The sequence below is a fragment of the Lactuca sativa genome, chromosome 2 (genome assembly GCF_002870075.4).
Source record: "Lactuca sativa cultivar Salinas chromosome 2, Lsat_Salinas_v11, whole genome shotgun sequence".
In the NCBI taxonomy this organism is placed as follows: domain Eukaryota; kingdom Viridiplantae; phylum Streptophyta; class Magnoliopsida; order Asterales; family Asteraceae; genus Lactuca; species Lactuca sativa.
In genome coordinates this window covers 84,202,164-84,346,342 of record NC_056624.2, presented here as the reverse complement: position 1 = coordinate 84,346,342, position 144,179 = coordinate 84,202,164, and positions in this window count along the sequence as shown.

Here is a 144,179-nt window from a genome sequence, read left to right as displayed (position 1 = left end):
CTAAAAGGATAAGAACCGTCACATGACCTTTTGTTTCAAGACAGGGCTCATTCTCTTTTAGGATGAGAAATGAAATCATAGCCAGAATTTCGAAATCTAGATTTGAGGTGTTATCACTCAAGACCTCAAGGATTTCTTGTGCAATTGTGTATCAAAGAATGAGATGAGAACAAAATATTTTTTTTGGTCATTGTGATGTCAATTATAGAATTGACATAAATGCAGTAAGACCCCGAGAAAAGATCACTTTGTTTTACATCAAGAGATTTGTTGAACAGCTTGTGTGGTTTCCCGTGAATTACAATCAAATATTCGTAAAGGAATGTCGAAGGGAATCTTTTAGATCGACTTTGAAAGGTATGCACAATTTTGTTCATGATCACGACTTAACATAAGGGTGAATAAAGTGATCAAATGTCTTGTATGACCAGTGTAGCCAGTGACAAGAAAAGGTGAAATAAACTTGTAAAGTAACAAGAGGTTGAACTGCTATTCATACGGAGATCATATTCCAAAAAAAATGGATCCTGTAGGGCAAAAATGTCTTGGGTATAGAAAATTTTATCAAGACCACGCATAACAAAGAAATATGATTTTGAATATCGAAGTGTGGTACTGAAAGAAATGTTTCGTTAGAATCTTGAACATAAAGTTCATCGTCAACTCCTTCAAAAGTTGGAAATTATGGGTTTCACTATCATCACAGACTCATGAATCAAGATCATTAACATAGACTTGTGGAATATCTACATTCTGATTGGTTTGTACCAGAGATGTCGAGGATACGCAAGTGAAGTGTGTGAACCATGTAGAATTAAGTTGATGAAAAAGATTGGTTAATAAATGAAGTGTACCTCTACAAATAACAGGACAATGCAGAATTCTCTTAACTCATCATGAGAAGAGAAAAGGTAGGTCTTCGACTAATGTGAAAATAGCCTAATTGGGAAGGATTACTCATAGTGAGGTATCCATTAAGTCTTCAAAACACATTGAGTCTATGAGGCTTTGGTCAAAATACAACAACATGCTTTTATGGACACCTAACTAGTGCATATATTCGAAATGATACCCCCCTTTTATTGCGAAGCAAAATCCACCAAAGTATGTCGATTGAACGCTACACAAACGATTAGTAAACATACAAAATAACAAAAAATATTTTTGAATTTTTGTTTTTGAAATGTAAAAACACAAAATTGAGAAAATCTTTTTGGAATTTTTGTTTTTCAAATGTAAAAACACAAAAATGAGAAAATCTTTTTGGAATTTTTGTTTTTGAAAAGTAAAAACACAAAAAATGAGAAAATCTTTTTGAAAATTTTGTTTTAGAAATGTAAAAACAAAAAAATGAGAAAATCTTTTTGGATTTTTAGTTTTTGAAAAGTCAAAACATACAATTAAAAACAAGAAAAATGTTACCAAACAAACGAAATGAAGATGATCGACGTTGAGACATGTCTTCGAAACATCAAGTCCGCTCGGTCAACGAAGTATGTACTGAATCATTCATAGGAGTTTCGAAAACGAAGTATGTCGAACGCTGAATAGTGAACAGTAACTTCTGGATCATTTAGCAAAGTTTCAAATCTTCTTTATTTCATGACGAAGACAAATTGGGAACTACATTTGCATCAAGCATTCCTAATCCAAACAAAATTTAGAGAAAATATTTTTCATCCAAAGGTTTGGTAAATATGTCAGCAAGTTGATCTGTTGTTTTCACAAAATGAACCTCGATATTTCCATCCTCGACATGATCCTTGATGAAATGATATCGAAGTGCGATATGCTTGGTCTTCGAATGTTGCACCAGATTATGGTAGTTATGTATTGCACTTTGTGGATCACGATACAAAGGTATCTTTTACGTGTTGATTGCATAATCACAAAGTTGGCTTTGTATCCAAATGACTTGAGAAGTGCAAGCTGCAGTCGCAACATATTCTACTTTTGCTGTGGAAATCGAAACACAAGTTTTTTTTCTTCGATTGCCAGCTAACTAACTTCCCATTCTTGGCATCCACCACTAGTGCTTTTTTGGTCAAGTTGGCATCCACCAAAATTTGAATCGGAAAATGGTTGAATAAAGAACCCTGTTTTCGAAGGGTACCGTAAGCCCAACAAAACCGTCCCTGTTAAATAGCGAAAAATATTCTTTACAATTGTTATATGGGGTTCTATAGGATTCGATTGATACTTGGCACAATTACAAACAACAAACGTATTGTCAGGCCGACTAGCAGTTAAATATAGTAACGAACCAATCATGCTCCTATATAAAGTGATATCGACAGCAGGCTTGTCCAACAAAGGCCCTAAGCATGTGCCAACTGCCAATTGCACTCTCTACTTTGAACTATTCGTCATGCCAAACTTCTCTAGTAGATTTCGAGAATATTTCTCTTGGTATATGAAAATTCCATCTCTACTTTAACGAATATTTAATCCCAGAAAATGATTAATTTTTCCCATCCTGCTCATCTCGAATTGACTTTTGATCATATTCTCAAATTCACAAGACAATAAAGGGTCAGTTGTACCAAAAAAAAATATCATATACGTAAATTTGAACTAGCAAGAAATGATCCCCCACTTTCTTTCAAAATAGAGTGCGATCAACAAATCCTTGTTTAAATTTTGAGAGTTTTTAGAAATTGGTAAGAGTTGCATACCAGGCTCGTGGTGCTTGTTTTAAACCATAAACAAGTATAGCAATGATCAGGAAATTTATCATTTATGAAACCTCGTGGTTGCTCAACATAAAACGTCTCTTCTAACACTCCATTGAGAAAAGCCCACTTGAAATCCATCTGATAAACATCAAAGTCTTTGTGTGCTGCGTAAGCAAGAAATTTTCGAACAACTTCGAGTCTCACGACAGGGGCGAAGGTTTCATCATAGTCAATACCTTCTTGTTGCAAATATCCCTTAACAACCAACCTTGCTTTGTTAAGAATCACATTACCTTCTTTATCAGTTTTATTTTTAAAAATCTGTTTTAATCCTATAACTGAGACATCACCCATTTTGGAACAAGTTTTCAAACCTTGTTTCTTTCGAATTCAGCAAGTTCAGATTGCATGGAAACAATCCAATCAGGATATTCGAAAACAATCTTTACTGACTTTGGTTCAATTTTTGAGATAAAAATATTAAGCATAAAAAATTCTTGATGCACATTTAGTACCTCATTCTTAGCACGAAGTTGGGCTCTTTACATCACTCCAGCTATAGAATGACCAAGAACTTGTTATTTTTGATGACTTTGTATCCATCTATTCATTGGAGGATATGTAGGATCGAAATCCAAAGGCGCATCTTCGAAAATTTCATGCGTTTCTGAGCCTTCACCTGCATTAGACACATTATCAGGTATATCATGAAAAACATCAGTTTGATCATTCGAAGTTGATGGAATAAATCCAGTTTGCTCCCACTCGACAATTAGATTGACATTTGAATGCTTTCCCTCGTCATTTGTAGCCGAACTTCTATACTCCCCCTCGACATCAACATTCGATTTGAATGCTCCCCCTCAACATCACTATTCGAATCCAAGTGCTCCCCTCCACTAGATCACCTTGTAACATCGATGGACTGTTAACGTGTATTGGAGAGTTTGTTGTTGAATGTAAATCAACATTGTTCTAAGTTATTGTCGAATCATCAGAATGTTTTGATACTTCAGGAATCTGATTCTCATCAGCATGAATTTCTGCATCGATTGCCCTGTCGGATATGCCGAATATTAAGTCATAGTCAAATTCGAAAGAATTAGCAATTTTTGATTCATCATTTGTTTCGTTAAGAATAGGCTTCTGTTTAAAAGTATGTTCGACATGTTTGGCAAAATAATCTTCTAAAGTTAGATTAAAAGTTTCTTCAATCTTCCTTGTTCACTTATTCAACACCCGATATGCAACTGAATTATGTGAATATCCCATGAATATACCCTCATCAACTTTTGATTGAAATTTGGAAAGATTATCTTTGACATTCATAATAAAGCACCAGCAACCAAAAACATGGAAGAATTTGACATTTGGTTTTTGATTATTGATAATTTCATAAGGGGTGATGTTAATACAACGATGAATAAAAGATCGGTTTTGAGTAAAACATGTTGTCAAAACTGTCTCTGCCCAGAGATACTATGGAAGATTCGCATAGGTGAGAATTGTCCTAGCTGCTTCACACAAAGACCTATTTCTCCTTTCGACAACACCATTTTGTTGTGGTGTGTAAGGAGATGAAAAATTATGGGTAATCCCACGATCAACCAAAAAAGAATCAAGAACATGATTATTGAATTCTGAGCCATTATCACTTTTGATTGTTCTAACTGTCTTCCTCAAACTGAGTTCAATGTGCTTAATGAAATCGATCATTACTTGTGTAGTTTCAGACTTCTGATGAAGAAAGAAAACCCAAGTAAACCTTGAAAAGTCATCGACAATGACCAAGATATGCCTCTTCTTGTTGAGAGTTTCAACAGTCAAAGGTCCATAAAGATCAATGTGAAGAAGTTCCAAAGGTTCAATGATCTTCGAATCGATGACTATTGGATGACCTTGACGATATTGCTTTCCCTGTTCGCATGTTGCACATAACGAATTGTTATCAAACTTTAAAATAGGTAAGCCTCATACAAGATTATTTAGCACCAATTTTTTGAGATTTTTGAAATTCAAATGAGAGAGACGTTGATGCCACAACTAGCTCAAATCAGATGACACCTTCGAAAGTAGACAAACAGAAGGAACACCAACAATTGGCTTGATGTCAAGAGTAAACATATCTCCTTTCCTCTTAGAAATTAGCAAAATTTCCATTGTTTATTTGTTTTGAAATGACACTACCTTCTTCATCGAAGACTACTTGATTACCAGTGCCCACAACAAGTTTTGAAACACTAACCAAGTTATGTGAAAGACCTTCGACATATGCTACCCGATTAACTGTGAACTTCCTATTTGTAACTTTTCCATATCCTTTAACCTTGCAGTTTTTACGGTTTCCGAATTTTATCACACCAACATTTTCCAAGCTTCGATAATCTCGCAAGTTTTCCTTCCTACCAGTCATGTGATGTGAGCAACCACCATCGATGTATCAATGTTCATCATATTGTTCGTCACATAAAACCTGTAATCAATGGAAAAACTTAGGTCCCCAAGGCTTTTTGGGTCCTTTGTGATTAGATTGAAATGCATTATGAAATGAAGATCCTATTACCCAATTACAAACTTTATATTTTAAACTATCGATTAAGTCAACTTCCATAGACTTAGGTATCGAAATGAAATCATTCAATGGTTTAGAGTCGATAATGACTTTCACTTTTACATAGAGAGTTTGTTTTTCCCCAACCTTGGTTTTGGGATCAGCTTTCCACTTTCGAACAGTAGGATTCAATTCTTTCGATGAAGAACTGTCAGTGGATGACTCATTCAAATAGCTTTCATAAGCATGCTTGATTTCTTCTTGAGAAAAATTTCCAGACTTATAAGACTTTCCCTTGCCTTCTAGCCAGTGATTAATATTCTTTACATCAGATTTCCCTTTGACAAACAAATCTTTAATTTGCTGCTTCGAAATAGGATTGGGAAATTGAGGTTGTTTGCGTTTGAATGGTTCATTTCTCTTGCTATTGACTTCCATCTTTTTGAAATTTCATTTTGGAAACATAGGTTTTGCATGTGTTTGGTAACAGTTTTGAAAAAGTTTATTATAACCAACACTTGTTCGATTAATAACTTCTTGTTTATCTGAAAATCGTCTTTGACTTTGAAATTGATGAATATTCCTTTAAACATTTGATTGAAAACCATTTCTATGAAAATGATTTTGATAAGACCTTTTTTTATGATTAGGAGCAAAATTCCTTGATTGTTGGTTTTTAACAAAATTCTCATCTCTTGGTTTTTGAACAATTGGTTTTTGACTTGGATTTTACAGTTTAGAATGACTTTTAGAAGAATCATTTTGAATCGATTTCTTCTGAACAAAAGAATTATTTTGGGAAGAAGTCTTAGTTTGTTCAATCTTTGTTTACGAGACTCAATCATTTGTCCATAAACCTTTTTCCTTGCTTTCGACATTAAAATTCCTTCTTCTTTTGAAATATTTTGAATTTGTTCATATAAAATTTTTGCTTTTGTATTTTGATTTTGTGAAACTGGTTCTTTTGATGGTTCAACCACATCTACTTTTTCTTTCTTAACTTTTCAATTCCGTTTTGGTTTTTGCCATTGAAAAGTGGACGAGTTTTTATTAAGAGTATTTTTTATTGTGCTTTGATTTCAGAAAAACCATTCTTTCGAAGCTCCTTTGTTATTTTCATCAACAATTTTGTTGATCTCAGGATTCACTTTGTCTCAATTTCATGTGGTAACAAACACTTGATTAGGAAACAACACATCATCAGTGCATTCGAAATTTGGATAAACAATAGAGTTCAATTCGAGATAACGAGGGCCTTTTTCTTTCATCACTTTCTCAAAATTTCAGTTTCTTCATTGATTTGATCAACAACAACTCTAGGAATAGTTGTTTCGATTGGAATGTCTTCATCATCATTATCACTGTCAGTCTAACTGTAGATGGTTAAGGTCATGAACTTTTGAAGTTGAAGGTTGGTCAGGGTCAACTTTAACCGAAGAATCATCGCAAAGTTCTTTACCATTGTTTATCGAAGTCACATTAATGCTAGATAACTAAGAACAATCAACAACTTCCTCAGTCACAATTTCACTGATATTGTCATAATCATCTTCGATATCAACAAAATTGTTTTGAGAGTCAGAAGTCGAATTCTCAGTCTTTTTCAAAATTTTCATTTGTTCGTTTTTGGGCAAGGACTCATTCACAATATTGACTAGATCATTTGCATCCAAACATTCATCAATCTTAACAATACAATATGCATATGAATCATTTGGGACATTGTCAAACTCAAAAATCTTTTTCTCACAGTTATAGGAAGTCGAATCAATCTTTTCCCTTTCAAATGTCAAGAAGGGCAATAGTTTCCTATGTTGTTCTTTACTTATGTCATAGGAATAATGTAAATCAGTGAGTTTAGCATATAATCTCTTAGTTGAATTACAATATATGTTATTTTGTTTCATCAATAGTATATTGTATGATCTAATAAGATCCCTATCACTAGTAAGATTTTTCAGTTTTAATTCAGGACTATCTATTCTATTCCTCTTCGACACCAACCTTCTCGAAGTTTCTAGTAGTAAAGATTTAGATTTCTCAGCATCACTACTAACAGAAATGAGCAAGTCATTAACATACGTAATAGTCTCATCAAAATCAGATATAACATAATTATATGAACTAGAAGGGATATTAAAGGATTCAAGAAGAGAACGTACCTTCGAAGTCATTGGAGACTTGTGTGTGCTTGTAGAAACGAAGCATCTATTCCTTACTTTCCTCCTCATACTTAGCATACATGTCTCCATGCATGGTGTTTCACATTTCTTCATTATCTGATCCAGATGACCAAATTTTGTAAGTTCAATCCCCTTTTTCACTTCCTCTTGCAACAAAAGACAACCCTTTCATCCTAGCTCTCACTTCTTCTAGACTTTCAACATGGTAGGCTTCTTCCTTAACTCTTTCCTTCCTTTCCTCTTTCTTCCTTAACAAAAAATCGATTTCGATATGGTTTGCACCATTGGAGTAATGACAATCGAAACCAGAATTACCTGTCAATTTCTTTTTTGGCTTCTCAAACTCAGACTTGTTTTCTTTCTTTTCCGCCTTCGTTTCCTCTCTCACATTCTTTCCAAATGAGTTTCCCTTAAAATCACATCCTTTAAAATTCGGATTAAATGGCTTTTTGTAAAACTTATTGGCTTTATTTTTCGAATATTATGCCACAGCTTCATCATCAGGGTTCGTGATAAAACCGTCACTATTAGAACCATCATTCTCAGAAGACTCAACCTCGGTTTCTTTCGCTGATACCTTTGAAACTAGTTCCAGAGGACCACCCAAACTTAGTTTCGCTTCTTCAACTATTTCATTTATATCACTTTCATGAGCTTTCAGAACATTGTACAGATCACTAAGAGAGTAGTTGTCAAAGCTTTGTTGATTCTTGATCATAAGACTGATATTTTGCCACTCTTTTTGAAGTCCCATCAAGAAAGTAAGATTGTAATCCATTGTCGAACAATTGACTCCAAAACGAATGCATTTGAAGATTAATTCATTCAGAGGATCATAGTATAGCTCAATATTTTCACCTTCCTTTTTTTCTGAGCTCTCGTAACTTAAGCAGACACTGCTTAACTGAGCTTTTCTTTGTCTTCCCACTCCATTAGTATGTTTCCTTCAAAGTATCCCAGATCTCCTTAGCTGGTTTGCAACCACAGACATAGTTTTAAACCACCAGTGGAGGAGCACTCCGAAGTTCACACAAGCATCTTTTGTTATTTGCTTTCAGTCTTTCTGCTTGCGATGCAAATTTGGATTATTAGCAACAGTTCCAATTTGTTGAACTCTACCAATAGGATGTTCTCCTTCAGTAATACAATTCCAGAGTTCCTCATCAATCCTTTTGAGATAATCCTCCATCTTATCTGCCCATTGTTCATAGAATTCAGGAATCAATATTGGAATTTTGGTTGATGAATCGAGAAGATGAGAATAAGAAGTAATCGTGCTCATGTTGAAGTTTGACATTGTTGTACGGACACAAGTGATGAAAAGCTTCAAAAAGAGGAATATAACGAATAAATCTTTCAGAAATCAATCACTAAACACTCGATATATCAAACGAACAACATAATCGAATCAAAACAATTGAATAAAAATGATTTTCTCGATCAAAAGTGCGGAATATTTTTGAATCTAGAACAACGACTCAAAAACTTTGGAAACAAGGAGAAAATCATAAATCAATTGTTAGAATCCTGCTCAAATACCACATGTAGTTTGTATGAATCGAGTAAAGAAAATGAAATCAGAGTCTGAAATGAATTCAGAACACAAGATGTAAATATAATCTGTTTGGCTCAATTAAACTTCTGAAAGATACAAGAGGGTTTTAGAGTAAGAACACTAAAGGCTTAAAAGTTACTCTATCTCCAGTACCTACCCTATTTATAGGAATGACAGAAGTAAGCAAAAGTACATAAGGGTGTAAACTAGTGTTTTGAAAACCGGACCGGACTGGCCGGTTCAACTGGGAACCGGTCGTGGTTCCGGTTCTTTCTACCCAAAAAACCGGTCATCCCTTAAACTGGAAAAAACCACTGGTTTTTCTCGACCCGCGATCCAACCGTTCTGGTTCAACCGCATTGAGAACCGGTTTTATTAAATATATATTTTTTTGTTTTCTACTTTTCTCAAAAATCATCGAAGAAAAGGGCAAAACAGAAAAACACGCTATCGGCTATCTCAATGTCTCAGTTGATTGAAGAGTACCCATTTGCTAGCCAAAATCTTAACCTAATGACAATGTTGACTAACACAATCGACGAGTGAAGACCTCTGATTTTTAGTTCTCCTTGGTCGAAATCTTCATAGTGACACAGGGGAGTAAGAATTTTTTTTCCGATTTGTGCTCCACCAGCGATTCATCACAGTAACGCCTTCCGATTTCCACCACAGTCAGACTTCTATAAAACAAAGGTAAATTAAGCAACACTCAACACTTCCTATTAGGCTAGGCTATCACTAAAAGTAAATGGCAATATATGGCTCCTGTTTTCTTTTAGGGTCGGGACAATTTTTAGAAAACATTTGGTCTTCTTAGGAGCTTTTGTACAGTTAATGTTAGCTTAGCTAACTCACTTTGAGGGTTAGTTCATAGTTGAAGCAAACAAGATAATGAGATTCTAAATCAATATTTGTAGTAACAACATGTTGTATCTATTTGAAGATAATGAGATAATGTTGTATCTGTTTGTAGTAACAACATGTTGTATCCGTTTGAAGTTTTTGGATTATCAATAATTTATGATTGTCTCAAGAAAGCTTTTGTATTGTTTACATTTATGATTTTTAAGATTGTTTAACATGTTTATTTGTTTAGGATTATCAATAATTTGATATAAATGTAACATTGGTTGTTTGTGTTTCTGTTATAGACTTATAGTATAGATTATGAGCACTCCTGGTTCGAGTTCCAATCCATCTGAAGAAGCACAGTAGAATACCGCCCCATTACAAACTTCTACTCAACCAAATGTTCGAGCAAAAAAGGATCCCGCTTGGAGGTTTATTACTCAACTTGATGGTGGAGGCAGAAAAAGGCATATTTTTGTACTTTTTGTAAAAAAATGTATAACGGTGGAGGTATCAATAGAATGAAACAACACCTTGCTGGAGTGACATGTGCTATTTCAGCATGTCTGAGTTGTCCAGGAGATATAAAGTTTGTCATTAAAAGTTCATTGGATGATAATGCCAAAAAAAAGAGAAACGTGCCGGTGTGCTTGGTGATACTTCGGAGGTGAATGTAGATAACATGTATGATGTTGATGATGATGTTCAAGTACTCACCCAACAATCAACTCAACAAAAGATGGAAAGAGAAAAGCTCCTCCTACCTCTCAAACACAAACCGTGCCACCTTTTTTCAAAGGAGGTATGCATGATCCATCTCAACCATCGATTAAGGCAACATTGCAAAGTAAGGAAAGGTGGCATGATACAGATTTAGCTCTTGCTATATGTCGTGAATTCTCCCCTTTTCCAAATAGGAATGAGCAAAGTCGCTAGTATGGGTCATGGATACATGGGGCCTTCATATCATGCTATGCATGTCACTTTGTTGAAAGATGCAAAAGAGTCTGTACAACTTATAGTTGATTCTTATAGACGTTACTGGGCAGAAGATGGTTGTATAATTATGGGTGATGGGTGGCGGGATACAATATAAAGGCCCATTATCAATTTCATGGTGTATTGTGTAAAATGAATCTCCTTCATTAAATCAGTTGATGCATCAAATATTAAGAGTAATGCTCAAACATTATGCAACTTATTTAGTGAGATTGTTCAGATTGTTGGTTGTCAGAATGTCGTTCATTTGGTCACTGATAATGCTACAAACTATAAGGCTGCAGGAAGATTGTTATATGAGAAGTAACTGTCCATTGTTTGGTTTCCTTGTGCAGCACACTGCATGAACTTGATTATGAAGGACATGTCGGAGATGCATGAAGTCGCTGATTTGGTTACACTTGCATCGAGGGTTAAAGTTTTTGTTTACATCCACAAATGGCCATTAAATTGGTTAAGAAAAAGACCAGGTTGGACATAGATTATTCGTCCGGGTGCCACTCGTTTTGATACTGCATTTATTGCATTGAAGAGTTTGTGTGATCACAAACATGATTTACAAACTATGGTCACATCCCCGGATTATAAGAAAGTGATTAGATAAGAAAAAGAAAAAGAAGTTAAGCTTATCATATTGAATGACAGCTTTTGGAATAATTGTACTATCATAGTAAAAGTGATGACCCCAATGTTGAGACTCTTACATATCTGTGATTCGGATGAGAAGTCGACTTTAGGTATAATTTTTTATTATATTTTTTAATGATGTTTACAAATATATTATCATTTTTATTATTTTAATTGATGTTTTTTTTTCTTTTTTAAGGTTATGTATACGAAGGGATGTATAGGAAAAAAAAAGGAATTAAGAAACTTTTTCGCAACAACAGAGAGTTGTACACCCCGTATACTAACATCATTAAAAATCGGTGGGATAGGATGTTGCGTAAGAGTCTTCATGCTGCTGCTTATTGGTTGAATCCAATATTTCAATAAGATCAAGAAAAATTTTCTAAGAAATCAGAGGTGGTTGGGGGGCTATGGATATGATTGAGCGTTATAGTAGTGCTGGTACTGTGGATGGTCTAACTCTCATGGACCAACTAAAGTTGTCTCGTGAGCATGAGGGTACTTTTGGTAGAAAACTTGCTCTCGCTTCTCGCAATACTACTCATCCATGTAACTTTTTTTTTTCAAAATATTATTAATAGTGAATTATAGTAAAAATATTATTAGTGAGTTATAGTAAAAATATTATAATATTATTTTGTTATTTTCCAATAGATGAATGGTGGAAATTACATGATGGAGATGCTCCGGAATTGCAAAAATTTGCAATTCGAATTTTAAGCCAAACTGCTGCTTCTTCCGGATGTGAGATGAATTGGAGTGTCTTTGAGAGAATCCACACTAAAAGAAGGAATCGGTTGGAGCATTAAAGGCTTAATGATCTTGTTTATGTTCATTATAATTTGCGTCTACAAAATAGGTAACTTATACTTTCAAACTCTTTTTTCACTTTCTTTATTTATGTGTAAAACATAATAATAATTTTTTCTAGGCTCAAGGATTACAAAAAGTCTTATGATCCGATCGATTATGAAAGTATTGATAAAATCGAGTTTTGGGTGGTTGATGAAATACCGGAAGGTGAACTAAATTATAATGAATTGGAAAATATGATTGAAGAAGAACCACCAAATTACAATGAATCAACAATGTTTGAATCCCAAGCTTCTCAAGGTTAGTATTTTATGTTATTCTATCAATATTTTGTTATTCTTGTATTTGAGTCTTAGTTTTCCTAAAACTGAATTTGTATTTGATATTGAAGATGATGAAGAAGATGACGATGGAGTTGCGTTATAAGAAATTGAGATGGATTCCTTTAGATGAAAATTAAATTGTGATTGAAGTTTGAATTTTGATACGTTTCACGGTATTTTGATGTTTTTGTGTTGAACTTTGTTTTTTTTAAAGACTAGAATCATGATGTGGAAAATTATTTTCATGGTACTTTGTATGTTTGGTACTTTTATTTAATTTTCAAAACTTATGTTTGTTGGTATGTTTGGCTTAAAGTTTATTTTTGTATTTTTTGGAATATTTTAAAATTTTAAATACAATAATAATGTAATAATGATGTCATTTGGTTCATCCGTTTTTTGACCGGTCCGACCGGTTGAACCAGTTGACCCATCGACCCGGTATGGCGGCCGGTTCGATGTTCGGTCCAGTTTTGAAAACCTTGGTGTAAACGTGAAAGCTTCGAATCTAAACCATCCTTACGAAATACATACATTCGAACTAACATACATACTTCAAATCTTAACAAGCTACTATAGACTTCGACACCTCACAACTAATTTCGAACTCAACAGATTTTAAATGAAAACAATTCCACACATTATATACATTGTTTTTCCCACAAACTTCAGTTAGTTGTTGTGGAAGTTGCAAAGGAACATGATGATACTGAAGCATTCTTTGAACAACTAGTTTTGGTGGTTACTGTCGTTTGTGGGTCTTGTAAGAGAAAAGATATGATACGAGAGATGCAAAAAGAAAGAGTGACAGTTGAAATTGGTATTGGTGAAACTGAAACAGGAAGATGGTTGAATCAAAAGATTTCTCTTGTTCGAGCTGGAGATACTAGATGGGGTTCAGATTTTAGAAAACTTGTAAGTTTGTTGAATTTGTTTGCAGAAGTTGTTGCGATCCTTAAATATGTCAAACAGGAGGGGTCTACGTTATTTAACCGTAATCAAGAAAACGGTATTTTGTCATATTTCAAGACACTTGGTTTCATGTTTCTTTTACACTTGATGTTGGAAATTCTATGCCTCACAAATACCTTTTCAAAGTATCTTAAAAAAGATCAAGTTATTTGGAAGCAACTTTGTTAGTAAAAGGGACAAAGAAAGCATTGCTGGTTTTCAGAAAATATGGGTTTCCACAAATTTGGAAGAAGGTATGTGCTTTTTGTGAAAACCATAGTATTAGAATTTTGGACATGTTGGAATATTATGTTACCCCTCCAAATCATAAGACCAATAAGACTAATCAACATCATTTTGAAGTTGTGATTTTTAAAGCAATTTTGGATATGAAAAATCAAGATTTTGGGGATAGATTTAGTGAAGTTGGCATGGAGTTGATGGAGAACATGGCGGCGTCGAGTCATTGTGACTCATTTTCTAGTTTTAATAAAGCAAAATTGTTAAAGCTAAGCGAGATATAAAAAAACGATTTTGACGATTCAGAAAGGGCGCAACTTAATGGGCAACTTGATATCTATTATCACTCTTTGCTCCATGACGAAAGATTTTTCAATTTGAAGGGAACTACAGACCTCTCTTGTTTGTTGGTGGAAATTTAGAAGCACCTATCTTTTCAATTGGTTTATAGATTATTAAAATTAACTTTGGTTTTACCCATCGCAACCGCAATCGTTAAACGATGTTTTTTTGCAATGAAGTTCTTGAAGACCGATTTATGTAATAAAATACGTGACAATTTTATGAATGATGCTTTGATTTTCGTGTAGAAAAGGAAGCACTATAAATGTGAAGACTGAAAATGTAATTACCTGTTTTCGGAAAATGTAGAGCAAAGAGGTGAACTTTAAAACATAACTTTGTTATGGAATTTGAACTTTATATCTAGTGAAATTATGGTTTTTTTTCTCTTATTGTATATTACACACAAAAAAAATTATGGGATACCCATTTATTTTGACCTTGGCTCCGCCACTGATTGTAAATGATTGTCTCTACACGAACAAATTGCCCGTTTATGTTAATAATGAATTTGCTTTGGCAAATTATGGATCTTTTAAATTAAATTGGTAATTGAGGAGAAAAATGATGTTTTTAGATCTCAATTAGAGATTTGAATCATGATAGATTAAGGTTGAGAAGCGGAAACAATGTACTTTTGAAACACATAAATAGATTTTTTAAAGGGTGATTATGTAATTTAACCACTTTTTGATGTGTATTTGGAAAAAGTAATCAATTTTTTTTGTAGACATTCCGGACCAAGATTTTTTTTTTGGACTAACTCCGGAATGACATTCCAGATTCCGGATTAAAATTCAGGAATATGCACAATACATTGAAATGATAAAGAATGCCTAATTTCGGAGTACTATTTATATTCTTGACTAAAATTTCAGATTTCGAAAAATAAAAACTTTAGAATTTCAATATTCTTATATAGACGACATGGCAGGCTTTCACCTCCCTGGAGACCCTTACTTCCCCAATCAGGGGAATGGGGTTGGATCGAGGAAGACTAAGAAGAAGACCCTGAGGAACCCATGGAACATCCCGAAGAGCCGAAAGAGTTTGAAGAAGAGGACTTCGATGAAGAAATTGAGGAAGATGACGATGAATCAGATGCAGAGTCTGAAGTTATCAACCCTCCCTACATGACAAGGGTACCGCCACATAGAATGGGCTACAATGGCTCTACACTTTCTTGGGTTGACGATATTGACAGATGGGGCCGACGCTAGGGTTAACAACCACCATTTGGGATGAACCGAGGTTTCTACAACCTCCATCATGGAGGACTAGCGGATCGCGCACTCCCTGTCGTTGTCAGGCGTATTAGGGACATTGGTGACCTGGCTCAAGTGACCGGCAGCCTGCTAATGCAAATGCTGGCGGCTATGCAGGTTATAAATGCTCGCACGTGAGACCTGGAGGGAGACTTCTATCCAATGGAACGACTCATGGAAGACCTTGCCACTGCACGAACGGAGGTCATGGAATACCAGGAAAGGCATGCCACTTTGGAGGAGCGTATGCGGATCACCAAACACAGATTAGCCAAGCTTTAGGGCGCGTCTACCACGTCTTCAGCACCACCAGACCCTAATCATCACGGATAGTACCCGTTTACTCGCTATCGTATTGATTTTCCTTCGTGCACTACTCTATGTACTACCGACTGCATGATTAAGTGATTACACTACTCATGGAGTCATTACACTGTCAGATTTTATTTTCATGTATTGTGTGCCTTATGAAGGCAAATTTTCATGTACTCAAAAGATTATTATCAATGAAAAAGGGATATATATTTTCTCATGATGTATTGCCCGTTATGTGCTCTATTACTATTATTACATGCTGATTTTATGCACACACTTGCTTATATACAACCAAATCACTGACACTATTCTATAATCAAGATATGATGAAACAAAAATACATTGGATACTCATTATCCTTCTGTTCCATGATAGAAAGATGCCGAGGAGACCGATTCGTAAAAATAACAACGCAACACCCCCCCAGTCGGAGATGAACTCTACGGACTTCCAAGAGGCAGTTTCAGCCACAATGAAAGCGGCTCTAGCCCACATTCAAAATGGAAATAATGGTAGTGGGAATGGCCAAGGGACAAGAAGCTCCCACCAAGAGATGAATCAAGGACCTGTAATGGTCTGTACCTACAAGGACTTTTCCAATGCAAGACCCTGCACTTTAAACGACACTCGAGGAGTCATCGCCTTGAAGTAATGGATCGAAAAGGTTGAATCAGTATTTGAAATATGTGAATGTTCAGAAGGGAGTAAGGTGAAATTTGCGGCCTGCACATTTATCGACCATGCATTGTCATGGTGGAACGGTCACATCGAGGCCATGAAACTCCCCGTTGCAAACGCCATGTCCTGGGAAGAACTCATGGAGATACTAATCGCTGAGTACTATCCCCGAGGGGGGGTACAAAAATTTGAGCAAGAACTGTGAAACCTTACGGTGCAGAACTCGGACATTGATGCGTACATCTCGAGGTTTGGCGAACTAGCTCTTTTTTGTCCTGGTATGATTACGTCCGAGGGAAAGAAGGTCGAACGATTCATTTGGGGGTTGACGCCTCCCATTCAAGTTAATGTGATTGCCTCAAAGCCCAAGACCTATGACAGTGCAAAGCGCCTAGCCAAGAAGCTTTATGACTACACCGATAAGAAAAGTACTAAGACGACCGAGGGAGAAAGAAAACAAGAAGGAGGGAACAAGTAGAACTAGGAGAACAAGTGTAAAGGGTGATAGAATTCAGGGCCATCCAAGAAACCACAGACTGTAGTGGTCCATTCTCCTACTGCTCCAGCCGTACCGGTCCTAACCGCCCCAGCCTCAACCACAACAGCACCAACAAAGTCATACGTGGGTTCCAATCCCAAATGTGACAAGTGTAATTACCACCACTTAGGGGCATGCAAGGACTTCCCATGCACCAACTGCAATCGAAAAGGGTACACTGTCTGATATTGCAGGATGCCTCCAAAACAAAATAGGCAGCCCAATGACAATAACGTCGGAGCCAGGCGTGCATGTTATGGATGCGGAGAAACCAGCCATTTTAAACTCAACTACCCCAAGAACAACAATCAGAACGCAGGAAGGGTCCTAACCATGGGGCAAGCGGAGGCGGTGCAAGATCTAACCATGGTGACTGGTACGTTTCCCCTCAACAACTCTTATGTGTGCATTTTATTTGATAGTAGTGCTAAGCGGAGCTTAGTAAGTCACAGATTCAAACACATACTCAATCAAAATCCCCACAAATTGAACAAAACTTTTACGGTCGAAATGGCCAACGGTAAACAGAATCAACCAATGATATCTACGTAGGGTGCATACTAACATTAAATAATCACACATTTCCAATCGATTTGATGCCTGCTAATATTAGGAGCTTTGATGTAATTGTTGGCATGGATTGGTTAAGTCTCCACCATGCTGAAATTATGTGTCACGAGAAGGCCGTTCGCCTTCATCTTTCCAACAACAAAACCCTAACAATTTATGGCGATAAACCTGGCACAAACCTCCGACTCATTTCTTGCATCCAAGCACAAAATTGCTTGCACAAAAAGAATCACGCCTTCCTTGCTCATGTCGTGGATAAGACAAAGGAAGAGAAAAACATTAACGATATTCCAGAAGTACGTGACTTTCCCGACATATTTCCCGAGGATTTTCCAGGAGTCCCTCCTGAGTGCCAGGTTGAATTTCAAATCGATCTAGTACCTGGAGCCACTCCGATCGCCAAGTCACCCTACAGATTGGCTCCTGCCGACATGCAAGAGTTATCTAGCCAGCTAAGCGAACTTCTCAACAAAGGATTCATCATGCCGAGCTTTTCACCTTGGGGCGCTTCGGTCCTGTTTGTCAAAAAGAAAGACGGATCTTTCAGAATGTGTATCGATTATTGAGAGTTAAACAAGCTTACAGTCAAGAATCGATACCCACTCCCTCGAATCGATGATCTATTCGACCAGCTCCAAGGAGCCATCTACTTCTCAAGATAGATCTGAGGTCCGAATACCACCAACTAAGATTCCGAGAGGAGGATATCCCAAAGACTGCTTTCCGAACCCGTTATGGGCATTTCGAATTTGTAGTCATGCCTTTTGGTCTCATAAATGCACCCACAACCTTATGGACCTGATGAACCGAGTCTGTCGGCCGTTTTTCGACAACTTTGTGATTGTTTTCATCGATGTATACTCGTTTACTCTCAAAGTAAGGAAGAGCACAACCAACGTTTATGACAAATTTTGGGAACCTTGAAAGTGGAGAAACTTTACGCAAAGTTCTCCAAATGCTAGTTTTCGATTCGTAGAATGGAATTCTTGGGACATGTAGTAAGTGAAGAGGGAATACTTGTGGACCTTACCAAGATTAAGGCTATCGAGGGCTAGGTAACCCCAAGAACCCTAATCGAAATCCGACTATTTTTAGGCCTTGCTGGTTATTACCGAAGGTTCATCCAATTTTTTTCCAAAATCTCCATGCCTCTCACAACTCTCACCCAGAAGGGTGTATCTTTCCATTGGAATGAAAAACAAGAAGATGCCTTCCAAACCCTAAAACAAGCCCTCTGCAGTGCTCTAGTGTTGTCCTTACCAGAGGAAATGGAAGACTTCATAGTATATTGCAATGCTTCTAATCAAGGGTTAGGTTGTGTGCCTATGCAACATAGAAAGGTGATAGCTTACGCATCTAGGCAAGTAAAGACCCATGAAGTAAACTACACAACTCACAATCTCGAGCTTGGAGCTGTGGTCTATGCCTTAAAGATTTGGAGGTACTACCTATATGGTACAAGGTGCACCATTTTCACAGACCACAAGAGCCTCTAGCAGATTCTGAATCAGAAGGAATTAAACGTGAGACAACGGAGATGGATTGAACTACTAAACGACTACGAGTACTCAGGTCGCCGAGTGCGAAATCAAGAACCACCTAGGTAAGGCGAATGTGGTAGCCGATGCCTTAAGCTGAAGGGAGTACTCAGGTCGCCGAGTAAAGACGCTAACAGTGACCGTCCACTCCCTTCTATCCTCACAAATCAAAGAGGCACAACAGGAAGCCTTGAAGCCAGAAAACGTCGCCAATGAGGCATTATCCGGAATGGAAAAGAATCCGACAGTCAAGGAAAATGGAGCATATTACCTCACAGACCGAATCTGGACACCGAGGTTTGGTGGATATCGAGATGTGATAATGAATAAGGCTCAAAAAACAAGGCACTCTATCCATCTGGGTTCCGATAAGATGTACCTGGATATCAAACAACATTATTGGTGACTGAATATGAAAGCGGAGATTACCATTTATGTAGGCAAGTGTCTCACTTGTGCCAAAGTTAAAGTGGAATATCAGAAGCCCTCGGGTCTACTTCAACAACTCAAAATACCCGAGTGGAAATGGGAGAGGATAACAATGAACTTTATAACCAAATTACCCAAGACAGCAGACGGTCTGGATGCTATCTGGGTGATCGTTGACCGATTAACAAAATCCGTCCATTTCCTGCCAATAAAAGAGACGTACAAGATGGAAAGACTAACGCGAATATACCTGAAAGAGGTGGTGAGACTTCATGGAGCTCCCATATCTATTATTTCAGATCGAGATAGTAGATTCACCTTTTGTTTTTGGCAGTCGATCCAGAAAGCATTGGGAACCCAACTGGATATGAGCACTGCCTACGACCCTTAGACTGATGGCCAAAGCAAACGAACTATTCAGACTCTAGAACTATTCAGACTTTTGGCAAAACCTGGGATACCCACCTACCGCTAGTTGAATTTGCATATATATCAACAACTACCATACGAGTGTAAGAGTCGCTCCCTTTGAGGCCTTGTATGGCCGGAAGTGCAGATCGCCCCTTTGTTGGGCTAAAGTGGGTGACACCCAACTGGAAAAAGGGCAATCACCGAGCAGGACCCTTACAGGACTAGAAATTATTCGAGAAACAACAGAGAAGATAATCCAAATCAAATCCCGATTCTAAGCATCGCGTGACCGACAAAAGAGTTACGCTGAAAAACTAAGAAAACCTCTTGGATTCCAAGTTGGAGATCGAGTGATATTAAAGGTCTCTCCTCGGAAAGGGGTTATCCGTTTTGGGAAACGAGAAAAATTAAACCTGCGATACATCGAACCGTTCCAGATTCTTTCCCGATTTGGTCCGGTGGCCTATAAGCTGCAACTACCTTCGGTGCTCAGCAACATACACCCCGTATTCCACATATCAAATTTAAAAAAGTGCTTAATTGATGAGAACCTTGCCATTCCTCTAGAAGAGATTGAGATAAATGAGAATCTCCTCTTCGTCAAAGAACAGGTCGAGATAATGGATTCGGAAGTGAATCGCACGAAACAGAGTTGCATTCCGTTTGTCAAGGTTCGATGGAATGCTAAGTGTGGACCGGAATTCTCTTGGGAACGCGAGGACCAGATGAAGCAGAAGTAATCTCACTTATTCTCACGTTCATGATCCTACCTTTCAAAATAATTTCGGGACGAAATTCCCTCTTACGGGGTATGATGTCGCAACTAGCATTTTTAGCTAGGAAATTATGTCCTCATGTAAACATCGACTATTGTAAGACTTTTACTAACACGTTAAAATATACATTATGGTTCCTAGTGAAACATGTATTGTTATAATGCAAAGCATATATGTCTCTCAATCTCTCCCAAATCTCTCTATGTATCTCAAATCTCTCCCAAATTCCCCTATGTAGTATCCTTAGTCGAAACCAACTCAAAACAAAAGGAGAAAACTTGAAAGAGCAAGCTCATTTAGGAACCCCTAAAGTGACTCCAGACCCTCCCACCTGGGCAATCTTGCTTCGAAACCATCTTGATCCGAAACCTCCTGTTTTGCTCCGGAATGCCTCGCATACTCCGAAAGATTTCACAGCTTCAGATCTTCTAGGAGAACTGGACAGCTTCGCACTTCAAATCGGAAGCTTTCGTTGCCTCGGAACCCTCACAGCCTCGGAAGGAAATGGTTGCGGATAAGAGCTGACTTCAGAACTAATGGCTTGACTCCGAAACGTGAGGATTTACTCTAGAACCTCTTGAATCCACTCCGGAACCTGAGAAGGACTTCGAAACTCATGGTTTGACTCTGGAACTCACCATTTGACTCTGAATTTTAGACCATTTCGAGCTATTTCGTCATTTTAAGATATTTTGACATCGGGAATTCCACTAAACTCGTGTTTTTCATAACTTAGACCCCTTAAACCCCTATTTTATGCCAAATTTGAATATTTAAAACATAATTACACAAAATAAATATTGATAATTATAAAGGGATTAATTTAAACCATAAAGGGATCAGAGGGTTTGACTTAATGAATTGATTTAATGTCCTATTTCCCATGCAATTCACAGTAACCCATGCAATACCCACCAAATAACAAGGTTTGAACCATCTGATTTCCATGAACCTATTCCCCCCTTTTCTTTTATCCCCTTAAAGCAACGATAGTGGGAGAGTTTTAAACTTCAGCATTTCTCTCACTTCTCTCATATTCTCTCCAATACTTCTCTCAAAAGTAAGAACAAGGATCTTGCTAAAGGCTTGACTTCTCAAGTTCTCCTTAGAGTTTTTAAGTAAGTTTTTCCACTCATCTAGTGTTTTATATATATAAACTTCAAGATAAATTCACATTATTTCACCCATAATAATGTGTGATAAAAACTCTTAGGACAATATTCCTTCCAAGGAAGTTCCTCAGCTAATCCAAGAGTCTAGGCTTGAGATCTCCACCCCAACACTCCAACCAACTCATCAACCAACTCAAGGTGACCTTTATACCCCTATTTTTTGAGTTTTTATTGTTTTTGTGGGAGAATACAAGTCAAAGTCTTGTTTAAATATTAATATATTTTCTTGTTATGCATGTATGCTAAGTTATATGTGCTACAGTTATGAAAACTCCAAGAACTCGAAATCTTGAGCAAGTCTCAAGAGTTTGAACCATATTTCACAAACTATGTATAGAATCAAGAACTAGTATGTTACAAAGTATAAGTCACAAATCTTTATGATAAAAACCGTAAGTATTTACTTCTAGAATCACATAAACAATTTTATTGGAAGAAATGGACCACTTTCAATGAAGGACCATTATTGCCAAGATCAATAATATTGGGTCATTTTTGACAAGCCTGATTTAAAAAGGAGTATTTTCTATAAACGAAAACGAAATATCCAGTCAACAAGTCCATTAATGTTATTTAATAAGTCCATTAATCTTATTTATGTAATAAATAATGGATTACAATGATTTTGCACAAACACTTGTTAGTATTATAGTCAGACTCATCTTCATAGTACATATATATATATATATATATATATATATATATATATATATATAAGAGTTATAACTAGAGTCTCCTAGAGGGGGAGCGAGAATTAGTGTATAGATCTATACAGGATTAACACCCCGCACCTTCGTTGTTCACTACAGCTAGACCGCCCAGTCTAGGGTGACAAATGTGTTAAACGAAACCGACGCCTGAAGAACGTCAGCACATGTCACACGCCAAAACCGAGAACGGCGGAAACGTTCTAGGGTGGAGGACGTCATGTAATGTATCACAACAATGCAAAGTAGTAAACAAGCAACAACATCATCCATTGCATTCATAGTATAAACTTTAATTACATTTGAGTTGATTCATAGTATAATTCTACAAAATGATTATTCAATAATAAAAGACGAGTCTTGATCGCTCCGTCTTCACAGAAATTGGTAGTCGTACCTGTCTATCTGTGTCCTGGGAATACAAGTTATTTTGAAAGCGAGTATCAGCAATAATGCTGGTGAGTTCATAGGTATTTATGTGACTTTGATTTGTAAAGCTGTAAAGAAAGACCTGTAAATGTATGAAGGAAAGTTTGTAGCAACGAACATGTTTGCAAGTGATTGTAAACGTTTGAAAACCCTAGAAAATCCCATATTTTCTACTAGTATGAATTGTAGTCCTCTACCAAGACTCGACTGTTTTGAATGTTTGTTTCAGAAATCCAATATTTGTTTATAAGTGGGTGGTAGTTTAAAAGACCCAAAATAAACTACCATGATGTTTTCATGTCATAAAATAGTAGATTTGTGTATAGTTATAATCACTAAGATATATGAAAACTCCGTAAATCAACGTGTTTTTAATACTCCATGTGAGTTTTATAACCATGCTATTGACACCGATGGCCTGTAACAACATTCTTCAGGCGTTGGAATGTTATGACATTTGTCACCCCAGACCTGCCGGTCTAACTGTAGCTAACAGTTTAGGTGCGGGATTGTCAATCCCGTATAGATCTATACACAAGTATCATGCTCCCCCTACAAGGGATTATGGTATATAATACAGGACTTAATAATGTATACTCGAAAGTACGTGAAGCGTCTCACAACCTAGTATAAAACAGATTTACGTATGAAAATGCCCATTTGTTTTTTATATGAAAATACCTTCTTGTTATGGTACTTGTAGTATATGAATATTTAGTATACTATCTCATGTAATTGTATTCCTTGAAATGGTACGTCTTGAAGTTGTATGCTTTTGAAATTGTATGTCTTAAGATTGTATGCCTTTTAATTGTATATAATTGTATCTCTTCGCATAGTATGTAATGTATTTGTATGGACTCATGAATAGACTAAATCTTGTATGATTCTTGGTACTTGGAATGGTAAATAGTATATCTTAACTATACGTATTATAGTTACTAGTAGTGTGTGTGTATAATCGAAATATGCCTTTGCTACCCAAAGGTACTGAACCAACTGAATAGAATACTTTTATGTCTATATCTGTATACATGATATATATATATATATATATATATATATATATATATATATATAACCATACATGTTTAGGCGTGCATTTGACAAATAAAATATAAAAGAAGTTTTGTATAACCTTTGAGAAGTTTAATAAATAATAAGAAGTGATGACTTAATGTCAGTTTATAAAACGGTTGGAAAGTAGTTTGTTTGATAAAAACAATTTTAAGTATAAGAAGACCTTTGTTTGAAAAACGATTCTAACGGTGTTCGAAAGGAAACATAAGGTATGTAAGACAGTTTGATAAAGAGTTTTTAACATGTAAAAATGTTTGTCGTAAACTATTATAGTTTTTCCAAAAGTTCGTTTCGTTTGTATAGTAAATCCTAGTGTGATGCTCACTTGTTATGTAATGTGTAACTTTTTGTGGTGACATAATTGAACACATGTATTCAAGGTATACATAAACTGTTTGATTTGTATACGTATAACAACAAATTTAATTTCAACAGATAAGATGATATCGTGTTATGTTTTCCGTACGAAGGATTCCATATAATGGATATGGATCACATATGATTTCCTTGATAAAAATGAGTATTTAGTGAAACTTTGAGTTACACACGATAATAATCGTGTGTTTACTTGTATCCCCCCCTTAAAAGTGTATATAAAAAGTATTGATAACACATTTAAAAATGTAGATTATAGGGGTATGAACTCACCGAAGAAGGCGCGTGATTTGAAGAAAACGAGATTTTCCTGGACGGCACCTCGACCAGAAAGTGACGAGATTTTCGGGAATCTCGGGGCTTTGGACTTTCGTCGGGGCTTGGATATGAAACCGGGAAGTCGGGATGTTGTCGGCACGAAAAACGAGGCGAAAATGTGAGAGAAATGAGGGAATTTAGTGAAAACAGCCGGCACCCTCGCAATCTATTTATAGGGGCTGAAGGTCCTCGGTACGCAGGGCGTACTTCGGACTTACGCGGGGCGTTCCTCGTACGCGAGGCGTACTCTGAAGGTACGCGGGGCGTTCGTTTGCGTCACTGCTTACCGCATCCTCAGGCGAAGTGTCTGGTCGACGTGGCTGATCCGGAGCCTTGTATCCGAGTACGCGGGGCGTACGAGGGTACGCAGGGCGTACTCCTTCGGATAAGACTTTGAAGTGCGTGCCAAGAACTTCTAAAATGCGTAACTTTCGCATACGAGCTCCGTTTTTGACGTTGTTTATATCCACGCGAAGGTGAGAAAATAATCTATAACTTTCATTTAGGCTCCGTCGGCTAATTTTGACTTTATTTTTAATTATATTTTAATTAATAGGTCGGGACACGATAACTTCGTTAAAAAACCATAACTTCTTTATCCGGCGTCCGTTTTCATCAGACTTTTTATTGTTATACTCCTATTGTCGGGCTGTTCAACTTTCGTTTAGGTTGTGTCGGCTAAAGATCGCTCGATCTCTATTTCGAGTTTTTAGCTGTCTACTGCTAGGTTAGAAACTTCGAAAAATCATAACTTCCTCATACGAAGTCAGATTTGGGCGTTCTTTTTATGCATGATCACGGTTTAACGAAATCTACGACTATCGTTTAGATACCTAAGGCTAAATGTTATTGTATTGAAACTTCGCGTTTTTCGCTTAATCGGTGTTGCCTGGTTTTGCCGAGAATCTTCGGTTGGTCATAACTTCTCCGTTATAACTCGGATTTTAGTGTTCTTTTTATGTACGAAAACCTTGATACGATTCCTACCACTTTATTTAACCCAAATACGATTTTAGGAAAGTTAAATTTTGGCTTAAGTTTGACTGGTGTTTCGTTATATTCACTCAAAATGTCGGGTTGTCACAGCACAGGCACTCTGTCATATTAGTATGGTTATAACGACTCACTCAAAATATAACAGTTATTATTTAGAACTTTACACAAGTTACCCCTTTCAATTATAAACAACTATTATTTGGATACGTTAAATGAAGCTTTTACCAAACCAGTCTTAGGGTTTTAAGACTACTATTTTATACATCAGAAAATATACTTGAGTGGAAACAAGACTTACAACTATTTTGACAAGAAAATATTGGCTTTTCTGGTTTTTTAACTATCATAGATTTTTATATAGATGCTTCTGAACTCACCAACATATTTTATGTTGACGCTTTACAAACGATTTGTATTCTAAGGAAATTAGTAAGCAGGTTAATGGAATGTGGATTCAATACTCTTTTGATGTAGTTTAGCATTTACTCAATTTTGCCTCTTTTGTGTGTTTCAAGTACATAAACAAGATGTAAAACAATGTAAGTTTTATATATTGATGTATGATGTTTGGATTTGCTATGATTCATTTATATTCAATTGTTATGATACTGCACAACGACGTAACCCGCCTCTGGACGTTTCTGTCGTTCTGGTCCGTGGGTGTGGAATTTTCCTTAGGCTTTGAAGTGGAGTGTTGGGATCCACTTGATTCTTCTTCTTCATAAAAAAATCTTCAGTAACTCATCTGAATGCGTAGGCTGTTCAACTTCATTAACATCTAGATCAACAAGTCCAAACATCGGACTTGAGTTGACCTTAATTTCCTTGCCGTCATCGTTAGAGTCATGATATTCAGTAGTTGGAGGAGGCTGATATGGACCAATAGTATCTTGAAGAATCTGAGCTTGTTGCACCATGGCCTCCATTTTTTTACGTCCATTCTTGAATCTGCAAGATATCATAACAGTTTTCGCGTTGTTCAATGTATCGGCCTAGTACTTAGCTAGGGTTTGAATATCTTTTTCCCGTTGCTGAAGTTGTTGAGTTTGCTGAGCTTTGTGTGCCTGAAAAGCCCTACGAAAAGCTTCATATTTCATGATTCCGGATTCAGTACTTGGTTGGTATTGAGTCCAAGAATCCTCAGAAAGATATCCGTCAAATACTTTAGTTCACACCGGGGTGTCCCCTGGGTTCGTGGATCCTGGCACACTAGTGCTCACCATGCATAAACCACTTGTATGTAATGGTGGTGGAGTAGGTTTTCCCAAGCTTCCTTGGTCTCCTTGACCTGTAGTCAAGTTTGGCCTCGGCTCGGTTCTGGCAAGAGCTAAAGAAGTGCCCTGCATTGGGTCATGTGTTTGCAGTGTTTGGGTTACAGAAAGAAGGATGTAGTACAATTGCTCAGGTCCAAAGACGTGTAAGTGTGCTGCCCTGGAGACCTTAAGGAGACTTGTACCAATGATATCCTATTGTGATCCAAAAGTGGGTGTGTTTCCATGTTGTGATGAAATAGATACACTTTATGTATCTGAGTTGTGAGATAGGGTAGAAACGAATAAGCCTGTGGGGGCTCTAAGGACTACCGAAGTCTGTAGAGAGACCGTGGTATGAGTCCGGTCATGCATTTGGCTATGACTAGGGGTATGTTTGAGCTTTTTGCGTCTGAAAAGATCAGCGAAGTCGTGATAAGAGTCTTCAACAACATTGACAGGTATGTCTTGAGTTTTTGAGGGGGGGGGGGGGGGAGGAGCTTCATCTGAAGATTCAATGGTTCTGGACTTGCGTTTCTTTGAGGATGTCTCTCCCTTTTTGACAATATTACGGGGAGCTTTCTTGGAGGATACAACATTCTTGATGTGTTTGAGTTTTGGTTGACTAGATTGCTCTTCGGTATGAGGGACTGAAGTTGATATAGGAACAACGGTACTAGAAGGACATTGGATTTTGGTAGGGACGTGGATAGAATGACTAGGATGAGGCGGGGAGGAATGGTATGGGTCAATACCATCCATAGCCTTAATATGATTTGTAACTCCATGAGAATTGAGTCCAATAGACTCCAAAATGTGTCCAGGTAATCTCCTAAGGGGTCCAAAAATAGATTGATCTTTAGAGGCAGCGTACCTTTTAAGACTGCGAGTGACAAACAGGCTTGAATCATCTCCCATGTCAAGATTGGCTTGCTTGTGAAGATCAATGATTCAGAGTGACCAGAAAGGAGCAGATGTGAGCTCGATTGCACCTTCTTTAGGAGACTATTTGGGGATATATTGAATAAATTCATCCTAAAGTATTTGACCATATTTGACCGGATTCCCTGTAAATATACTCCCAAAAAATTCCATAAGCTTGATACCCATGTTATCAGTGTTGGATAAGGTGTCTAAGTCCATAACTGATTTGGTATATACTTGACCCAACGCGGCATGGTCCATTTGGGTTGCACTTCACCCGAACTATTTATGGATAATTTTATGAGAGTTATACACATATGTTTATTAATATATTATAAGTTATAATATATTAATATGAAGTCATGTTATTTAATTAGTCTTAGTCTTAAATTAATTATGAATTAATTTAGAGATTAAAAGGAAGACTAATTAGATTATGGGCTATTGGTTTTATATGGTGTGGGCTAACACTCATGTGTTAATGGGCTGGGCTTATATGGAAGTCCATGGATGATCCATGGAGCTTTTAACCCATGGATCCTTGGAAAAGGAAAGGTCATGGGTTATTAGGGTTTCACCCTAACCATGTACACTATATAAGCATGCTTATGTTGCATGAAATAGCCACTAGTGTGTGTGTTTGTGTGTGGCCGAAAATTAAAAGTGTGTGTACACTCTCTAAAGGTTTCCAAGTGTTTGTGGTGATTTTTGATTTCCATTTGAGGCATTCACACTATTGGTTCTTGGCTCTCAAACTCCAAGGAATCAATCTCATCAAAAGGTATGCAATCTCATATAACTCTTTTATGTTTAAAAATTCCCCATGCCATGTTAGATAAGTTATGAACCTTGGAAAAATTATTATTTTGCATGTATTAGACAAACATAGATCCAAGGTTTATTAGGGTTTCATGCACACTTAGGAAGTGTTAGATTGCTCAAAACCCAACAGTGGTATCAGAGCCTAGGCTTGCTTGTTTGATACTTGATGCAAAATAGTGAAAAAAGTTGAAATTGTTGCTGTCTGGCTGATGGACTCGCCGAGTCCATGGGGGGACTCGCCGAGTTCAAGGCAAAATTCATCCTACTCGCCGAGTAGGTTCGTGCACTCGGCGAGTAGAATGATCAGAATGCAGAATTTCGACTTTTGTTGCTGGAAATGGACTAGAAACATTACCCTAACCTGTTTTGGTGTTTTAAAAATTGTTTTAGTTGGTGTAATGGTTGTTCTAATCCATTTACAATAGCATATATCAAAATTCCATGAATTTTATATGTTCATATATTTCTTGAAATTTTGATGATCATGTTCATGTTCTTATGAATTTAGAAGATGATAGGAATTATTTGCTGAATTGTTTAGAATTAATTCTTGATCATTTATGTGTTTTAATGGAGTCCATAAATTGTCGTCAAGTTATGGATATCCAAAGGTCACTTTTCTTTAACACAAATTTAAACACATAAGTTACATGAAAATGAAGAGTCTTCATTTTTATGAACCTTTAATTCATAAGTTATGAAATGAAACAAGTTTTGGAATTTGTAAAGTTTCACACACTTTAATAAACTTTAATTCCAACCCTTAGAGTTTTAATAGTTAAAATTCAACCCTTATACTATTTATAACATTAATGGTTAATTATTATATATATGTATAAGAATAAGTTGTTCTACCGTTAGTAGGCCTCATAAACGAAGTCGGTCTATAAGGGGGGTATAAGGTTGTTGCCTATAAAATGGCAGCTTAATGGGTGTCCACTCTCACCCACCGCTTTCTTGATCGGTGGAGGGTCGTTAGCCGAACGGGTAGGACAATGACTTTAAATCCTCATTAAAAGTATAATGATTCTTATAAAGTAACTAAACATTTTTTTATTCCCAATCTTAGTTACTTTAGGAAAATGTGAACATGGTGCTAGTCCATGGAATTCACACTTTGTACCTTACCAAGTGGTTGGTGGAGCGTGTGTGGTTAACCGACACACTAACTTGGACTAGTAAGGATCACGAAGGGTGACTTAATGTTTGTCATAGATCAATGGAGTGTGTGTGGTTAACCGGCACATTGATTAGGTGATAATATTAAGGGCACCAAGTGAATTAGCATGGTTATTCACACCTTGTTTTGTGATCCTCGGCATCCCAGTCACAAAACTTGAAGGGCACAATCGTGATTGAAACATGCCATTGAAAAGTTCAATGAATCTTAAAAAAATCTAGGAATTTCAAATCCAATTAAAACCTAATAATTCATTTTGTTTTCATGGTGGAAATTGGTGAATCGTTATTCACCTACCTTTCAAATATATTATTACTTAGATTACGGCATCCCTCTTCTAAGTATAATATATTTTGATTGGATCCTAGCCTTAATATTACATTTGGGTGTCTTATTATGGATTCTATATATCTAATCTAAACTTGCTTTCTTCTTTCAGATGTCTTCCGACACTAATGCTTCGGGCTCTAACCCAGCTGGTTCTTTCTCTCTCATGAATCTTTATAGGAGAGTCATCTTTGATGGTTCCAACTTCATGGATTGGATTAGGAACATCAGGATGGTTACTCGTTATGAGGACAAGGAATATGTCCTCAATAAGGAGTTAAAAGAGCTTGATGAGTCTACTGCTACTCCTGAGGAGATCACTGAATTCAGGACACATGAGAGAGATGCTACTAAGGTGGCATGCATCATGATGGCCACGATTACAGCCGAGCTCCAAAAGTCCGATGAGGACTTCTACCCTTTTGATATGCACCAAGACCTGATGGAAAGGTACCATCAGAGTGCTCGTGAGGAGCGGTACGAAATAATCTCCTCCATAATAACTACCCGCATGAAGGACGGTGAATCCGTCACGGCCCACATGCAAAAGATGCAAAGGTATGTGGACCGTTTGCTGAAGTTGAATGTGAACTTTCCTGAGGAGTTGGCAATTGACATCATTTTGCACTCCTTACCTTCTTGTTATGACCATTTTCGTATGACATATCATATGAAGAAGGAGGAAGTTACCCTCAGCAAGCTTCAAGGACTCTTGAAGACCGCTGAAACCGGTCTTAAGGGCAAGGCGGTTGTTACCTCTACTACTCCTACTCCAACATCTACCCCTGTTTTGGCTATCGGGCAAGGCAAAGGGAAAAAGAGGAAGCACCCTTCGAAGGGTACCAAGGGAAAGTCTCTTGAAGGCTCCTCATCGAAGACCAAGAGCGGTTCTGTCACTCCTTCTGCCATTCCCAAGGATGCTGATTGCTACTATTGCCTAGACAAGGGGCACTGGAAGCGAAACTGCCCTAAGTACTTGCAGGATCTAAAGGATGGGAAAATGAAACCCACCCATGCAGGTATTTACACAATATTGTCTAATTACTCTTCATATTCTAACTCTTAGGTGCTTGATATAGGATGTGGTATTCACATATGTTCTGATTTGCAGGGCCTAAGAAGAAGTGAGGATGTGGAGCACGGGAAGATTAACTTGATCATGGGGAATAGGAAGGCTTCACCTGTTTCCAAGATTAGAGTTTATACTTTGTTGCTTAATAATGGGTTAAAATTAGATTTGAATAAATGTGTGTACTCGTCTGAAATGGCGAGGAATATTATTTCTTTTCATGCTTTGTACAAACAAGGTTTTACCTTTTCGTTTGATAATGAATGTGGTGGTATTAATGCTTTCTTTAAAAATGTGTTTTATTTTAAAGCATTACCTTGTGATGGTGTGTATGAAACTGTGTCGATTGTAGACAACTTAGGAAATAATGTGTTGTATATTGATTCTTCTACTAGCCTAGATAAAGCATCATTGTGGCATTTTCGTCTTGGACATGTAAACAAGAAACGCATAGGCCAACTCCAAAAGAGTGGAGTCTTGGAGTCATTCGACCTTAAATCGGATGATAGTTGTGAATCTTGTCTACTTGGAAAGATGACAAAATCACCCTTCACTGGAACTTGTGAAAGGGGTGAGGGTTTGTTGGACCTAATACATACTGATGTATGTAGGCCATTCAAAACCGCCACAAGGGATGCTAATCGGTATTATGTGACTTTTATTGATGATTTTAGTAGATATGGGTATGTCTACTTAATCAAACATAAGTCAGAAACCTTTGAAAGGTTTAAGGAATTTAAACAGGAAGTAGAAAATCAGTTGGGCAGGAACATTAAGATGCTTCGATCCGATCGAGGTGGTGAGTATCTTAGTACCGAGTTCCTTGACTATCTTAAGGAGTGTGGGATTGTCTCACAATTGACTCGTCCCAGGACACCACAGCTAAATGGTGTAGCTGAGAGGCGTAATCGAACCTTGTTAGACATGGTTCGCTCTATGATGAGTCGAGCTTCGCTACCAATCTCTTTTTGGGGGTATGCCTTAGTGACTGCCGCCCATATCCTTAATCTAGTCCCTACAAAGAAGGTTACCAAAACACCTCATGAGATGTGGACTGGGAAGGTTCCCAATTTAGACCACATCAAGATTTGGGGTTGCGAGGCTTTCGTGAGGCGTGAGCCTCATGATAAGCTCAAACCCCGAAGTGAAAGGTGTATTTTCATCGGCTACCCACAGAAATCTTTCGGTTACCTCTTCTACAAACCCAGTGAGAATGTGGTCTTTGTAGAAAAAAGAGGGGTCTTCCGTGAGAGGGAATTTATAAGCCAAGGAGAAAGTGGGAGGCAAATTGATCTTGAAGAAATTCAAGAAGCAATTGGTGAAGGAACCTCAGACACTAGCAATCAACCTGAGGAGGAAACTCCTGTTGAGCAAGCTGACAAGTCTGTACCTCTAAGGCGTTCCACACGGGTTAGGAACACACCTTTGTTTTATTATGGCTTTCATATTACTACGGAAGGTGATATGTTTATCAGCGATAGTACACTGGTAAATTTGGATGAACCTAGTAGTCTTAAGGAAGCCATGGCAGGCCCGGAGTCTGCTAAATGGAAGGAGGCTATGGACAGCGAGATACAGTCCATGTATGACAATCAAGTTTGGAACTTGGTTGACAATGTACCAGGCCGTAAAAAAGTCGGGTGCAAATGGATCGTCAAGAAGAAGACCGACATGGAAGGAAAAGTGCATACTTATAAGGCTGGACTGGTTGCGAAGGGTTTTACTCAAACTCAAGGTATTGATTATGATGAAACTTTCTCGCCGGTAGCAAAGATTAAGTCTATTAGGGTTATGCTAGCCATTGCAGCATTTCATGATTTTGAAAAATGAGAAATGGATGTCAAAACCGCTTTCCTTAATGGAAAGTTGGCTGAGGATGTGTACATGAATCAGCCAGAGGGTTTTGTCAGTACAGAGTACCCTAATAGAGTATGCAAGCTTGAGAAATCCATTAAGGATTAAAACAAGCATCTCGTAGTTGGAATCTTTTTTTTGATGAGAAGGTCAAAGAGTTTGGCTTCTGAATAAGTGAAGACGAGTCTTGCGTGTATGTCAGAGCTAGTGGGAGTATAGTTAGCTTCTTGGTACTGTATGTGGATGACATACTACTTATAGGAAATGACATCCCAACCTTGCAGGAGGTTAAGTCCTGGCATGGGAAGTGCTTTGTTATGAAGGACCTAGGGGAGGCTGCCTATATCCTAGGGATAAGGATATTAAGAGAAAGGAGTAAAAGACTACTTGGACTTAGTCAGAGTACCTACTTGGATAAGGTGTTGAAAAGGTTCAACATGCAAAATTCCAAGAAAGGAGATTTACCGATCCAAAGCAATGCTAAACTGAGTAAGACTCAGAGTCCGAGTACAGAGGCAGAGATAGCTGAGATGAGCCAATTACCGTATGCTTCCGCTGTTGGCTCGATCATGTATGCTATGACTTGTACCCGCCCTGATGTGGCCTTTGCTTTGAGCATGGTCAGCAGGTATCAAGGGAACCCTGGCAAGGCTCATTAGACCGCGGTAAAGAACATTCTCAAGTACATGCGGAGGACTAAGGATTGGATCCTTACCCTTGGTGGGAGTGATGAGTTGAGAGTATTAGGGTATAGTGATGCTAGTTTTCAGACTGATAGCGATAACTTCCGCTCTCAGTCGGGCTGGGTCTTTACCTTAAATGGAGGGGCAATTTCTTGGAAGAGTTCCAAGCAGGAGACGGTGGTTGATTCGACTTGTGAATCAGAGTATATAGCAGCGAGTGAAGCAGCGAAGGAGGCGATATGGCTGAAGAACTGATGGGTTTTGAGCATTCTAACACTTCCTAAGTGTACATGCAACCCTAATAACCTTGGATCTATGTTTGTCTAATTATCATGCAAAGTTGAATTCCAAGGTTATATTCCTATCTAGCATACATGGGGAACAATTTTAACTTGAATCATAGATAGAATAACTTACCTTGTTGTTGCTTGAGTTCCTTGAAACCTTGTGAGCCTAGCACCCCAAGTGTGATGCCTCAAATGCTTCACACAACACCAAATGCTCTTGGAAAGACTCTTGAGATAACACACACTTCTCAAGATCGGCCAAGCCCTCTAGTTTCTTATGTCTAGCCGATTTTGGTGGAGAATATGATTCTTATATAGTGTTGACACATCTAGGGTTACACCATGTAAACCCCAATGTGTCATGACTCTTCATTTCCATGACCCATGGGTTTGTAACTCCCATGGAGTATCCATGGAGCATCCTATGGGTAGAACCCAACTTGATAATCCATGGAGCCTTTTAGCCCACTATACAAGATATGGATGATTTACATAATCAACCCATATATTTAATTAGTTATCCTTTGATCACTTAATTAATTCCAAATTAATTCTTTGATCAACTAATTAAATAATATTATTAATATATTAGAACTTATAATATATTAATAATCTCCAAGTGTTATTTCTCTCATTTAGTCTATCCAATTGCATGGTGCCATGCAACCCAAATGGACCATGCCGGGTCGGGTCAAGTACAAGCCCGAAATAGTTATGGACTTAGACACCTTATCCAACAGTCTCCCACTTGGATAAGTCTAATAACTATATCTCTAGTACTTCAGGAACCGACCGGCAATCGTAGCTCTTTCAAGGTCTCTCGGAACTGAGAAGATGATGAAACGCCATTTAAGATAAGTGATCATATAATCCTCTGTTCTAGATATCAGCCGGACAAATACATGGAACATGTCTTGCTTATTGTCCAGCATTTGTTTCCCGATTTCCGATTTGTTTGACATAGAACTTAATTGAACACATCAACTTAGTTCTGACCGGGCCCGGTACATGGGTCAAAACAAAATCATCGAGGGGCCCAGATATCAGCTTCTAATCCAAGAAGGAACAGATAAACTTCGACTCATATGTTTGTTCTACCACTCATTGAATTACACACAAAAGTACGTTTTATAACATCGAGTTACCAATGCGGTTTCGTACAGTCAATGCATAACCAACTTGTAAGTAACAAATCATATCTCTAGGTTTGAAGAATTATATGATATTACCGTCTCACGATCACTCGAGATAAAATTCCATGAAGTGATTCCAGTGAGCGTGGGTTGTGTCCAATGCTCAGAACTTATGAGCACTCATGATTGTTGTAGCCTTGTCCAAGACCTCTACAACCAAACATGACAGTCTTGATTCATATCTACTTCCAACATATGACCGACTGTGGAGGTTTGAATAATATGTTATACCAAACAAAATTATTCTGGAAGTCAAAACATGCAAAAGAAATATAGTAAACGATTGACAAGAGATAGCAACACTTTACTCATAAATAAAACACCTTTTATTCATCATCAAATGTCAATTACACTTTACAAATTTCCGGGTTATCTAACTACTAAAACTTATATCATCCTTCAGCCCTATGCTCCGAGCATGCTGAAGATGCTTAACCCTACTCAGTCCCTTCGTGAGGGGATCTGCTGGGTTCTCATCCGATGATACCCTCTTTGCCACGAGGTGTCCTTCTTCGATCCGATGTATAATGAAATGGTATTTTCTGTCGATGTGTCTGGATCTCCCATGATCTCTTGGTTCCTTGGCTAAGGCAACAGCACTTTCACTATCACAGAAAATCTCCATTGGCTCTTTAATAGCTGGTACAACTCCAAGGTCTCCAATGAAGTTCTTCAGCCATATCGCCTCCTTTGCTGCTTCACTAGCTGCAATATACTCTGATTCACAAGTAGAATCTGCCACTGTCTCTTGCTTGGAACTCTTCCAAGAAATTGCTCCTCCGTTTAGGGTAAAGACCCAGCCCGACTGAGAGCGGAAATTATCCCTATCAGTCTGGAAGCTAGCATCACTATACCCAACAACTCTCAAGTCATCACTCCCACCGAGGGTAAGGACCCAGTCCTTAGTCCTTCGTAGGTACTTGAGGATATTCTTTACCGCAGTCCAGTGTGCCTTGCCAGGGTTCGCTTGATACCTGCTAACCATGCTCAAGGCAAAAGCTACATCGGGTCGAGTACACGTCATAGCATACATGATCGATCCTACAGCCGAAGCGTAAGGTGTTCGACTCATTTCTGCTATCTCAGCCTCAGTGCTAGGGCTTTGTGTCTTACTCAATCTGGTGTTACTCTGGATGGGTAACTCTCCTTTCTTGGAATCCTGCATGCTGAATCTCTTCAGCACCTTATCCAAGTAGGTACTCTGACTAAGTCCAATTAGTCTTTTACTCCGATTTCTCAAGATTCTTATCCCTAGAATATAGGCAGCTTCACCAAGGTCCTTCATAGCGAAACACTTCCCAAGCCAGGACTTTACTTCCTGCAGGGTTGGAATGTCGTTTCCTATGAGTAGTATGTCATCCACATACAATACCAAAAAGCTAACTATACTCCCACTAGCCTTGACATACACACAAGATTCATCTTCACTCCTAGAAAAGCCAAATTCCTTGACCTTTTCATCAAAGCAAAGATTCCATCTGTGAGGTGCTTGCTTCAATCCATAAATGGATTTCTCAAGCTTACACACTCTATTAGGGTACTCGTTGCTGACAAAACCCTCTGGCTGACTCATGTAAACATCTTCAGCCAACTTTCCATTAAGGAAAGCGGTTTTGACATCCATCTGCCATATTTCATAGTCATGAAATGCAGCTATGGCTAACAGAACCCGAATAGACTTAATCTTGGCTACCGGAGAAAAGGTCTCATCATAATCCACTCCAGGAATTTGAGAGAAGCCCTTTGCAACCAGTCTAGCCTTATAAGTGTGTACTTTACCATCCATGTCGGTCTTCTTCTTGAAGATCCATTTGCACCCTACTGTCTTACGACCTGGTACATTTTCAACCAAGTTCCAAACTTGATTGTCATACATGGATTGTATCTCGCTATCCATAGCCTCCTTCCATTTAGCAGACTCGGGGCCTACCATGGCTTCCTCGTAGCTGTTAGGGTCATCTTGACTTACTAGTGTCTCATCACTAATAAGTGTTTCACCTTCTGCAGTAATATGGAATCCATAGTAATGCTCAGGTGCACTCCTAACTCTCGTGGAACGTCTCAGAGGTACAGATTCGTCAATTGGCTCAACAGGAGTTTCCTCCTCAAGTTGAGGGCTAGAGTTTGAAGTTCCTTCACTGCTTGATTCTTGAATTTCTTCAAGATCAATTTGCCTCCCACTGTCTCTTTGGCTTATAAACTCTCTTTCTCGAAAGACACCTCTTCTTGCTACAAAGACCACATTGTCACTAGGTCTGTAGAAGAGGTAACCAAAGGATCGTTGTGGGTAACCGATGAAAATACACCTCTCGCTTCGAGGTTCGAGCTTATCATGAGTCTCGCGTCTCACGAAAGCCTCGCAACCCCAAATCTTGATGTGGTCTAGTTTAGGTACTTTACCAGTCCACATCTCGTGAGGAGTTTTGGCAACTTTCTTTGTAGGGACTAGATTAAGAATATGGGCGGCAGTCTCTAAGGCATACCCCCAGAATGAGATTGGTAGCGTAGCTCGACTCATCATGGAACGAACCATATCGAGCAAGGTTCGATTACACCTCTCAGCCACACCATTCAACTGTGGTGTCCTGGGAGGTGTCAATTGTGAGACAATCCCACATTCCCTTAGATAGTCGAGGAACTCTGAACTAAGATACTCACCACCACGATCGGATCGAAGCATCTTAATGTTCCTGCCCAATTGATTCTCGACTTCCTGTTTAAATTCCTTAAACCTCTCGAAAGTCTCTGACTTATGCTTGATCAAGTAGACATATCCATATCTACTATAATCATCAATAAAAGTCAAATAATAACGATTAGCATCCCTTGTGGCATGTTTGAATGGTCCACACACATCCGTGTGTATAAGGTCCAACAAACCTTCACCCCTCTCACACGAACCTGTGAAGGGTGACTTTGTCATTTTTCCAAGTAAGCATGATTCGCAACTATCATCTGACTTTAGGTCAAACGACTCCAAGACTCCATCCTTTTGGAGTTGGCCTATGCGTTTCTTGCTTATATGTCCAAGACGACAATGCCATAAAGATGCTTTATCCAAGTTATTATTAGTAGAATCAATACACAAAACATTATTTCCTAAGTTATCAACAACAGATACAGCTTCATACACACCATCACAAGGTAATGCTTTAAAATAAAGAACATTATTAAAGAAAGCATCAATAGAACCAACTTCATTATTAAATGAAAAGGTAAACCCTTGTTTGTACAAAGCATGAAAGGAAATAATATTTCTTGCCATTCCTGGCGAATAACAACACTTATTCAGATCTAAACTAAACCCACTACTTAGCGATAAAGTATAAACTCCAATCTTGGTAACAGGTATAGCTTTCCTATTCCCCATGATCAAGTTTATCCTTCCTTGCTCCAAATCCTCACTTCTTCTTAGTCCCTGCAAGTCACAACAAATGTGAATACCACACCCGGTATCAAGGACCCAAGAATTAGAATGGGGTGAGTTATTAGAAATGATAGTGTAAATACCTGCATGGTTGGGTTTAACTTTCCCATCCTTCACATCTAGCTGGTATTTTGGGCAGTTCCGCTTCCAATGAGCTTTTTCATGGCAATAGAAGCATTCAGCCTCTTTTGGGTCAGAAGAAGGAGTAATGAAACCTTTCTTGGTTCCACTTGAAGAAGAGCCATCAAGGGTCCGAGCCTTGGTACCCTTCGAAGATCTCTTTCTCTTCCTCCATCGATTCTTCCCGATTGCCAAAACCGGGGTAGAGTTTTGAGTAGGAGTGATAGCAACCGACTTCCCCTTAAGACCTGATTCTGCGGTCTTGAGAAGTCCCTGAAGTTTGCTGAGGGTGACTTCTTCCTTGTTCATGTGATATGTCATGCGGAATTGATCATAGCACAATGGTAAGGAATGCAAAATAATATCTATTGCAAGATCCTCCGGGAAGTTCACATTAAGCTTCAGCAAACGATCCACATACCTTTGCATTTTCTGCATGTGGCTCGTGACGGATTCCCCGTCCTTCATCATGGTTGTTATCATGGAGCAGATGATTTCATATCTCTCTTGTCTTGCACTTTGATGGTATCTTTCCATCAAATCTTGGTGCATGTCATAAGGGTAGAAATCCTCATAAGACTTTTGGAGTTCCGCTGTCATCGTGGCTGTCATGATGCAAGCCACTTTCGTAGCATCCCTTTCATGTGCCCAAAATTCATCGATCTCCTGAGGAGTTGCAGTGGACTCATCAATCTCCTTAAGCTCCTTGTCAAGGACATATTCTTTGTCCTCGTAGCGGGTAATCATCCTGATGTTTCTGATCCACTCATTGAAGTTGGATCCATCAAAGGTGACTTTCCCACACAAGTTCATAAGGGTAAAGGAGCCATTAGGATTAGAGCCCGAAGCATTGTTGAAAGACATCTGAAGGAAGGAGGACAAGATTAGTTTAGATATAAGAGGGTCCTTAATAAAACACCCAAATGTAATATTAAGGCTAGGATCCAATCACAATATAACTTAGAAGAGGTATGCCGTAATCTAAGCTATATCATATTTGAAAGGTAGGTGAATGACGATTCACCAATTTCCACCACGAAAACCGCAATATTTTCATATTAGTTTTTTGAATGGTTCTTAGAAATTCCTAGATTCTTTGAGATTCAATGAACTTTTCAAAGGCATGTTTCAATCTCGAGTGTGCCGTCCAAGTTTTGTGACTGGGATACCGAGGATCACAAAACGAGGTGTGAAGTAACCATGCAAATCACTTGGTACCCTTAAAGTTTATCACTCAATCGACGTGCCGGTTAACCACACACGCTCCATCGATACTATAATAAACCCTAAGTCACCCTTTACCTACCTTGTTAAGTCCAAGTTAGTGTGCCGGTTAACCACACACGCTCCACCAACGACTTAATCAAAGTGTAAAGTGTAATTTCATGGAATAGCACCTTATTCACATTTTTCCTAAAGTAACTAAGATTGGGAATTTAATAAAACATTTAGTTACTTTATAATATTCATCATACTTTGAATGAGAATTAATAAGTCCTTGTCTTACCCGTTCGGCTAACGACCCTCCACCGATCAAGCAAGCGGTGGGTGAGAGTGGACACCCATTAAGTCACCATTTTATAGGCAACAACCTTATACCCACCTTATAGACCGGCTTCGTGAATGAGGCGTACTAGCGGTAAGACGACTTTGTTCTTATACATATATATATAATTATTAAATCATAATAATATAAGTATAAGGGTTGAATTTTAACTTTTAAAATTCTAGGGGTTGGAACTAAAGTTTTAACTTAACTTTACTTGTTCCAAAACTTGAGGGCAAGTTTTGTAAACCTTCAAAACTTTTCATTTCTTGTAACTTATGAGTTTAATAGAGTAATAAAATGAGGACTTTTCATTTTTCCTAACTCTTGTGTTCTTTTAATGGTTTTTAATCCAAGAGACTTTTGGTTTTCCATAACTTGAGGACAAGTTATGGACTCCATTAAAACACATTATGATCATGAATTAATCTACCACATAGGTTACAAATAATTCCTATGATCATCTAAACATCATAAGAACAAGAATATGAATATGAACACTTTCAAGAATCAAAATCACATTTAATCTTTGTAATTTTGATAACTAGTTGTTGTAAATGAGTTAGAAAAGACATTACACCTTCTAAAACAAGTTTTCAAGTACCAAAACATTTTAGGGTAATGATTCTAATCCATTTCCAGCAACTCAAGTCGAAATTCTGCACTCTGTCGACCCTACTCGCCGAGTGCATAAACCTACTCGCCGAGTAGGTTGAAGATACACATGAACTCGACGAGTCCTCCCCATGGACTCGCCGAGTCCATCAGTCAGACAGCAGAATTTTCGACTTTCTTCAACTTTTAAGCACAAATAACAAACAAACACGCCTAGGCTCTGATACCACTGATGGGTTTTGAGCATTCTAACACTTCCTAAGTGTACATGCAACCCTAATAACCTTGGATCTATGTTTGTCTAATTATCATGCAAATTTGAATTCCAAGGTTATATTCCTATCTAGCATACATGGGGAACAATTTTAACTTGAATCATAGATAGAATAACTTACCTTGTTGTTGCTTGAGTTCCTTGAAACCTTGTGAGCCTAGCACCCCAAGTGTGATGCCTCAAATGCTTCACACAACACCAAATGCTCTTGGAAAGACTCTTGAGATAACACACACTTCTCAAAATCGGCCAAGCCCTCTAGTTTCTTATGTCTAGCCGATTTTGGTGGAGAATATGATTCTTATATAGTGTTGACACATCTAGGGTTACACCATGTAAACCCTAATGTGTCATGACTCTTCATTTCCATGACCCATGGGTTTGTAACTCCCATGGAGCATCCATGGAGCATCCTATGGGTAGAACCCAACTTGATAATCCATGGAGCCTTTTAGCCCACTATACAAGATATGGATGATTTACATAATCAACCCATATATTTAATTAGCTATCCTTTGATCACTTAATTAATTCCAAATTAATTCTTTGATCAACTAATTAAATAATATTATTAATATATTAGAACTTATAATATATTAATAATCTCCAAGTGTTATTTCTCTCATTTAGTCTATCCAATTGCATGGTGCCATGCAACCCAAATGGACCATGCCGGGTCGGGTCAAGTACAAGCCCGAAATAGTTATGGACTTAGACACCTTATCCAACAAGAACTTCATCAGAGACCCTGGAGTTGTACCAGCTATTAAAGAACCTATGGAGATTTTCTGTGACAACAATAGTGCGGTTGCCTTAGCCAAGGAACCATGAGATCATGGTAGATCCCGACACATTGACAGAAAATATCACTTCATAAGACAAGATTGAAGAAGGACTCCTCGTGGCAAAGAGGGTATCGTCAGATGAGAATCCTTCAGATCCCCTTATGAAGGGACTGATGAGGGTTAAGCATTTTCAGCATGCGAGGCGCATCGGGCTGAGGGACGATATTAGTTTTACAAATTTGATAGTTTTCCTGAAACATTTAAAATGTAATCGACATTTGATGATGAATAAAATTTGTGATTTATTTATGAGTAAGGTGTTACTGTCATTGTCAATTATTTACTATTGTTTCAGTTTTGCATGTTTTGACTTCCAGAATAATTAATTTATTCAAACCTCCACAATCGGTCATACGTCGGAAGTAGGTATGAATCAAGATTATCATGAATTGGGATTGTAGATGGCTAAAGGTGTTTAGACATGGTAATGGTTGCTGCAATGTTCATGAGTACTCATAAGTTATGAGTATTGGTATAAACCCACGCTCACTTGTATCACTTCATGGAATTTATCTCGAGTGATCGTGAGACGATAATATCATATAAGTCTTCAAACCATGAAATATGAGTTGTTACCTATGAGTTGGTTGTGCATTGATTGCACGTAAACGCATCAGTAACTTGATGTTATAAAACGTGCCTTTGTGTACAATTCAATAGGTAGTGGAACAAGCATATGAGTCGAAGTTTATCTGTTCCTTCTAGAAATAGAAGCGATATCTGGGCCCCTCAATGATTTTGTGTTGACCCATGCACCGGGCCCGGTCAGAACTAAACTGATGTGTTCAGTAAGGTTCTTTGTCAAACAAATCGGAGACCGAGAAACAACTGCCAGACAATAAGCAAGACATAGTTCCATGTGTTTGTCCGGCTGATATCATGAGAACAGAGGATTATATGATCACTTGTCTTTAAATGGCGCTTCATAGTTCAACAGAGTTTTCGAGAGCTACGATTGTTGGTTGGTTCCTGAAGTTATATAGGCAAATACAGTTATTAGACTTATCCAAGTGGGAGTCTGTTGGATAAGGTGTCTAAGTCCATAACTTATTTGGTATATACTTGACCCGACCCGGCATGGTCCTTTTGGGTTGCACTTCACCCGAACTATTTATGGATAATTTTATGAGAGTTATACACATATGTTTATTAATATATTATAAGTTATAATATATTAATATGAAGTCATGTTATTTAATTAGTCTTAGTCTTAAATTAATTATGAATTAATTTAGAGATTAAAAGGAAGACTAATTAGATTATGGGCTATTGGTTTTATATTGTGTGGGCTAACACTCATTTGTTAATGGGCTAGGCTTATATGGAAGTCCATGGATGATCCATGGAGCTTTTAACCCATGGATCCTTGGAAAAGGAAAGGTCATGGGTTATTAGGGTTTCACCCTAACCATGTACACTATATAAGCATGCTTATGTTGCATGAAATAGCCACTAGTGTGTGTGCTTGTGTGTGGCCGAAAATTAAAAGTGTGTGTACACTCTCTAAAGGTTTCCAAGCGTTCGTGGTGATTTGTGATTTCCATTTAAGGCATTCACATTATATGTGCTTGGCTCTCAAACTCCAAGGAATCAATCTCATCAAAAGATATGCAATCTCATCTAACTCTTTTATGTTTAAAAATTCCCCATGCCATGTTAGATAAGTTATGAACCTTGGAAAATTATTATTTTGCATGTATTAGACAAACATAGATCCAAAGTTTATTAGGGTTGCATGCACACTTAGGAAGTGTTAGATTGCTCAAAACCCAACAATCAGTACCACCCGTTCTGCCGGACGGCTTCTGATGATGAAGTGGCACATAAACTGCCACACCGCCAGGAGCTGGTTCTATTTGAATTCTCCAATTCCTCTTAATTTCTTTTGATAACCCATCTGATATAAGGTTGAGATCACATCGTTGGTGATAGGAGAGAAGAGCTTTGTATTAGACATGACTCTTAGGTTGATAGCTTCCAAGAACTTGGCTTTGGTTAGAACTGCAAGAGAATCATCTACTAGATTAAGATGAACCTCTTGAAGGCTGTAAGATGGCCGGAAAGCGCTGAATGTACACTTGAATAGAGTTGGTAATAGAACAACTTCAGCGAAGGCATTGAATGGTCCAAAAACTGGGTGTTTTGAGAGAAATTGGATCATCAGTCTGATCGCATCATTGTATGAGGGATGATCGGAAAATACTGCTATAAAATTGCTCGATGAAATGGAAGGGGATTGATCTTTGATTGTTGATTCAGAGCCAGTGGAAGTAGACCCAGAAGCCTTCGACTGTTTCTTAGAGATGATTGATTTCACCATTGTTTTAGAAAAGGTTTTGACGAACTTGCAAGAAAACTGTTTGAGCAAGAAGGAAGAAGACGAAGATCGTCGATTAGGGATTCAGAAAGCGTAAAGTGTTCTTGAGAGAAAAAGGTGTTTTTATATCTCCGAATTTCAAATATTATTCGAATTAACTTATTTACAGTTGTTAATGGTAAAAAGCCTTGGGTTTTAACCATTATCAGCCACAAGAAAAAAATTAATGCAAAAGAAAAAAGTTTACTAGGAAATCGGGGAATTTAACGACTATAAGACCCATGTTCACACGTTTGAAGAATGTGTGGTGAGTGGGTTTTATCCGTTGTAAAAGAAGTTGAAACGGATTAGATAGTTTGGGGGCTATGAGAAGTGATAGACTATGAAAACAGATTTCTTAAAAGATTCCTTTAATTAGAAAAACAATTTATTTGTCATTTAACCTAAAATAGGCCTGTCACAGAAAAGTAATTTTGAAAGAAAACGAAATGTTGTATACTACAAAATGAATGTTTTTATGAGGAATCTTTTTATTTAATGAAGATCATTAAATAGCACACAATGTTATTAGTGAATTTATGAAGTGATTGCAGGATCATTTATTGTAGTTGGGGATGGATTTTGATGACTGCAGAGGAGAGTAGTGTTACTACGGTAGTGGAAGCTAAAAGGAAACTTGATAAAAAGTTAGAAATAACAAAAATTAAAGACCCAAGGAATATAATTATTATATATGATTGCGGTATACAAGGTATACATAAAAGCTATATATTAAGTATATTATTCTAGGACCGCAGCAGAGACCAGAAGTGGTCTATGGTACCTATCAATTCATGAAGAATTGCGGGTCTGGATTCATCATTCCCAACATTTCCAAAAAATTATTTAACTTTGTAGCATCAAGTTCCTTGGTAAAAACATCAACAATTTCTTCGTAAGTGGGAAAAAAAATTAGTTCGATGTTACCTTTAAGGATGTGATCCTTGATAATGTGGTACTGAAGTTTAATGTGTTTCGACTTTGATTGGTGGATAGGATTGTGAGAAATAGCTATAGCACTCTTTGAATCGCACTAAATCGGTATCTGCATCATTATGTATCTAGAATCCATGATTTGAGTTTTCATCCAGAGGACTTGAGAACAACAACTGGCTGCGACACCATTCAAGAAGAATTGTAGGTCTGGATTCATCATTCTTAGCATTTCCAGAAAACTATTTAACTTTTTAGCATCAAGTGACTTGGTAAAAACATCAACACTTTCTTCGTGAGTGAGAACAAAAATTAGTTCGATGTTACCTTTAAGGATGTGATCCTTGATGAAGTGGTACCGATGTTCAATGTGTTTCGTCTTTCAATGGTGGATAGGTTTGTGAGAAATAGCTATAGCACTTTTTGAATCACAATAAATCGGTATCCACAACATTCTGTATCCATAATCTCTGAGTTGATTTTTCATCCAGAGGACTTGGGAACAACAACTGACTGCGGCCACATATTTTGCCTCTGCGGTAGACAACGAGACACAATTTTGTTTCCTTGATGACCAGCTAACTAGTCTTCCTCCTAGAAATTGATAGCCACCGAAGGTACTTTTTCTGTCTAATCTGCATCCAACATGATCCGCATCTGTGAAGGATTGAAGGCTGAAGTCATTTCATGTGGGGTACGAAATGCCTAGAGCTTTACTTCCCTTAAGGTATCTGGAGATTTGCTTGACTGTGGTCAGATGTGATACTTTAGGGTCGGCTTGGTATCGAGCACATAAGCCTGTGGCAAAGACAATATCCGGTCTACTTGCGGTGAGGTACATCAATGACCCGATCATTCTTCTAAAAGTTTTGTGGTCAACTGATTCTCTTGAAGGATCAGCTGAAATCTTGTATCTAAAGGCCATAGCGACCTTGGCTGTGGAACAATTGTCCATTGAGTATTTCTTCAGTAGCTCAGAGGTGTACATCTCTTTATGAATGAATATCCCTTAAGGGACTTGTTTCACTTGAAGACCTAGAAAGAAGTTGATCTCTCTATTCATGCTCATTTGGAATTTTCTTGTCATGAACTTTGCAAATTCATTCACCATACCTTGATCTATTGACCGAAAAATGATATCATCCACATATATTTGGACGAGCATCAAGTGATTACCAATTTCCCTTCTAAATCATGTAGGATCAATCACACCTCTTATGTAACCATGCATGACAAGAAACTCATAAATAGTCTCATACCATGCCCTAGGTGCTTGCTTCAGACCGTATACCGCTTTTTCAAGCTTGTAGCAACAGTTTGGAAATTCTTGACTTTCGAAGCCTGGAGGTTGTTGCAAGTAAACCTCTTCCTTTAGTTCACCATTAAGAAGGCACCTTTTATATCCATTTGAAGAACCTTGATGTTCTTATGTGCCGCATACGCTAAGAAGATGTGTATGGATTCCATTCGGGCTACAGGGGCATAAGTTTCATCATAGTCAATGCCTTCAAGTTGACTGTACCCATTAGCAACTAGCCTTGCTTTGTTTCTTATAACCGCACCAGATTTATCAAGCTTGTTTTTATATACCCATCTTGTTCCAACAACTGTGTGTCTATTTGGTTTTGATACAAGTTTTCACACTTTATTTCTTTCAAACTCTGCCAACTCCTATTGCATTACAATGATCCGGTCGGGTTCCATGAGTGCTTTCTTTATGGTTTGAGGCTCGACCGAGGACATGAAAGCTGCATAGTGCCAGTGGTCAGTTAAATCACAAGTGGATCGAGTTTGAATACCTACAGATGGGTTTCTAATGATTTGACTTGGTAGGTGATCCTTCGTCCAAACATGCAGGCAAGGTTGTTGGTGATCAGCGACTGTGGTGGAAGGAATATTTTCAATGTTAGAGGACTCTATGGTTGGAGAAGGCAGTTCCCCCTCGACTTGTGAGCAGCCCGCAGAAGTGTCTTGGACTATAGGATGTTGATGAACAATTGATTGAGGTTCTCTAGAACTGCAAATGGGAGTTCTCCTTGAACCAATGATGGTTCCCCCTAGATTGATGATTGAGTGATAATCCTCGGATCTGTTCTTGTGTCTATGTTTTCTATTTCTTCATCGTTAGAGTCTAAAGAGATATTTGATTGAGTTGTGACTCTGCGGGTAGATATCGGAGCTGCATATTCAATAACTAGAACCTCGATGGTTTTCATTTGAACCAAAGTTTAACTTTCCCCCTCCACCGGCGAGGTGGAAGTATCGTGCGACAATTCTTCGGACAAGGTTGGACCAGATATTTCAGCATGTTGTTGTTGAGCTACCAGAGACACAAGAATTTCAGAGAGATGAGCCATTTCTTCATTGTCAAAGAGATCATCATAGTTAATTTCAACTATATTTAAGGGACCCGAAGAGTCTGGGATATCACTTTCCAGGATAGCTTTAGTTTCATTTGATAGAGCAGTGTTGTAGATGTAATAGTCATCAAATTTGACATCGAAACTTTCGACAATTAGCCTTGTACGTCTAATGAGAACCCCGTAGGCTACCTTATTGGTTGAGTAGCCAACAAGAATGTCTTCATCTGACTGCGGTGCGAATTTGTTAATATGATCTTTGTTGCTTATCACAAAACATATGCTTCCAAAAATGTGGAAGAATATGACATTTGGTTTACGGTTGTTAAGGCCCTCATATGGAGTTTTGTTAAGACGTTTGCAAATGATGCTTCGGTTTTGAAGAAAGCATGCAGTTGCCACTGCTTCGGCCTAGAAGTATAGATGAAGGTTTGCAAAGTTTAACATGGATCTAGATGCTTCAACCGACGTACGATTTCTTCGCTCTACAACTCCATTTTGTTGTGGTGTGTAGGGAGCTGAAAAGTTGTGACTGATGCCCTTTGAAACCAAGAAACTATTCAAGAGTTGATTAGTGAATTCGGTTCTGTTGTCACTTCTATTCTTCAGACTGGTAACTTGGTTTGGAGCTCAATTTCTTTGATGAAGTTGATCAGATTCAGCGGTGTTACGGATTTGAGCCTTAAGAAAAAGACCCATGTGAAACGAGTGAAGTCATCAACTATAACCAGTATATATATTTTGTGACGGAGACTGGCTACGGTAGATGGACCGCAAAGATCAATGTCAAGTAGCTCTAATGGTTCAGAAATTGATGAATCAATAACTAGTGGATGGCCTCCCTGTGATTGTTTTCCACACTCACAAGTTGGGCAAAGTGTATCATTATTGTATTTCAGAATTGGGAGACCACAGATGAGTTCTTCGGTGACCAGGTTGTTGATATACTGGAAGTTTAGATGAGCTAGCGTATGGTGCCATAAACAACTAACTTCGGATATTGCTTTGGACAGAAAACACAATTGCGGTTTGCCAATGATCAATGAAATATCCAAAGGATACATTGTCCCTTCGGATTTGGATTTGTTCAAAAAGGTCATGATGTAGTAGTATTCATTCTCAAATTCAACTTGATGCCTTCTTTGCATAGTTGGCCAACACTGATGAGATTACGCTTGAGGCCTTCTATGTAAGCAACCTTTTGAATTGAGAAATTTCCTGTTGTTAACACACTGTAACCCCTGATGATTCCATTCGCATCGTTTCCGAAAGTGACATGTCCACCGTTACATATAGGCTTGAAGTCCCGAAGGTATTCTAACCTTCTGGTCGTGTGCAAGGAGCAGGTACTATCAATTAACTACTCATATTCTTGTTCCTCCTTGCACATTGCCTAAAAGATTAATGGGTTTGTTTAGGCACCCAAACAAGTTTGGAGCCCAGGGACTAAAGAGAACCTTTCTAACTAGATGCATGCACGTGAATTTCAGGGACAAGTTTCGTGTCAGTGTTTAGACCTAGTCTTGGCTGCTTAGTAACTTTTGGAATGTTACGAGGTTTTATTGGACGTGACATTTTTAGAAGATAAGAGGTTTTACCTAAACATCGGATTTGGTCAAGGTCGGGAGGGTGTAGTATGAGTTTTTTGTCCAGTCCATGAATGACTTTTGACTACAGGATCTTTGGGATTTTAAAAAGCTTTTGCATGTGAATTTCTCCTAGATTTTGACTTAAAAAATGACTGAGGTGATTTAGTTAGTTTAGGAGTTGGCAAAAGACCTTTCCATTTTGGATCTTTAAGGAATAATTTTGTAAAATATACCTTCGAAAAGACGTGACTATATTTTGAGATTTTGCAGGAGTGTTTGAAAAAGTTTTTGCTACTGTACACCCCTTTTATTCGGATTCTTTGACTGTAGTGATTTTCGAAAGATTTTTGTTAGTGAAGGGTTTTTCTAAACTCTTTTGATTTGAAATCTTGGGATGTTTAAAATGGTGTTTGTATTTATCATTCCGCTTTTTGTTTCGAGACTTGAGATGTTCTTTGAAAGCCAGTTTTGCTTGAGTTTTTGGAGAACCGCAGTCTGAAATGTTCAACTGCAGTTTCTTGAGTTTTGACTATGTTAAAAAACAAGGACTGGAATCATCTGAACTAGAGAATTCAAGATTTTTTGAACATTGACCATATTCAAAATTCTCAATTGATAATTCATGATGGATGGGCTGAATGGTGACTGTGCTTTTGAATGCGGTCAGCGGTAAGGATGACTGGACTACCGCATAGTATGTCAAGGATGGATTTTTGTTGGGACACTTTATGGAAGGTAAATATGGAAAATAATCAGCTAAGTTTGGTCCTTCCAAAACAATATCTTCATCAAGAACCAAAGATTACTAAGAATTGGGAAAATTTGTGTCAGTGACTAGTAGTGGATCATAGGATTCAAGGAGAATTTCTCAATAACACAATTGTTACTCAGTTCATGAATTTTTCTGAAGTGACATTTTATGCCTTCGGGGAATGTTTTGTCATTGTCAGAGAAATGAAACTCTCGATCCGGAGGGACATATGGACGATCTTTGTTAAAACGAGGAGATGAGTCCTTTACAGTTAAATAACCATTGGACCAACCCCAATTGTACGTGTTATCAATAGTCCCATTATTCACAAGATTTTCAATAGCTTCACTTTCATTAAACAAATTTTTAATTAAAATATTTAAGCGCACATTTTCTTTTTGGGCTAAATCTCTTTGATTCAATGCTATTTCTAACTGAGTTTCACACAACATTCTGGCATCTTTTTCTAACACTAAGTCCTTTTCTAACATGGCAACTTTATGTGTCTTGTCTTCTAGTCGTCCTCTCACATGAAACATTTCTTGGGACGCTATGTTCTTCTCATTTAAAGCCTTGTTATTGTCTGAAAGGACGGCAGCACAAGTGTCATTAAGTTTTTCTAAGAAAGGTTGTCAATTATGCATGTTGTAACTATTAGATTGGATCATGAGCTTTACCTGTTCAACAATGCTGAGAGTTCTATCTTTTACCATGAAGTAATTGTTTTTCTCCAACTTTGTTGATCCGTCCTCATCAGCAGTTAACACCATGCAGTTTTTTCCTTTGCCCTTGATGTTAAAATCTTCATCTTCATCTCCGGATGACCACACTTGATGATCCCTCTTTACTTGGGCCATGTATGTCGTTGCCTTTTCTTTCTCTTCCATCTCCTGATCCATTCTAAGATAGAGTGCTTTGTCATTCGCCACATTTGCTTTGCAGTCTTTAGAAAAGTCGTTTTCTTTATTGCACTTGTGACAGATGATAACATCATTTTTGTCTTCAGTTGAGGTACCAGGGTCAGTTAACTTGATGGACTGCGGTGCCTCTATGGGTTAATGAGGGTTTTGTGGTTGTGGAGACTTGTGAGGGTACCTGGGATATCGGGAATGATTGTTCTGCGGATTGAAGTTATGGTTGTAGGGTGGTTTAGTAAACTGCTGATTTTTACGAAATGAGGTTGGTGGTAGCTTATTTATATGTTGGCTAACTAGGGCAATAACATTTTGAAATTCTTCTTCATTATTATATTCTGTATCAGATTCATATGACTACGGTGGGTTGTCATATTTAAGAGGGTAAGGTTCATATGATTGAATGGTTTTGCTTTGTGGGGTTTGAGCTATGAGGGCAAGTGGACCACCGAATTCTGCACAATCTTTTAGCACGGTTGATTATTGTGCATGAAGTTCACCATACAACTTGAAGAGCGATAGTATGTGAATCTTCCTATCTCCTTGGAGTATCATCTTTGCCATAGCCCAATGGTTACCCAAACCATTGAGAAACTGAAGGTTTGTTTAATGATTGCTTCGGACGGTGTCAGCGTGATGAAACAAAGAATCAAGTATTGAATGAGTTAGAGAATGAATTCAAAGTATGAGTGCGAGATTTGAACAAAGAATGTAAATATAATCTGTTTGGCTCGTATTACGCTTTTGCAAAGTTTACAGAGTACAATGAATATTCTGTAAAAACTTCATTACTAAGAACCTAGTAACCACTCCTATTTATAGGAGAGGAAAGCGTACAAAAAATATACTAAGCACTAAAACATTAAGCTTCGAATATTATGCCCTAGTAAAATACATTATAAAAACGTTCGAAGACTCCAAATACAAACTTCGACTATTACAACAATTCGACCCTAACAATCTCCCCCTTTGTAATCAAAGTCGAAGTCTTCAGTTTGTAAGCAAAGCTATGGAGTACAACAAAACTCTTCGAACTTCAGTGTACCATGAAATTATTTTCTTAAATTCCTTCTTGTCACCTTCATTGTTCTTTTTGCAGTGGTTTATACGAACAATCAAGTTCGTATACTGAGATGTAGAATATCTTTCCACTTCATAAGCTTGAAACAAAAACCTCTTCGCTTTACCAGCCTTATCTTTCCACCAAAAACTATACCAAATGGCTTTAAACATATTTCCCCATCAACATACTTATTTAACTCAGTATGATTCAACGAAATAGCCATTGGAACTTTAACTTCCATCCCCTTCGCAGTAGCCAGCTCCACATCAGTTAGTGCGAGGCACTCATAGTAATTCTCAATGAAAATTTTGATGTGAGCAACTCCAAGTTTGAATTCCTCTGGATCAGTGTTTTGCAGATAAGAAAAAGATTTGTCTTTTAGGAGCAATGCAACTTGTATAAGATCATATAAGTTCATCAGAGGAAAATCTGCAATGGTGAATTCGTGTGTTTTTCCATCTGCTCTGGCCACAATATATTTGATGTTTTGGATTTTGTTTTCAAAAATAACATCCCTTTTTATGCTTATGACCTTCTTAATCTTTATCAAGGACCAAACATCCTCAGGAGCATTGCCAAGAATTACATGAAATCGAATCTTCATATGGGTTCCTTCATCCTTTTCTTTGAAATAATAGGGAAATCCAACTGGCACGCATCAGTGTTTGTAACCACATAACTCTATTTTGGATTCTTTTCAAATGAGTACATATGATTAAAGGCAACTGCGGCTTCCATTGTTTCATAGTTGTATTGTTTTTCTGGATCACCTTTATCCATGCCCTTCGGATCACCAGCTCTCTGAGTCATGATGCTTTGAATAAGCCTCGTTTTCTCCACTTCAGCTTCAGCCTCAGCCTTCTTTTCTTCTTTAGACTTTTCCACAAGAATTGATTTGCCTTTGTCTTTCGAAGCAGATTTTTCAGTTACGTCGTTTAGCTTCGAACCACTCCCACCAGACTCCAAAGGTTTACCGATTACAATTCCTTTCGAAATTGTTCGTGTAATTGGCAATGAAGTTACAATTGTTGAAGCCACTGGTTGAGCAGACACAAACACTGGCTTTGTTGTTGGGATGTTTGTTGGAAAAACCTTGCCCACAACTTTCGCATCATCTTCTGACTTCCTTTCTCCCCCTTGCACCCCTGTGATAACAGGAGGGGCAGTTGTTGTAGGAAGAAGACTTGAAATGAGAATTAATGGAGCAAGCTGCTTGTTTAGAATAGCTTCAAACTGTACAAACTTTTGTGACAAAAATTCAGGAGTGAATAACGGAGACGAAACAGGTGTTGTTGAAATCTACTTCAACTCCTTCAACAAATTTATCACTCCTTCAAAATTTTCAGTTTCAGACTTGAAGATTTGAGTGATTTGTGGACTCAAGCCTTCATATAATTTGACAAATTGAGTAACAACATCACATATGATATCAACCTTCTGATTTAAGGATGCATAATCATTTTGAACAAACAAAATTTCCTTTTGCATATCTTCTCGAAGCTCTTGAATTTTGAAATTCACATCCTCCCTCACTTTCTTAACCTCCTGAACAAAAAGAACATGTCATTCTTTTGTGACGTTTCGTAGATCTTTCACTTCTCCCAGAAAATTAGATCTTGGATTTTTAATTCGAAGTTCATTGGTCTGATCCGTGAAATCAATTTTCTCCATAAGTACCAACTCAGAAGCTTTCAACATACCAGACACTTTGGAGATAATCCTTGACTCACACAGCTTCAACATTGAATCAATCTCCAAACTTGAAAGTGATGAACCCCCGCCCATATCAGCTTGAGATTGAATGATGGAGTTTAAATTTTGATTCAAAATTTTGTATCGCTTCATGGTAATTAGCATGTGATCAGGAAAATCTTCTTCTTCATCATGAAACTCCAGATCTTCAAATGTTCCACCAAACCCTTCATGATCAGTTTCGGTTGGTGATGAGGGTCTGGGTGTATCCGTGGATTGAGATGAAAGCATAGAAGTAATTGGTTGATTGAGGATGTATTTGAATGTTGGTGAGATAGTGGTTGATGAAATAGGAATGGTAGATGTTGGTGTAACAGAAACCAATGATTTGAAAGGAGTGGAGATGAATGGACCTTGATTTGCATCTTTCGAACCTCCTTCACCCATGTTAACATTTGCATCCGTATCAGATACGTGTGCAGTGATGTCTGAAGTTCGCACCTCCTCAAGAATTGACTTGGCAATCGAAACTTTGGGTGGTATGATAATTGTCTGCTCAGGAGTAGAACTGATGAGAGAATTGAATTCTGGAGTTTCTGGTATCCTTTCATCCTCCTTTGTTGACTCAGTAGACAAAACAATCTTTCGAGTCTTCCTCATTTTCTTTCCTTTAGCCAGATGTTTTGCCATATCTTCTGTTGCCCTTTTCTTTGAACTCGGAGAAACTGGAACAGGTATATCGCGAATCAAGACTCCTTGGTGAGAAACCTGATGCTTTTGAATCAGCTTTTGTGCAGGTGACATACGTTTGTGAGTTGATTTTATCTTGATTCTTCGAAACATCCCTGTTTTCGAAGGAATAACCCCTTTCTCTTGAGTCTCTTCAACTATTGGCTCACTCACATATGTTGGTTCAACTGTCACAACAACATTTTCTTCAACAACCTTCTGTGGAGATTTAGAGGATGTAGATCCCTTCGATTTCTTTGCTGGTGAGGTAGGATTAGCTTTCTTCGACTTCTTGGACTGTTTCGATTTTGTTTCTTCTCGTGGCAACAACATTCCCATTGGAATAGATGGATCGAACGTTTTGTGATAAGCAATCAAAATAGAATTCGTAGGATTCACCCTTTTGAGCATTGCGTCAGGAATCCGAGCAACATTTCGAAAGTCATCAGCATCATCAACAACTTCCTTCGGAAAGTGATATGATTGAAAAGTAACTTTCTCTTCATCATTTGGAACCAAAATACCTTCCTTGTTGTAAAAATGTTGTAAAATAAGGCTCCAGTACCTAGCACACGAAATGCCATTAACAGCATTCGTAAGCTCTAATCCTTTTTGAAATTCCTTCCACAGCTGTGTAGAGTGGTCTGCTGGAAGACCATAGTATAAGCCTGCCACCATAGCATAAACCTCCATCCTTCCCTTGTCTAACCCAACTGTTCTTCCGGTTAAACAACGCAAAAAGATCCCAAACAAGAAATTCTAGATTTTTGGAAGGCCAGACTTCTTAAAGTCACTTATCTTTGTCAATGGGGGTTGATATCCCATTTCATTAAACATGTGGATAATTTGGGAAAATTGGAAATCCACAAAAGGAGGTGTATTTGGAATGTCAAGAATCTGGCAAAACAATCTCTGAGAAAGCCTAACCTTTTTGTCATTGATTAGGTGGAAAGTAATCATATCAGAAGCTTTGTTGTATGTGGCTGTAGATCCTGCTTGAGAAAGCCATGATACCGGAACAGAAAAAGAATTGAACATCGCTTTTGATAAAACAGAGTGTTTTAAAGCGACAATAAGCATCTTTAATTCCTTAGGACATTGAGAAATTGCACCTTCCACATAATAATTTGTAGATTGAATCTTCATAACTGGTGCAGAAGAAATGTCTTCAGTAGAAGGATCAACATGAGCAGCAGCCATGATTAGGGTTTAAAGAAGATGAAGAACAGAGAATTTGGGAATTTTTGAGTTTGATCCTGTAACCGTATAAAACACTCTTGAACCCCCTTTTATAAGTAACCCTGATTGATTTGAATTTGAAGCGGGATGCATTTAATGACATCCGACGTGGCACCTTGAAAATCGGACCATTACTGCGAAAAGTTAGCCATGCGTCAAAAAGCAGCTGTCACATCACCTAGAAAATCGGGCAGAATAACATACGTCACAGATACACAGCATGTCATTATCCCCTTTATTGAATTGTAACCGTTAGAACCCTTCGAATGGAGGCAAGGCTCTTTCACTTTTGGGATGAAAAGCGAAGTCATATGCCAGACGTTTGAAATCATCAGCCTGAGTTGGTATTACTCAGAACCTCATGGATTTCGTGAGTGCAGTGTTTCAAAGGAAGTTAGACAAGATACAATTCAAAATTTTTTGAAATGTAGTGATGTCAAAAATGCAATTTAACACGAAGGCAGTTAAACACCGGGTAAATGTTGCTTCGTTAATCATCAAGAGAGATGATCAACAGCTTGTGTATGTTCCCATGAATTACAATCGAATACTTTTTGATATGTATCAAAGGGATTCTTTTAAAAGTAATTCTTGGGTTGGTTTAAAATTTCGTTACATGTCAACCTAAACATAAGGTGATAAATTGTAACAAAAATTACTTGTATGACCAGTGTAGTCAGTGACAAGTCAGCTTTTAAAGTGTTTATCATGACCAGGACATTCGAATGAAACTCACACGGAAATCATATTCATGAAAAAAATTGATGTGCTAGATCTTGTTGGGCAACAAACATCGTGGGTTTCGAATGTTTGATCAAGACCACGCATGCGAGTTGAATATGATTTGGATTTTCGAATTTTGGTACTGAAACAAAAGTTTCGTCAATATCTGGAACAATGTTCCTCGTCAATTACTTAAGTTGAAAGATGTTTGGGTTTCACCTTCATTACAGACTTATGATGTCAGATCATAAACACATAATTTTTGTATATCTAAGTATCGATGGGTTTGATCAGAGACGTCTCGGACATACGTCTTTGTGTGTGATCGTGTAAGAATGTTTAGATGAAAAAGATTGGTATAAGACATGAAATGTACCTCTGTTATGATTTGGACCAAACAATAAACTCTTTACTCATATGAGAAGAGTCAGGTAGCTCAAGAGACTAATGTGAATACAAGCCTGATTGGGATGAAAACTTCGTAGGAATAGTTCATTAAGGCTTTCGTACACACACATTGAGTCAAGGAGGCTTTGGTCGACACGCAGCAGCATGCTTCTAGGGACATTCTAACTAGTTCGAATAATGTAAAACATATTTTTTCATACGAAAAAAATGTAAAACATATTATACGAATTCGAAGCGTTGACTATGAACAGTAACCACTAACTCAAAGCTGATGATCAGTGACAAACATGCGTATTCGAAGCGGTCGAAGCGTTGACTATGAACAGTAACCGCTGAATGCTAAATGACACTGTGTTATCGTTTATTCAGCACCTATGAATCATTCTTATCCGCCCATCATTCTGCTTTTTCGCATGAAACAGAAGTGCCATCGGTCATTCCAAGGCCTTCGATTATTCGTATAAATGACTTTTCATCCAATGCTTTTGTGAAAATATCAGCTAACTGATAAGTTGTTTTCACGAAATGTACTTTAATGTTTCCATCCTCCACATGATCTTTAATGAAATGATAACGAAGAGCTATGTGTTTAGTCTTCGAATGCTGCACAGGATTATGACAAATTCTTATTGCACTTTGAGAATCACAATATAATGGAATCTTTTTCATATTAATTGCATAATCATGCAATTGGCTTTGGATCCAAATTATTTGTGAAGTGCACGCAGCAGCAGCCACATATTATGCTTTAGTTGTGGAAATGGACACACACGTTTGCTTCTTCGACTGCCATCTGACTAATTTGCCATCAAGAAGTTGACATCCACCACTTGTGCTTTTTCGATCAAGATTACAACCACCCAAGTCTGCATCTGAGTATGCTTGAACAAAGAATCCAGTTTTTGAAGGATAGCACAATCTTAACGAAGTTGTTCCTTTAAGTTAACGAAAAATATTATTCACAACAGTAAGATGTGGTTCGCGTGGATTAGACTGATACCTAGCACAATTACACACATAAAATATGATATTAGGTCTACTGGCTGTAAGATAAAGTAATGAACCAATCATGCTCCTATACAACGTTATATCAACAACAGGTTTTTCTAACGATGGTGTTAGCTTTATGCCAATTGCCATTGGTACACGAAGCTTTATGCTATTCGTCAATCCAAACTTTTCTAACAAAATTTTCATATATTTTTCCTGATTGATGAAAGTCCCTTCTCTGTTTTGACGAATATTTAATCCAAGGAAATTATTGATTTTTCCCATCATGCTCATCTCAAATTTGTTTTTCATCAAATCTTCGAATTCTCTAGACAAAGCAGGGTCAGTCGAGCTAAAAATAATATCATCAACATAAATTTGAACAAGCATAAGATGATTCCCTACTTTCTTTCGAAATAATGTAGGATCAACAGATCCTTGTTTAAATTTAGATTGTTTCAAAAATGATGTTAGAGTTGCATACCATGCTCGTGGTGCTTGTTTCAAACCATAAACTGCCTTATCTAAAATATAAACATGATTAGGATATTCTTAAATAATAAAACCTGGGGGTTGTTCGACATAAACTGTTTCTTCAAGCTCCCCATTTAAAAATGCACACTTCACGTCCATTTGATAAACATCAAAGTCTTTGTGAGCTGCATAAGCCAGACATATTCGAACCGCCTCGAGTCTTGCGACAGGGGAAAATGTTTCTTCATAATCGATTACCTCTTGTTGTGAATATCCTTTTACAACAAGCCTGGATTTATTTCGAACAATGTTTCCATCTTTGTCGCTTTTCTTTTTGAAAATCCATTTTAACCCGACAATCGAAACATTTTCAGGTTTACGAATTAATCTCCAAACTTTGTTTCGTTCGAATTCAGCCAACTTTGATTGCATTGCAACAACCCAATCTGAGTGTTCCATTGCATTCTTAATTGTTTTTGGTTCAATTTTAGAGATGAAAACATTAAAGATGAAAAATTCTTGATGAGTATTCAATACCTCCTTCTTTGCACGAATTTGAGCTCTTGTCATTACTCCCTCTTGTGGATTCCCAATCACTTGATCCTTTGGATGGTCTCTTGTCCATTTTTCCATGGGTGGATATGTGGGATCAAAGTCTAAATGTGCATCTTCGAATATTTCATCATATTCTGAGCCTGCCTTCGAACATGCATCATCAACATTATGCTCCCCCTCAACTACATGCTCCCCCTCAATTTCAGCATTCAATTGGTCTTTCCCCCCTCAAAAGAATGCTCTTCATCATTCAAAGTATTCGAATCCAATTGCTCCCCCTCCAGTGGACTATCCTCTATAGTTTCGTCTGCTTGAGGAATCGATGGAGAATCATCAGTAAGTTTTGTAAATTCTGGTATGTTTCCAAAAATCAAATCATAATCAGTATCATCCATCTGTATAGATTCAATTTCAACGTGGTTTTCTTGTAAAATTGGATTATTCGAAAATCCATATTCATTTGATTTAACATAATAATCAGCCAATGTGAGATTAAAAGTTTCTTCCACTTTTCGTGTTCGTTTATTTAGCACTCGATATGCCACTGAATTGTGCGAATATCCAAGAAAAATCCCTTCATCAGCTTTTGCTTGAAATTTCGAAAGATGATCCTTGAGATTCATAATAAAGCACCTACATCTGAAAACATGAAAGAACTTCACATTAGGTTTTTGATTATTTAGAATTTCATATGGTGTAATATTAAAACTACGATGAATGAATGATCTGTTTTGAGTAAAACATGTAGTTGTAAATGCTTCAGCCCACATATATTGAGGTAAATTCGCATATGCCAACATGGTTCTTGCCGCTTCGCATAATGAGCGATTTCTTCGTTCTACAACACCATTTTGTTGTGGTGTGTATGGAGATGAAAAATTATGCAAAATTCCTTTTTCCACCAAAAATGAATCAAGAATTTTGTTTTTGAATTTAGTTCCATGATCACTCTTGATTTTTCGAACAAACTTTTTCAATGTGGTTTCCATCTTTTTGATAAAATCAATCATAATTTGTGCAACTTCGGATTTGAACCTGAGAAAATAAACCTACGTGAATCTCGAAAAATCATCAACAATAACTAAAATGTACCGTTTATTGTTGAGAGTTGAAACAGCGAAGGACCACACAAATCGATATGTAATAACTCTAGAGGTGCTACAATCTTCGAATCAATTGTGATTAGATGACCTTGTTTATGTTGCTTGCCAACTTCACAAGCTTTACATAAAGAATCATTATCAAATTTAAGTACAGGTAAACCTCTTATCAGATCTTGTACCACAAGTTTGTTTATGTTTCGAAAGTTGAGATGTGAAAGTCTTCGGTGCCATAACCAGCTCAAATCAGATGTAGCTTTCGAAAGAAGACAGACAGCTGGTTTGCCTACAATTGGATTGATGTCCAAAGTGAACATGTCACATTTCCTTTTAGATTTCAGTAATATTTCGTTTGTGTTAACATTCAAAATAATACTTCCTTCTTCGTTAAAAATTCCATATCTATACTTGTCATTCGAATCAAGACATTCATCAACTTTGACAATTCCATATCTATACTTGTCATTCGGAACTTTGTCAAAATCAACTATCTCTTTTTCACAATCATACAAAATATTATCTACCTTAGCTCTTTCATAAGCTAAAATGGCAGCAATTTCCTATGTCGTTCTTTACTAATTTCACACGAATGATGAAGTTCAATTATTTTTCCATATAATCTCTTAGCAGCATTACAATAGATGTTTCTTTGTGCTAATAACAGTTTATTATCACTAGATAAATTGTCCCTATCTGCCATGACATTCGTTATTTGGAGTTCTAGACAATCTATCCTAGTGATTGTCAAATCTAACTTCTTTTAAGTCTCAAGCAATTGCGTTGATAGCTTCTTAGCCTCGTTGCTAGCAGATACCACAATCGAATCAAAATAAGTAACAGTTTCATCAAAGATACTAATTCAGAATTATAAGCATGAACTGGAATATTAAAAGATTCAAGAATGTTTCGTACCTTTGTTGTCATTGGTGATTTGTCAGCAGCCTTTGATACGAAGCATCTTCCACGCACTTCGTATGAATCCTCCTCTGATTCCTCCTCCATCTTTGCAAACATGGCTCCATGTGTTGGATTGCGCATCTCCTCATCATCTGATCCAGATGACTAGATTTTATACGTACCATATTCCTCCTCATCAGTGCCCTTTGCAACCAGGGACAAATTCCTAGCTTTCATATGAACTTCCTCCAACTTTTCAGCATAGTATGCCTCATCCTTCACCTTCATCTTCCTCTCATCTTTCTTCCGAAGCATACAGTCATTTGCAAGGTGATTCGTACCATTGCAATAATGACAGTCAATTCCAGCATCTACCTTCAGCTTCTTTTCACTCTTTCCCTCAACAGGCTTCAAATCTATCTTCTCTTCCTTCTTCTTCTTTTCCCTAGCATTTTTACTCAGCAAGTTACCTTTTATCTCAGACGATTTTGCTTTTGGATTGAAAGGTTTTTTAAAGAACTTTTTCACCCGATTGTTTGAGTAAAAGGCAATTGCTTCATCATCAGAGTTCATGATGAACCCTTCATCTTCATCCGAAGCATCCTTCTCAGCATCTTTCTCATAAATCTTTGACATCAAAGCTAGTGGACCTCCCAACATAGCCTTCGATTCTTCAACTATTTCATTCACTTCGCCTTCATGAGTTTTAAGCTGGTTATACAAGTCATTCAATGTAGATGTGTCAAAGCTCTGTTGGTTCTTCACCATCATACTTACACTCCTCCATTCCTTTCGAAGTCCCATGAAAAATATCAGATTGAATTCCATTGCTGATCTAGTGATCCCATTTCGATTGCATCGATATATCAACTCATTCAAATGATCATAATATAGTTCAATTGATTCCCCATCTTTCTGTCTGAAGTCTTTCAGCTCTACTAAACACTGCTTGACAGAATTAACCTTTGTCTTGTCGATACTCTGGAATTTTTTCCTTAAGATTGTTCCAGATATCTTTTGTCGTTGTACAACTTCCCACATAGTTGTACACAATAGGAGGTAAAGCTCCTCTCAGCTCTCTTACACAACTTTTCTCCAGCTTTTTCAGTCGATCAGATTGATTTTCAACTTCAGAATTACCGTAGGAATGATCAATTGGTTGAACATTCGTTGGTGGATTGAGATCGCCAGTGATGTATTTCCAGAGTTCTTCATCCAAACCGTTGAGATAATCTTGCATACGATCAGCCCACTGATCATAATACTCAGGAATTAGCATAGGAATTTTGGTGGATGATCCTAGAAGATGAGAAAATGAAGTCATGGAATTCATATTGAATGACGCCATTGTTGTACGGAACAAAACCTTGAGAATTTTTGAAGAAACTTTGAAAATTTGACAAAAAATTGTATGATTCAAATCATAATCACTCTAAGGACACTCGATTCAATGAATTAAGTGCAGAATCGAATCACAAACTTAGATCTAAGAAATTTTTCACTATTAAAAAGTGCGGAAACTTTTGAATCAAAAAGTTGATTCAAAAACCTTTTGAATACAGTGAAAATCATATCAGAGATATGATTCCTACTCTGATATCAATTGATGAAATAAAGAATCAAGTATTGAATGAATTAGAGAATGAATTCAAAGTGTGAGTGCGAGATTTGAACACATAATGTAAATATAATCTGTTTGGCTCGTATTACGCTTTTGCAAAGTTTACAGAGTACAATGAATATTCTGTAAAAACTTCGTTACTAAGAACCTACTAACCACTCCTATTTATAGGAGAGGAAAGAGTACAAAAAATATACTAAGGACTAAAACATTAAGCTTCGAATATTATGCCCTAGTAAAATACATTATAAAAACGTTCGAAGACTCCAAATACAAACTTCGACTATTACAATAATTCGACCCTAACACAGCGTTTGATAACTTTGTGACAATAAGATTGAATCTTTTGAATGAATCTTCAAGACTCTCACCGGGGTGATCTTTAAAGTTGTTAAACTCATTGAGTGCGGTGGTGAGTTTCTTGTCTTGAGCTTGCTAGGAACCTTCATACAAGTTTTTGAGAACATCCCAAATTTCTTTGGCTGATTTGCAGTTAAGGATGATGTCAAAGTTGTTTGGGGCCACTCCGCATGAGACTTCATAGAAGGCGATAGCATCACTTTCCATCTTATCAAGATCATCTTTAACGGTACGATTCATTACAACTTGACCTCCACCTAGTCTAGCTTCAGCACCATCAACTTGAGCAGGAGTAAGGATGGGAACATGGGGTCCCTCTTCCACATATCTCCACACATCTCTACCAAGTCTTTTCAGATACCTCTCCATTGTTTGAGACCAGTGGTGATATTCACTAGCAATAAGTATCAGAGCTCTGTTGGAGACTCCAACACCATTGAAAATGTATAACGATAAAGCTTGTGCCATATTTCCTTTGTTTTTTATTTTATTTTAAAATGAGCTTTATTGGTATATAAGGCTTTTCAAAATAAGAGTTTTGTTTTTAAAAAGCAACCACTTTGGCGCTGATACCAATCGTTGAGAGAAGAACATTGGAAAACACTTGAACAAACGTTAGTATAAGGTAAAGTCATGGAATAAGTTAATCTCAAAGGATCATAATAGCTCATCAATAATAAGAAGTTAGATTTGTTAGATAGTTGCGGAAATGTAAACTGCGGAAAGTAAAGGAAAGATAAATGACCACAAGTTATATATCAAGTAAACACTAAACTGCTTTGTAACAAGTTTTGCAGTCAAACACGAGTTAGTATGTGAGATTAGTTTGAAGTGAAGAGGACCTTCGATGATGATCAGTAAGATAAAGGTATGACAAAGTGATCTTTATACTTCAGAGATAAAAGTCAAAGGATCCTAGTGAAGAAGTGGTAAGAGGTGTTTGATACAAGAAAATGAACACTCTATTCATAGAGCCTTTAAAAGTTACATCTTGAATAAACAAATAGTAACCTACTGACTAACATGGCCATACGAGTTCCATTGGATAAATAAAGGCTACCACACTAAGTCAGAGGATGTAACATGATCTTCATTGTGGTAGAGATATTGCGGTTCACCTCTTGAAAATGCGATAGACACTTCATTGCAGTAGGGAGAGAGTTGATTGCGGTAGCAGAAAGATAGTTGCGGTAGAAAGAAAGTGATTGTGGATTGCCAAGTGTAAGAGGGTTACTTTTTGCTCTAACAAATCTCTCTTCATGGACGCTCTTACATCAAGTTCACACCTTTGCATCCATCTGATGATCCTCAAACCATCATCCGAACTGAGAGTGAGTGATTGAGAACCTTCTATTCTATCAATGCACGACCCCAAAAGGAAGTGTACTCTCTAAAAATAATTATCAAGATTGTTGGTCATGGTAGAAAGGTTCAAAGAAAGTTTGATCTCGACTGTCTACTTTACAGATAATTCATATCTCAAAAGAAGGAATCCATTATTACCATCATTGATGCCAAATTTCCTTCAATGAATCCGAATGACATTCTCACCATGGTTGTTCATCTCCAAGATCATCTGACAAATGAGTCTAGCCTTAGAGCTTATAACACCACAATCAACTTTCTCAAGGACTACATTGTTAAATAGTGTAGATACGATGTGGAGTTTTCTCGCCTGTTCAGAATTGAGTAACACTTGGCTGAAATCAGCATTGAGCTACCTGAAGCTCAAATCTTAACCGAAGGCTATTAAAGAACTAGAACTTGGTTATGTCTACCTCAATCAAAAAACTAATCAAAAAAAAATTCTTCTGAGTTCTTGACAAGCACCTCGTTCCCACCAAGATTCTTCAAAAGTTCATCGAAAATGTTGCCAAGAATGATTCTTTCGAACACATCAAGAAGAAATTTATTGAGCATCTTCAGTGGTACACAATGGTCCGAAGCTGGCTCTAGAGTGCTTACTTGTTTGGGTTATATGAAGCCAAGTGACAAGTCAAAAGATCGCTATGGTCACTTAGTGGAGGTTGATGGAACATGTAGTGATTGTTTACAAACATTTTGTGTCAATAATGCATTTAATGCTGCAAGTATTCTTGTGTGTTGTTCTTATTGTTTTCTAGTATAGTACAAGAGACAAGATCAACAATAACAGTTGTGTCGGTCTGTTGATCTTTAGAAGTCTCTCAGTCCATGCACACTTTATTAGAATTGTCTTTTAGTCACTCCTTTGACTATGTAAGGAGTTTTCTTCCTTGTATGAAACAATTAGTGTTGGATTTATATGATAAAGAATCATTATGGAGTGATATTGCTAATAATATATAATCCTATAGGGTCACACCTTTATCACGTTGGCACATTTTGTATATTTATTATTAATATGATTATTAATAAATAATATCAATTCTTGTATTTTAATTAGGGAGTAAATATTGTTTTGTGAAGATAATTATTATAAGAGAGTATTACTAGTTATTATTTAATATGGCATGAATGAATAAGTCATGTAAAAAAAATATTAAAATATAGGGGACGCTTTTCAACCTTCATGCTTTGTCTCTCCATGCCTCTAAAGGCTACAAATACTTTAGAGTATTTTATTATATATCCCATACTTTGTATTTAATTTTTCTGAAGACATGTCTTGCATCGTAGTATATAAAGGAGAGTAAGCGGCTTGCAAAAGCTGTAAGTTTTTGGTGAAAACTTGCAAAAGAGGATTACTAGTTATTATTTTATATGGTATGAATTAATAAGTCATGCACAACATTTTGGACTAGTTGGATTCTTCTGTCTTTTGCCGAAAGACAAAGTTTATATTTTATAAACATGAAGTTTATAAAAAATAAAGAATCTTACTTTTTAAAAGGCATAATGATGGTGTGGGATGTTGCTTTTCAACCATCCACCTTTTGTCTCCCATGCTTCTAAAGGATACCATTACTTTAGATTATTTTAATGGTTAGGCCTTACTATTCATGGGCTATATAAGAGATGCATGAGGCATGCATTTTTGAAAAAGTGAAGCTCTTCTTCTTCTTCTTCTTCTTCTTCTTTCTCTCTAGAACCGCGGGTTCTTCTTCTCTTCTTCGTCACTATCTTTTAAAGTTAGTTTGGTGTTTAGAAGACCTCTTGAGTTGTTACCTTTAGTGCTTAATTGATTTAAGCACTTAAAGGCTTTAGACACTCAAGAATACAAGAAGGAACTAGCATTCCAAGTTCCTTACTCTTAATGGTGGATACTTGTATAGAAGATCATTCACTTTAATCTTTTGTTATCTTTATCATGATGGGTTTTGAGCATTCTAACACTCCTATGGTGTACATGCAACCCTAAATACCATGGATCTATTTTTTTCTCTATTATACATGCAAATATCAATTTTCCAAGGTATTATCCTAACTAGCATATTATGAAGTACAGGTAATATAAAACTAGTAGAATTACATACCTCTTTGTTGGTACTTGATTTCATGGAGCTCAAGAGCCTAGTGCCCCAAATGTGGCACCTCAAATGGTTCACACAACACCATGAACAACTTGGAATAACCATGAGAGAAGATTTGAGTCTTATCACTCTATGAAATCGGCTTGTCCTCTATGTTATGCACTTGTGCCAATTTCACCAACCAATGCGGTCTTTATATAGTATGCACATTAGGGTTACACCATGTAACCCATGTCTTTACCCATTCCTTATGCTCCATGGGTTTTAACCTGCATGGAGTATCCATGGGCCACCACATGGGTTAAACCCAACATAAGGAATCATGAATCATAAGCCCACATATATAAGAATCAATGATTTACACAATCAATCCCCATATATTTAATTAGTCTCTTTTGATCACTAAATTAATTCCAAACTAATTCTTGATCAATACTAATTAATTAATATAATTTCATATTAATATATTAGAACTTATAATATATTAATATGTCACAAATATCTTCTTCTCATTAAAAGGTCTACCCAAATGTTTTGATGCCATGCAACCCAAATGGACCATGCCGGGTTGGGTCAAGTATATACCAATTATAGTAATGGACTTAGACACTAATTCAACAGTCTCCCACTTGGATAAGTCTAATAACTATTATTGCAAGTATAACTTCACAACCTGACCAGCAATCATAGCTCTTAAAATCTGCTGCCGAACTCTGAACAAATCAATGACGCGTCCATTAGATAAGTGATCATATATTCCTCTATTCTATATATCATATGGACTGAGACATGGATTATAATCATTCTCTCTATCCATTTGTTGTTTCCTGATTTCCGATTTATGACGACCGACTAATTAAACAAATCAAATCAGTCCAGGCTTAGCCAAGCACTTAGGGGTGCCATCACTAAATCATCGAGGGGCCCATAGATATCGCTTTTATCCTGAAGGTAAAAGGAATGGAAAAACTTCGACTAATATGCTTGTACTAACTACTTGTTAAATCGTACACAAAGGCATGTTTTAAAACATCGAGTTACCAATGCGTTTTCGTGCAATCAATGTATAACCAACTCATAGTCAACAACTCATATCTCTAGGTTTAAAGAATATAAGATATTATCGTCTCACGATTCACTCGTGATAAAATCCATGAAGTGAATCCAAATGAGCGCGGGTTGAATCCAATACTCATGACTTATGAGCATTCATGAATGTTGTAGCAACGATTGCTATGTCTAATGCACATTAGATAAATCTTACAAGCCAGATGCATGACAGTCTTAAATCAATACCTACTTCCAAAGTATGACTGACTGTGGAGAGTTTGACTAACTTAGTCATTCGAGAAGAATGACCTAGTTATTCTGGAAGTCAAAACATGCAAAGTGAAACACAAGAATAATACTTAATCCTATATGGTCCCAAAATCTGGAGTGTAAATAAAAACCCTTTTATCTAAGCACCATATTGATTACTCATTATTCATTGTTTCAATTAATCAACTTAATACTTGAATTGAAACAATAGTCATGCCATGCACCAAGCATGCTTACTATGTTCGTCCAAACAATAGCTATGCCATACTCCAAGTATCCACAGTATGTTTACATATGGTCTTCTCTTTATGAAATAGATCAATTGACAATATTTCAATGATGTTTGTTTCACAATTCCAATCCTTATTGTAAATGTAAGAATACTAAACTCTTTCCATCTACTATAAACTGTTAGATTCTAAACTTATATGCAATAATCCCCTTGTAATGACTATGCATAGAAGTCACAAAGACTTGGCAACAGACATTACAAAGTATTCCAATGGAAAGCAAATCCATGGAAATGAAGTCTCAGATTCAAAGTACATTCCTTTGAACATCCTTCTTTGCATTAAGTTCTTTAATCTTGCACAGATTCAGAGAATAACTTCCACCTATGGAAACAACTCCATGTTACCATTTTGACTATCACTTCTGAACAAGAGTTGCCACTTTTCAGAATATGTCAATATGGTGCTTTCCAAAGTTTACATTATACTTCCAATTGTCCACGATTAACCAATCTTTGGTAAACCTCACATTGTCCTCGACAATTGTTTAATCATTTTAGTCATGTCTGGTTCTATTCCTTTTTTATTTTCCATGTTCTCACAATTCGAACTATGAAGAGGGATGCCGTAATCATAATCGAATTTTGAGAACACAACATATATATAATTTCCTTATGTGGAACCATTCCAACATAACATTCATATATATCTTTGACTAAATTTGACTAAAATCTCAATCTAAGCTTGTAGAATTGGAATGAATTATAAAATCGTCTCCCTTAATTATAGGAAAACAACTTTTCAAAGTGAATTGAAACTTTTGTTTTCTAAATTTTATTACGTATGAAAACCCAACGGTGGTATCTAAACCATATTTTATATGTTAGAATGGTTTTTTTATGTTTGATAATCTATCACACCCCCAAACCAAGGATGGAGGAAACGTTCGAGGGTGGGGACTTCATGTAGAGTATCATCACAACGAGTATAATAGTGCTCAAAGTAAATATAACCATCATAAATATAACTGAAAAAGTTACACCAAAGTATATGTTTACATGATTCGAATCAATTACATTATGAAACAAAATGAACTGTTTGACGATTTATCGTCCCATCCTCAAAACGTTGTTGGTTTCCTGTTTTCACTGAATTCCTGAGAATACAAGTAGTTTTGAAAAGTGTCAACACAAAGGTTGGTGAGTTCATAAGAGATTTTATTGGAGAAATAGACCGTTTTCCTGGTAAAAATGATATGATATGTATTCAGAAAATCCGATATTTTCTTTATCAAGTATTGTAATGTAGTCTCATAACCGATGACCAAAATGTATAAGTAACCTTTCTTATTAAAGGAAAATAAAATGTGCTTAAACTGACATAAACGCACTTGAATTAAATGATGTTTCCGCAATTTCTTATGTTTGTTAATACTTAATGTATATGTAGTCCTAGGTCTCGGGACCGAGAAAATAACAAGTATCGTCTATACTTAAAGTTATAAATGTGGTTTCAAATGGTGTGTAGTCATAAATACCAAAAACCGAATGTAGACAGTAATATCGGTACTTATTGAGATAAAAGTGATTTTAAAAATCGACATAAAACCCATTAATGTTTTATAAAAATCCCGTAAACTTTATGTATTGTTATATCCTTATGTGAGCCGCTATAATCATACTTAAGACTAATGAACCTGCCACGACGTTTCTCAGGCGTAGATTAACTGAAATGACAATTATCACCCGTAGACCTGCAGGTCCAACTGTAGCTAGCAGCAAGGTGTGGGGTGTCAAACCCAATATAGATCTATATACAACTATCACGTTCTCCCTCCAGGAGACTCTGATTATAACGTACAGGATTTTATATTCCGCACTCGGACGTACGGAAAGAGAATGTCTCACAATTTAGGTTAACAAGTTTACAAGTTGTATGCGGGAGTGTAAAACCTTTCTGTATGAATGTACCCTTTTCGTACGTGTGTGTTATGTGATGTATTGAAAACTATACCTATTATAGTTTTATCCAAAACGTTTGTATTATATAAGAACTCTTTTATGAAAAAGCGTTAGGATTATAAAATCCATTAAACTATGCTTATTATAATTTATATATATATATATATATATATATATATATATATATATACGTGTTCTATTTGAATGAATAATCTTATCATGAATGGCTTATTTTCAGTTTATGATGATAAAATTTACAACATATCACATTCAATACTTAGAACTTGACATTATACACTTTGCTCAACATAATACAAAGTGTTGTAAAAATTACAAGCTGTTAACAAATTTTCAACCTTCCTACACTATTTTTGAAAATTCATAGAAAAATCATACGAAGTCGAAAACTAAATCCGTAAATTCTGGGAGTTCCCAAAATGTGTCTAGTTTACTCATAATTTTTATCATGACTTTTAATGACCTGCAACTTAGGTGAAAAAGTCCATAATCACAGACTGGTCCGGATTGGTGTTTGAAATGATAGGCAGTTTTGTAAAAATCACCATAAATTGTAGAAAAATCGTATGGAGATGTGCGAGTAGTCATTTTAAAGCTAAGAAGTGGAACTACATGCACCTAAAACAGTTTTGAAAACTAAAATGTTTAAGGTGTCCAAAATAGTCCGTGAATGGAGTTCAACTTTTCTGATGAAAGCTGTTAGAAAATTTTAGTTATGTTCTTGGTGTTTTAACTTGTATTCCCCCCCTAAAAACTTAAGAAAACATGAAAATGTAGGGTTATGAACTCACCTTGTGTGATTTTAAGTGTTGAAGAAGAGAAGTGTTCAACCCAAGAACACTAGAAGAATCGCTTGAAGATTCGAAGCTCTAACACAAATTTAATGGAGTTTGTGTAAGATACTCATGATTTGAGTGGAAATAATTGAGATAATCTTAAAGGAAATGGATTATGCTTACCAAAGGTGGAGGAAACTCTCAAGATTAGCCCTTGAATCTCGGATTTCTAGAGAGAGAAAGTGAGAGAGAGAGGAGTTTGATCTTCTTGTGAAATGAGAACAAATGAGAGAAAAGTGAGGAGAGAGGATGGATATCCAGCTCTCAAAACATGGAGATGGCTTGTGAGGAAGGTAAAAGTACAAGGAAGTGACAAGGTATGGTGGGGAGGAGTGTGGGTTAATCATGAAGTGGGTATGGGGTTGCTTGTGTCATAAAATAAGGTAAAGTCAACACTCTACCTTTGTACTTTACCTAACCTTATTTGGATAAGATTTTACCCTTAAAATGTGATTAAATCATTAATTTAGGGGTCTTATATTTTAAAATAAAGTTTTGGGTGAGAATCCTATGTTAAAATAATTAAAAATGGGTTTAAAACGTAAAAATACGCAAAAACGGGGTGAAAAACGAATTTTCCAGCGGATAACTTCGGACCTAGGCCGAAGTTCGGTCCCTAGGCCGAAGTTCGGTCGGATGGTGCATGTTTCGGAGGCGAGGGGCGCGAGCCGGAGGGAAGAAGCGAAGCGAGGCTGGTCCGAGGCTCGGTCCGAAGTGAAGGCGAGAAGCGAAAGCGGGGGGGTTCGGTCCGAAGTCAGGCTAGAACCGAAGGCACTGTTGTGAACAGTGATGAACAGTACTCTCGGTTCGGACCTTTCTTCTATGCCGGGTTCGGTTCGGATCCTCCTTCCAAGCTGGGTTCGGTTCGGATGAACAGTGTCCTCGGTTCGGCTCATGAACAGTAACTTCGGTTCGGACCCTCATGAATAGTGCTTTCGGTTCGGTTCATGAATAGTACTTTCGGTTCGGAGGGTTCGTTTCTTAAGTCCGTTTTTCGCGTAGACTTCTATTCTTGGGCTATTTTTCGCCAATTTCGAGGGTCGGGATGCCCCGAGTGATTATAGAAAGTCGGGGAGAGATTTCGAGAGAGATTTCGAGAGAGATTTGAGAGAGATTCCACATACTCAGAGAGATTTGGGAGAGATTCGACATACTTGGGGAGATTTGGGAGAGATTTGACATACTTAGAGAAATTTGGGAGAGATTTGACATACTTGGAGAGATTTCTCATACAAAGAGATATTTGGGAGAGATTTCACATACTTAGGGAGATTTGGGAGAGATTTGACACACTTGGAGAGATTTGGGAGAGATTTGACATACTTGGAGAGATTTCTCATACAAAGAGATATTTGGGAGAGATTTCACATACTTAGAGATATGTGGGAGAGGTTTCACATACTTAGAGATATGTGGGAGAGGTTTCACATACTTAGAGATATGTGGGAGAGGTTTCACATACTTAGAGATATGTGGGAGAGGTTTCACATACTTAGAGATATGTGGGAGAGGTTTCACATAATTAGAGATATGTGGGAGAGGTTTCACATACTTAGAGATATGTGGGAGAGGTTTCATATACTTAGAGATATGTGGGAGAGGTTTCACATAATTAGAGATATGTGGGAGAGGTTTCACATACTTAGAGATATGTGGGAGAGGTTTCACATACTTAGAGATATGTGGGAGAGGTTTCACATAATTAGAGATATGTGGGAGAGGTTTCACATACTTAGAGATATGTGGGAGAGGTTTCATATACTTAGAGATATGTGGGAGAGGTTTCACATAATTAGAGATATGTGGGAGAGGTTTCATATACTTAGAGATATGTGGGTATGGGGTTGCTTGTGTCATAAAATAAGGTAAAGTCAACACTCTACCTTTGTACTTTACCTAACCTTATTTGGATAAGATTTTACCCTTAAAATGTGATTAAATCATTAATTTAGGGGTCTTATATTTTAAAATAAAGTTTTGGGTGAGAATCCTATGTTAAAATAATTAAAAATGGGTTTAAAACGCAAAAATACGCAAAAACGGGGTGAAAAACGAATTTTCCAGCGGATAACTTCGGACCTAGGCCGAAGTTCGGTCCCTAGGCCGAAGTTCGGTCGGATGGTGCATGTTTCGGAGGCGAGGGGCGCGAGCCGGAGGGAAGAAGCGAAGCGAGGCTGGTCCGAGGCTCGGTCCGAAGTGAAGGCGAGAAGCGAAAGCGGGGGGGTTCGGTCCGAAGTCAGGCTAGAACCGAAGGCACTGTTGTGAACAGTGATGAACAGTACTCTCGGTTCGGACCTTTCTTCTATGCCGGGTTCGGTTCGGATCCTCCTTCCAAGCTGGGTTCGGTTCGGATGAACAGTGTCCTCGGTTCGGCTCATGAACAGTAACTTCGGTTCGGACCCTCATGAATAGTGCTTTCGGTTCGGTTCATGAATAGTACTTTCGGTTCGGAGGGTTCGTTTCTTAAGTCCGTTTTTCGCGTAGACTTCTATTCTTGGGCTATTTTTCGCCAATTTCGAGGGTCGGGATGCCCCGAGAGATTATAGAAAGTCGGGGAGAGATTTCGAGAGAGATTTCGAGAGAGATTTGAGAGAGATTCCACATACTCAGAGAGATTTGGGAGAGATTCGACATACTTGGGGAGATTTGGGAGAGATTTGACATACTTAGAGAAATTTGGGAGAGATTTGACATACTTGGAGAGATTTCTCATACAAAGAGATATTTGGGAGAGATTTCACATACTTAGGGAGATTTGGGAGAGATTTGACACACTTGGAGAGATTTGGGAGAGATTTGACATACTTGGAGAGATTTCTCATACAAAGAGATATTTGGGAGAGATTTCACATACTTAGAGATATGTGGGAGAGGTTTCACATACTTAGAGATATGTGGGAGAGGTTTCACATACTTAGAGATATGTGGGAGAGGTTTCACATACTTAGAGATATGTGGGAGAGGTTTCACATAATTAGAGATATGTGGGAGAGGTTTCACATACTTAGAGATATGTGGGAGAGGTTTCATATACTTAGAGATATGTGGGAGAGGTTTCACATAATTAGAGATATGTGGGAGAGGTTTCACATACTTAGAGATATGTGGGAGAGGTTTCACATACTTAGAGATATGTGGGAGAGGTTTCACATAATTAGAGATATGTGGGAGAGGTTTCACATACTTAGAGGTATGTGGGAGAGGTTTCACATACTTAGAGATATGTGGGAGAGGTTTCACATACTTAGAGATATGTGGGAGAGGTTTCACATACTTAGAGATATGTGGGAGAGGTTTCACATAATTAGAGATATGTGGGAGAGGTTTCACATACTTAGAGATATGTGGGAGAGGTTTCACATACTTAGAGATATGTGGGAGAGGTTTCACATAATTAGAGATATGTGGGAGAGGTTTCACATACTTAGAGGTATGTGGGAGAGGTTTCACATACTTAGAGATATGTGGGAGAGGTTTCACATACTTAGAGATATGTGGGAGAGGTTTCACTGGTGACCTTTTTGAGTGTCCGGCTACGCACTGCAAGGTCCTTAAACCCCGTTAAGCCTTGATTAGGGATCTTGCATACTCCCGATGAGTATGTAACATTGTTGTATCGGTTTGGCTTTCTACGTACCACCGTTTTAGGTTAAGGAGATTTAGGTGAACGCACTTTTCGATTTATGATCTCTCATTAGAATAGAGAGTTGTTTAGAAGTTATATAACGTAAACTCTAGTACTCACGGCGAATTGGGTTGACCGGTTTGACTTGTTGACTTTAGTTGACTTTGACTTGACCGAAAATTGACGGTTGTCACATAATCTTTGGTTTTTGGATAACCAACATGTATTTTCTTTTGGTTAAGAAAATTCATATTTGTCTTTTTTTGGCAACTTCGTGGTTAAAATTGTTTATTTTTATTTATAACCATCTTTCATGCATTTTGGTTATATAAAAGTTTCCCTAGAAAAAACAAAGAGTTATTTGTTATAGACTAATTGTTCAGTTAAGGGAAATAAAACATAAACCCAGAAATCAAGAAATGACCAAATGATTAGTGTTGTTTCTCTTGTGGAAGAAATTGGATACTAAAGGAGGAATTTCTCATCTCATCTCATCTAGTTGCAGAAGTTTGACATGGATAAGACTTCAGATGTCTATATGATAGAACTATTTTATTTTTCCATCGTTCACTTGAGTACGTAATACTTCAGGTGACACTAATAATTGATATTATGTATTGATGATTGGAAGAAATAATTATTTGATTACAAACTCATGATATTTCGTGTTAAAGATATAACAAGTGTTGTTATAGTCTTTTATTTAAACAATAGATGTATTGTACCTATCCTTATAGGGACATGTAACAGTTGTAATATATGAATAAATCTAGATTTACTTATCGTTTAATGGATGTTCACATTCATGTGTCTGAAACGATGTATTCCGTGTTAAAGAATATTTTCTCATAATGTTATTTATGAAATAAATCTATAATATTTCATTAAATTAATAGTTATAATCATAACACCTGTACAATCAAATGATATTGGATTGGAACTTATCTATGTCATAATCATCATGACTATATAAATAAGAAATACATATACCAACTTCAAATGGATGGAATTTTTTAAGGAAAATGAGCTTGATTCATTTGATATATGTGAATCCTATTTATATGGGAAGACGATTCACAAGTGTCTTTATCTATTAGTAATTAAAGAATAAAAGGCTTAACAAAGAGTTATACATAAGTGTTGTATGTAATCTTTTTCAATCCATGAATAAATTTGGTGATAAATGTTTAATCATTTTCACTGACGATTTTTATTCGGTGTTGATGAAACCTTTTGATTTGATCAAATTGTTTCATAGTGAAGATTGAAATAAAAGTTGATGAGATGATCATTAACCTTTCATTGTGATAAAAAAATGAGTTATAGTAGACCAAGTTTTCTTGGAACATCTTAGAAGTTGTGGAATTGATTCACAACTCATTCCGACAAGAACACTCACTTGTCATTAGTATGTTTCTTGTGTGTCACACCCCTAATCCGGAACGGTGGAAACGTTCGGGGGCGGATGACTTCATGTGGTAACATAACAAATGAATACATAGTAAAGAAAGCAATACAACCATCATATATATAATTGAAAGTTTACATTGTTAAAAGGGTACATGTTCAAAACCAATTACAATATGATGCCAAAATATGAATTTAAACTGGCGCCGTAGCGTCCCTTCTTCAAAAGCTGTTTGTTACCTGTAATTACTGAATCCGTGGGACATACAAGTAGTTTTGAAAGTGTAGATCAACATTTAAGCTGGTGAGTTTCATAAGTATTAAATGTCAATGTTTGTATGATATGAAATGTTTTGTTTTTGTTTGTTTGTTCCTAGAAAATCCCATATTTTCTACTAGCATAAATGTAGCCTTTTATCAAGACTAATGTTTGTTTCTAGAAAATGTATGTACGTATAATATTTCCAATACGTCTGAAAAACCCCGTAAATCAATGTGTTTTTAATACTCCATGTGAGTTTTATAACCATGCTATTGACTAGAAATGCCTATACACAACGTTCTTCAGGCGTTGGAATGTTCTGACGTTTGTCACCCCAAATGGTGTACTGTACCTAATAGTCAGGGCGCAGGGTTGTCAAGCCCGTATAGATCTATACACAAACACCAGGCTCCCCCTCCAAGGGATTCTGGTATATAATACATGACTTGAAATGTGTACTCGAACGTACGTGAAGTTAATGTCTCACAAAACTTAGTATAAAAATAGTTTTACGTGTAAAAATGTTCGTTTGTTTCTAGTATGTAAAAATTAGTAATGTTCTCGTAAAACTATACCTATTATAGTTTTCTAAAAGTGTGTCTCGTTTGTTTAGAAATCCCTAGAAAAATGAATCACCTGTTATGAAAGTATAAATTTTTATAGTGTCTAAGATGGACACATATACATGCAGTCTAAGCAGAGTGTTTGATTTATACTTATATAACTACATTTTTCATTTCAAAAGATATGATGTTATTGTGATACATTTTGCATATGAAAGTTTCCTTATAATAGTTAAAAATCACATATGATTCCGTTCATAAAAAGTGTATAATGAAACTTTAAATAACACACGATAGTAAGCGTGTGTTTTACTTGTATTCCCCCTTTAAAAACATATAATTACATTTATAAAACATTTAAAAGTGTGGATTGTAGGGATATGAACTCACTTGAAAGATCGGAAAAAGGCGAGATGAAAACCGAGCAGAACTTCGACTCGAGAAAGTGGATTTTCTCGGGAATCTCGGGAGCACAAACGACCTTCGGGACTTGAGCAAAGTAACCGGGGCTTCGGGATATCACTTGCACGGAAAACAAGGCAAAATGCAAGAAATTTGAGAGGAAAATGATCCATTTCTTCGGAACCCTCGCATCCCTTTTATAGGGTGTGGGAACCGCCTCGGTACGATGGGCGTACCCAAGTACGATGGGCGTACTCGTGCGTCATGCATGAGCGCATCCTCGACTGCTTCGGATTCCAGATGGGACGGGTATAGGCTCGCATAGGGCGCGACGTGGACGATCCGAGGCCTAGGCCTTGAGTACGCTGGGCGTAATCGTGTGCGACTCAGCCTTTGGATAATACCGAATTTTCTATTAAAAATTATATTTTTAATATTTAATAAACTTCTAAAATTCATATCTTCTTCATACGAACTCCGTTTTCGACGTTCTTTATGTCCACGCGTAGGTGAGACTACGCTCTACAACTTTCGTTTAGATTCCGTCGGCAAATTATGAAATTATTTTTATTATTTATTTTTAAAAGGTCGCGGTAAGAAAATTTCGTTAGAAATTCATAACTTCTTTATCTGACGTCTGTTTTTGCCAGACTTTTTACCGTTGAAATACCATTGTCGAGACCTTCGATTCTCGTTTAGGTCATTCTAGCCAAAAGTCGCTCGATCTCTGATTCGAGTTTTTAGCTGTCTGTCGCTAAGCCGAACTTGGAAAAATCATAACTTTATTATACGAAGTCAGATTTGGACATTCTTTTTACGTACGATCACGGTTTAATGACATCAAACATAGTAGGTAATTATTTAGAGACTTTTTGGACTTTTTATTTTTGAAGTTAATTTCATTATATCAAAAGTGGTTACAATACTTGAGTTTTTAGGTCATTACATAGAGTTGAAATATCGGGTTGTCACATCGTGGCACAGGATCACCTGGTCACTTGAATCTATCTTTTGATATTCGAGGTAGCCTTCATATTATCTAGTGGGATAGGGTCACCTGGCCACTAGCTGAATGTCGATAGTACAAGTTTTTAAAGAGGATAAAACATAGACCTTGCAGTCTATTGTATGATGTTTTAAAAGAACTATTTACTTTATAAATTCTTAGAATTATGCTCACTACAGCAAGTATATATATTGAATATATATATTTTCCAACCAAATAAGTGGATTAGATGCTTATATTAGGCTATGGATGAAATGACATATCCTTATCTAAAAGGAATAAAGTTATAGAGCGTATGTTAAACAATAAGCTCAACGACTCTAGTATCTACTAATTGCATTTATGTAGAATATCCTAAATGATTGTGTAGGATGAAGTTTCTACAAATCCCACTAATTGTCATTCCGTAAGACAAATGATTAGAAAGTTCTTTTTCTAAGTGGGAGCTATATGAAACCTTAAGAGCCAAGGAACCATAAACTAAAATACATCATAGTTTGAAACTAGCAAGTTTTCAACTGTTGTTGAATCTGCTCAATGGTTAATTAGAAGCTAATAAAACACATAGAGATGCATTCATGTATGATTATCAAGTATAGGCTTGATTAATCTTCCTTGATATAGTTTGACTTTAAAGAGTAAGTGAGTTTTCAAGGGAGAAAACATACACGAATAAAAATCTTTCCAAGATTTAAGCTAACATCTCAAAGTAAGAATCTTCTTTCTTATAATTTAATTAGATATTGTGATTTAATTATGAATCTAGATGATTCATGTGTTTTCTACAAAGCAGGTGGGATTGAAGTAACGTTCCTAATGTAATATGTAGTCAACATATTAATTCATGGAATAAAGATCTATATAGATAGATCATGGTAACTTAAAGGATTAAGTAAAATTGCATTAATTGTCAAGGATCTTAAAGGAGCTTAAGATAAAAGACTCTGAGAGTGTCATCTTGTCAAAATCCACATGACATCATCTTGAGCAAAATCCTAGTGTAAATGTATTTGAACTATATACCATGATTGTATTCCATATGCTGCTGCAATTGATAAAATCATATATGTCATGATTATGCATAAATGCCAAATAAGCCGTATGCTTAGAGTATTTCAAATGATACCTGTATAATCCGACACCAAGTCATTATGTGACTTATAGGAACATTCTAAAGTACTTGCGAGAACTAGATAAATATTCCTAATACATAGAGTATCTAAAAGAAAGCTATGTTTAAAGTTGTTACACATGTGCTAAAATTTTCAAATAGATTCAGATAAATCTCAGCCACAATCAGGCGTGTCCTCATTATGAATGAAGAGACAGTTACATGGATAGTGGTTCCATGTAGATTTTAATTATAGTCACACATCAAAGTTAGAGTACCTTGTGGTTTGGAGAACCATGTACAAATATGCTTAATGTATAGTTCATTATGACTATGAGTAATCCCATTGCGCAATTATTGGTATCCAAGTCATATTCAAGCATCTAATTCATTCTCAATAGTTTTTTCTTTATATATGAGTTATACATAAAACTGAAAATGATTGTATTCGCAAAGTTTATACAAATCAAGTTTGTCAAATCTACTTGGCAAAGCTCCATCATTAGCTAAAGCATGAAAGTCAAGCTGGTGCTATAAAGCCTTTTTGATATAAGTAGATGTATTTGATTGAAATTTAGTATTTGGATATTGGAAAAATAAAGCAACATATATTGTAATGAATGATATATTGGTTATGAGTTTTTCATTAAATAATTGTTGTGTTCTATATTAGCGTATTTAAATCCTTGAATAACTAGGTTATTCTAAATGTCCGTAGTTGTTCATAGTTGTGGGAGCATCTATGACGTAAGACTAATATGAGTGGATTGGTGGATTCTCATGGAGATGAGAATAGCAAAGATCTGCTACCAACTTCATAGATACTTGATTGGGAAAATAAGTATTGGACTTTACCTACATCAAAACCACTTTATGGATCATAGTCAAGAGTGATAGTTTGATCAAGGTTGTATCTTTTTAATCATAGACCTGAGATACATATTTGGGACTTGAAGTGCTGGGATTGTTGTGCTTAGACATGGTTTAATGTTGTTTCATAAAAAGCATTCATAAGGGCCATCATTGGGTATGACATGAACTACATTGATAGGCATCTGTAGTCAAGATGATCTTTGTATTCTTAGACCTGAGATGCATATTTGGGACTTGAGGTGTAGGAATTTTTGTACTTTGACATGGTTTAACGTTGTTTCGTGAAAGGCAGTCATAAAGGTTATCGTTGGGTATGACATGAACCACATTGATGGGCGTATGTAGTCAATATGTAATTTGTCCCTCCTATTTGTTTAGAGAAGGACATCTAAGGCCTTAGTTAAAGTTGAACAGTAAATAAGATTGATTGCGATCTAGATCTCATGTTCGACATGATGTTTGAGACAAAGGAATAATTGATACCACACCTTTAGTAACAATTGTAGCTTAAAGTTGCTGGAATTGGATGTTGATGAAATGGAACCCTTCATATGTTGTTAGGGGCAGTAGCCCATTGCTAGACGTCAGCTACTGTCTTTGTCAGTCTATAATGAATAGGAGATTGTTGGATCTATATGCCCAAAAATCATTATGGAGTGATATTGCTAATAATATATGATCCTATAGGGTCACACCTTTATCAAGTTGACACATTTTGTATATTTATTATTAATATGATTATTAATAAATATTATTAATTCTTATATTTTAATTAGGGAATAATTATTGTTTTGTGAAAAATAATTATAAGAGAGTATTACTAGTTATTTTTTTTCATATGTATGAATTAATAAGTCATGCACAACATTTTCGACTAGTTGGATTCTTTTGTCTTTTACCTAAAGACAAATTTTATATTTTAGAAACTTGGAGTTTATAAAAAATAAAGAATCCTACTTTTTAAAAGACATAATGATGGTGTAGGAGGTTGTTTTTCAACCTTCCACTTTTTTTTCTCCCATGCTTTTAAAAGCCACCATTACTTTAGATTATTTTAATGGTTAGACCTTACTTTTCATGGATTATATAACAGATGCATGAGGCTTGCATTTTGCAAGAGCGAAGCTCTTCTTCTTCTTCTATTTTCTCTCTAGAACTGTGGATTCTTCTTTTCTTCTACCTCTCTCTCTTTTGAGGTTAGTTTGGTGTTTAGAAGACCTCTTAAGTTGTTCCCTATAGTGCTTAATAGAGTTAATTACTTAAAGGCTTTATACACTCAAGAATACAAGAAGGAACTAGCATTCAAAGTGCCTTACTATTGATGGTGGATACTTATAAAGAAGACCATCCACTTTGATCTTTTGTTATCTTCATCACCACCCTAAAACCAAGTGGGTTCAAAGGCTTCAAAGGTTATCTCTAAAGCATCGTATGATTGGTTTTATTTGATTCTAACCTCTAGAAATGGATCCATGATGGTTCGATTTTGTTATGAACTAAAAATAAACTTGTTATTTTTAAAGTCTTCCGTTGCCGGTTTTTATGAAAAACAAACTTTTATTTCGTATGAAAACCGAACAATTAATGTGCACCATTTTCACTCTAATCAATAATCATCCAGTCAATCATTCTCTCTTACATTCTTCGTGTTCTTAAATTACTTTACAAGTGTTCATACTTATTACTTTTCCACATTTTGAGTACTTTCTTGATCATCTCTATTCCAAGACAAGTCTTGGTTACCAAACTTGATTGGATCTTTATTACAAACAAACATTGATTTTAAGATAAGTCAAGGTTTGAATTCTGAAACATTGTCCGTGCAAATCCTTCCTATCACACCACCAACTGTTGCCACGCGCCACCGTGGCCGGGGGCGAGTGGAGATTTGAGATACCACTCCGATGATCATTTTGGGTTGAATATTGTTTTCCAAAGTCTCTAACATGTTCATTTTTCATATTATTTGTTTAGATCGTCTCCAAAGCATCATGTTCCAAAAAGTCGAGTTAGTGACCCAGTTTATGATTTCCTAAACCAATCAAACTCACGCAACTAGCGTGAGTTTCTACGGCCCCTCTTTTATGCTTTTTGAGTTTAGGGGAGAATACATGTGTATCTGTTGATGTTTTGATGGTTTAAAAGTTTCTATAAACTAAAATTCATCTTACATTATTATTATTTAAAATCTTGTAAAATAGTTATGTTGGGCTGAAAAGAGTTTTTATGTTGCGTCTTTTGGGCTCGTTAGATTAGCCTTTTATTCTCCGGTTTGGGCCTGTCCAACCGAGAGCCTTTTATGTATAGTATTTAAGTTAATGCTTGCATGCATATTAGGTTAAGATTCTAGAGATTATCGATATAGCGATTGATCAAGAGTATAATATTTTTCCAGTAATCGTTCTTGTAATCTTCCAATCCTTTACAGTTGATGTTCTTAATCGAGCTCTTCTAAGGATTTTATTTAATCATTCGACACGATTGATTCAAGCTGTTTTGTTCTTAATATTGTGTTCTTGCTGTTTCATATTCATATACTTGTTCAAGATCTAATCGATCTTCATAGATTAAAAGTTGTTTTAATCCCATCAATTGGTATCAGAGCAGGAGGCTGTGTAATCGATACACATCTTTGCTGTGAAAAAGATTTCCATTAGGGTTTTCCGCAATCATCGATATTTATTGAGCCGTCATCTTAATTGACGTATCTTAGTATTTATTGTTTTGCCCTAATCTGCTTTATTACAAGTCTGATCTTTGAACAGGTTTTTACGATCATTATGGACGCAACGCAATCAAACCCTATTAATATTTCCAACAACATCGGTTCGACGACAAAGATTCCAATCTTGTACACCCATGACTATGAAGTATGGGCGCATCATTTCGAAGATTATGTGATTGGATCGGAGGACAATGGTTATCTCATATGGGAAGCCATCATCAGTGGACCGTTTTCTCATTCTACGACGGCCAGAATCATTAAGACGCAAAAAGAGTACAATGATCTGCTCAAGGACGTGATGAATATCGCGCAAGATGAAAAAGACAAACTCCAGTGCAATATTAAGGCACTTAGGTTGATCAGATTCGCCCTTCAGTCCGACACATTCAGGCTGGTCAGCTCATGCACTACGGCGAAGGAAGTGTGGGATAGACTTCGCGAACTGTATTCCACAGACGAAGATCTTGAACATTCCATCCAAACCTTGCTTCTATCTGAATTTGGTGAATTCAGGCAAGGGGCCGAAGAAACTGTGACCCAGACGTTTGATCGCTTCAATCATCTTCTCAGCAAGATGATCAAACACGACATTGAAAGGAAGCTCATCGAACAAAAGGTTACTTTCTTGAACGGACTGCGATCTGAATGGAGAACCGTTGTTTCCACAGTCAAAGCCCATGAACAGTTTAAATCATATTCTTTGGCGAAACTGGTGGGTATTCTAAAGTCCCAAGAGAAGATTGTGGTTCAAGAGAAGAATGTTGTCTCCAGTCTTGGTTCGTTGGCCCTCCTATCTAAAAGTAAAGCTGTGGTGGAGGATGAAGAGCTCAACCTAGAAGAATATGACCTCTCAACTGAGGATTATGCCATGATGGTATCCAATCCTAAAAGGTTCATAAAGAAGAGATTCCCCAGCAACAAAAACCGAAACTGGCAGGGGAGTTACAGCTCAGAAAAAGCAAACAATGAACCGAAAGCTGAGGAGCCCAAAAAGGAACCGAAAGCAGATGGCGATTCCGGAGTAAGTTGCTTCTACTGTGGTGGCAAGAACCACTATGCTAAGGACTGTGTTCTTAAGAAGATGGCTGAAAAGGACAATGGAAATGATGAGGAAGCTGTGCTGCAGAAGAGATTGGATGAGTTGAGAAAGAAGAAGTCTACCTCTAACCCTTCTATTAATGCTCTTATTGTGCAGGGTTCGGTCAATGACGATGAGTTCGGTAGCACTGAAGTTTGGTCTACTGACTCAGAAGATGAAGAAGTGAGGAAGCCTACTCATGGAAAGGCATATGTGGCTAAGGAGGAAAGCAGTGGTGGAAAATGCTTCATGGTGACTGAAGTGTCTCAAATGAGGGGATACAACACCGATGGAGGAAGCAATGGACCGAAGGTGCAGGAGGATATGTGCTTTACGGCCAAACCACTCAGCCAGCAGTTCAATGAACTCGATGAACTGATAAAAAAGGTACAATCTGCTTTTATTTCATCTAAAGTACCACCATCCTCGTACGAGAAAGAACTAAAAAATATTAATACAAGAATTTCTCATTTAGATAGTAGCCTAACTCAAACTCGAGTCACCAATTCTAACCTGACTGATCAATTAAGCAGGGCGGCGTCGAAGAGTGAGGAGCGGCGAATGTGGATTGAGTTAAAAGAGTCGGAATTAATTAAAGTTAAAGACGAAAACATTTATTTGCAGAGAGACAATTTGAAATTGTTAAAACAACGAAATGTTTTTTGTTTAATAGCTAAACGTTTATATTCCAATATTACTCAACTTCACTTGGACTGTGAGATAGGCCAAAAGATCCATCGCATGATTTTGCCCTTTCTAGAATTTAAGGAGGATGAAATCGATGCCGAAGCTTACAACTGTGAGAGTGTGATATCGTCTGATGATGTCAACCCAACTTATAAAATTGGACTGGACAAAATTGAGTCCTTCATTAAATCCAAAGACCACAAGGACATGCTCAAAAATCTTTTGGATGAAAATGACAGACTTAAACTGAGAACCGAAACCATACAAAAGTTTGACTCTCTAAACGCCAAAGTAAGCTCAGAAAATAAAATCGATGTTGAAAATGCATCTGAGCTTAACGAGGATGAAAACATGAGTGAAATTTCTGTAGAGGATATGGTTGACTGCTCAGAATTTGTTAAAAGCGAAACTGAAAACCACAAAAATCTTATTTCTGAAAATTCTGTGGAATTCGCTAGATTGTCCCAACAAAAGTCCCCGAAATTAGTAGAAAAAGCTGTTGTGTATCAAAAAGTCAGGAGCACTCCAAATCAGGTATACAAGGTAACTGGAGTAACCGAACATCAAACAGCTGAACTCACAGCTATTGTTAACGAAGACAATGCTGATGGCTGTGATGAGTATTTCTGGGAAGCTCCTATTGATAATGGAAACGAAACTGTCGGCCTGTCTGAAAGAACCTCCTGGATGAAGAAAGGGAGGTACATACCTGAACCCTTGAACAAGCCTGATAATTTCAGTGAACCAAGTACAAGTGGTACCAAAGAAATTCCTCAAGAGGATGATCGTTTAGTAAAAGAAGTCATTCCTTCAACACCTACAGCTCGAAGCGAAACTTCATCAGATACTCCTTCCACTACCTCAGGGCAAACTGAATCTTCTTCAGATATTCCCTCTGCTCCCTCTGCTCAAAGAAAAACTCCTGAAGTTCAAAAGGAATCAGTCAAAGTGACAGCAAAAACAAGAGAGAACGTTCATCATCAACCTAAGCAGATGAGGGATAAGAAGATAGAGAGGAACCAAAGATACAGGAAAAATCTTTCTGAAAGGAAACAATTCTGGCACTCCCAGAACGCATACTATACACACAAGGACAAGAATCTGAAGTATGAAAACAATCCTGTACGAAAGCCTGAAAGTTCCTCCAACCGAAAGCCAAGGTTCGGTTCACAAGAAAATACCAACCGAAAGCCAAGGTTCGGTTCGCAAGAAGATAGCAACCGAAAGTCAAGGTTCGGTTCTGAAAAGGATTTCAACCGAAACCAAAGGTTCGGTTCCAAGAACAACTCCAACCGAACGCAGAGGTTCGGCTCTGAAGTCAAAAGAGAACAAGACTCAAAGGTTAACCCCACCAACGATCAAAAGCAAAAGGGTCACCTAGAGTCATCAGCAAGGAAGACATCTCCATCCAAATCCAAATCCTCTCTTCCTAATTCTTCTCGTTCTTCTACTTCCAACCATTCATCTCCATCTTGCTCTAACGCAAATTTCGTTGGCCCTCAAAAACCTCAATCTTCAGCTGAACAGAAGGGAAAGCAAAAGGTCGATGAATCCAAACCTGAGTCCAAAACGAACATCCCTAATGCCAATAAAATAAAAGTCTTTACCATTAAAAAGAAAGATGAAACGACTCTAATTAAAAGAACATATCTAGTTGACATCTCTCTTACTATTCCTGTTCCCATGAAAAGCTCACATGGACCCAAGAAACTTTGGGTTCCTAAATCTACTTAATTTTTGCAGGTTATAAGTGACGAGCAGTTTGACGAAGAATGGTACATCGACAGTGGCTGCTCGCGTCACATGACAGGGAGGAAAGAGGAGCTCAGGGAATACAGATCTCTTGCAAATGGTGGCAACGTTAAGTTTGGAAATAACTCTTTCGGCACCATAAAGGGATATGGGATGATAACGAATGGTGATTTTACCATAAGGAAGGTGGCCTATGTGGAAGGACTTCAACACAACCTCATCAGTGTATCTCAGCTTGTCGGAGGTACAGGTCTTAAAATTTCATTCGATGATGAAGGTTCTGAAATCATAGAGAAAAAGACAAAGAAAGTGATTCTGAAGTCAGAGCGAAAGGGTGAAATGTTTCCTCTGAACATGAAACCCATCAAAGGAAACCCAGCCATATGTCTGCTATCAAAAGCTCAATCCGACGAAAGCTGGTTGTGGCACAGAAGACTCTCTCATCTCAATTTCAAAGATATCAACCGACTTGTCACTGGAGGTCATGTTAGGGGTCTTCATTGCTCAAGTTTGACAGAGAGCATTTATGTGCTGCATGCGAAATGGGAAAGCAGAGTCGTCAAAGTCACCCATCCGTTATTAACACAAAAGTTGTTGAACCACTCGAATTGCTTCATATCGATTTGTGTGGTCCTTCATCTATTGAAAGCATCGGTGGTAGCAAGTACATTCTTGTTATCGTTGATGACTTCTCTCGGTTTACATGGGTGTTCTTTCTAAAGCTCAAATCTGAAGCGACTCAAAAGTTGAAGGTGTTTATCAAGCAAATTGAAGTCCAGCTCAAGAAGGTCGTTCGCAACATCAGGAGCGACAATGGTCTCGAATTCAAGAACAGGGAGTTTGAAGAGTTTCTTGCAGAAAAGGGAATTAGCCATAATTTCTCAGCTCCCTACACACCACAGCAGAACGGGATAGTCGAAAGACGAAACCGATCTCTATGTGAAGCTGTCCGAACTATGTTAAGTTTCGCTTCCTTACCTCTTTATTTTTGGGCTGACGCTATTTTTGCTGCTTGTTATACACAAAAAAGGTCCTATCTCAACAAGCGATTCACGCTCACACCATATGAGATATTAAACAACAGGAAGCCCAATGTGAAATTTTTCCACGTTTTTGGCTCAAGGTGTTTCATCTTTAACTCTAAAGAACACCGCAACAAGTTTGATGTCAAAGCCGACGAGGGAATTTTTCTGGGGTACTCACTCACATCCAAGGCGTACAGGGTCCTAAACAAACGATCTAGAAGGATTGAAGAGACATACTATGTGACCTTCGACGATAACTACATCAAGAAGCTACAGGCCATAGATGACACTGCCGGGGAAATATTTCCTCAAACTGGCCAAGCCACAGTCTCAATCGCCAATTTGTACGAGAAATTTCTGGAACTCTTTGATGAACCGGAAAAAGCTTCTCTCTCCGAAGCAGGTGCAGCTGACAACAAAATAGATCATATGAAGCAGATTGTCGAAGATGCTGCAAGAAGAATGCATGAAGGAGAATCGCCCACTGATGACTCTCCAACCAACAATGCTTCAGTCGAGGGGGAGCCAAGTTCTCATGTCGAGGGGGAGCAAAGCTCTACCGCTTCACCCGAAGGTCCTTCACCAACCGATGGTACCTCTCCAACCGAAGGTGCCCCTCCAAACGAAGGTGCTTCGATGCCTGAAACTCCAGCACCACAAGAAACCCCTGAAACTCATGTTTCTCAAAACTCATCAATTGAGGGGGAGCATGATGATATGACGCTTGATGACGATAGCCAATCTGAGCCCGAAGAGATGATCAATGCTGAACTAGATCCAACCTTCGACCCGAATTACCCTCCTCTTACCAAATGGACCAGAGATCATCCTATCTCTCAAGTAGTTGGTGATGTATCTGATAAGGTCTTGACCCGATCTCAACTGAAGGCAAAACAGACATCTTTATTCTCAAAGGTAGAGTTTTGTATGTTTAACTCATTCGTATCAAAAGTTGAACCGAAGACAGTGAACACTGCCCTCGATCACTCTGATTGGGTTCAAGCAATGCAAGACGAACTGAACGAGTTCGAAAGGAACAAAGTCTGGCGCCTTATTCCAACTCCTCCGGATGCTTCAGTTGTTGGTCTCAAATGGGTTTTTAGAAACAAAATGGACAAGGAAGGTAATGTCAAGTGTGCATTTCTCAATGGAGAACTTGAAGAAACTGTGTATGTGGAGCAACCTCCTAGGTTCGTGAACGAAAAGTATCCAAATCATTGCTATATTCTGGATAAAGCTGTATACGGCCTCAAACAAGCTCCGAGAGCCTGGTATGAAACGCTTACAAAATTTTTAAAGATGTCCAAATTCAAACAAGGTTCGGTTGACCCAACCTTCTTTCGCAAAAAGGAAGGTAACCACCTTATGATAGTTCAAATTTATGTCGATGACATCATCTTTGGCTCTACGAATCCTAGCTTAACAGCTGAATTCAGAAAGTTGATGGAGACTAAGTTTGAAATGAGCTCAATGGGTCCTATTAATTTTTTCCTTGGTTTAAATATAAGACAGGGACCCGAAGGCATCTTTATAAATCAGGAAGCTTACACAAAGACTCTCCTAGCAAAGTTTGGCATGATGGGAGACTCAAAAGTCAAAGTCCCAATGGCATTCGGCACCAAACTTACCCCTTCACTAGATAAACCGGCTGTCGACATCACGCTCTATCGTCAAATGATAGGCTCACTGATGTATCTAACTGCTAGCAGGCCTGATATCATGTTTTCTGTGTGTTATTGTGCTCGATTTCAGGCTAACCCACGCGAACCTCACATGCTGGCAGTGAAGAACATCCTACGCTATCTCAAGCGAACCGCCTCCTTAGGTCTATGGTATCCATCCAATTCAGGCTTCTTTGTTCAAGCCTATTCTGATGCTGACCTTGGAGGATGTGGACTCGACCGCAAAAGCACAACTGGTGGCTGTCAATTTCTTGATGGGAAGTTGGTCAGCTGGCAATCCAAGAAACAAACATGTGTGTCGCTGTCTACTGCTGAAGCGGAATACATTGCCGCTGCATCCTGCACATCCCAAGTGATTTGGATCCAGAGTCAACTTCGAGACTATGGACTCAATATGAAGAAGATCCCTCTATATTGTGACTCTGAAAGTGCAATTAGGATCTGTCATAACCCGGTGCAACACTCTAAAACCAAACACATAGCACTGAGGTATCACTTCATCAAAGATCATGTGGAAGATGGAAATGTCGAAGTTCACTTCGTAAGAACCACTGATCAACTGGCTGACGTCTTTACCAAAGCTCTTCCAGAAGCATCGTTCAATAAAATATTGCAAGGGCTAGGAATGATGGAATCAGAGTCAGTCCCTCACACTACCTCTCAATCTCAAACGTAAGAAGCGAAACCAACCGAACGTTCGGGTTCGGTTCAACCATTTCACTCGCTCATTACTTCAAAGGTAGTTTTTCTGTGTTGTATATTTCTTGTGCAAAATTTGTTTTTCTTTATGTGAAAAGTTTTTTTTATATTGCATATCTAAACTCCTTGGTTTCTTAAAATTTTCCAAAACCGAAACCTCCAGAAGGTTCGGGTTCGGTCTTCCAAAATTTTCAAGAACCGAAACCAACCAAAGGTTCGGGTTCGGTTTTTCAAAATTTTCAAGAACCAAAACCAACCGAAGGTTCGGGTTCGGTTTTTCAAAATTTTCAAGAACCGAAACCAACCGAAGGTTCGGGTTCGGTTTTTCAAAATTTTCCTGAACCGAAACCAACCGAAGGTTCGGGTTCGGTTTTTCAACTTTTTCCAACCGAAACCAACCGAACGTTCGGGTTCGGTTTTTCAATTTTTCGAAAGTTTTTTTTTTTTTTTAAAAGTTTTTTTTATCATACAATATTTTTTTTCAATATTTTATTTTTTTTAATTTTTTTTTATATAATATCAAAAATCCAAAAATGTTTTTATTGTGTGCTCATTTGTTTATGGGAATATATTCGATGCCTCACTTAAGTGTCCCTAGAAGCATGCTGCTGTATGTGTCCCAAGCCTCATAAAATTTTGAATAATAGCCTTCATGACCTAGTATACACAAACCTTGTCTTCCCACTAAGGCTAACTCATTTATTCTAATCGTGAGCTACCTCACTCTTTTCTCACATGAGTTGAGAGTCTCCTGCTTGGTCCTTTTGTTCGCAGCAGAGGTACTATGTCTTCTTTCACCATCCCCATTACACTTCTCCATAACATTCGTTTCATCACTGTAACCCTTGAGACTCTCAAAAACTACCACTGAGGTTTATGGTTACACAACATCTGTGTTTATGATCTTAGCTTCGTGCCACTACGAGCTGAGTGAAACCCAAAATTCAACACCAACGAATTGACGGTGACCAATTAACTTGATCCAGTTTTCACCAATGAATTGCCGAATGTACCTTCATGAAATCTCAATTTCTTTTCTTTTTGCGTGGTTCCAATGAAATTATTACACACCATGACATTTTTTCCCAAGGGATCCAATTTTAAATTTTTGTCTGAGATTTCATATTAATCCAAGCCACTACAAAATCAACTCAAACCTACTTGTTCAACAGACTACACTGGTCTCACAAGTACTTTGTTCACGTTCGTTCTTATATCAAGAATTGAACTGTTGAATCAAAGCGAAACCACCATTAATTAGCCTAATTAAAAGAAGCCTTTCAACATTTCTTAATAAATGTTTGATCGTAATTCAACGGGATTCCACATTAACACTTTAAGGTTCTTCTGGACCTTGAAGGAAGAGATTCGTGCCCGGGATCATCAGTTTCGTGTCATAATTGACATCACAGCTTATCCTAAAAAGAGTTGCTTTACTTCTTTATTTTTTTTTACACTCTTTGCACGAAAATCCATATTTTCCAAAATTCCGTTACTAATTATTTTACAGGCTGGATATTTACTGGATGGTTACAAATGAAGTTGTGGTCAAAAATTAGCCACGTGGATTATTAATTGGAAACAGTTGTTTAAAAGGGGATAAGACAAAAAGTTGCTGACTCGGCGGAAGTTCAAAGGATAGAAATTCAAACGACGGTAAAAAGGAGGGCGCGTGAATTTGAAACGGCCGCGCTTTTTCTGACACTTGAGGACGCGTGTGCAATGTCGAAGCGTCATATCTCTGAAGTTACAGGCGCGTGTGGAAATGGAAACGATTTCTTTCTCTGAACCGGCGCTTATTGGGCGGCGTGATCCTAGGAATCTGGCACTCTCTCTCCTACGTGATCATCGCACGTCCCAACTGTCACCAATCAGTCACTCCAAAATAAAACCCGTTTCGTATTTCCATAAGAGATTTGAAACGATCTTTCTCTCTCCTATCACCCACTATAAAAACCCATCAACACCACCTTTTACCTCTTTACTGCCCCATAATTTCCACAACAAAAATACTTCCCAAACACTCTCCCGTTCTTCTTCTTCTCCACACCTGCAACAATGGCGGAATCTTCCTCTGTTCATGCCACTTCTCAGATTCTTCCCATCAGACCTCAACAATGCCTCGTCATTGATCTGAACCCAATGGCCTATGATCCCTACATGTCGCCGGTTATCGAATGTCTCAAGTACTCCCAGCTTGCTCCGGCATTGTCCAGGATTGAAACGGTGCCACTGGTGGCTCTATCTCAGGTCTATGCGATGGCCTACTACGACAAGGGCGTCGACCGGGTATTCTTTGAAGTGGGAGATCACAAGACATCCATTTCTCGCCCCCGTTTCTGCACGTTGTTAGGGTTTGCCACTGACTCATCGCGAGTTAACCCGGAGACGATTCCGGTTGGAATGCTCTACAGCATGTTCTACAACATGGGCTACACGGAAGTTCTCACCTCCGTCGCCAGGTTCAAGAAGTCATGCCTACCGCCCCAGTGGAATGGGTTATTTACAGTTCTCTTCAAGGGACTGTCAGAGAGGAGCTCAGGATCTGACGGTGCAAGTCGTCTCTTTCTTTCTATCATGTACGGAGTGTACAATGGGATAAACCTGGATTATGGGTTTGTCCTCTGGCAACAGCTGCTTCAGAGCCTCTCTTCTACTTCTCGACACTCCGAGGTGTCGCTGGCCCGGTTCTGGATCTTGATCACAAGATGGGCTATGGACAGGTTTGATGTCCCAACTGCTGATGGTGCATCGATGTCTTCTATTGGTACGTTCCATACCAAGAAGATCATCGTCTCGGATGCATCAAAATTCTCCTTCATTGGCTCCATCCCGGAGACTATGTATGGAAGTGTGCCTTCAGACAGCAGTATGATCAAGACGATCAAGGAGTTAGGGCCATCTGGTCCGAGGGAACTGACACCAGACATGCTGCGCTCGATTCATGATGCCGACAAACCGGTGGCCAGGGGTAAGAAGGCAGACAAGGGGAAGAAACCATCCAAAGCCCCAAAACCTTCTCCCAAGAAGCGCAAACAACCGAATGCTGCTTCATCCCCACAACCGAAAAGGAGGAAGACCCAACCGAAGCGAAAGCTCCTAATACCCTCCTCTTCAAGCGAATCCGAAGGTGGGAGTTCGGACTCTGAGGGCTCACAAGGAGACGAATCTCCACAACGAGGCAACACACCCCCTCGTTCCCCAACCCCGGAGATGGAACTTCACCAATCCCCAGTTCCTTCCCCTCCACCCACAATACCTATTTCCATTCCCACCATAAACCCTACTATACCACCAACCTCATTCCCTATACCCCCACCCATATTCACCACATCAACCGAAACACCACCTGTAACCGAAACCCCTCCCGTAACCGAACCTCCACAAACCGAAACCCATATACCACCACCACCCGAAACTAACCCCCCACCCACTCAACCTGAACCAACCAAACCCATAACACCCCCAGCTTCACCACCACCTCAATCTCCAGAAGACGCCTCCGATGGCGATGATCAATACCTTGGTGGTGATCACATGAACTTTGATTCGGTCTACTATAGTCCGTTTCAAGTTCAGAGTGATGAGGAGGATGATGCTCCAGTGACAAAGAAGCATCTCCGTGAGCTTAACGAGAAGGTTGATCAACTTCTCGCCTCCTCTTCCAACCAGCAGTCATCCTTATCTGAAGCTGCCCTTCAAAAGATAGTTGATGCCTTCTACAGGGCTCAACAAGACTCAGTGGCCTCAGCAACTGCTGCGATAGACGCCTCCACCCGAGCCTGTGAGGCAGCGACCGAAAAAGTCGATAAACTATTCTCTGACGCTTCTGACCTGCTGAAGTCTCTGCAGGAAAGCGCCAATGCCACAAAGACAACTCTGGAACCGATTGTTCAGCAATTGGCCAAGTTCGTCTCGACGGAGTTGACTTCGTTCGCTACCCTCCGACAAAATATAAGCGACGACAACTCGGCACTCCGTGCCTCCATCGATGCCCGTCTGGCAAAGCTACAAGAGGATCTTGCGGCAGAGAACTCTCTGATGGACGTTCTGGCGAGTAAAACAACTGCCCTGAAGGTCAAGAGCACGCAGCTTTCCAACTCCGAACAACAATTGGAAGCTCTTCGATCCGAGAGGGAAGTCATAAAGACGTGTGTTTCGGATGTCCACGCCGCTCTATCCAACATCCTAGAAGCACACGACCCCATCCTTAATCATTCGGTGAGGCGCACCCTCGCTAAAAAGCTCTCCCCGGCCATGGCCCTCTTAAGCAAAATTGAAGGCCTTCCGAGTTTCGTGTCCATTCCGAAACAAGGGGGAGATGAGAAGAAAGGATCGAAACCACCTCCGTCCTCCAAAGCTACTCACACAACCGAACCACCCCCAACTGGTCATGCCTCGGGTTCGGGTGTGAAGAACAAAGGCAAACACATAGCAGAGGATGAAGATGAAGATGAAGATGAAGACAAGGAGACCATTGCGGACATGTTAAAAAGAAAGAACAGTCGCAATGCTGAAGACGATGCCAGTCGTGTGGCGCGTGAGGCTGAAGAAGCCGAACGAAAGCAAAAAGAAGCCCACGATCTCCTTGAGAGCCGAAAGTTGTTCTTCCCTGCCTGGACCAGGGATCGTTTGATAAAAGAGGCCATAGACACTCCAAGCATACTATGGCTCGAGCCGGTGATATCGTTCGACTGCAACAACACCATCGATTCGCAGTTCGATATGCCACTGACTCGAAAGGCGTTCAGCTTCCACGCCTTCTCTAACATTTCTGAAGTCCCGCATCCGAACGATGAGCTTGACAGGGAGCTCATTGACTTCTACCTGGAGGCCGCTCGCCCTCAATTCCTTACATGGAGCGCCCAGAAGATTGTCAATGTTCGGGTGATGAAGCCTTTTGCCGTGGGGAGATTCACTAACGTCAAGTTCAAGCTTATCCGAGGATCTGCAAGAACTGCTCACATGATCTCTCTGGCGGATCTGCCCAATCTGAACCCTCATGATTGGATAGTCTTGTACAACATCCTGCTGACAAACGAAGCCGAATATGGTCCCATCTTAGACCATGTCAAAAGGATGCTGGCATGCTATATCATGGAGGTGGCCCTAATGGATCAGGAGGTTGCCACAGTTTTTAAGAAGAAACCGAAAGTCAAGCCTGTGGGATCGGCTAGTGATCTGAATCAAATGCAAATGGGCAAGATAGATTCGAGGCGAAACTTTGTGATGTTCACTAGAGCCGAAGGACAGAAATGTCTCTTCGCTTTAGCTGACAAACATCTTTACACTACAACTTGTCTGGAGCACATCTTATTCATCATCAAGCAGTGTAAAGACAATTCGGCTGATGATATCAAGTACTTCAATGATATGATCAATTGGTACATCCGGTTTAGACAGACCATCCTTTCCATAACCAAGTGTCTGTTTAGTACTGTGAAGAAGAAGGTACCAGCTTCAGCCGCCGGCCCAAGTAGAAAGTGAAGGTCTCGCTCCAAATTGACGCAAAGGGGGAGATTGTTGGGCTGAAAAGAGTTTTTATGTTGCGTCTTTTGGACTCGTTAGATTAGCCTTTTATTCTCCGGTTTGGGCCTGTCCAACCGAGAGCCTTTTATGTATAGTATTTAAGTTAATGCTTGCATGCATATTAGGTTAAGATTCTAGAGATTATCGATATAGCGATTGATCAAGAGTATAATATTTTTCCAGTAATCGTTCTTGTAATCTTCCAATCCTTTACAGTTGATGTTCTTAATCGAGCTCTTCTAAGGATTTTATTTAATCATTCGACACGATTGATTCAAGCTGTTTTGTTCTTAATATTGTGTTCTTGCTGTTTCATATTCATATACTTGTTCAAGATCTAATCGATCTTCATAGATTAAAAGTTGTTTTAATCCCATCAAGTTATATAAAAGTCTATAACTCACCAAATAATCATATAAGTATAAGTAGAATGTTAAATTATGACATATCTATACCTGTTGCGTAATATGATTATAGTTATGTGGAGAAAAGTTAAAAGATCATAATTAGTTTCTTATTTGGACACAAGTATGTTAAGAATGTATAAAAAGGTGTTATATATATATAACCAAAGTCATATTCAATAGAAATGTACATTGCCTAAAATGGTTGGAAAACATAGTTTAAGCACATATACACTCATTGGTTGGAAAATACCAAAAATAATATATATATATATATATATATATATATATATACACACACACACACACTTTATAAAGTTATCTAAAAATAAATTTAAAATGGACTTATTTTATTTTTATAATTATTATAATAGTATAAACCATTTTTACTCGGTTACGAATTTTGTTACATATGATAGGATAACTGAATTCCAGATTCATGAATCATTTACATAAACTTATGCATCTTATGGATTATGTAACTTACTGACATTTTGTGATTGAATTCCATATTCATGAATCATTTATCATAAACTTATGCATCTTATTGATTATGTAACTTACTGACATTTTGTGAATTGTTGGTTTCACTTTGGTTGAAACCTAGAAATTGTTATAAAAGGAATGGTTATGCAGCCCAAATTTTATCAAGATAAACAATAAAATTATAAAATATGATAAGTATTGTAAATCCAAAATATTAAAATACTTCAATCAACACGTACTCTGAAACGATGAAGAACCACAATTGTCTAATAAATTATAATGGAAAGCATATGACTAGGATGCATAGACACATTATTATTATCCAACACACACAGTTTTTCTTATATGAGTTGTTTGTTTCCAAACTACGTATGTAAATTTTAGTAAAAACCCTTTGCATTATAATCGAGAATCCTTATGGAGCGAGGAACAACAAGTATAAGATCAATTGTATAGATTTATACGGGTAGACATTCTGCTAACGGTTGCTAGCCACAACTGTCGTAATGCGAGTTGATTTAGGGACTGACATTCCTAATTTACTTATCCCACGACGTTGATAAAGCATTTATGTGGAAGTTCAACGAGCCCCTTTGTAGTGCCGGTGCAGAGTTTCGTGTCATAGCTCGATTGTGAGCTCCTTATAGACCCCAGGTTCGTTTCGTTGTCGTATAGAATTGAAATTTGATTTATGTGTGGTTTTTGTTCACTTATATAAGTTGAAAGAGACTGTACGTAGTGGAAAGTTGTGAGTTAAAAAGTATAAGTGTCATTAGCAAAATTAAGTCACATAATACTTAATTAATATTATGACACGACTGATCACAATTTATAAACTTATGATTAGTAAGTTATTTATATAAACTATCTACTTTGTATGAAATCATTTTTGGTAAAGCTGATTACTTTCGACATAAATAATAAGGTACAACATGATTTCTATTTGATATTTCAAAACCTTTTATAAAAAAATACAATATTTGGTTCTAAGCATGTATGTAGTTCAAACCTGTAAAACTCGCCAACAACTTGTTGTTGACGTATCTTAATACATGTATTCTCAGGAAAGTAAGAAGAAGGAGATTCACACATAGGTTTTATTGCATCCACATTTTGTATAATTATATTTTGTCACTACTATTTGCATCAATGAATATTGTAACTATACTTGCATTGATATAAGAAACATTTGGTAATGTTTAATATTGAAACTTTATGCTTTTATCTATTTATTGTTCATGTATACTTTGACTGTGATATTCATTGATGTCGCTCACCCCGGTGATTCCGCTGTCGGCTGGGGTTGTGACAAAGGGATCATCAAGTATGGTCTTTAGGGGATAAAGAAAATGAATATAACTTCAAAAAGAAGCAAAGAAAGTTGTGTTTGGTTGTGTAGAAGGAAGCTGATACCAAAGAACAATCATCAAAGCTGAAGAAGAACTATTGTTTCGTCGCACATGAAGGAAACATCAGCATCGTTGATTACGTAAAATTTATGATCACTTCTAATCATTATAGCTTAAAATATTTTCAACCTCACATAGATAGAATACTCAAATGTGTGTTGATGTCCTTTCAAATTATAACAATGCCTTAGATAAAAAAGAAGATAGCAACCCATGAGTTATATCACTTGAGAGAATGAGTAGAAGACAAGATGCTTAAGGTCATAAGAGAGAGATTTGTTGTTAGAAAAAGTTGTTATGTTGTTTAATGAAAGTAAGTTAGATGTTGCTTTAAATCAGTAGGATTTAGCCTGATCCGAGAATATACGTTTGAATCATTGAATAGAAGTATTGCTCACTGAAAGTGAAGCAATAAATAATCTTGTTAATAATGGATCCACAATAACACATATAAATGGGGTTGGTCAAATGGCTTCAATACAAGAGTGAAATCTCCTCCAATGTATGATGCAAACCATCCTTATTTCCCACCTAAAAGATATTTCATGTATCTTGTCAACGACAAGACATATCTAGAAGACATACAATGTTATTTCGGTAAATTACACAAGTTACGAACTAAATATGCGATTGAGGAGATAGTTTATAAACATTAGGGGTCTCTGAAAATCGTCATTCAATACAAGTTTATGGATCACTTTGGACTAGATCAGGAGATGAATATGACAAGGAAATCATACTAGAAAGTCCTGACTTGTCCCCAAAAGTTGTCCTAACTATGAACCATGTGATACCTATCGTAGTATCACATTCTTCATCAAAGAAAATGGTTGCATTCGATGTCCCTATTAAAGACAAATCCACAGTTATATCAAATGCAAGTACCAAAAATATTCCAGAAGGACTAAGAACAAACAACTTTGAATATGGACAATTTTCCCGATGTCATAAACTCTACAGTTCAGATGACTCATCTCCCAGACCTATCCCAAAAGTGAACTCTACAAAAGCAAGAGACTGAAGTTAAATAATTTTAACATCTTGTCACCAAAGGATGAAGCTAAGAAATCATTAAAAGAGGAAATTAGATCTCACATAGAAACTAGGAATTATGAGACCAGTCTGAATGTTTCTACAAACAAAAGATGAAAATTTTCAAGAGAGAAAAAGGATTTTGAAAAGTCCTTTCAAAACAGATCTACGCAAGACAAATCTTTGTAAAAAATATCTGCGTAGATAGCATTATCACAAAATCTCAAAGCCCCAAAGCTTTTAAGATTGACAACACCAAAGTTTTCACTCTTCAACACAAAATAGAATAATAACTTCAAATGAAGAAAAATAATGCAACGTTTATTGATCACGTCCCAGAAAGCCAACTAGGGATCCCCATATGGGTAAATGAGAAGAAACTCACATTTAGCAATCATCACCTACAAAAAAAGTCCCTAGGTCTAAGTTCAAACCAACAAAAAACTCCACAAACCTTAAGTTCAAAAGAGATTGGAAACCAAGGACAAACAAGAACAACCTCATATCTGAATTTAGGAACACACAAACCACCATAAATCACAAAATTGCATCCTCTTATCATAAATTTGTTAGGAAATATTTCTATGTTGTTGCTGGACCCAAACAAGTTTGGGCGCCCAAATTAATTGAATGATTGTGTTGGAAATATTCTAGGAAGATCATGAAACTAAATGGTTAATTGATAGTGCATGTTCCTTTCACATGACTAGATGGTTGGAATACCTTCGTGACTTTAAGGCAGACATAAATGATGGTCATATAAGTTTTTGTAATGATTAAAATGGCACAATACGAGGGTATGGTATTCTAACAAACCAGAATTTCTCAATCCAACGAGTTGTCTATGTGGACGAGTTAACACACAACTTGATAAGTGTTGGACAACTATATAAAGCAGGTCATTGTATTGTATTTGATGGTGAATATAGCCACATAATGAAAAAAGATAAAGAGAAATGTATTATAAAATCCAAAGCTACAGGTACAATATTTCCCTTAGATATTTCTCTAGTCATTGGAAAGCCATACTTGTGTTTTCTGTCAAAAGCAGTTTCTGAGGTCAGTTGGCTATGGTACCAGGAACTTGCTCACCTTAACTTTCGGTATATCGACAACCTTGTTACTGTAGATACGGTGCAAGGATTGAATTTCCTTAATTTATAAATGACACTTTATGCCCTATGTGCGAATGTGGAAAACAAGCCAAAGGAATCCATCCGCTGATAGTGGATTAATTAATCTCTAAGCTACTGGAACTTTTTCACGTTGGTCTCTAAGGTTCATATACATTTGCAAGCCTTCATCACAAGAGATACATCCTTGTCATTGTTGATGATTACACTCACTTCACATGGGTCTTCTTTTTAAGGAAAAAATCAGAGATATTGTGGATCATGATAAACTTCATCAAATAAATGAAATTGCAAATCAAGTTTCCAGTCAGAAAGATAAGAAGTGAAAATGGAGCTGATTTTACTAACAAGCTTCTAAATGACATTTGGATATCCATAGGCATCAACCAGAAGTTCTCGACACCATATACTCTGCAACATAATGACACGGTAGAAAGAAGAACAAAAACCAGGTAGAACCTGCAAGATTAATTCTTAACTTTGAAAATGTTCCTCTATATTTCTTGGCCGAAGTTGTATCAACTGCTTTCTCTGTTTAGAACAGAAGAATCATCACTAAGCACCTCAATAAGACTCCATATGAAGGTCTGAACAATCGAAAATCTCATGTTTGTTTTTTTTTCGTTCATATTTTTGGTTGTAGATGTTCTGTGGTAAACAACAAAGAGCATCTCAGCAAATTCACACCAGAGTCAGATGAATGTATCTTTTTGAGTTAATCTACCAACAAATTTTCCAAGAGGGCTCTCATCAAAAGAACGAAATTCATGGAGGAAAGTCTAGTTATGTAAATTCATAATTTCTATGTCCAGAGAGAATCTTAATCTAATGAAATGAAGTTTATTGTAGAATGTGATATTCTAATCCAACCTAGACCCCTCAACATAGTTGAAGTTAACTATGAAGCTCTCTTTGATCCTTTAGAGACTACATGACTGTCTGATGTTCTTGTTTCTCCTCCTGCACAGTTACAACATATTAAATCATCTGGACCTTTTCTCTCAGAAAACATTTCGCATGAGACTTCCACCTCGCCAATTAAGGCGGGTAAAGTATGACTACTAATCCCATTATAGTTACCACTATCAATGTTCTAGTCATTGAATAAATTCATTTGGTAATACAAACGAACTATTCAAATACTTCACAACAATCTAAGGTTTTAGTTATTAAGGAGAATGAACCTTCAGTTTAACAAAAATTGGCTAAATCCATCTAAAAGCTCTTATGATTCCGGGGATGAACTATTTGAGGAAATAGAAGCATAACTAGAAATTCCCAGAGTTGTTGCAAATGTCAATGGGGAACAAGAAACAATTGAGGGGGAACCTTCAACATCACAGGGGAAACATCCATAATCATCAACTTTTGTTCAAGATCTATCCACATGATGTTCACATACCGAAGGGGAACAACATCAAGATATTCAAAGATATCAACCTCCCAAAGTTGAAAAAATTCCATAAAATGTAGTTAAGGGACATCATCAAACATGTCTACACATCTGGAGAAGAGATCATCCACCCGAGCAGATAATTGGAACACCTTCTGCTGGTACACCCAAGATATTGATAACCAAGCTCAGGACACCCCAAATCAAACGAAACAAATGTGGTTGCTATTGAGAGAGATGAGAGACAAACACAGGAAGTGAATGGAGACTCCCGAGCAAGATAGTTAGTTTGGGAGGTACGACTACGAGACACCGAGTGAGAAGCAGCTCGTCTCCGAGGTGCATCTACTTCATCAGCACCACCACCAGACACTTTCCGCCACAATTAGGTTTAGCCTTTTCTTTCCCCCTACTATCCAATATGACCCTCTTTCGTGTACTAGGACGGTACTTACCAATGAAACAATTATGTGCTATCTTTATTTAATGTTATTGCATAAACTCAATTATATGCACAACCGAACCCCCGAAACCGCTAGATACTCAAGGATCTCGAAACGAAAACAACCTATATACTCTAAGGATAGACGTAATAATTGTGCCAAATCTGCGATTACCTACTACCATAAATACACCATAGTGATATAGATGGGAACAATGAGAATCATACAACAAGATGCAAAATTTATAGGGTACAACCAGGAATGACGATCATTACTTACGATCTGGCTTTTCAACATGCAGCAGGAAAATGTCATCCCACAGAAATAACAAGCACACCCGCGAGACACTGCTCCTGCAGATGGACTCTGCTACATTCCAAGCTGCTATAACAATGGAAGTAACCATTGCTATGGCACAACTCAACGCAAACAACACCAATAGAGGTGGAAATAGTATCGACAACTCCAGCCGAAGGAACGAGCACGGAAACCAACAAGTGACAGTTTATCAAGGCACTCCAAACCCCAAGCCTAAGAGCAGGAAGTAAAACTCTGGAAGTAAGAGAAAGGGACAGCCAACTCAAGGGTTCTTGAAGAAGCAACATGGTGTTGCTGTCCATACGACCATGACCCTACTAAATCAACACCAACAATATCATATGCGGGAAGCCTTCCAAAATGCAACCAGTGCAATTTCCATCATAACGGAGCCTACCTGGAGCCGCATTGTAAGAGATGAAACAGAAAGAGTCACCCCACCAAATACTGTAGAACTTATCCACGACAGAATCAGCAGCCAAACAAAAACAACAACAATCGCAACAACCTTAACAACGACACCAATGTTGGGACTAGTCATACCTACTATGTGTCACACCCCAAAACCGGAACGGCGGAAACGTTCTGGGGTGGATGACGTCATGTCAAGTATCACAACACATGCATTATAATAATCAAAGTACAACAAAACATTGCATTAATAGTAATAATTTTACATGGTTACATTAATACATCAAACTAATACAAGTAAATATAAGTAAGTACGGCATGACACTAAGCTATCTTCATCAACTACTCTGGGGATGTACCTGTCTAATGCTAACCTGAGAATACAAGTTATTTGAAAAGCGAGTATAATCATTTTTACAAATGCTGGTGAGTTCATAAGCATTTAGTGACGTTTTCATTCAAATAACTTTAATAAAAGTAGTAGTTTCAAAGATTTCAGTGTATTAGAGTCCTTTCCAGAAAATCCTATATTTTCTTTAAATAAAAGAGCCTTCTACCAAGATTGGTCAGTGTTATGTGGTAAAAAGTAGTTTTCCCTTAATTGCTATCATTATCAAAATACTGAATTTGATTATTAAGGAAGCATGAGACATCAGTGAAATACATATGCCTCAGCAGTGAGGACTGCTGACTAAGGCAAGGGATCATAGACTCCAGGAGAGTATCGAACTAACGACACGCCTGGTTCAGTCTAACAAGTAGAGACTCAGACCCCAGAAGGTACCAAATGAAAGGTACAACTGATAAGGTCTAAAACAGAGTAAACTAACCCCAGACAGTATCAAATGAAAGATACGTCTAGTAAGGTCAAAACAGAGTAAACAGACCCCATACAGTATCAAATGAAAGATACGTCTTGTAAGGTCAAAACAGTGAATACAGTGGATACAGTGGATACAGACCCCAGACAGTATCAAATGAAAGATACGTCTTGTAAGGTCAAAAACAGAGAAAACAGACCCCAAACAATATCAAACGAAAGATACGTCTTGTAAGGTCAAAACAATGTGACTCTGAAATGAGTTACCAGCATACATTGAAACTTGCTGGTGAATACCGTTACCTTAAAGCCAATTAATTATAAGGTAACCCGGGATACTCGTAACCATACTGACTAGAGTACCAGAAGCCCTACAAGTGTCTATAATGTGACATTTGTCACCCGTTGGCTTGGTAGGCCGTGACTGTAGCTAGCAGTCTGGGTGCGGGGTTGTCAATCTGTCACACCCCAAAACCAAGAACGGCAGAAACGTTCTGGGGCGGAGGACGTCATGTACAGTATCACAACAATGTAAAGTAGTAAACAAGCAACAACATCATCCATTGCATTAATAATATAATTATTATACAAATGTATTCAGTCAAATTTTGATAAACACTAAAGCATAAATCAAAATGAAAGATGGGTCTTCAACGAGCTCCATCTTCCCAAATCCTTGCATCTGAACCTGTCTATGATGACCTGAGGATACAAGTAATTTTGAAAGCGAGTATCAGCTTTGAATCTGGTGAGATCATAAGTATTTTAGTGTCTTAATTTGTATTAAAATACTTGTATGTATTTGAAATGTAAGTATTTTTATGTATACGAATTGTAAGTATGAAAAATGTAAATGAACTGTAGGTATGAAAATGTTTGGAAAACAACTGTAAACGTTTGAAAAGCCCTATAAATCCCTATGATTCCTATTAGTAACAAAAGGAGTCTTCTACCAAGACTTAACTGTTCTCAAGGTAGTCTTCTACCAAGACCTAGCTGCTCTGAATGTAGCCTTCTACCAAGGCATCTAGTGTCTGTGCTTGTGTCTCTTGTAAGAGTATGTATTTTCCTAGGTATGACTATCATTAACCCAAAATATAATTTCTACATTTCCGTGCGTCGTGTGAATGGTCACGAAGTGAATGTAAATGGGAAAACGAAATAGTACTATGGTTTAGTGTCGAACTACAACCGTACCAATTTCCTTATGTCTAGGGTAATCGTGTATGTACTGTAGTATTTGTAATAAATAACTACATCGGTACTCCGCTGCCTTATTTAAGGGATAAGGTATAATGTGATGTCTAGATCCCAGGCTATACGCTCCCCTATCAAAGGGATTTTGGGACCTACCCACGACCCCTGCATATTTGCAAGCCGTGAGCATCCACATTTCGATGATCATGTATACTCGATATAACTATCACAATTTCGTTGTGATTCATCAGTATAGTTAGATCCTGAACTGGGTCCATGCTATAGCACCTAGTGACATCTGTTATATGTTTATGTAAGTGTACTCATGTAAGTGTGATGATGTAATTGTACTCATGTAAACGTGACAATGTAAACTTATCTATGTAATAGTAGAGTAACATACTGTAATGTTCTAGCTGTAGTGTACGTGCTCTTTATCTAGCAAGTATAGTAATGTACTCGTTCTAGTATCGTTGTATGTGTTCTCTTTCTAGTATAGTTGTATATGTTCTCTCTTTAGTATAGTTGTATATGTTCTCTCTCTAGTATAGTTGTATATGTTCTTCTCTAGTATAGTTGTAAAGGTTCTCATAGTAGTAAGTATTTCCTCATGAATGAACTGACTCATAGTATGATATTGTGTTCTAGTAATAGTTCAAGTATCTTCCTAAACTACCCATATGGTAGTTTACTAGTAATCTAACTGGTACTTATGAACATGGATGTATACCCTTCCTACACAGGGCATTTGATGAACTGGAAGGACCTTTATGACTATATATGTACTTGTGATATATAACTAATGTTTAAACGACCTTCGAACGAATACCTGATATCCCACGAGACCACATCTCAAGCGTGAAAAGGAAATAGGGTGGATAGCCTTCCTAAGTCTTTTAAACATTTCTTATATAACTATACATAAAGAGGCATGCAATTTATAATTTAAAAGCATAAAATAAGATTTGTAAAATCTTTGAACATAAATATTTTCTAAGAAAAGACCGACTTGGTGTCGATCTATAAAATGGTTTTGTAGGCATGGGTTTGATAAAGCAGTTTAGTATAAAGAAACATTTGTTTGAAACACAATTGTAAATAAGTTTGAAAGGTAATATACGGAGTAAAATGTACAGAGAAATAAGGAGTTTTAAACACATAAAGTGTTTATGAAAAACATTTGAAGGAAACTGTTTAGTTAAACGGCTAATGAGTAGCCAATCATTTGAACGCTGCTTATTAATCACATGTGATTGATATAATAACTAGCATTATTCTACTTGTATCCCCCCCGCCCCCATAAAACATTTAAAAATAGTTTAAAACATTGATTAAGGGGTATGAACTCACCTGTAATGAGTGGTTCTGATGAAAATGTTGGGTCAGTTGCTAAGTATCAAGTGGTGACTTGAGTACACACGTGGATCCTATTTAGCATATATTGACACATATATGAATATAATTAGTGTTATGAACAACTAATTAATGAATTGGGACCACCTTATGGACTAGTAAAAACTCATATTGAAGTGTTACAACCATATATGATTGTATGAAGGGGGTATAAGGCTTTACAAAGGAGTGTATGGCCAAAATACACACTATATGTGTGTGTGCGGCCAGGTGTGCGGCCTAGAGTGCTGCCAACACATGTGTGCGGCCCTGTGTGCAGCCATGTGTGCTGCCAGATGGTGTGTGCTGCCATGTGTGCGGCCAGATGGTGTTCTTGGTGTTCTTGGTACCTTTTATGAAGATCTTCAAGGAGAATGGATGATACTTGAGAGGATTTTCGAGTTCTATGCTTGAAGAAGTGAAAGAAGTGTTCAAAAATGACTAAGTGTGGTATATATAGGTGGAGTGTGCGGTTGGGAAGGGTGTGAGGCCACAAACACATGTGTGTGGCCGCACACTCCATGTGTTGGAGTGTTTGGCCTCTTTTTGATTCCTACACTTTGAGTTAACCCATTTCCACACTCCAACCTTGATTATAACACATTTAGAACGCTCCAATAGACCCTAAATGGTACTACAAGATAGCAAAATGAGTCTATTATTGATAAGAAATGAAGAATGCAAGCTAGAAATTTTGGGGTTGTCACATCATCCCGCCGTTAAAGGGAATTTTGTCCCGAAATTATAATTTAGACAAGGAAGTAGGTACGAATGATCAAGTCATGAGGAGGAAACATTCTAATCGATTGGTTCTAGCGCTCCTAAGTGAAATCGGGTTCTCGGTTGGTATCCCAACGAACCTGCACTAATGGGCGGTGGTGATGCTTCGTCCGCTTGACCTCTCGGTCGAGGGTCACTACGGTTCAAATACGAAGGCGTGGATCTCGTTGAGTGGACTTACAAGAGTCCTAAAGGAAAGATACGGTTTCACGATCGAGACGCGAAGAGTAGAATGCGCGCCACTGAGTTCACGGAGTAGGTCTAGTTTGTGCGAGGCACAGGACCAATTCTGATAAGAATCTCGTAGGTCCTAATTATATTGGATTTATCTTTCCCCATGATACGAAGCGTATTAAGCCATTCCCAGAGTGAGTTCTCCAAAAGAACTTGGTCACTCACTTGGAATCTCCAAGGTTTATTTTTCTTGTTTAACTTCCTAGTCAAGGGCCACCCCTTGATGGGTCAGAGTCGAAAGGGTTTCTGTGATTTACAAGGAGTTCTGGATGAACTATGACAGTAGGTCTGTTAGGTCTAAAATTTGGCGAATGTCTGTCGGTGTCTCCGGTGTCGACAAACTCTCAACGATTTCGGATAATTGCTAGAGTACTCAAGAATTTCCACATCACTAATAGTGTGTCTTTAGGAAATTTTGACTCTCCAATTCCAAAACTCGAGTTCATAGAACTTTGCGAAAAGTATCTTCGAAGGTAATGTTTCCAGAGGTTCATGCTTACCACGAGAGTCGATAAGTAAGTCATTACATAGAGAAACGATGAACCGATCCAAGTAAGAAAGACGTACCCGACTCATTTAGCTCATGAAAGCTATGGGTGAGTTGGTCCTATCCGAAGGGTATCACTACAGACTTGAAGTGTCCACATCGAGTTTGGAAGATAGTCCTCCGGCCATCCTTCCCTAACACTCGAACTAGTGATATTCAGATCTCGGATCCATTTCTGAAAGTAATTCTTTCCATGCGTTTGCTCAACCATTTCATCTGTGCGAGGCAGAGATAACGATTTCTAATGAAAATCTTGACAGAGTCCTCGATATCTGAGGCACATACGATGCAATCCGTCGATCTCTGGGAGAATAGGACTGGGGGTTCTCTAGGGTGAGAAGCCTATTCTTCTTATTCTATCGTTGTGCAGTTCGTTAAGTTGTCTGTACTGTTCTGGTATTTCCGCAGGTGTTTAGACTATAGGGCGATCTGTTTGCAAGAGTCGTACTGGGTTCTAAGTTTGTTCAAATGACGATGCGATTACTCGTAGGCTTAGGCAGTTCTCCATCCTGAAGTTCATATTAGAATTCATACATGTCTTCACAATCACAATCTCGTGTATACGAGTCGTATATAATTAAGATTGAAAAGGTAGTCGAATAACTGATTCTTCTTTAAGCTCACATCCCATCGGGGAAAAAGAAATTAAAGTGGAATCATCAATTCTAAACCTGTAGAACCTTGACTATATATCACTCTGATGTATACATTCCTTGGTGGTAGATCAATCGTATGAATCCTTGGATTGAACTTGACGTACTGCATGAGTGGTACTTCGGGGATTTCTTCAGAAAGACAATATCTAAGAGGTACTCCTGGCATGAGTACTTCGGTGTTTTGATATGACGGCTTCTCTGGAAAGGCGATCTAGAAGAAAGAGATGTACGTATGAAGCTGGTATGGTGTCGATCAAATTGAATCTAGTTGTATGATAATGTCGGAATTATACTGAAACTTAAAGGCATTAGATTTGAACATAAGACGTTTATAGACAAAACACAACCGTGCAACCATAAACAGAGTTACAGTACTTTAGATTTACAACAAGACCATTGTTGCGAATAAGATATACTACAAAAGACAAGTATACGCAGCACAAGCATCCCTATAAAGACAGGATCTCGCAAAAGGCAAGACTCTAGTTGCACTAGTTCTGGATAGTTTATAAGTATGTTACAACGAAACGCCTTAATTACATTAACGTGGTTTCGGGAGTAGGTTCCCCTGCAGCTGTGATCCTAAGAATCTTCCCATCTGCACCCGAGTTCTTTGCTATCGGGCATAACTTCTTGAGGTGTCCAATTTCACTGCATTGGTGACATATATGGACAACACCTACATTGGTGGTGGAAGTGAAGTGTCGATTAGGAGTAATGGGGACACGGGTTCTTTCCTTGAATTCATTTTTCGGGCAATCTCTTTTATACTGCCCAAACTCACCACAATTATAGCAAACTAGGCTTGCCCCAGTGGTGGAGGTAGTTCTACAGAAACGAGCAATGTGCCCCATCTTGTTGCAATTATCACATTGCAAGGCTCGGCACATTCCCTCGTGGTGGTAGTTGCACCGGTCGCATGTCGGGAGTATTCCTTTGTATGGTCTACTCGGTACGGGGATGGCAGAGGTTTCCACTTGCTGTTGTTGCATGGTAAGTTTTCGGGGTTTCTTGCGTTCTTTCTGGGCTTGACGCTTCCGTTTCTTGTTCTTTGATTTTCGGCTTTGCGGGCCTGTGGCCGTTACCGTTCGATGACTTCCTAGATGGATACCATGATTGGAAACTTCATTCTCATCAACAGCATTCATTGTGCTGATAGTGCCACGGTGAGCAAGGACAGCGGTTACGGCAGCTACCACGACAGCTGTAACTGTTGTTTGGAAGGTAGCGGCGTCCATAGTAAAGGAGGAGGTCTCGCTGTTCGACTGATTGTTTCCGGGTGACGACATGATTCTGTAACACGAAAGATAAGGATTTTGTGAGCGATTCTGGTTGACCCTTGATGTACTTATATTGTTCATGTAAAAGAGTATGACTATGTTCTCGAAAGTTTAACCTACATCTCTATGATGCAGTCCTAGCACGGATTGGAAGTGAGTTTGTAGAATGGTCTCAAGATGTTTGTTGTTCAAGTCGGGGTATCGTGGGTTGGTGAATAACAAGATCCAACCACTAAAAGAGACTTGGAATGTCTCCGGAGCTAAATTACTATAGTTGAATGACTTGACTAAAGCATGATTCAGATAGACTCCAATAAAAGTATGATAAGAGTACTTGAATAAAGAACAACACAAAAGTTAGCCGACTATCAATATCTTTGATATTCATGACGTAAAAGTTCAGGAAAATTACCTTGTAAAGGTCTTACATCATATCCGGAGAAGATAGTTCTTGACAGCATAACGACCTAACCAAAAGTACTTATAGTACAAGGTAATTTCATAGAAAATGCCACATCACGCATAGACAGAAAACGATTCCTGTTAACAAGGAGAAATAAAGTAAAGCGTCTACTACCGGCGACGGTCATCCCTCTGGTGAACTCTCAGTTCAGCCAGTTGACGTTCCACATCAAGTAGGTGTCTTTCGTGCACCCTCTGGCGTACTCGGAGCTCTATGACATCGGCTCGTGATTCAGCCAGTGCTTGCAGCAGGGTTTCATGGTTTCTCTCAGATCACTCGCGAGCATCTTCTAGACGAAGGGTGCTGAGGGTACGCATTCTCGTATTGGCGACAACTTCAGTGATCTGATGTAGGGCTGTCCTGCCTTGAATCTCATTTCTGGTCACTCTGCAGACCAAGATTGGCAAGATTCTATCTACTGAGCCCCCATTGCTCAGGTCGTAAAAGCTTCGATCACCATTAAATGGCATGGGCTGATCTTGTCCGTGGCTCCATGTTTCTAAACATTCCACCCACTCACGCGTCGGGCCATGAAAAGCCGGACAAGGGTTAGGAATTGGAAAGGAGTTGCTTGGGGTAGGTTCTCATCCTCTGGTTCGGAATTAGCATCGTCCGAAAGGTCTTCATCATGGTGATCATTCAAAGGGATAGGATAATCATTCTCTGGTTCTTCTCCAAACCAACCAGTTATGACTTCGTTCGGAAAATACTGGTTGCTGAGGGGATGGAGTCCAACTATGTTTTCTAAGCGAGAATTTAGGGTAAGAGAATAATTATTAGAAGAACTATCTAGATAATTATTTAGAAAACTTTCATCAGTTACATCGCTATTTGTGAAGTGCATACCAGTTATGTGTAATCTAAACAGGATAGACCTTCGAATAAGTGACGTTAATTCCAAATTCACACAGAATAGGGGTAAGGCAAAATTTTCACAGATTCTAAGTCTATAACATCCTAATTACATATAGCCTTAGTGTATCCACTTAACAACTATCAACTTAGTAATGAAGATCCCGTTTTAGTTCTCAAGTATAAAGTACTTATAGTAACACCAAATACTCCTATAGTATTTTAAATTTTAATGTTATGTTCTATTGTTCTCATTGTGGTAGGGTTGGTAAGATTTTACCATTGTTGCAACCACAAAATTAAACTTAGGCACATGCTAGTCAACCCTCGGATAATATAGGTGATCACGCAATATCTTCCCAGTTTTGACCATATGTCTCTAAGCCCACCTGTGTTGCCCAACAATCGTAATTCTTTTGTACTGTCCTAGTGACACTGATTTTAGTATGAATGCAGCACGTATACTTACTTAAATATTTTATTATTTAAAGTATAAACTCTTGGTCAGAGTATTTTGAATCCCTTATGTATTTATAGTTAATATATCTTTTATGGGTTGATATACTTAATTCACTATAAACAATGCTCTGATACCAATCTGTCACACCCCAAAACCAAGAACGGCGGAAACGTTTTGGGGCGGAGGACGTCATGTACAATATCACAACAATGTAAAGTAGTAAACAAGCAACAACATCATCCATTGCATTAATAATATAATTATCATACAAATGTATTCTGTCAAATTTTGATAAACACTAAAGCATAAATCAAAATGAAAGATGGGTCTTCAACGAGCTCCATCTTCCCAAATCCTTGCATCTGAACCTGTCTATGATGACCTGAGGATACAAGTAATTTTGAAAGCGAGTATCAGCTTTGAATCTGGTGAGATCATAAGTATTTTAGTGTCTTAATTTGTATGAAAATACTTGTATGTATTTGAAATGTAAGTATTTGTATGTATACGAATTGTAAGTATGAAAAATGTAAATGAACTGTAGGTATGAAAATGTTTGGAAAACAACTGTAGACGTTTGAAAATCCCTATGATTCCTATTAGTAACAAAAGGAGTCTTTTACCAAGACTTAACTGTTCTCAAGGTAGTCTTCTACCAAGACCTAGCTGCTCCGAATGTAGCCTTCTACCAAGGCATCTAGTGTCTGTGTGTGTGTCTCTTGTAAGAGTATGTATTTTCCCAGGTATGACTATCATTAACCCAAAATATAGTTTCTACATTTCCGTGCGTCGTGTGAATGGTCACGAAGTGAATGTAAATGGGAAAACGAGATAGTACTATGGTGTAGTGTCGAACTACAACCGTACCAATTTCCTTAAGTCTAGGGTAATCGTGTAAGTGCTGTAGTATTTGTAATAAATAACTACATCGGTACTCCACTGCCTTATTTGAGGGATAAGGTATAATGTGATGTCTAGATCCCAGGCTGTACGCTCCCCTATCAAAGGGATTTTGGGACCTACCCACGACCCCTGCATATCTGCAAGCCGTGAGCATCCATGTTACTATGATCATGTATACTCGATATAACTATCACAATTTCTTTGTGATTCATCAGTATAGTTAGATCCTGAACTGGGTCCATGCTATAGCACCTAGTGACATCTGTTATATGTTTATGTAAGTGTACTCGTGTAAGTGTGATCATGTAATTGTACTCATGTAAACGTGACAATGTAAACTTATCTATGTAATAGTTTAGTAATGTACTGTAATGTTCTAGCTGTAGTGTACGTGCTCTCTATCTAGCAAGTATAGTAATGTACTCGTTCTAGTATCGTTGTATATGTTCTCTTTCTAGTATAGTTGTATATGTTCTCTATATGTTCTCTTTCTAGTATAGTTGTATATGTTCTTCTCTAGTATATTTGTATAGGTTCTCATAGTAGTAAGTATTGCCTCATGAATGAACTGAATCATAGTATGATATTGTGTTCTAGTAATAGTTCTAGTATCTTCCTAAACTACCCATATGGTAGTTTACTAGTAATCTAACTGGTACTTATGAACATGGATGTATACCCTTGCTACACAGGGCATTTGATGAACTGGAAGGACCTTTATGACTATATATGTACATGTGATATATAACTAATGTTTCAACGACCTTCGGACGAATACCTGATATCCCACCAGACCACATCTCAAGCGTGAAAAGGAAATAGGGTGGATAGCCTTCCTAAGTCTTTTAAACATTTGTTATATAACTATACATATAGAGGCATGCAATTTATAATTTGAAAGCATAAAATAAGATTTGTAAAATCTTTGAACATAAATATTTTCTAAGAAAAGACCGATTTGGTGTCGATCTATAAAATGGTTTTGAAGGAATGGGTTTGATAAAGCAGTTTAGTATAAAGAAACATTTGTTTGAAACACAATTGTAAATAAGTTTGAAAAGTAATATACGGTGTAAAATGTACAAAGAAATAAGGAGTTTTAAACACATAAAGTGTTTATGAAAAACATTTGAAGGAAACTGCTTAGTTAAACGGCTAATGAGTAGCCAATCATTTGAACACTGCTTATTAATCACATGTGATTGATATAATAACTAGCATTATTCTACTTGTATCACCCCATAAAACATTTAAAAACAGTTTAAAACATTGATTAAGGGGTATGAACTCACTTGTAATGAGTGGTTCTGATGAAAATGTTGGGTCAGTTGCTAAGTATCAAGTGGTGACTTGAGTACACACGCAAATCCTATTTAGCATATATTGACACATATATGAATCTAATTAGTGTTATGAACAACTAATTAATGAATTGGGACCACCTTAGGGACTAGTAAACACTCATATTGAAGTGTTACAACCATATATGATTGTATGAAGGGGGTATAAGGCTTTACAAAGGAGTGTATGGCCAAAATACACACTATATGTGTGTGTGCGGCCTAGAGTGCTGCCAACACATGTGTGCGGCCCTATGTGCGGCCATGTGTGCTGCCAGATGGTGTGTGCTGCCATGTGTGCGGCCAGATGGTGTTCTTGGTGTTCTTGGTACCTTTTATGAAGATCTTCAAGGAGAATGGATGATACTTGAGAGGATTTTCGAGTTCTATGCTTGAAGAAGTGAAAGAAGTGTTCAAAAATGACTAAGTGTGGTATATATAGGTGGAGTGTGCGGTTGGGAAGGATGTGAGGCCATAAACACATGTGTGTGGCCGCACACTCAAGTGTGTGGCCGCACACTCCATGTGTTGGAGTGTTTGGCCTCTTTTTGATTCCTACACTTTGAGTTAACCCATTTCCAAACTCCAACCTTGATTATAACACATTTAGAACGCTCCAATAGACCCTAAATGGTACTACAAGATAGCAAAACGAGTCTATTATTGATAAGAAATGAAGAATGCAAGCTAGAAATTTTCGGGTTGTCACACAATCCTGTATAGATCTATACACACAATGTCCGCTCTCCCTACAGGAGACTCTGGTTACCAACTAGACGAAGGAGAAGGCCGTGTCCTGAAGATGCATCCCAAATAGTGGGTAGAGACTTCCAACTAGTGGGTTTTTAATGTATGTGCTGAACTAGAGGTAGAGACTCTTAACTGAGTTGACTGAAGTAAACCCGTATGTCTATACTTGTGTACATAATATATAAGTAATGAATCCAACGACCTTCGGATGGACATCCGATCCTACCAGACCACATCTCAACGAAGAAAAGGAAATAGGGCGGACAAGCCTTCCTAAGTCCTTCAATCATTATTTATATGCATCTATACAAGCACAGACATACATCTAACTACGACTGAGTGTGTATCAAGTAGGAGTGATCTTTGTGAAGTAGGAGTGTCTAACAAGTGAAGTAGGAGTGATCACAAGTGAAGTAAGAGTGTCAAACAAGTATAAGCGTATCGCGAAGTAGTGACGACATTAAGTGAAGTATAAGCGTATCGAGTATAAGTGAAGTAGAGTCGATATCAAGTATAAGCGAAGTAGAATCGTATCACTAAGTAAGAGTGTGAATAAGTATAAGCGTCCATCAGGTATAAGTGACTTCAAGTATAAGTGAAAACGTTACAGAGTAGGAGTATAAAATAAGTATAAGCGAAGTAGCAGTATTTAACAAGTAAAAGTATACGTCGTGAAAGTGAACTTTGATGAAAAACCTTTATATTCGGGAAAATCACAATTTGTATTCTTTTGTAAAATAAGTTTGAAAACCTTAGAAAATCTTTCATAAACCAGTTTAGAATGAATTCAAATAAAACAGTATAAGTAAGAGTTTTAAAACAATTGAAAACCATTATAGTGTCCTACTCGGTAAAACAGGGTACAGTGGTAAAATCTTGTGCATGCGGGTTATCAATCACATGTGATTGATATGATAACTGGCATGTTTAACTTGTATTCCCCCCCTATAAAACATGTAAAAACATTTAAAAGGTTCATTCAGGGGTATGAACTCACCTGGTGTAGGTAGGTCCGACGAAGGTGTCGTTTGGGCGTTCGGCGTCACGCAAGGACTTGAACACACACAATGACCTATTTAACATATGATAACATATGTTCACATACAATTAGTATATTTAATACTAATTAAACAAATATACGTGCTCACAGGAGTGGAAAACACTTTGGTTAAGTGTTTGGGTGTCCCGGGTAGCGTCAAAAGGTGTGTATGGCTTAGGAATGGAGTTTACTCTCCGGGAGTAAACCCTTAACACTTAGTTTACGGCCCAGGAACTACTCACCATGAGTTTACGGCCGTAAACTCATGGTGAGGGTATTCTAGGGTGCTAAAGTGTCTCATATCAATTGTGGAATTTTGCTAAACTCAAATATCAAGTGTGTGAATGGGTTTAAAGCACCTATATGGACCAACTTGGAGTTTACGGCCCTAATCAAGGGAGTATACGGCCGTAAACTCCTAGGGACATATTCCTTGGGTGTTTTAAGGCTTCTACTTGCTCATGGAATTATCCTAAGTCCAAAACCATAAAGTGTGAATGAGTTTAAGCATGAAATGGCCCCTTTTGAGGAGTTTACGGCCATAAGCAAGGGAGCTTACGGCCGTAAGCTCCTATACCCTCTTTCTTTTGGTGTATTAAGGGCTTAAATGGTAGTGAGTAAAATTAATGTTTTGGGGATGTTTAAGGGTGTTTACGGCCCTGGTACATGCCTGGGCCGTAAACTCCTTTTGACCCCTCATTTTGTTGTGTTTAATTTGTCCAAACCCCAAATACTAAGTCCCTAAATTATGTATGAAGTCCTAGGGTGGTTTGGGAGTGTTTTTGGGGCATTTTGACATGGTTTAGAGGGGTTTACGGCCTAAGCATGTGCTTGGGCCATAAACTCTCTTTTACGCCCTAAATCATTGTGTTTTGATGTTTAAACACTCCTAGGCTAGATCCCCAAGTAGTTTCCACGCTTAAGGGTGAGTTTAACGGCAAGTTTGGCATCATTTTAGGGGTTTACAGCCCTAGAGTGTTCTTGGGCCGTAAAATCCTTACTCCTTGCCTTCTTGGACGATTTTTGGGGTATAACTACAGCTAGTAATGTTTATAACAAGCTAGGGTAAGCGGACTTACAATTTGGAAGCATTTGGTTGCGGATTCGGGGCGAAAACGTGTCTAGAGAGAGAGTATAGAGAGAGAGGGTGGAAAGAGCTCAAATGGACTTTAGTCCCCTTTATATATGGGTGGGAGTTGGAGCTCAATGGAATTCTACCCGATACTGCCGTCAGACGGGGCTTTTGGTCGCACTCAATTTAGTGGTCGTAATAATAAAACTTAACATTTTCCAATTAAATGGAAATGTGTGTTATGTGTTTTTATTTCCTTTTATCACGACTTAACGGCATATTAAATGTAAACAAATGAAATGTTTATTAAATTGACGACCTCTAATTAATGGAACTTTTATAAACTGGAGTATTCCGTTAACAGTAACGGGGAAATGTAACAAAACAACTTGGGTTGTCACATCATCCCCCCGTTAGAGGGAATTTCGTCCCAAAATTCATGTCTAGGCAAGGAAGTAGGTATGAATGGCCAAGTAGAGGTAAAAGAGTACTTCCTATGCGGTTGTCCTCGCATCCCTAAGTGAACTCTAGTCTGTGTTTGTCATTCCGACAGACCCTTACGTACGGGATGCGAATTCCGTCTAGTGTAGCTAGTGGGTTCCAACTGGTGTATCTACAAGATTAGGGTTCTCAATGGATTCTATCAAGATGAGTGAGGCACGAAGAGTGATGTCGGGAAATCACATATCAAGTCTAAGAAGTGGATCGACCGAGTGTGAATCTTGCAGTATGTCCGAAGGTACTAGCGGCCTGAATAGGGTTGGACCAAATCTCCATGGGGATTCTCATATGGTCCTAAGCTCTCAGAATGGTAGAGCTTTTCAGTACTCAGAACATAGTGTACTTCTATGGCAAGATCATCATTGGCGTGATCGCCATTCCGAAGTTCCTAATGTTCTCACTCGTACTGTGTGTGTAGTCCTTCAGGTTGGTTCTTAGGAATCTCTAGTGGTCTTTGGTTTTGGTGTTTCCTATCAACTGGCTGATAGAGACTTTCTAGATCGTCGAGTGGGTTGCGTGACTATGGTTATCGGTTTGCTGTAGAGTGTCTATCTCAAGGTTGTTCAAAAGGAATCTGCACTAATGAATCTTGAGATACGGAAACCCTGAGGGTCGGGGAGATAGGGTTTCACCAGACGATTGTTGGACTATCTCGGGAGGTGGTTCTACTATTTCTGCGTGAGACAGTATTCGGGGAACACCTAATAGTCCAATTAACCTCTAAGACTGTGGTTTATTCTAGCGTGGAAAGTGTATGCTCCTACATAACCCTTCGACTAACACCATGACTGGTGTCAAGTCTATGACCTCTTCGGGGTCAGGGTCATGAGGCTTAACTCAACTACTTTCGCTCTTTGATCAAGTATTCTTGGCTGCGAAGGTTATCCTGTGGTTCTCAGTATTCTAGTGTTTACTTTGGAAAGTGTGATTCTTCGTCTACCGGGCGATGACGATTTCCTCCTTGCGAGAGGGTGGAGGATGATAAGCACCACTTGTCTATAACAGGGTGGGCAAGGTGCCTGAGTAGTGCGAGCACCTACTGCAACTACTCTTCCGAAGGTTCTGAATTTCCTCGGTCTAGGTCAATTCTAGTGAGTATAGGGTCTCATCACTCGGAACTTTACTAGTTTAACCCGCAGTGATTCTCTTGACTCTGGCTCCTATGTTATGGAATAAGGTGAAAGTGTTTTGCGGAGAGGTTCGTGGTAGAGCTCACGCTTGGCTTAACCACCAATACTTGGTGTATTCCAGCAGTATACAATTGAGGTCGGCAGGATGTTCAGCTGTGCGACTCCACCCCAAACCCACAACCCAACGAGGAACAGGGAGTAGGGAGGAAACACACACCTTAAATCTTTTTGATATCAATTATATGCCACCTTTATGTATATACCTGGTTATAGTGGTCAGTCTCATGAGTTCTGTTCTCTGGGTTCACGAACCTGATGTGCGAGGTGCGAAGGGTCTTTCTAGGGATTCTACGGAGTATGCTTCGGTTGGTTGTCGTCTTTTGGAGTTTCTATAGTGTTGTTCACTTTGGTGTTCATCTGACTACGAGGGGTCGGCCAACAGCGTGGGGTACCCTCTCTTGGGTACTTCGGAAGGTTTGAGATAAGAGGGACGATTGACGGATCGCATTCGGTTTGATTATTTGTGTTAGGTTTAGGTTCGGGAGAACCTTTATTTTGCCAACATGGCTATGGAGAAAGTTCTTTTTACACAACACTAAGAATGTACACATGGTTGCATGAAGTCAAACCATGATCAATAGAGTCATCGAAGTTGGCACACTTTGACCTGATATATAATGAAGATCGATAGAGTCATGTGCCGAACAGGCACACAAGTTCTAGGCGTCTCGGGTTTCGTCCTATGTATCACTACCGCGGATACTTGGACCGATAGAGTCGACGCGGAACTATAGAGAGTTCTAAGTGTTTCCGAATAGAGTATCTTTTCATGAAGGAAATTCTCACAAGGCATTTCTATAATCGCCTCACATATACTAGTCATGTATATTTAAGGTGGGGAGGACTGTTGACTGAGCGACCCCGCCCTAAATCCACAACCAAACGAGGAACAGGAAATGAGGCGGCATTCGCTCACTCTAGGTCTGTCTATATTAAATATACATGGCCGTAACGTATATGTTTAGCCATTATAGTTTTACCTAATGAATTTTAAATTTTATAACAGTGCTGCGACTTTCGCCTTACTGGGAAGAATTTACATTTGAATTAGTCTTTTATTGTTCTTATTTTAGTTATCCGAGATCGAGAGACGTACCAAAATCTAACGAGTTCCTTGATGCTTCTCTCTAAGCAGTAGTGTCAGGCTTCTTCTGTGTCTTTGCCTTTCCCTTCGGTTAGGCAGTCCTTCTTGAAGTGTCCCATTTTACCACATAGGTGGCAGACTGCACGGGTCGCCACATTGGTGGTTGATGTAATGAACTCAGCCGGGGTTCTGCAGACGCGAGCAGTATGCCCCAACATGTGGCACCTAGCACAATAGAGCTCTCGGCAGACACCATGATGATGGTAGTTGCACTTGTTGTAGTGGGGAAGGTCTCCTAGGTATGGTCTTCTTGATGTCGGGAGGGAAGGATTGACAGGGGTATAGACTGCCTCAGCTCGTTGCCCATCGGAAGGTCTTTGAGCCGAGGTACTTCCCTTCTCTATCTTGAGTTTTCTATTTAGTGGGTTCGGTGAAGGCTCTTGGGTGACTGGGTATGAAAGTGTTGGTTGCTGCTATCCATTGCCAGGATTGGAAATCCCGACAGGGCCCTTGCTAACATTGGCGGCGTTAGCATTCAGGTGAGCCATGACAGCTGCTACGGCTGCTGAGACTGCAGCTTGGAACGTAGCTTCATTGAATAAGAGAGCAGGTTTCTTGCTTGTGGATTGGTTACGCTTCTTTGGTGGCATGGTTTTCCTACACGGAAAGGATTACAAGGTAATGAGAGACGATGGTTAACCCTGGACATTTCTGTCCTGAATGTATTAGGCGTAAGTTTTTCCCGTGCCTTGGGTACGTGTCGTCTGAGTGTCGACTTACATCCCTATGATGTAGTCCTGGTAATCAAGGTAGGAGTATGAGTATCGTAAAAGGCCATAAGATGCGAGTCGTTCCTACTAAGTTGCCTTTTATACTGGGAAAGGTTTCACTCTCCGGCCTGGAGAGATTTTTGAACGGTTCGGAACGAAACTGCGGAAAGAGAGGCTCATGAAAACTCATGGCTAAGCACTCTCAATAAAGGTGCAGGGATCCGCCCTAATCGTGTATCTGGCAACGGGAATCGACGATTTACCTACCACATAGCATGAGTAGTGTAACCACTAACTCACTAATTTGTATTATTTTAAGGGTTTATTAGTGTGACGAACACGAGGAAAACACAATTCCCGGGTGCCATGTACTGGCTCCCTCGGTCTGCCTCGTATCTTTGACTGGAATCGGCGTTGGTTTCCTTCGGGTAGTTTCCTAGGGTTCTCTTCTCGTATGGACATATTGAATTTCTACTCCGCCTTCCTTCTGATTCCAACTCTGGGTGTCACCGCTTCATGATGGATGACTGGAATCTCGGAAGTTTTAGGTGAAGCTCTCACCACTGTCCTTAAAAGAATATAAGCACCTGGTGAATTGAATAGTCTCGAACCAGTTCATTTATTTCCGAACAGGACATCTTCTCAATGAACCTTCTCTGGGTCTGAATCAACTCGTCTGCCGAGCACTGAAGTGGATAGGGTTTTCTACAGGGTTCGTGCGAGAATGGAAATGTCTAATGAATCCTAAGAGATTATTAACATTTCACTGTATGATCCATATCGAGTCCTGCTACGATTACACAGGGTATACAAATCATATATAGCTTAGATCCGATAGGCCTTCGAATATGTGATACTACTCTAGAACCACATCCTAACGAGGAAAAGGAAATAGAGTGAAACCACACATTCTTAGCCTATGGGATCCTTATTATATATAACCTTGGGAGTACACCCTCTGTAGTTGTAGGTATATCAATAAGGATCTTGTTAGTTATTCATGCAAGGTTGTTTATGGATTCTAAAATACCCCTATGGTATTTTAATTCTTGTTTGATTCTTATCTTCTGAGTTTCATTATGGGATTAGTGTGGATCTTTTAGTGTTCTAAAATACTCGTGTAGTATTTTAACTTTATGTTTGGCTCTAGCATTCCTAGTTGGTAAGTTTCAGACCTGTTGTACACCACTATCACTCCCGAGCACACGTTCATCGCATCTCGGATAAATGTAGTTGATCAGGTTACATTTATCCCAACTTACGATTACATAACTGCCCAGGTTTGACGGTAATGCTCAACATCCGAAGACTTTTATTCTTGTTCTTCTTGTGATACTTTTGTTCGAGTGTTTAGATTCTAGATGTTATTATACTTTGGTAAAATATGGTTATATTTTAAAGTATAATTCTTGGTCAGAGTGTTTTATCCCTTTGTGTTTATAGATTGTATATCTTTTATGAACTGATATACTTAGCTCACTATAAACAATGCTCTGATACCAATCTGTCACACCCCAAAACCGGAACGGCAGAAACGTTCTGGGGTGGGTGACGTCATGTCAAGTATCACAACACATGCGTTATAGTAATCAAAGTACAACAAAACATTGCATTAATTGTAATAATTTTACATGGTTACATTAATACATCAAACTAATACAAGTAAATATAAGTAAGTACAGCATGACACTAAGCTATCTTCATCAACTGCTCCGGGAATGTACCTATCTAATGCTAACCTGAGAATACAAGTTATTTGAAAAGCGAGTATCAGCATTTTTACAAATGCTGGTGAGTTCATAAGCATTTAGTGACGTTTTCATTCAAATAACTTTAATAAAAGTAGTAGTTTAAGAGATTTCAGTGTATTAGAGTCCTTTCCAGAAAATCCTATATTTTCTTTAAATCAAGCAGCCTTCTACCAAGACTGGTCAGTGTTATGTGGTAAAAAGTAGTTTTCCCTTAATTGCTATCATTATCAAAATACTGAATTTGATTATTAAGGAAGCATGAGACATCAGGGAAATACATATGCCTCAGCAGTGAGGACTGCTGACTAAGGAAAGGGATCATAGACTCTAGGAGAGTATCGAACTAACGACACGCCTGGTTCAGTCTAACAAGTAGAGACTCAGACCCCAGAAGGTACCAAATGAAAGGTACATCTGATAAGGTCTAAAACAGAGTGAACAGACCCCAGACAGTATCAAATGAAAGATACGTCTAGTAAGGTCAAAACAGAGTAAACAGACCCCTGACAGTATCAAATGAAAGATACGTCTTGTAAGGTCAAAACAGAGAATACAGTGGATACAGTGGATACAGACCCCAAGCAATATCAAATGAAAGATACATCTTGTAAGGTCAAAAACAGAGAAAACAGACCCCAGACAATATCAAATGAAAGATACGTCTTGTAAGGTCAAAACAGTGTGACTCTAAAATGAGTTACCAGCATACAGTGAAACTTGCTGGCGAATACCGTTACCTTAAAGCCAATGAATTATAATGTAACCCGGGATACTCGTAACCATACTGACTAGAGTACCAGATGCCCTACAAGCATCTATAATGTGACATTTGTCACCCGTTGGCTTGGTAGGCCGGGACTGTAGCTAGCAGTCTGGATGCGGGGTTGTCAATCCCGTATAGATCTATACACACAATGTCCGCTCTCCCTACAGGAGACTCTGGTTACCAACTAGACGACAGAGAAGGCCGTGTCCTGAAGATGCATCCCAAATAGTGGGTAGAGACTTCCAACTAGTGGGTTTCTAATGTATGTGCTGAACTAGAGGTAGAGACTCTTAACTGAATTGAGTGAAGTAAACCCGTATGTCTATGCTTGTGTACATAATATATAAGTAATGGATCCAACGACCTTCGGATGGACATCCGATCCCACCAGACCATATCTCAACGAAGAAAAGGAAATAGGCCGGACAAGCCTTCCTAAGTCCTTCAATCATTATTTATATGCATCTATACAAGCACAGACATACATCTAACTACGACTGAGTGTGTATCAAGTAGGAGTGATCTTTGTGAAGTAGGAGTGTCTAACAAGTGAAGTAGGAGTGATCACAAGTGAAGTAAGAGTGTCAAACAAGAATAAGCGTATCGCGAAGTAGAGACGACATTAAGTGAAGTATGAGCGTATCGAGTATAAGTGAAGTAGAGTCGATATCAAGTATAAGCGAAGTAGAATCGTATCACTAAGTAAGAGTGTGAATAAGTATAAGCGTCCATCAGGTATAAGTGACTTCAAGTATAAGTGAAAACGTTACAGAGTAGGAGTATAAAATAAGTATAAGCGAAGCAACAGTATTTAACAAGTAAAAGTATACGTCGTGAAAGTGAACTTTGATGAAAAACCTTTATACTTGGGAAAATCACAATTTGTATTCTTTTGTAAAATAAGTTTGAAAACCTTAGAAAATCTTTCATAAACCAGTTTAGAATGAATTTAGATAAAACAGTATAAGTAAGAGTTTTAAAATAATTGAAAACCATTATAGTTTCCTACTCGGTAAAACAGGGTACAGTGGTAAAATCTTGTGCATACGGGTTATCAATCACATGTGATTGATATGATAACTGGCATGTTTAACTTGTATTCCCCCCCTATAAAACATGTAAAAACATTTAAAAGGTTCATTTAGGGGTATGAACTCACCAGGTGTAGGTAGGTCCGACGAAGGTGCCGTTTGGGCGTTCAGCGTCACGCAAGGACTTGAACACACACAATGACCTATTTAACATATGATAACATATGTTCACATATAATTAGTATATTTAATACTAATTAAACAAATATACGCGCTCACAGGAGCGGAAAACACTTTGGTTAAGTGTTTGGGTGTCCCGAGTAGCGTCTAAAGGTGTGTATGGCTTAGGAATGGAGTTTCCTCTCCAAGAGTAAACCCTTAACACTTAGTTTACGGCCCAGGGACTACTCACCATGAGTTTACGGCCGTAAACTCATGGTGAGGGTGTTCTAGGGTGCTAAAGTGTCTCATATCAATTATGGAATTTTGCTAAACTCAAATATCAAGTGTGTGAATGGGTTTAAAGCACCTATATGGACCAACTTGGAGTTTACGTCCCTAATCAAGGGAGTTTACGGCCGTAAACTCCTAGGGACATATTCCTTGGGTGTTTTAAGGCTTCTACTTGCTCATGGAATTATCCTAAGTCCAAAACCATAAAGTGTGAATGAGTTTAAGCATAAAATGGCCCCTTTTGAGGAGTTTACGGCCATAAGCAAGGGAGCTTACGGCCGTAAGCTCCTATACCCTCTTTCTTTTGGTGTATTAAGGGCTTAAATGGTAGTGGGTAATTTCCTAAGCATTTTGGTGATAGTCTAAGGCCATTTGGGGGACAAAATTAATGTTTTGGGGATGTTTAAGGGTGTTACGGCCCTGGTACATGCCTGGGCCAAAAAGTCCTTTTGACCCCTCATTTTGTTGTGTTTAATTTGTCCAAACCCCAAATACTAAGTCCCTAAATTATGTATGAAGTCCTAGGGTGGTTTGGGAGTGTTTTTGGGGCATTTTGACATGGTTTAGAGGGGTTTACGGCCTAAGCATGTGCTTGGGCCATAAACTCTCTTTTACGCCCTAAATCATTGTGTTTTGATGTTTAAACACTCCTAGGCTAGATCCCCAAGTAGTTTCCACGCTTACGGGTGAGTTTAACGGCATGTTTGGCATCATTTTAGGGGTTTACAGCCCTAGAGTGTTCTTGGGCCATAAAATCCTTATTCCTTGCCTTCTTGGACGATTTTTGGGGTATAACTACAGCTAGTAATGTTTATAACAAGCTAGGGTAAGCGGACTTACAATTTGGAAGCATTTGGTTGCGGATTCGGGGCGAAAACGTGTCTAGAGAGAGAGTATAGAGAGAGAGGGTGGAAAGAGCTCAAATGGACTTTAGTCCCCTTTATATATGGGTGGGAGTTGGAGCTCAATGGAATTCTACCCGAAACTGCCATCAGACAGGGCTTTTGGTCGCACCCGATTTAGTGGTCGTAATAATAAAACTTAACATTTTCCAATTAAATGGAAATGTGTGTTATGTGTTTTTATTTCCTTTTATCACGACTTAACGACGTATTAAATGTAAACAAATGAAATGTTTATTAAATTGACGACCTCTAATTAACGGAACTTTTATAAACTGGAGTATTCCGTTAACAATAACGGGGAAATGTAACGGAACAACTTGGGTTGTCACACTATGGGTTTGGAGGAACCGATCACTTCAGGCACAATTACCCCAAGGCTAACAATCAAGGAACAAAAGGATCAGGAAGGTTACTGACCTTGGGTTAAGGAGAAGCAGTCCAATACTGGACGATTGTCACGGGTACGTTCCTAGTTAACAACTTAAACGCATGCATCTTACTTGATAGTGGAGCTGAGCGAAGCTTCGTTAGTAACAAATTCAAACACTTACTAACACAACAACCCCAGAAGCTAAAGGAAGCCTTCACGGTTGAGATGGCTAATGGCAAAAACCGAATCAACCAAACATATTTATGTAGGGTACACCTTAACACTAAACAACCATTCATTTCAAATAGATTTAATGCCAGTAAATATTAGGAGTTTTGATGTGATAATCGGCATGGTTGGGTTAAGCCCCCACCATGGTGATACTATGTGTCGCGAGAAAGTAGTCTGCCTTCACCTCCCCAATCACGAAACTCTAATAATCTATGGTGATAAACCTGGCACCAATCCTCGTGTTATCTCGTGCATTAAGGCACATAATGTGACAACCCGATATTTCAACTCTTTGTAATGGCCTAATAAGTCAAGTATTGTAACCACTTTTGAGTTAAAGAAATTAACTTTGATAATAAAATGTCCAAAAAGTTTCTATTTAACTACCTACTATGTTTAATATCATTAAACCGGGATCGTACGTAAAAAGAATGCCCAAATCCGGCTTCGTATATTGAAGTTAAGATTTTTCCAAGTTCGGCTTAGCAGCAGACAGCTAAAAACTCGAATCAGAGATCGAGCGAATTTTGGCCAGAATGACCTAAACGAGAATCGAAGGTCTCGACAATGGTATTCCAGCGGTGAAAATTCTGGCAAAAACCGATGTCAGATAAAGAAGTTATGAATTTTTAAAGAAATTCCTTAATCACATCATTTTATAAATAAATAATAAAAATAATTTCGGAATTTGCCAACGGAGTCTAAACGGAAGTTGTAGAGCATAGTCTCACCTACGCGTGGATATAAAGACCATCGAAAACGGAGTTCGTATGAAGAAGATATGATTTTTTGAAGTTTATTAAATAAATTATATATAAATTTAATTCAAAATCCGGTAATATCCGAAGGAAGAGTCAGCATCCTCATCCGAGTTACGCGCCGCGTAACCTCGTACGCCCCGCGTATGCGAGGGCCTTGGTCTTGGTCCGTCCACGTCGCCCCTATGCGAAGCTATCCCCTTTCCGTCCCATCCGAAGCCGAGGCAGTCGAGGACTCGGTCATGCATGACGTACGAGTACGTGCTGCGTACGATCGTACGCCCCTCGTACCAAGGCGGTTCAGCCCTCTATAAATAGAAATGCGAGGGTTCCCGAAAATTTTGCTCATTTTCTCTCTATTTTCTTGTGTTTTGCCTCGTTTTCCGTGCCCGCACTACCCCAAAGCTCTGGTCTTTTTGCTCAAGTCCCGAGGGTAGATTTTACTCCCGAGATTCCCGAGAATCCCGAGAAAAATCCGTTTCCCAAGACGAAACTCTACCCGGTTTTCCATCTCGCTATCTTCAAACTTTCAAGTGAGTTCATACCCCTTTATTAACCCTTTTTAATTATTCCAAATGCTTTTATATGCTTTCTAAGGGGGGGGGGGAATACAAATAAAACACACGACTACTATCGGGTGTTATATATAAAGATTTTTATACACTTTTATTAAGTAGAATCATATGTGATTTATAAACTTATTAGGGAACTCTTGTATACAAAATATATTACAATAGAATCCTATCTTTAAAAATATAAATTGTTGTAATGCATGTATAAACTAAACCTTTTCTTAGATTATATGTATACTTGCCTACCTTAGGCTCTACAAAAATCTATACAGTTATAAAATGTGATTTTTTTTTGTAGGCTTTTTCTAAACAAACAAGTCACACTTTTCGAAAACTATAATAGGTATAGTTTTACGAGGATATTGCTAACTTTTACATACTAGAAACATGATTTTCAAGAAGTCACTTTCCTATACAAGAACAAACGAACATTTTAACACGTAAATCTGTTTTTATACCACGGTTTTGTGAGACATAAACTTCACGTACGTTCGAGTACACATTTCAAGTCCTGCGGCGCCAGTTTAATCTCATATTTTGACATCATATTGTAATTGGTTTTGAACATGTAACTTTTTGACAAATGTAAACTTTCAATTATATATATGATGGTTGTATTGCTTTCTTTACTATGTATTCAATTGTTACGTTACCACATGAAGTCATCGGCCCCCGAACGTTTCCGCCGTTCAGGTTTGGGGGTGTGACAGATTGGTATCAGAGCAATGTTTATAGTGAACTAAGTATATCGAACCACATAAGATATACAAACTATAAATGTTTAAGGGACTAACACTCTCTGACAAAACATTTTTCTTTTTTTTATGCTTAAGCAGCGTTACGTTTAACTGAAATTGATAGTTCATTTAAGTACAATTACATGCATACAACAAATTATTTTCATGATATCCAAGTATACAACAAGTATTTAGACAAGTTGACACTACGATTAAGCCTCGATATATGTAATCAGATTTTGGACAAATATAGCGTGATCAACTATATTTGCCCGAGATTGGACCAACGTATATCGAAGAATGATCGTAGTAAGCAACAAGTCAAAACCTACCAAACCGTTACTAGAATCAAACACAAGAATTTAAATACTATAGGAGTATTTGCTACCTAAACTAGTTTAACTTACATGTTTTGCAAGTTTCAACTTTATTCAACTCTTATAACCATATTTCTCGTACAGTCAAATGGCTGGATTTCACCACCCCGGCGACCCCTACTTTCCCAACCAAGGCAATGGAGGATGGGTCGAAGATGATCCCGAAGAGGACGAGGAACCCATAGAAGTGGATGATGACTCCGGTACTGACTCAGAACTGGAAGTGATCGATCCACCACCCGTTCAACCTCCCGTCTTCGTAAGGAACTTTCAAGGACCGACTCCCGTCTGGGGAAGTCACCTCCATCATTGGAGCCAACAACAGAACTTACGCCCTCCCTACGGCATGTGCCAGGACTTCTATGATGTCCGCGGCGGAGGTTCGGCTGATCGGGCACTCCCGGTAATGGTGGGTAAGCTAGCCAATCAGTCCTATCAGTCCAGAGTTCAAGCTAGCCGACTCCGGGATGTCAACGTGGAAGTGCAGGTTCACACTTCTGACATCCGTAGGCTGGACAAGATACAAGACAATGCTCAACTCCAAACCGAGGCATTCCAAGCGCAAATGATTGCAGCCCTCGCTGAACTGAGGGAACAACAAGCCACTTTTGATAGGCGTCTAATGGATTCAAAGCAATCAGATGCAGAGTCAAGCTCCAAGCGCAACCTACGTCGCAAGTAGTGCTTGTCAAAGACTCAAATTTTGTTATAGCTTAGGACCTCGGCTAAAAGTCTTTAAAATTTCTCGAACTTTGTAATCGGAGACCCTTATAGGGGTTAAATTTTCATGATCGTTGTATCAACTTTTATATTAATATAAGTGACACTATTATTACTACGTTGAGTATTTCGTTCAAACCTTGAAAAGTCTTTGAGAAACCAAATACTTGTTTCATACTTTCAGTCTTACAAATAACTTTCATTCTTCTATTTAAGACTCATACTAGCATCTGTTGTTGAACTATAGCAATTTAGTTCATGAGACACATTAATTTTCTATTCTATGGAATTCTTATCTTTACCTTTTCAACCTATAGTTGAAGGATGCCTCCGCGTAGGAATCCAAGGCGAAGCAACGGTGGGGAAGCACCTATACCACCACCACCTCCACCACCTCAATTTGATGCTGTTATGTTCCCAGCAGCAGTCACCGCAAAGGTAGCAGCTGCCATGTCACAGATCAATAACTCGAGTACTAATGGCTCGGGATCTGGCACACACCCATCCAACCATGGCGAGAGTCATGGACCACCCCGAGAATGCACCTATAAGGACTTTACTAATGCCAAGCCCCAGATGTTTTATGGATCTGGTGGTGTGTTAGCCCTGAGACAGTGGATTGAAAGGACAGAGTTAGTCTTTGAAATCTGCTCCTGTCCCGAGCACAACAAAGTCAAATTTGCAACTTTCACCCTTATTGATAGAGCTTTAACTTGGTGGAATGGCCACGTTAAAGTACTTACCCTGATAGTGGCAAACTCCATAAGCTGGGAGAGCCTGAAAGCCATGATGATGAGAGAATACTGCCTACGGGGAGAGATTCAAAAGCTCGAACACGAACTATGGACTCTCGGAATGGTTGGTACCGACATCGCAACTTATACCAACCGATTCTGCGATCTAGCAATCCTTTGCCCAGACATGATTGCTCCCGAGAGCAAGAAAATAGAAAGATACATCTGGGGACTGACGCCCCAAATACGATCAAGCGTGTTAGCTTCCAAACCTGACACCTTTGAAAGTGCTAAGGAACTGGCACAATCTCTGATCGACTATGGAGGTCATTAGAACTCAACCGTTTCTGCACCAGAACCACAGAAAGGAAACAACAACAACAACAACAACAACAACAACAACAACAACAGGAAGAGAGTATGGAATAAAGGGAAGGGTGGGTCTTCCCAAGAATCCGCAAAGAAACAACTGGTTTTAGTGAATGCTGCCACTGTACCTACTACAGTCCCTACAATTCCCTACCCCACAAAGCCTTATGTAGGTAACCTTCCAAAGTGCACCAAATGCACTTACCACCACCATGGACCTTGTCAGGAAATGCAGTGCGCCAACTGCAACAAAAAGGGACACACAACCCGTTTCTGCAAGGACCCCACAAAACCGATCACTCAAGTTCCCAGTGCGGGTGTAGTCCAGACTTGCTACGGTTGTGGCGAGGTGGGCCACTACAAGAGGAACTGCCCTAAGGCAGCAGGCACCGGCGGTATGGGACAAGTTTTGGCGATAGGCCATGACGAAGCTGTAGCTGACCCAACTGTAGTTGCTGGTACATTCCTTCTCGATAATTCATATGCATGCATATTATTCGACAGTGGAGCGGAGAGAAGTTTCGTGAGTCAAAACTTTATTCATTTACTTAAACCTAAACCTAGCAAGTTAGAAAAACCATTCACTGTAGAGATGGCCAATGGAAAAACCAAAAACACTAACTGCATATACATGGGCTGTACGTTAACTTTAGACGGCCATTCTTTTCCAATCAATCTCATGTCGGTCCAAATTAAAAGTTTCGACGTCATAGTCGGCATGGATTGGTTGAGTCTTCTTCGCGCCGACATCATGTGCTTTGAGAAAGCACTCCGTCTTAATCTCCCTAAAAACGAAACATTAGTTATCTACGGCGACAAATCAAGTACAAACCTTCGCATCATTTCGTGCATCCAAGCTCGAAAGTGCTTGCGGAAGGATTGTTGAGCATTCCTAGCGCACATCGTTGATACAAGTCAAGAACTGAAGGACAACAAGAACATTTCAGTAGTACGCAACTTTCCCGATATCTTTCCAGAAGAACTACCAGGATTACCACCACAACGCCAAGTCGAATTCAGAATCGACTTAGTTCCAGAGGCTACCCCAGTAGCGAAGTCACCTTATCGTCTCGCACCAGCAGAGATGCAGGAACTTTCCAATCAACTTAATGAACTCCTTCAAAAAGGATTCATAAGACCAAGTTTCTCACCTTGGGGAGCATTGGTCCTATTTGTAAAGAAGAAGGACGGATCGTTCCGTATGTGCATCGACTATAGAGAGCTGAACAAACTTACTGTCAAGAACCGTTATCCTCTACCCCGTATTGACGACCTATTCGATCAACTTCAAGGAGCAAACTACTTCTCAAAGATAGACCTACGATCCGGATATCACCAATTACGAGTTCTAGAGGGGGATATTCTAAAGACAGCTTTCCGAACTTGTTATGGACACTACGAATTTGTAGTGATGTCGTTCGGATTAACCAATGCACCAGCAGTATTTATGGACCTAATGAATAGGGTATGCCGTCCTTACTTGGATCAGTTCGTCATTGTCTTTATCGATGATATACTTGTCTACTCCCGAATTGAGGAAGAGCATAGTCAGCACCTACGAAAAGTCCTAGAAACACTGCGAACGGAGAAACTCTATGCGAAGTTCTCTAAATGCGAATTTTGGATTCAAAGAGTCGAATTTTTAGGACACGTTGTTAGCGAGAAAGGTATACACGTGGACCCCTCCAAAATTAAGGCCATTGAGAACTGGTCGTCACCAAAGACACCTACAGAAATTCGTCAATTTCTAGGTCTCGCTGGCTACTATCGCAGATTCATAAAGAACTTCTCTAGCATTGCGAAACCTCTTACTACGTTAACCCAGAAAGGCGTGGCCTTTGGCTGGGAAGCGAAACAAGAGAAGGCATTCCAGACGCTAAAACAGGCCTTGTGCACCGCACCGATACTATCCCTCCCCGAAGGGATAGAAGACTTCGTAGTGTATTGCGATGCGTCAAATCAAGGACTTGGTTGTGTTCTTATGCAGAGAGGGAAGGTTATTGCTTATGCCTCCCGACAGCTTAAGACACACGAAGTGAACTATACGACACATGATCTTGAGTTAGGAGCAGTGATATTTGCTCTGAAGATCTGGAGACACTACTTATACGGAACAAAGAGTACTATTTTCACCGATCACAAGAGCCTTCAACACATTTTCGATCAGAAGGAACTCAACATGCGACAACGACGATGGGTTGAGTTACTAAATGACTACGAATGCGAAATTCGTTATCATCCTGGCAAGGCCAACGTGGTAGCTGACGCCCTCAATCGAATGGAATACACTGGTCGGAGGGTCAAATCTCTGACTATGACTATCCATTCCCACTTATCCACACAAATTATGGCGGCACAAATGGAAGCTTTGCAACCTGAAAATGTGGCGGGTGAATCCCTGCGAGGAATGGAAAAGAATCTAGAAGTCAAGGGTGGCGGAGCCTACTATCTCATGGACCGAATCTGGACCCCGAAACATGGTGGTTTCAGAAACGTAGTCATGACTGAAGCACACAACTCAAGATATTCCGTTCACCCCGGTTCAGATAAAATGTATCTGGATCTTAAGAAACTATACTGGTGGCCTAACATGAAAGCAGAAATTGCTACCTTTGTAAGTAAATGCCTTACTTGCGCTAAGGTTAAGGTCGAGTATCAGAAACCGTCAGGATTACTACAACAACCGGAGATACCAGAATGGAAATGGGAGCGGATTACTATGGACTTCATAACCAAGTTACCCAAGACGACGAGTGGACTCGATACCATATGGGTCATCGTCGACAGATTAACCAAATCCGCACATTTCCTACCCATCAAGCAGACTGACAAAATGGAAAAGCTTACGCGAACTTACTTAAGGGAAGTAGTGCGACTGCATGGTGTTCCGATATCCATTATCTCCGATAGAGATAGTAGATTCACTTCAAGATTCTGGCAGTCACTACAAAGTTCCCTGGGGACTAGGCTAGACATGAGTACAACCTACCACCCACAAACACACGGGCAAAGTGAGAGAACGATACAAACTTAAGAAGATATGCTAAGAGCCTGTGTGATTGACTTTGGAAAGGCATGGGATATCCATTTACCCCTTGTCGAATTTTCATACAACAATTGTTATCATACAAGCATAAAGGCTGCTCCGTTTGAAACCCTCTATGGTCGAAAGTGCAGATCCCCTCTGTGCTGGACTGAAGTTGGCGATACCCAGTTAGCTAGATGAAGAGTTCCTGAAGGCACTCTCAGCGGTCCGGAAATCATACGAGAAACGACAGAGAAGATCGTTCAGATTCGTGAGCGATTGAAAGCCTCTAGAGACCGACAGAAAAGCTACGTTGTCCAAAGGAGGAAACCTTTAGAATTCCAGGTAGGAGACCACGTTTTATTAAAGGTCTCACCGTGGAAGGGTTTAATACGCTTTGGAAAGCGTGGGAAACTAAATCCAAGATACATAGGGCCTTTCGAGATTCTTGCCAGAATCGGCCCTGTGGCTTACAAGCTTAACCTACCACGTGAACTTAGTAACATACATCCAACCTTCCACGTCTCGAACTTGAAAAAGTGTCTGTCCGATGAGACTCGTGTTATTCCACTCGACGAGATCAAGATCAGCAAGAGCCTCAACTTTGTGGAAGAACCGGTAGAAATCATGGACCGAGAGGTCAAGCAAACAAAACAAAGTCACATGGAAACGCGAAGATCAGATGAAACAAAAGTACCCTCATCTTTTTTCATGTTCACTAGTATCTTTACTACTTTAAATTTCGGGACGAAATTCCCTCTAACGGGGGAATGATGTGACAACCCGATATTTCAACTCTTTGTAACGGCTTAATAAGTCAAGTATTGTAACCACTTTTGAGTTAAAGAAATTAACTTTGATAATTAAAATGTCCAAAAAGTGTCTATTTAACTACCTACTATGTTTAATATCATTAAAGCGGGATCGTACGTAAAAAGAATGCCCAAATCCGGCTTCGTATATTGAAGTTAAGATTTTTCCAAGTTCGGCTTAGCAAAAGACAGCTAAAAACTCGAATCGGAGATCGAGCGACTTTTGGCCGGAATGACCTAAACGAGAATCGAAGGTCTCGACAATGGTATTTCAGCGGTGAAAAGTCTGGCAAAAACCGACGTCAGATAAAGAAGTTATGAATTTTTAAAGAAATTCCTTAATCATGTCATTTTATAAATAAATAATAAAAATAATTTCGGAATTTGCCAACGGAGTCTAAACGAAAGTTGTAGAGCATAGTCTCACCTACGCGTGGATATAAAGACCATCGAAAACAGAGTTCGTATGAAGAAGATATGATTTTTTGAAGTTTATTAAATAAATTATATATAGATTTAATTCAAAATCCAGTAATATCCGAAGGAAGAGTCAGCATCCTCATCCGAGTTACGCGCCGCGTAACCTCATATGCCCCGCGTACGCGAGGGCCTTGGTCTCGGTCCGTCCACGTCGCCCCTATGCGAAGCTATCCCCTTTCCATCCCATCCGAAGCTGAGGCAGTCGAGGACTCGGTCATGCATGACGTACGAGTACGCGCTGCGTACGAGCGTACGCCTCACGTACCGAGGCGGTTCAGCCCTCTATAAATAGAAATGCGAGGGTTCCCGAAAATTTTGCTCATTCTCTCTCTCTATTTTCTTGTGTTTTGCCTCGTTTTCCGTGCCCGCACTACCCCGAAGTTCTGGTCTTTTTGCTCAAGTCCCGAGGGTCGATTTTACTCCCGAGATTCCCGAGAATCCCGAGAAAAATCCGTTTCCCAAGACGAAACTCTGCCCGGTTTTCCATCTCGCTATCTTCAAACTTTCAAGTGAGTTCATACCCCTTTATTAACCCTTTTTAATTATTCCAAATGCTTTTATATGCTTTCTAAGGGGGGGAAATACAAATAAAACACACGACTACTATCGGGTGTTATATATAAAGATTTTTATACACTTTTATTAAGTAGAATCATATGTGATTTATAAACTTATTAGGGAACTCTTGTATACAAAATATATTACAATGGAATCCTATCTTTAAAAATATAAATTGTTGTAATGCATGTATAAACTCAACATTTTCTTAGATTATATGTATACTTGCCTACCTTAGGCTCTACAAAAATCTATACAGTTATAAAATGTGATTCCTTTTCTAGGCTTTTTCTAAACAAACAAGTCACACTTTTAGAAAACGATAATAGGTATAGTTTTACGAGGATATTGCTAACTTTTACATACTAGAAACATGATTTTCAAGAAGTCACTTTCCTATACAAGAACAAATGAATATTTTAACACGTAAATCTGTTTTTATACCACGGTTTTGTGAGACATAAACTTCACGTACGTTTGAGTACACATTTCAAGTCCTGTATGTTGGGTTTTGAGCATTCTAACACTCCTAAGTGTACATGCAACCCTAAATACCTTGGATCTATGTTTTCTCTATTATACATACGAATAAGAACTTCCAAGGTATTATCCTAATCTAGCATACAAAACAATCACTATAGCAGGATAGAATACATACCTCTTTGGTGTAGAAAGTCTTCATGAAGCTTGAGTGCCTAGTGCCCCAAGTGTGACACCTCAAATGGAATCACAATCATCAAAACACTTAGAATAACTTGAGAAAATTCTACAACTCATGAAATCAGCTAGCCCTCTCTAGAATAATACTAGTTGCCGATTTGGTCAAGAATAAGATGCTTATATAGTTAGGGTTACACCATGTAAACCCTAATTGACATGGCCTTTCATTTCCATGATCCATGGGTACAAATACACCATGGAGCATCCATGAACCATCCTATGGGTTTTAGCCCAACTTGATTATCCATGGAGCATTAGCCCACTATACAAGTATGGATGATTTACACAATCAAACCATATATTTAATTAGTCTTCTTTCGATCACTTAATTAATCCTAGATTAATTCTTGATCAATACTAATTAAATAATCTTATTATTCTTATTATTAATATACTAGAACTTATAATATATTAATAACCATAAGTGTCTTATTTCTCTCATTATAGTCTATCCAAGTGCATGATGGTATGCAACCCAAATGGACCATGCCGGGTCGGGTCAAGTCTTACCAATTATAGTTATGGACTTAGACATTAATCCAACACTGTATTATATACCAGAATCCCTTGGAGGGGGAGCATGGTGTTTGTGTATAGATCTATACAGGCTTGACAATGCGCCCTGACTGTTAGCTACAGTCCACCATTTGGGGTGACAAACATCATAACATTCCAACGCCTGAAGAACATTGTGTATAGGCATTCCGAGTCAATAGTATGGTTATAAAACTCACATGGGGTATTCAAAATGCATTGATTTACAAGGTTTTCAAACACATTGGTTATTTTACACTTACATACATTTTAGAAACCAACATTGGTCTTGAGAGAAGGCTACTTTTATACTAGTAGAAAATATAGGATTTTCTAAACACAACACAACCAAGGACCAAAACTGTTCACATACAAACATTGTCATTTAAATACTTATGAAACTCACCAGCTTAAATGATGATCTACTCTTTCAAAATTACTTGTATGTCCCAGGGAATCAGTAATTTCAGGTATCATTATGATTTTGATGAAGGGATGCTGCGGCGCCAGTTTAATCTCATGTTTTGACATCATATTGTAATTGGTTTTGAACATGTAACTTTTTGACAAATGTAAACTTTCAATTATATATATGATGGTTGTATTGCTTTCTTTACTATGTATTCAATTGTTACGTTACCACATGAAGTCATCCGCCCCCGAATGTTTACGTCGTTCAGGTTTGGGGGTGTGACACATAAGTGCCTGCACCAGAAGAACTACGTTGTCCTCGCTCACGTTGTGGACAAGGCCAAGGAAGAAGTATGCATACAGGGTATTCCAGTAGCATGCGATTTTCTAGATGTTTTTCCCGAAGAACTTCCGGGAGTACCCCAGAGAGACAGGTCGAATTTCGAGTCGACCTCATACTAGGAACCACATCAACCTACAGGGTAGCTCCCGCTGAACTTCAGAAGTTATCCAGTCAATTTAAGAGAATGGTTGAGCAAAGGATTCATCAAATTAAGCTTATCAACCTAGGGAACTCCGGTCTTGTTCATCAAAAAGACGGCTCCTTCAGAATGTGCATCGATTTTAGGGAATCAGATAAGCACTATCAAAAACCGATACCCACTTCCTCGAATTGGCGACCTATTCGACCAGCTTTAAGGAGCTAGTTACTTCTCCAAATGGATCTAAGATTCGGTTATCATCAGCTCCGAGTCCGAGAAGAGGACATTCCAAAAACTGCTATCCGAACTTGATATGGTTATTACGATTTTGTTGTGATACGCTTCGGTCTATCGAATGTCCCCACGGTATCCATGGACCCTACGGACCGAGTTTTCCTAACCATTCCTAGTCCGCCTTTTCATTATTTTTAATCAATAACATACTCGTCTGCTCACGTAGTAAGAACAAAAGACTGTCAACACCTACGACCGACCTTGAAAGCATCAAAGACGAAGAATATCACGGAGGAAGCACTGCATGGATGGATAAAGCTCTCGTAGTCAAAAGACGAAGACTATTGCTATAAGTGTTGAGTTGGGTGCTATCCGGGTGATCGTTGAAAGGATAACCCAACCTGCCTATTTCCTACTAATATAGAAATCAAACAAGATGAAAAGTTTAACATGGATCTATATCAAAGAGATCGTGAGACTCCATGAAATATCAGTATCTATTATCTCGGATCGGAATAACATAATTACTTCAAGATTATGACAGTCACTTCGGAAGGCTATGGGAATACAACGAGTCATGAGCATTTCTTACCACCCTCAAACCAATAGCCAAAGCGAACGGACCATTCAACCACTCGAAGTCATGCTCCAAGTCTGGGTGTTTGAATTCAACAAGTCATGGGATACCTAGTTCCCTTGATTGAATTCTCATACCATAACAGCTATCGCACGAGCATCAAGGTTTCTCCTTTCGAGGCTTTTTATGGTCGTAAATGCAGATCACTTGCCAGTACTCTCACGGGACCAGAAAACCATTCGCGAAACGACAGAGAAGATAATCCAAATCAAAACTCGACTTCAAGCATCACGAGATAGACAGAAGAGTTATGCTGACAAATGGCAAAGACCCCTGAAATTCCAAGTCAGGGATCGGGTACAATTGCTATCTAGCTAAAATCTACTTAGTGAAAGTGTTTCCTCACCATCATTTTCATGAATCGGAGAGAAACCTTATGACACTTAGATTTAATGGTGTATGTGTTCTTATCCATGTGAATTGTCAAAACCATAGTCACAGGACAAGGATAATGACAAATCCAAACTCATATGCTTGCCACCTGGCAGATTAAGGGCCTGCCATTGCTTCCAAGTTGTTGTGCAACAAATTGAGAACTCTAAGAACTCATATGCAAAGCCAACTTTAACTGGAATGGGCACAGAATATGTAAACACTATAGGTTATAAACCGCAAGTCGTGTGCTAGTGAAGAACTTCAGGTTCTATTCTTGATTAGTTCTTGAGACTTTCAAGACCTTTAAGACTCCCACTGTCCTCTTGACCTATAAGACTCCCTTGTCAAATATCCAAGAGATAGTGTGGATTCTAATCAAGACAAATACTTCACACAATTGGTCTTAGTTGGTCTTTGTTTTATCCAAAACATCACAACTTACCAATTTCAAATGTACAAGAGTAGAAAACTTTTACTCTTACATTTGAAAAGTGTTTTAAACCTTCTTTGAGACATGTCACTCAAGTTACAATCTTGGAGTATGACTCTAAGACTTGTATTGGAACGAAGTATGACTCATCTTCTTGATTTAACCATTTCAACAATTCAAGATCCCTCTTCTTAGTCATAAGAATGCACTAAGATTTCCTTAGAGAACTAATTTTGATATGGTTTCTTAATCATTAAGATGATCACAAAATTGATACTAAAGTACTCTCCCATCTTTTCAGATTTGAGAGACTTTTATCCTTCTGCCTAATTTGATTCTTCTTATTCGCTATGCCATACATTGAAACCTTTTCCAATGTCTTAGAGTTACACTTAAGCTTGTAAGTATAATCATATTTACTGAATGTAAGTAAATCATGACGAATAGTCTTATCAATCTTTTGTGGTGGACTTAATCAGTGCACAAGACTATGTACTCGATCCCTTAGTCCATTACTTGACTCACACATCCATGTGAACGAGTAATTAGTCATAATTTTTTCAAATACTTGAAAGTTCTCATTCATCATGCTATACAACTTGCATGATTCCAAGTTCCGGTCCAATTAAAACTTGGGTGATAAGAATCTTTCCTTATTTTGTAAATTTAGACATTACCACAAATGAAAGAATCAATTTCATATTTCCACTCTTGCTATTAATGGAATCTTATAAGCAACAATTTTCCTCAAATGCTATTGTAAGGATATTTTAAAATAAATAAAATAAAAAATTTCCTTTTATTTTAAAACTTTGCGGAAAAACTTATCCTTACAATCCATATGAAAACTTGTTGTTATCTATTCCTAAGCAATATCTCATAACTCCTAAGAAGTAGCTCAAGAATCCGATCTTCAAACTATGCGATAGATATCCATATATGCGATCAGATTCAGCATATTCTTTCTTTAAGTTTCTACACTTTTTCTTTGATTCTTAAAACATCACCATGTGACCCAGTCACATCATGTATCAAGAATCTCATAATAGAAACTTAACAGAGTTAGATAGTGGACTTTACCTAAAGTAGAGTCAAACTTATTGACTTTAACATCCTTAGGTAAATTTGGCAGATTCGTAACCAATGTCCCTTCCTTTGGCAATATAAGCATATGTACCCTTTGATAATGGTACACGGGACTATCTCAGACTTAGCTCTTCTCTTTACCATTTGGTCAACCGAGTTGACTATGGCCGATCCCTTTCCATTGGGAAGAGAATGCTTTCCGGGATTTCCTGTGTCACTATTGTCAATGTCCATCAAGTTTTAAGGAAGTTGATCTTAACAAATAGATAAGATCATTAAGGGTCCTGTCATAGTCTGTTTCATAGGTGTTCCAAAAGAACTCACTATGTGACTTAGAAAGTGATTGAGCCACCAACTTTCTCAAGACTTTGACACCCAACTCTCCCGGCTTGTCAATATGTGACTACATCTCCAAGATGTGACCACACCTAGACCTTGCCTTGCCAATAGGGCTTGAGTGACCTTAAATTTTTCAAGAACTTGTGGGTTAGGGAGAATAATTTGAGGAGGAGAAAGAAGTATGATATCCATGGGACATCATCTTCATTAGGAAAGCTTGTTTCAAGAGATTTGGGAAGACCATAAATGTCTAAACCAGACATGTTTTGGGAGATATTCAAGATAGTTGATCTTAAGTCCTTAATATGACACCCAATATGAAATATTAAGGCTAGGACCCAACAAACTATTTTATAACTTAGAAGAGGTATGCCGTAATCCAAGCTATAAAATATTTGAAGGTAGGTGAATGACGATTCACCAATTTCCACCAAGATAAACGAAATGTATTGTTATTAGGTTTTAATTGGTTTTGAAACTCCTAGATCTTTGAGATTCATTGAACTGTTCAAAGGCATGTTTCAATCTCGAGTGTGCCCTTCAGGTTTTGTGATTGGGATGCCGAGGATCACAAAACAAGGTGTGAAGTAACCATGCAAATTACTTGGTACCCTTAATAAATTACCCATCAATCGATGTGTCGGTTAACCACACACGCTCCATCGATACTATGATAAATATTAAGTCACCCTTTACCTACCTTGTTAAGTCCAAGTTAGTGTGCCGGTTAACCACACACGCTCCACTAACGACTTAGACAAAGTGTAAAGTGTAATTTCATGGATTAGCACCTTATTCACATTTTTCCTAAGTAACTAAGATTGGGTATTATTAAGAGTTTAGTTACTTAGTATTTTCATTAATACTTTTAATGAAGGGAGAATTCTAGTCCTGTCAAACCCGTTCGGCTAACGACCCTCCACCAGTCAAGCAAGCGGTGGGTGAGAGTGGACACCCATTAAGTTGCCATTTTATAGGCAACAACCTTATACCCACCTTATAGACCGGCTTCGTGAATGAGGCGTACTAGCGGTAAGACTGACTTTACTCTTATACATATATATATTATTAACTTATAATATTATAAAGTATAAGGGTTGAATTTTAACTTTTAAAATTCTAAGGGCTAACTTGGAATTAAAGTATTCATAAGTGAAAACTTTTTCAAATTCCAAAACTTGAGGGCAAGTTTTGAAACTATTCAAAACTAATTAATTCCATAACTTAGGTGTTTAAAGTAGTTTTAATCCAAAAACTCTTCAAGCTCCATAACTTGAGGACAAGTTATGGAAGACTTTAAACTAATAAAAGAACTAACTTTTTCTTTATTTTATAACTTATGGATTTAATTATGGTTACATATTTTTCCTTTTAATGAAGTGACTCTTGAACTTCCATAACTTGAGGACAAGTTATGGAGTCATAAAAATTATTCAATGACACAAGACTCTTCATTTTGTAACCATTGCCAACTATTATGAGTTTTATGAGTCTTTAATGTGACTCTTCATGTAAGTTGAGGACAAGTTACACAAACATATTTTATACTCAACTCTTAGATTAAAATGGATTGAAAACAACTATTTCACTCAACATTTCTATTAATCTAAGCAACTCATAAGAACAAGATAATTCAAATCAAACTTTTTCATGTAATTAGTCTAAACCTTAAAGTAATACAAAACATGAATCTATTGACAATTATCTTTGAAAATGGATTAGCATGAACATTACCACATCAAAAACAAGTTTATAAGTTCAAAAACAACTTAGGGTAATGTTCCTAGTCCATTTCTAGCCAAAAAACTCGAAAATATGTTGTCTGGGGGTCCAACTCGTCGAGTGCATGAACCAACTCGGCGAGTTGGATCGAATTGATCACATTTTAAGCATGGACTCGTCGAGTCTCCTGATGGACTCGCCGAGTCAGATGATCAGACAGCACCAAAATTCGTTTTTTCAGCTTCTATTGCAGGTATAACAAGAAAACAAGCCTATGCTCTGATACCACTGTTGGGTTTTGAGCATTCTAACACTCCTAAGTGTACATGCAACCCTAAATACCTTGGATCTATGTTTTCTCTATTATACATACAAATAAGAACTTCCAAGGTATTATCCTAATCTAGCATACAAAACAATCACTATAGCAGGATAGAATACATACCTCTTTGGTGTAGAAAGTCTTCATGAAGCTTGAGTGCCTAGTGCCCCAAGTGTGGCACCTCAAATGGAATCACAATCATCAAAACACTTAGAATAACTTGAGAGAATTCTACAACTAATGAAATCGGCTAGCCCTCTCTAGAATAATACTAGTTGCCGATTTGGTCAAGAATAAGATGCTTATATAGTTAGGGTTACACCATGTAAACCCTAATTGACATGGCCTTTCATTTCCATGATCCATGGGTACAAATACACCATGGAGCATCCATGAACCATCCTATGGGTTTTAGCCCAACTTGATTATCCATGGAGCATTAGCCCACTATACAAGTATGGATGATTTACACAATCAACCCATATATTTAATTAGTCTTCTTTCGATCACTTAATTAATCCTAGATTAATTCTTGATCAATACTAATTAAATAATCTTATTATTCTTATTATTAATATACTAGAACTTATAATATATTAATAACCATAAGTGTCTTATTTCTCTCATTATAGTCTATCCAAGTGCATGATGGTATGCAACCCAAATGGACCATGCCGGGTCGGGTCAAGTCTTACCAATTATAGTTATGGACTTAGACATTAATCCAACACTGTATTATATACCAGAATCCCTTGGAGAGGGAGCATGGTGTTTGTGTATAGATCTATACAGGCTTGACAACGCGCCCTGACTGTTAGCTACAGTCCACCATTTGGGGTGACAAACATCATAACATTCCAACGCCTGAAGAACGTTGTGTATAGGCATTCCGAGTCAATAGTATGGTTATAAAACTCACATGGGGTATTCAAAATGCATTGATTTACAAGGTTTTCAAACACATTGGTTATTTTACACTTACATACATTTTAGAAACCAACATTGGTCTTGAGAGAAGGCTACTTTTATACTAGTAGAAAATATAGGATTTTCTAAACACAACACAACCAAGGACCAAAACTGTTCACATACAAACATTGTCATTTAAATACTTATGAAACTCACCAGCTTAAATGATGATCTACTCTTTCAAAATTACTTGTATGTCCCAGGGAATCAGTAATTTTAGGTATCATTATGATTTTGATGAAGGGATGCTGCGGCGCCAGTTTAATCTCATGTTTTGACATCATATTGTAATTGGTTTTGAACATGTAACTTTTTGACAAATGTAAACTTTCAATTATATATATGATGGTTGTATTGCTTTCTTTACTATGTATTCAATTGTTACGTTACCACATGAAGTCATCCGCCCTCGAATGTTTACGTCGTTCAGGTTTGGGGGTGTGACACATAAGTGCCTGCACCAGAAGAACTACGTTGTCCTCGCTCACGTTGTGGACAAGGCCAAGGAAGAAGTATGCATACAAGGTATTCCAGTAGCATGCGATTTTCTAGATGTTTTTCCCGAAGAACTTCCGGGAGTACCCTAGAGAGACAGGTCGAATTTCGAGTCGACCTCATACTAGGAACCACATCAACCTATAGGGTAGCTCCCGCTGAACTTCAGAAGTTATCCAGTCAATTTAAGAGAATGGTTGAGCAAAGGATTCATCAAATTAAGCTTATCAACCTAGGGAAATCCGGTCTTGTTCATCAAAAAGACGGCTCCTTCAGAATGTGCATCGATTTTAGGGAATCAGATAAGCACTATCAAAAACCGATACCCACTTCCTCGAATTGGCGACCTATTCGACCAGCTTTAAGGAGCTAGTTACTTCTCCAAATGGATCTAAGATTCGGTTATCATCAGCTCCGAGTCCGAGAAGAGGACATTCCAAAAACTGCTATCCGAACTTGATATGGTTATTACGATTTTGTTGTGATACGCTTCGGTCTATCGAATGTCCCCACGGTATCCATGGACCCTACGGACCGAGTTTTCCTAACCATTCCTAGTCCGCCTTTTCATTATTTTTAATCAATAACATACTCGTCTGCTCACGTAGTAAGAACAAAAGACTGTCAACACCTACGACCGACCTTGAAAGCATCAAAGACGAAGAATATCACGGAGGAAGCACTGCATGGATGGATAAAGCTCTCGTAGTCAAAAGACGAAGATTATTGCTATAAGAGTTGAGTTGGGTGCTATCCGGGTGATCGTTGAAAGGATGACCCAACCTGCCTATTTCCTACTAATATAGAAATCAAACAAGATGAAAAGTTTAACATGGATCTATATCAAAGAGATCGTGAGACTCCATGAAATATCAGTATCTATTATCTCGGATCGGAATAACATAATTACTTCAAGATTATGACAGTCACATCGGAAGGCTATGGGAATACAACGAGTCATGAGCATTTCTTACCACCCTCAAACCAATAGCCAAAGCGAACGGACCATTCAACCACTCGAAGTCATGCTCCAAGTCTGGGTGTTTGAATTCAACAAGTCATGGGATACCTAGTTCCCTTGATTGAATTCTCATACCATAACAGCTATCGCACAAGCATCAAGGTTTCTCCTTTCGAGGCTTTTTATGGTCGTAAATGCAGATCACTTGCCAATACTCTCACGGGACCAGAAAACCATTCGCGAAACGACAGAGAAGATAATCCAAATCAAAACTCGACTTCAAGCATCACGAGATAGACAGAAGAGTTATGCTGACAAATGGAAAAGACCCCT